The sequence below is a fragment of the Pecten maximus genome, chromosome 18 (assembly GCF_902652985.1).
Source record: "Pecten maximus chromosome 18, xPecMax1.1, whole genome shotgun sequence".
Classification (NCBI taxonomy): Eukaryota; Metazoa; Mollusca; class Bivalvia; order Pectinida; family Pectinidae; genus Pecten; species Pecten maximus.
In genome coordinates this window covers 5,896,136-6,040,314 of record NC_047032.1, presented here as the reverse complement: position 1 = coordinate 6,040,314, position 144,179 = coordinate 5,896,136, and the positions used below count along the sequence as shown (strand labels likewise).

The window sequence follows — 144,179 nt, the reverse complement described above, 5'->3', positions numbered from 1 at the left end:
AGAAAGTCTACTCTAGTCAGAATCACTGCTGTCTGAGAGTGTTGTTTGTACAGAAAGTCTGCTCTAGTCAAAATGCTGTCTGAGAGTGTTGTTTGTACAGAAAGTCTGCTCTAGTCAGAACCACAGCTGTCTGAGAGTGTTGTTAATACAGAAAGTCTGCTCTAATCATAATGATACATCCTTGCAGTTGAGGAGCTGTTCTTTGTCTTAAGAGACCACTTTCAGTTTTAAAGACTTATTCTATAGTAAGAGGAGGTGATGAATTACCTATACAGTCTTCAATGTGCGTCGTGAGAGTACTTTGTTTTTGAGGGACCATCACTTTTTCGTCAACACCAATGTCTGGTTCAAGTAAAATTAATTTTCCGCATTAATGTCCATTTTGACAAGAAAAATCTAACTGTGTTTGAGGTAGCTCTCTGAGAAGCTTACCTAAGTGTACCATAAAGATTTTTCAGGGTTTTTTGTGGGTTTAAATGAACAAAATTTTATTAAAGCTTCACTTAGAAATTGAAAGCTCTCATGAGGCCTTACAAATGAGAAGAAGAATTTTTTTCTGTTTGGTAGAAGAGTACATATATGGTTCAGGATGACAGTTACTAGAGCAGTAAAGAGTGAACTGCACGTCGTAAGTTTATACTGCTTCAGAAGGCAATCCTTAACTGTAGTACCTTGTTGTGTACAGTTTACTCAATAACTTTGAGACATCTTTTCCAACTTTCCAGTTTATGAAGTTGCAAAAACTTGTTAATGATCAAATATAGTTGAGCACAAATCACTGTCAGTTTCCAGTATCCTTTTGATGGCTTTTGGGTATTTTTATTTATTTCAGTAACTATAAAAAAAACTATGAAAAAAAATACACCTACTAAAATAAGGTGCCATTTTTGTCTTTCCTTTCTCCTTTCTCTTTTCCACTCTTCTCCTTTCTCTTTTTCTGCTCTTCCCCTTTCTCTTTTTCTCTTCTTTTCCTTTCTCTTTTTCTCCTTTTCTCCTTTCTCTTTTTCTGCTCTTCTCCTTTCTCTTTTTCTCTTCTTTTCCTTTCTCTTTTTCTCTTCTTTTCCTTTCTCTTTTTCTCCTCTTCTCCTTTCTCTTTTTTCCCTTTTTTCCTTTCTCTTTTTCTCTCCTCTCTTCCTCTTTCCTCTTTTCCTGTTCCATTCCCTTTTTCTCCTCTTTTCCTCTTTCCTTATAATTTTCTCCTCTTCTCCTATCTCTTTTCTAGTAGTTGATACCATCATGAAAAATGGCCCTCACAATGATAGTTTGTCGGGTGCATACCAGAAACAGGTTAATCGAGCTAAAATTTAGACATTTTTGGACACTTTTCAAGATGATTTGTGACATCATTAATCGAATGATCTAATTAATATTGATAAACCTGTTAATAGCTTACGTTCCCTTTCCAGCAATAGTGGGACTTCTGATGGGGACATGTTCAATCATACTGACATAACGCATTAGTACACTACAGTCCATGGAAGGATATAACATATATTAACATATATGTAAGGTTCCTGGCCCATAAAGGTTGCTTTTCTGTACTATCTGGGCTTGACTTTATAGTTAAAGTTTAAAATGTAAACTTTATTCATTTTACAATTACAAACAAGTTATACCTGCTTATATTAATCAGGCTTGTTGGGCGGATGACCCCGTACCTAATTTCACGTCCAATCGGGGAATCGAACCCTGGCTACCTAGGTGAAAGGCAAGTGTGTTACCAGCTGTGCCACCCTACCACCAAATGTTTGACTGTATTTAAGATAAACATTGAAACTTTCTGATAATATTAATTAATATTAGGAGCCATGTTTTTGTAGAAGTATAATCATTTGAGTGAGATCAGAGGCATACATGTCTAATAGGTATGTCCCTGATGTTCCTCGGTGGAGTTTCAAAGCATTCACTCAAATGGCAGTAAAAAGGTAGAAATTGTAATATGTTTCCAAAATTTTAATGATTTTTATTCTGGTATTTTTTTATTTCATGTTTAGGATTTTAAAGAACTTGCAGACCATATGTGAAAGTCATCCAAAAATCTTGTATAAATAGGAATGTTAATATGACCCATACCAGCGTAATCCTTGCCTGTCACAGGGAATGGGACATTGAGTATAGGCTTGGGTGAGGAGAATGGGACTTTCCAGAGTTAGCCGCAGTATTATATAGCCATTAAAATAACACCAGTGACACAGATCCTGGAATGATGTCAATTATGACAACACAGAAGGAAACCCTGCATTAACACTGTACATTTTTACTGCATTCAAAGTTGCTGGATCTCAGAATATGTCAAAATCTCTGTGACATCCTACAGTTGCACCTCATGAAATGTGGAATATATTTGGTAAATGATGTAACCTTTGCTAATGTTGTAATTTTTTCCTACAATCACATCTGCTAGATCTCAGATTGTTATTTCTTATATTTGGCCCACAGAAACTAATAATATTCTAGATATTTGGAGTGTGACAGTTAATAATTTAGAATTGATTATACCTCTGCAATATCCATTCCTACATCTGAGCTCATAAAACACAAACTATACAATTGTACAACTTTGTACAACGATTAACATCTTAATTATCTATATATATACTGCTTAATTTTGTACAAACAATTAACACATTAATGATCTATATATGTACAATGTTGTACAACAATTAACATATTATATATATTGATATACATATGTAAAACAATTAACATCTTAATGATCTACATGTGTACAGCTTTCTACAACAACTTTAATGTTCTACATATGTACAACTAGTACAACTAGAGGTCGACTATACATACATCCTTTTGTTGACCTTGCGGTAGAATGGTAGACCATCCTACCTGTCATATTTCACAGTTTATCATCAACAACTGTATAGGCCTAGGTTTGAAAACATTTATATTTGATTGACAGTTTGTGATACCCCTTACTAAGAAAAGGAAGGGGTTGGGTGTGTGCGTACATGTCCCTGCTAAGCTTTGATACTTTTAGATGTATGATGACCCCTTAAAGTGCAGATTTATTTCATATTCAATTTTAAAGTTAATTTGTAACTTTAGAACGTTATTCTGGAGTCTCATGTTATATCTTCTGGGTAACAATCCTGAGCGACAAATAACTATTGTAAAAACAATCTTGATATAATATTCTCTGGTATATTGCTCCGCATTTCCCCATTGACACAATGCTTTGAGGCAGTTGCCACCATACGCCTATAACACCCAGTGCCTCAGGCTGTAACACCCAGTGGGTCATGTGACATTAAAAAAGGTCAACCCGTTAGGGTTCCCATGCTACATTAGCCCACCATACATCTTGCTGCCATATCGACTATAACAACATTAAACCACTGTTCATTGCTTAAATGACAATCACCTCTTGGACAGTCATTTAGAGATGGAATCAATTTAAATTTTAGTTTTCTTTAATTACTCATTCCTTAATTGGGCTTATAACCAAGGGTTAATTGTGGTGGAAAAGTAGGGGCATCATATATGTCATTATATGTCATGTTAAAAAACTAAATATATGGAAACTAATTCTTAAAATTTGAAAACATTAATTGTGTTGATTTCTTGTAAAACCTGACATGGAATTCCAACATAAACTCGATCATTTCATGCTGCAACCAAACTAAAAATTCACCCATTTTACATTTTACTTGATTTGGAGATGTTGTATCAATTACTCTGTGATATTAAACTACCATATGTAAATCTGTTTAAAGGCCTCTCGAGGCAGCAGATAAAAATTACCTCAATAGGCAGGTTACTCTTATATGGCCTTGCAATTGATAGACAGGTTTTTAGGTCACCTGAGTGAAGCTCAGTGATGTTTCCAATCCACCATCATCGTCATTAGTTAATAATTTCACATTTTCGACATTTCAGAAACTCCTGAACCATTTTCGTTGAAATTTTGCAGCCACCTTCCTCGCTCAGATTTTAACCAAAATTGTATATTATATGGCATCTACTATCCAGGGGCCTGAGGGGCGACGCCAAAAATCTTTTCTCAAAACCCAGATACAGAAGAAGCAAATACTCTTTTGTGGACACTGGTTTTATTATATACAAGAGGCCTTTATAGACAGGTTTTGTTATATACAAGTGGCCTTTATAGACAGATTTTATTATATGCAAGAGGCCTTTATAGACAGGTTTTGTTATATACAAGTGGCCTTTATAGACAGGTTTTGTTATATACAAGTGGCCTTTATAGACAGGTTTTGTTATATACAAGTGGCCTTTATAGACAGATTTTATTATATGCAAGAGGCCTTTATAGACAGGTTTTTGTTATGTACAAGTGGCTTTTATAGACAGGTTTTGTTATATACAAGTGGCCTTTATAGACAGATTTTATTATATACAAGTGGCCTTTATAGACAGGTTTTTGTTATATACAAGTGGCCTTTATAGACAGATTTTATTATATACAAGTGGCCTTTATAGACAGGTTTTTGTTATATACAAGTGGCCTTTATAGACAGGTTTTGTTATATACAAGTGGCCTTTATAGACAGATTTTATTATATACAAAAGGCCTTTATAGACAGGTTTTGTTATATACAAAAGGCCTTTATAGACAGGTTTTGTTATATACAAAAGGCCTTTATAGACTGGTTTGTGTTATATGTGAGTGGCCATAATAGACAGCTTAGAAAATACAAATATGTTCTGTAGGGCATGGTTTGGCTGTATATTCTGTACCAAAATAAATCAGTGCACTAATGATTTTTATTTATATTGGTTAATTTGTATTGACTCCAGTTTTGTTGGTGATTTGTCATGTATTTTTTGTGACTTCTCCATCAGCTGCATCAGCATTGCAGCAATGCACAGCTGCAGCGTACATCGCAGACTCATGCAGAATCTGACTGACATGCTGGGTTTGTCTGCATGCAGCACGGCACTTGCGAGAAATTCTTGTCATGGTATATCTAGATGGAAAGTAACTTGCTGGCTTTACATGCATAGACCATATTTTGGATGGTGTTTAAAATCTGGTCTGGATTCACGGCTTCATGTCCTCGTATTGAAGAATGTGTTAGCTACAGATTCACACTTGGAAAATTGTGTAAGTAAAGTCAAAACCTACAATCATTTACCAATATGTTAAAGTTGAATGTTCCTTGAATATCAAAATTTCTATAAAAAAAAAAAAATTTTGCCCACCTGATGTTTATCACTCTACAAAACTAGGCATCAGAAAACATCAATTATCAGATTTCACAGGAGTTCTCATTAAGATTTTAGTGAGAATTTGGTGAACTGCATTGCTGGGTTGTGACAAGTGTCATAAACCAGATATAAAATGGAAATATCCTAGACCATAGGGTAAACGCATAGGTTTGATTTAAGGTTGGGCTTACTACTGTAATGTAGTAATATTTAAAGACTTTTACCTATTTGCAGTATACATCAGTGGGCTTATTACTAGACATAGGCCCAATGTTGGATAAATAAGGCCATATTTTGATTATTACAATATCCTATGCTAAGAAATTTTCTCATATGTTGATTTGAAAGATGGTGATTAATATCGATATTTCGACTGCAAGCCTGTTTCCATAGTGACATTATAATGCAGTAGAAGACATGTGACACCATTAAATTTACAGCCAATCACAGCACTGCTATTTTTGTTTGTAGGCATAATTATTGGTAAGAAAATGATTACACTTTTACCAATGAATTTCAAAATTTATAAATTTGATAAAATCTCATATATCATATGAGTCCTTGATAGCATCAGTTGATGTAGCGTTTTGCATTGACCAATCAGAATGGTGCTTTCTAATCACTGAATTCTGTTGACATATCTATACATGTTATGGTTTTGCTGCACCTTTGCCACACACATTGCAGTTTCATAATCAAAGATACATTTGAACAGAATTCTTTTAATCAAAATTTCACCTTGGGAAAACAGAAAATGCTGAAATCTTGTTGAGCAGTTCATTCAAATTGCTACTGTCTTGTCAACGAAACACAAGGCAATTAGAATATAACATCATAGATGATGTTAATTAATTTTACGCCTTTTTAACACACAGATTCTTAAAAAAAATTTGCTGGTTACTCATCGAATATCCTTATATTTCACTTGTGTGACAAAGTATTCCAATACGGGTACTCCGGCTTTCCTCCACCTCCAAAACCTGGCACGTCCTTAAATGACACTGGCTGTTAATAGGACGTTAAACAAAAACAAACAAACAAACAAGTATTCCAATAAGAAACCTTGAAATGTCCTCTTTGTGTAAAAGCACTCTTAGTTTCGGAAAAGAATAGGTGTTTTTCGTGAAGCAGGACAGGTAATAAATGTCATTTTATGAATGGTAATTAAGAACTTGTAAAAATGCAGAGGTTAGGATAAAATCTTTTTAAAGTTACATCAAATAATACTTTAATAGTTGAGCATATTTGAAAGTTGAAGATCCAATACTTTTGAAAGTCATAATTTAACATTAATAACCCAAAAATATTTCCTCACAATTTGTATTATTCAACTGTTTCCCTGAACCCTGGACATACATTTTACATGTGAATATTACAGATTAACAGAGTATAATAATCTCTCACATGATTCATACCATAAGGGAGATAACATTCCACTTCACATGTGAATATTACAGATTAACAGAGTATAATAATCTCTCACACGATTCATACCATAAGGGAGATAACATTCCATTTTACATGTGAATATTACAGATTAACAGAGTATAATAATCTCTCACACGATTCATACCATAAGGGAGATAACATTCCACTTTACATGTGAATATTACAGATTAACAGAATATAATAATCTCTCACACGATTCATACCATAAGGGAGATAACATTCCACTTTACATGTGAATATTACAGATTAACAGAGTATAATAATCTCTCACACGATTCATACCATAAGGGAGATAACATTCCACTTTACAGACATTATGTTTCATTTCAAATATATAATAAGATAACTCTCACACAAACTAGAGAATATTGTTAAAGGGAAGGGGGATAAATCTAACACAAATTAGAAAATAATGTATTAGGGAAATAACCCCGATAAAAAACTGGAGAATGATATATAAGGGAGATTACTCAAATTAAAAATAAGAGAATTACATAAAAGGGAGGTAACTTTAATGAATCACAGACATATTACATAAAGGGATAAATCACACAAGTACGGGAATGGTATACAGGGGGGGGGATAACTCTCAAACAAATGTTATAACAATAAAAAAAATGAGGGAATTAATATCACAAAACATTTGCAGATTACTTGTTTGTTGTCCCTTAATTCAGAGGTTTGAAGGTGCATGCTGCTTTTCCATATTTTTCTGTTACTCTGAAAACTAAGGTACATGTAGTAGCAAAAATAAGTTATTTAGATGTTTCCGAAAAATATCTTTAAAAAAAGGTGTTTGATCTGTGGTCATAGCATTATACCTAAAAATGACAGCAGTGTGGTGAAATGTGTCTAGTATCGTGAAGTGTGTCTAGTGTGGCTAAGTGTGTCTAGTATGGTGAAGTGTGTCTAGTGTGGTGAATTGTGTCTAGTGTGGTGAAGTGTGTCTAGTGTGGTGAAGTGTGTCTAGTATGGTGAAGTGTGTCTAGTGTGGTGAAGTGTGTCTAGTGTGGTGAAGTGTGTCTAGTGTGGTGAAGTGTAGTGTGGTGAAGTGTGTCTAGTGTGGTGAAGTGTGTCTAGTGTGGTGAAGTGTGTCTAGTGTGGTGAAGTGTGTCTAGTGTGGTGAAGTGTGTCTAGTGTGGTGAAGTGTGTCTAGTGTGGTGAAGTGTGTCTAGTGTGGTGAAGTGTGTCTAGTGTGGTGAAGTGTGTCTAGTGTGGTGAAGTGTGTCTAGTGTGGTGAAGTGTGTCTAGTGTGGTGAAGTGTGTCTAGTGTGGTGAAGTGTGTCTAGTGTGGTGAAGTGGTGTCTAGTGTGGTGTAGTGTGTCTAGTAGTGGTGAAGTGTGTCTAGTGTGGTGAAGTGTGTCTAGTATGGTGAAGTGTGTCTAGTGTGGTGAAGTGTGTCTAGTGTGGTGAAGTGTGTCTAGTGTGGTGAAGTGTGTCTAGTGTGGCTGAAGTGTGTCTAGTGTGGTGAGTGTTGAAGTGTGTCTAGTGTGGTTGAAGTGTGTCTAGTGTGGTGAAGTGTGTCTAGTTGGTGAAGTGTGTCTAGTGTGGTGAAGTGTGTCTAGTGTGGTGAAGTGTGTCTAGTGTGGTGAAGTGTGTCTAGTGTGGTGAAGTGTGTCTAGTGTGGTGAAGTGTGTCTAGTGTGGTGAAGTGTGTCTAGTGTGGTGAAGTGTGTCTAGTGTGGTGAAGTGTGTCTAGTGTGGTGAAGTGTGTCTAGTGTGGTGAAGTGTGTCTAGTATGGTGAAGTGTGTCTAGTGTGGTGAAGTGTGTCTAGTGTGGTGAAGTGTGTCTAGTGTGGTGAAGTGTGTCTAGTATGGTGAAGTGTGTCTAGTGTGGTGAAGTGTGTCTAGTATGGTGAAGTGTGTCTAGTGTGGTGAAGTGTCTAGTGTGGTGAAGTGTGTCTAGTGTGGTGAAGTGTGTCTAGTGTGGTGAAGTGTGTCTAGTGTGGTGAAGTGTGTCTAGTGTGGTGAAGTGTCTAGTGTGGTGAAGTGTGTCTAGTATGGTGAAGTGTGTCTAGTATGGTGAAGTGTGTCTAGTGTGGTGAAGTGTGTCTAGTATGGTGAAGTGTGTCTAGTGTGGTGAAGTGTGTCTAGTGTGGTGAAGTGTGTCTAGTGTGGTGAAGTGTGTCTAGTATGGTGAAGTGTGTCTAGTATAAACTCAATATTCCTCATTTCTAGCCGTTTAATATGTGTTAATTCTTGTGTACTCTTTTTTTTTCTGTTTCACCCAAATGTACTTTGATCCATTTGACCCATAATGTAAGTATTGATTTTTTCACTTCACACGAGGAGCTACATGGAAGGAAAGTAAGATTAATATCATATGAGTGTGGACAAAGCTTTTGTCTTTAGGGACCAGATATACAGAATCCTAACCACACTTAGCATTTTATCAGGGTTCTCATGCTACATAATTTTATTCACTGAAATATATGGCCCCAATGGATACATGTTGACATACATACAGTACATACTGTTAAAGCTGAAAAAAGGATCAGAATTTTTTTATTACTTTTTTTTATGTTTTTTTTTCAAGCAAGGTCTAAAAAAGGATAGGATGGTGTGATATTTTTTTCCAAACCAATAATAGCTTTTTCCTTAAGCTTGAAGTCCTGATTAAGAAATAATAGATCTTGATAACCTAAAGAAATTACAGGGATTGATATCCTGATAAAGAAATCACAGGGCTTGATATCCTGATAAAGAAATCACAGAGCTTGATATCCTGATAAAGAAATCACAGGGCTTGATAACCTAATAAAGAAATCACAGAGCTTGATAACCTGATAAAGAAATCACAGAGCTTGATAACCTGATAAAGAAATCACAGGGCTTGATAACCTGATAAAGAAATCACAGAGCTTGATATCCTGATAAAGAAATCACAGGGCTTGATATCCTGATAAAGAAATCACAGGGCTTGATAACCTGATAAAGAAAGCACAGAGCTTGATAACCTGATAAAGAAAGCACAGAGCTTGATATCCTGATAACGAAATCACAGGGCTTGATAACCTGATAAAGAAATCACAGAGCTTGATATCCTGATAAAGAAATCACAGAGCTTGATATCATGATAAAGAAATCACAGAGCTTGATATCCTGATAAAGAAATCACAGAGCTTGATAACCTGATAAAGAAATCACAGAGCTTGATATCCTGATAAAGAAATCACAGGGCTTGATATCCTGATAAAGAAATCACAGAGCTTGATAACCTGATAAAGAAATCACAGAGCTTGATATCCTGATAAAGAAATCACAGGGCTTGATAACCTGATAAAGAAATCACAGAGCTTGATATCCTGATAAAGAAATCACCGAGCTTGATAACCTGATAAAGAAATCACAGGGCTTGATAACCTAATAAAGAAATTACAGGGCTTGATATCATGATAAAGAAATGACAGGGCTTGATATCCTGATAAAGAAATCACAGAGCTTGATATCATGATAAAGAAACCACAGAGCTTGATATCCTGATAAAGAAATCACAGAGCTTGATATCCTGATAAAGAAATCACAGAGCTTGATAACCTGATAAAGAAATCACAGAGCTTGATAACCAATTAAAGAAATTACAGAGCTTGATAACCTGATAAAGAAATTACAGAGCTTGATATCCTGATAAAGAAACCACAGGGCTTGATATCATGATAAAGAAACCACAGAGCTTGATAACCTGATAAAGAAATCACAGAGCTTGATAACCAATTAAAGAAATTACAGAGCTTGATAACCTGATAGAGAAATCACAGAGCTTGATAACCTGAAAAAGAAATCACAGAGCTTGATATCCTGATAAAGACACCACAGGGCTTGATATCATGATAAAGAAATTACAGGGCTTTATAACCTGATAAAGAAATCACAGAGCTTGATATCCTGATAAAGAAATTACAGGGCTTGATATCTAATTAAAGAAATTACAGAGCTTGATAACCTGATAAAGAAATCACAGAGCTTGATAACCTGATAAAGAAATCACAGGGCTTGATATCCAATTAAAGAAATTACAGAGCTTGATAACCTGATAAAGAAATCACAGAGCTTGATAACCTGATAAAGAAATCACAGGGCTTGATAACCTGATAAAGAAATCACAGAGCTTGATAACCTGATAAAGAAATCACAGAGCTTGATATCCTGATAAAGAAATCACAGAGCTTGATATCCTGATAAAGAAATCACAGGGCTTGATAACCTGATAAAGAAATCACAGAGTTTGAAAGCAGCCATCTTGAAAAAAACATTTTAAACTTCTTCTCCAGGTCCATAGGTGCCATTGAGCTGGAAATTGGTGAGGATGTTTAAGGAAGGGGAGCCAACAAAGTGATGTTATTTTTAGGTTTAATAAAAACTTTCACATAGCAGCCACGGTGGCCTTTTGTAACATGATTGTGTTATCTTGATGTTCCTGAACAACACGTTTTTCAAACTTCTCAAGCTCAAATATTGGGAGTCAACTCTAACTTATCTAAAATGATTCTGAGATGGTCCTAACCAAGTCTTGTTATTTTTTGGGTCTGTCCAATATCCAAGATGGCAGCCATCTTAAAAAACAGATTTTAAACTTCTTCTGTTTAGCTAATACCATTGAGTTTGAAATTGGGGAGGGAATGTTTAGGAAATGCAGACCAACAAAGTGTTGTTATTTTTCTGCCTTGTTAAAACATTGACATAGTAGCCAAAGCAACAGTATTTTTGTTTAGTTTTACCCCTGCGAAACGATTATGAATAATTCATGAACATTCATGAATAGTTCATGAATTATTCATGAACTTAGTTCATGAATATTCTTGATTTGTTCATGAACATTTTCATGAAATTCATGAACTTAAAACTTCATGAATATTTTTTTGAAATTATGTTCATGAACATTCATGAATTATATCAAAAAGTTTTGGATTCATGAAATATCATAGTTCATGAATGTTCATGAACATTTCCATACATGATAATTCATGAATCCTTCATGAATATTCATGAACTTAAAAATATGATGAATACTCATGAATGAAATATTCATGAACATTCATGAACCCTTCATGAATATTCATGAACTTAAAACTATGATGAATACTCATGAATGAAATATTCATGAACATTCATGAACCCTTCATGAATATTCATGAACTTAAAACTATGATGAATACTCATGAACGAAATATTCATGAACATTCATGAACCCTTCATGAATATTCATGAACTTAAAACTATGATGAATACTCATGAATGAAATATTTCATGAACATTCATTAATCCTGAAATCAAGATTGTCATTCATAAAATCATCATGTTTCATGAATATTCATGAACTATTCTATTCATGATAATTCATGATTAATTCATGAGTTATGAACTTATTTAGAAAATGAATTTGCATGCATTTTACCACTTAATTTCATCAAAGTTTGTCATGAACTGTATCACTATGCATGTTTGACAATATCCTTGTAGTCCTTCCATTAAAAATTGCATTCAAATGGATCCATCACTTGTTTCAAAATTCATAACTGCTTGAAATGAGTATATTTACACAATCATTTGGATGGAAAATCCTTTTAATATTCTTCAGATAAGAGTGATTTATTTTCATTATTGCATTAATTCTCATTGCACATATGATGTGTGTTTGAACAATTTAGTTAAATGGGCAATGCAATTTAAGAAATGCCAAAGCTATTTGAATATTATGTGCACTATGTAAATTTAGGTCACATGCATGGTGATTGATTTTAAGTTAATTCTTACCTATAAACAGGTTGACATATTTCCAGAGTTGAATATTTCATTTCCTGGTAGTGTTGTATTGATCATGAAACAGGTATGAAAGATAAATACTTGCCTTCATTTGTAAAATAACATGTTATTCATCTCTGTGAGAAAAGCCTCATGGCTGCCATGTATTGGAACTCTCCTGCTAGAAGTTTTTGGGCGGGAAAAATTTGGCGGGAAATTTGAAGTTTTCTTATTGTTTCCTTATTCTTCTTTAAGCCAACATCAAAATTGTAATATAGACATGGAATTAAATTTAAAACTTTTTAGATATTAAGTTTGTTATTCAATTTAAAATGTAAGGTATTTTTTTATTCAAGAAAATGTTCAATTTTAAGGTCAAATTCTCATTCATTAAAGTTCTTCAAAATTCATTACTATTTTATTCATTTTGATGAATTTTAATGAATATCATCAATGCATGAAAATTCATGAATAGTTCATAATCACATAATATTCTCATTCATTAAAGTTCTTCAAAATTCATTATCAACTGTTCTTACTATTTCATTCATTTTGATGAATTTTAATGAATATCATCTATGCATGAAAGTTCATGAATAGTTCATAATCACATATGATGAACTATCATGAATCTTAATGAATTTGTAAAATTATTCATAAAAGTTCATGAAGAGTTCATGAGAGGTATTTGATGAATATTCATGAACATTTTTTCATGAATCAAAAACTTACAGTATTCTTGAAAGTTCATGAATGATTCATGAACATTCATGAACTCATGAATATCATCTCGCAGGGGTAGTTATCTTTGTTTTCCTTAACAAACCTGTGTCAAACTTCTCAAATTCCAACAGTGGGATTCAACTTACCTGAAATTATCCTGAGACATTTTAAATTTCTTCTCCAGTTCCAACTATTTGTAACAGTCTTTCTGTGATAAGAAACCATTTATCTGTTAGATTCTTTCTGTGATAAGAAACCATTTATCTGTAAGAGTTTTTCTGTGATAAGAAACCATTTATCTGTAAGAGTTTTTTTCTGTGATAAGAAACCATTTATCTGTAAGAGTTTTTCTGTGACAAGAAACCATTTATCTGTAAGATTCTTTCTGTGATAAGAAACCATTTATCTGTAAGAGTTTTTTCTGTGATAAGAAACCATTTATCTGTAAGAGTTTTTCTGTGATAAGAAACCATTTATCTGTAAGATTCTTTCTGTGATAAGAAACCATTTATCTGTAAGAGTTTTTTCTGTGATAAGAAACCATTTATCTGTAAGAGTTTTTTCTGTGATAAGAAACCATTTATCTGTAAGAGTTTTTTCTGTGGTAAGAAACCATTTATCTGTAAGAGTTTTTTCTGTGATAAGAAACCATTTATCTGTAAGATTCTTTCTGTGATAAGAAACCATTTATCTGTAAGATTCTTTCTGTGATAAGAAACCATTTATCTGTAAGAGTTTTTTCTGTGATAAGAAACCATTTATCTGTAAGAGTTTTTTTTGTGATAAGAAACCATTTATCTGTAAGAGTTTTTTCTGTGATAAGAAACCATTTATCTGTAAGAGTTTTTTCTGTGATAAGAAACCATTTATCTGTAAGAGTTTTTTCTGTGATAAGAAACCATTTATCTGTAAGATTCTTTCTGTGATAAGAGACTTACTATCTTTAAGAGTCTTTCTGTAATAAAAACCTCCTTTATTAGCTGCATGACCAAAGGTAATGGTCAGCTTATCACAGGTAATGGTCAGCATATCACAGGTAATGGTCAGCATATCACAGGTAATGGTCAGCATATCACAGGTAATGGTCAGCATATCACAGGTAATGGTCAGCATATCACCGGTAATGGTCAGCATATCACAGGTAATGGTCAGCATATCACAGGCATATGTTTCTCTTTGCTATATATTGCCCCTTTCAACAGAGCTTTGGCCCTTTGAACTTACTGGAGGAGGTAGCATTAAGAATTGTGCTTGTTTCAACAAAATCAATTTTTTAAATCATTGTTATGAAATGTTCAAGGATGTCAATTGAGCACATGGAAATTTTGACAAATTGTTTTTTAAAATACTTAATGAGCTGGCTTTTGTGCTGCAGTTGATATCAAGGACAAAGCTTTCATCAACATTCAAGGTCAGGACAATTATTATTTTTCTGTTTGTAATCACTTTTAAAATCATTTGTTTGTTGAAGGTTTCAAATAACAATTGTATTTGCATATTTGTGTGTTAATTATCATAGAGGATACAGCATATTCTAGTGGCTAATATCCGTTAATGGATTGCAATGACATTTTAAAAAGAGCATTTCTAATGTAAAGCACAAGTAATTTTCTTACATTCTGCCCTACACACCCTGACTGACAAAAACATGTGTGATATATTTTGTGGTGTCTTATATAGAGTGACCTATGATTGTATAACATCCTATCAACATCTATGGTCATTTAAGGACGGCCTCACCTGTATGGGTATGATTTAGTATTGTATAACATCCTGTCAACATCTATGGTCATTTAAGGATGGCCTCACCTGTATGGGTATAATTTAGTATTGTATAACATCCTATCAACATCTATGGTCATTTAAGGACGGCCTCCCCTGTATGGGTATGATTTAGTATTGTATAACATCCTGTCAACATCTATGGTCATTTAAGGACGGCCTCACCTGTATGGGTATGATTTAGTATTGTATAACATCCTGTCAACATCTATGGTCATTTAAGGACGGCCTCACCTGTATGGGTATGATTTAGTATTGTATAACATCCTGTCAACATCTATGGTCATTTAAGGACGGCCTCACCTGTATGGGTATGATTTAGTATTGTATAACATCCTGTCAACATCTATGGTCATTTAAGGACGGCCTCACTTGTATGAGTATGATTTAGTATTGTATAACATCCTGTCAACATCTATGGTCATTTAAGGACGGCCTCCCTTGTATGGGTATGATTTAGTATTGTATAACATCCTATCAACATCTATGGTCATTTAAGGACGGCCTCACCTGTATGGGTATGATTTAGTATTGTATAACATCCTGTCAACATCTATGGTCATTTAAGGACGGCCTCCCTTGTATGAGTATGATTTAGTATTGTATAACATCCTGTCAACATCTATGGTCATTTAAGGACGGCCTCACCTGTATGAGTATGATTTAGTATTGTATAACATCCTATCAACATCTATGGTCATTTAAGGACGGCCTCACCTGTATGAGTATGATTTAGTATTGTATAACATCCTGTCAACATCTATGGTCATTTAAGGACGGCCTCACCTGTATGAGTATGATTTAGTATTGTATAACATCCTATCAACATCTATGGTCATTTAAGGACGGCCTCACCTGTATGGGTATGATTTAGTATTGTATAACATCCTATCAACATCTATGGTCATTTAAGGACGGCCTCACTTGTGTGTGATGTGCATGTGTGTGTGTGTGTGTGTGTGTACGTTAGGAGGCTGCAGTATGTTTGTCTCCTTGTGATAGGACAAAACTGATGCTGATTTTATAGTGCTACCTCACCGAAGTGTACTGCTGAAGGCATACAGCAGGACACCTCATAAAAAATGCTGAGCATTAAGCAGAAGTAAATTGGACTTTTTATCTTTGTGTTGTGAAGCATCAATGTTTAAGATCAAGAGAATGTTACTGATCTTTATACAGTAATAGACTCTAGGAATTCAGTTAAATTTTTACTGAATTCAAATAATGCTGATAGATAGAATCTTATTCTGGTATTGACATTATTCGAAATTTTATTGTTTTCATAAAACGGTTTGATAAGCTTTGTCTAAAAGCAAAATATTTAACTTTTTTTGTTTGAATTACCATTTATTATATTTTACTATATAAATCATTGGTACTTGATCATTTAATCCTTTCATTCACTTTATGATGGACAATTCTATTATAGGATATAATGACATATAGAGATGATGGACAGTTCTAAAAAAAAAAGTCATTTACCTGGTAATTACTTTGGACGTTCAGACATGATGCACAATTTTTGAAAAGATGTTTAAATATACTTTGAGGTTTAGGCATGATGGACTATTTTAAAAAAGGTATTTAAATACTTTAAGGTTCAAGCATGATGCACAATTTTAAAAAAGATATTTAAATACTTTGAGGTTTAGGCATGATTGGCAATTTCAAAAAGATATTTAAATACTTTGACGTTAAGTCAAATCATTGTTCGTAAATGCCTGCAATAATTTTGTCATTGTTTGCACTACACCGCTTCCCTATAGCCATTTAACATTGCCTTGTTAACCTTGATCTTGTTGAATAGTTCTGGTGCAAAAAAGCTCCGAGGAATATAATAGGTCCCTGACATATCGGAGTTAGGTAATGTTACACCTGGATCTATTTATCATACAGATATTTTTATGCTCAGCAAACAATACCATGTGTATCCTTTGCATGAACAGATAATGTTGTCCTGATAGTCCTCATTTGTTAGTGCCACAATGCATTATGTATAAGGTTGCACGGGTAAATTATTTTTATCGGTAGATTTGTATGTGTTATTGTGAGGGGACTGGTTGGCGTCGATAGTATATATAGCTGCAAATTGTTTCATCATTCATGCAGTATGTGCAAGTTTCTGCGGGGCTAAGCATGTTGTTCTAGAATATATTATAGGCAGGCATGTTAAGGCTTGCTTGAGATTCTCATTAACCCACACTGGTATGTGTGCAGCGAGTTGTAATACATAATAGTACAAAAATATAGATATTCACAATTTGACACCCTTCGATGTAAATTTAGAGTAAAACTTAAGATGAATTATGTCATACACTTTTGACACATGAAGATGTAACACTGTTCACCCGTAGACCTGTTCAATCAGGTTCCAGACTAACTTATTTTATAAATTGAGAGTCTGTTACATGATAGAGCCAGAAACGAATTAAACCCCATCATACGCCATCTATTTTGTCCATAGCATAACATTGTATATTTGTATGGTATGCCAAGCGTTCAATATATATGTCTGAAGAAAAAGAAAAACTTGACAACATGTCTTCAGTACATTTGTCGCATCTTGGCGATGCTTCAGACTGTTTATCAAAGAATGTATTATGACGTTGGTTATGGCTTCACTTAAATAAACATTTGCACAATGTCACAATGAATAAATAATAGTAATGTTAAGGCTATAACGCAATGGACATTATATTAAAACAAAAATTAATTAATACTCGATCTAGTCAAACTCGCAATCCTAGAGTTAAAAGGTGAATCACGCTACCAATGTACTGGTATATCGGCCGTATTGACAAAAAGATGAAATTTGATAATCTTATTTTAAAAGTTATGTTATTCGCATTATAAAAAAAAACAGGGTAACAAATAAAATTTAGTGCAAAGTAAAAATTCATGACACACATACTGACGTTGAGATGCTCTTCCCCTCAGCTATATCAATATATACACATATTAAACCAAACCAACACAGTTCTCTATACAAACAAGGTTTAACAAGTCTAATAAATTCTGCTTCATTAGCCTCACATCTTGATTACATCTGTATCATAATTTCATTTATTGTATGTATTACTTCTATCTTCCGTAGGGATCATTATACTTAACAATTTTGTATATACATATATATGTGTAAATAATGTGTAAAAATTGACTCGGTCCAACATTTGAATAATTAACAATTAAAATTTTTGTTTTTTTTGTTTTTTGTTTTTTTTATTTGTGAAACGAACTTCTTTTATGTATTTAATTTGCATATAACTGCATATCAAATTTAGTATTTCAAATCTGATGTTTTCTGTGTTCATTGCATGTGTATGCGAGTATGTGAGTATGTGTATGCATATGTTAATGTATATGCTAATGTGCATGTGTATTAAAAAAGAAATTGTGCATTCTGATATGATGTTATTGATGAAATTGATTTGCATAAAGTTTAAAAATCTGGAGTACCACCAGCTTGGTAACAGAAAGCAGGGCCATCATGAACTCTGGGTAGTATCTGTAACATCCAGTAGCAGAGAGGTACTGTTTAATGTGTCAATTTCTTCCTATTTTTAAACAGCAGGGCCCTGAAAATAGGTCAAAAACAGGCAACAATTTCTGGTGTACAGCTAGTAGATAAACTGTTGAGAAGGCCCTACACAACACATTCCTGTCGAGAGAGTTTGGAGAGCCACTGTGAGTGGTAGGCCCATACAGTGTGCCCTGATAACTAGTGGTAGCTGTATGCAGTCCCATGCAGTGGTAGAGCAAGGGGCTCCCCTAGTTGACAGTGTATCTAGGTAAGCTGTACACATGTGTATTATATGTCCGTACATAACACATGCAGTTATTGCACTATACTGGACTGCTCCGGCTGTAGCAGAATGTTAGCCATCCATGCACCAGGTGTGCTTAATGGACAACCATGGTACTGTGTGAGTTTCATTTCATCTTATATTGGAATTTTATTACGGGGCAAGTTTGTAAACGTTTGCAGGAGGGTACTGTTTTTATCAGCGGCATGTAAGTAAACAAGTTGGCCATCTCGTAACAGGTGTTGTAGACTTCCAAGTTATTTGGTGAATGTTCAACCTTCCAAGTGCTGATCCGCATTTGGAATTTCATTGATTACACACACGTTAATATATGTTCTTTGTTTCATCATGGGCCTCATTGTTTTCTGTATAAAACTCTAGCGAGACAATCACAATTTTAATATTTTAAATCATATGTAAATTATGCATGTATATGTACAACAGCATGCCATGGTATCTTTACTTTGTGTACAGTTTATTTATAACTTGATGGTCATCTACATGTATATAAACCTAGAGTGAAAATCTTATCTAAGACTGGAGAGGGGACAGGTTTGGGTTGCTAAGACATGTGCATGTTGTGTGCAGGCTTTAATGGCCAGTGATAATGTAGATATATATACATACAAACTTCGAGCCTGGCAGGACTAGCGAGGGCTCTCACACCCCTGTATGAATGGAAGTCACTAACCCCCACTACATACAATGCATGGCCTCTGCGTGTGTTAGACCAATGTAGCAAGGCAGGGTCACGCATGGGTGACCCCAAATCAAGTGTGCACATTTTCCCAACTTACATAGCATTACATTGTCAGGCAGCGAGAGGCCCACCAAGGGGAGATTATAAAAATAAAATTAGTTTGTCGTTGTTCTTACAATGATTTGCTTGAGTGATTGTATATACATCTGGTAAGGGGAGAGAAAGAATTTTAAATCAGATGCAGGAGGCTTTTTTTATATGTGTCTTGTCAGATTTGACATTTATGCCGAGAGATGAGTTTGCGCTGTGGAATATTTTTTTAATAACAGTGAGTATGTGTTAGCCCTTGTAACCTGAAACTATAGGGGATGAGGGGTCATGGAAATGAAGGGGTCGAGGGGATGAAGGGTCATAGTGATGTAAATGTTTTGCCAGGTAATATTAGCGTACAAGCGTGACCTCTGTAGGACCTATCCATGCAACAGTATAGGAACCCATCGTCATGGAGGAACGAGCGCCCAGCGTTTCGGGGTAAAGTTTGTCAACCTATTTTTATGATCCATTGTCGGCTGTTAATATTTGACTGTTTGATTAATGTGAAGTTATTTTTTTTCTGTACACTTAACTGTGGTCTTTAGTAATTTAGTGCTGTTAGGTGAGCTTTAATTCTACCTGAATTCTCTACAATGATAATCACGTTTTTTCATATTTAAGCCGGGTTTTTCTCAAATAAACTCTTCTTTTTTTTTAAATTCATGCCAGATGGTCTCCTGATGTTTTGTTCCAGTGTTTAGTCACAAGTTCTGAGATTTATTTGATTTTTTAAATGGATATTATGGAAGTGAAATTAGATAAATTTATAAAAAAAAAAAAAAAAAAGAGACCAAGATTATGGAAATTAAACAACAAAGAAATAACGATATGATTTTTTTTTATTCAAGGAACTTTTCAATTCTTTTGTTGCAAATATGTGAAACTCTTTTTGAAAATGACTTTGAAGAAATAATATGTTGCTCATGTTTGAAACATCATTTTGGAATAAACAGATTTAAAAATTTAATTGAAATTTTTAGATGATATGACTTTTTCATGGACTCATTGTGTCAGAATTTATCAATATAGATGAGATGGTTGATGCTATTAGAAGGAAAGTAAAAACAGTGATGTATAGAATATATTGATTAAGATTGTGTCCCTGTTATTTGTAATGTTTTAATCTTGTACCATAGATTGATATTGAACTTATTTAATACTATATATCTGTTAAATTTCACCGGGCTTGTATTTCGTGGCCGTTCCAGTTGGACTTAGTTCGCTAATATATTAAATTTCCCGCGTGCCTCTTTTACAATATCCTCAGAATGTGATGTCCATAAGTGTAAGATTCTATTTATCTGAATATATATTTAAGTCCTAGTCTAGATATTAACTTTATAAGGTACAAACATTCAAATTTTTCTTGGACAGTGTTTTTTTTCAGTTCTGTGGCATTGAAGCATGTTTTTCCAGTTCTATTGCAAACATGTGGCGTCATATATTTATGACATGTGACGTCATATATTTATGACTTGTGACATCATATATTTATGACACGTGACGTCATATATTTATGACTTGTAACGTCATATATTTATGACATGTGACGTCATATATTTTTGACATGTGACATCATATATTTTTGACATGTGGCGTCATATATTTATGACATGTGCCGTCATATATTTATGACTTGTGACATCATATATTTTTGACATGTGACATATATTTTTGACATGTGACGTCATATATTAATGACTTGTGACGTCATATATTTTTGACTTGTTACATCATATATTTTTGACATGTGACGTCATATATTTTTGATATGTGACATCATATATTTTTGACATGTGACATCATATATTAATGACATCACAATAGTTTTATTAAAGGTATGTCACCCAGGAATGACACAACATAACTGGCCAGTTCAACGATAAAAGGGCTTCAAACTCAAAAGGGAAGAAACACCCAAGACAGAATGGGTTTTTTCTGAAGTATGAAGCGTCTTATTGAAACTGACTCCCAAGGGAGATTTCTCATCTTCTTTTACCAACTAAAAATCAAATCTATAGTCATTTTTCTACGATCTTGTCGTGAAGTCATAATAAATACCCATGTGGATTCTGATTAACTTAGTGGTCAAATTTCACATTACCAAGCAGTGAACCTGATGTTGACTGGTTCAGTAGGCGAGAAAATATGTCATTCATCAATTTCTTGCATATAATGACGGATGAAATCATTTTTGCTGATTTGCTAATCTTGATCAGACATATAGAAAGTCTAGAATCACCTGCCCAACCATGTTGGATTTTCTACAGATTTTCTCCCATGTTCCATGTGCTCTTCAGTTCAGCCATCAAGCGTGATGAATATATAGGAGAATTTGAATGAGATATCTTCATCTGTTTCGTTTCGTAAAATGAAAAAAAAAATTGCAATGAACTCTATAAATTTTGAGAATGTGCTGCCAATTTTCCTTTTCATAGCAATATTTTTGTAACACAGATATGAAATTTGAAATGAGTTTATTTGCAGCTTTTCATGAAAACATTTTATAACACCAATTTGAAATCTAAAATGATTTGTTGAAAACTATCTAACCAAAGCTGGTTCGTTCTCCTGTTGCTCCCTCCCTCCACGTCCCCTCCCCTTCATTACTTTACACATGTAATGCAGGGTTTACAAGTAATTAGACAATTGATCGGCAGTACTGCATATACAATGCCATTCAGACTTTGGTAAGCAATACAGCCCTGCTGTACATGTTGAAGCGTGCACCTAATATATTGACGTTTTTCTACCACTACGACACCGTATTTATAACATTATGTGTAGAAGCTTGTACGCACAGTCGTCAGCGTGTGTAGCAGTGTTTGACACCTAAACTCGTAAGTAAACACATGCTTTCTGCAGCTGTTTGCTGAAGCAATACTTTTCAAAATCAATAATTTCCCCGACTGCCTCCACTTTAATTGTCAGTAAGATATATAGCTGTACATTCATATGCTTATTGATGATTTGTACTCAATGTAGGTTGTTAAATCTGTTTGATTTTATGAGAGGTTGATTTTACGAGAGAGATAGAAAAATGTTCAGGGTTTTTTCAGGTCAATAATGGCCCCCATGCTCAATTGCAATTATTTCATATTCAAGTAAAATTCCCAGTACATGTATTGCAGTTAACTCTTGAAAATTTCCATCCCAATTCATCAATTTTTTTCCCTAAATGAGACAAAAAGGCCGTTTCTGAAACCAGATAAAAAATGTCACGAATTGTTGTGTTTGACAGACAAGGAATTCTGAGTCAACACCAGTGTAACATATTCTTTCTTATGTCAACTATCTATCTGTGCCAAAGTCATCCACTAATAGGCCCAGTCACAGTTATAAGACTGCTAATGTCTACTGTCATAAGACCGCCAGTGTCTACTGTCATAAGACCGCCAATGTTTACTGTCATAAGACCGCCAATGTCTACTGTCATAAGACCGCCAATGTCTACTGTCATCAGACCACCAATGTCTACTGTCATAAGACCGTCAATGTCTACTGTCATAAGACCGCCAATGTCTACTGTCATAAGACTGCCAATGTCTACTGTCATAAGACCGCCAATGTCTACTGTCATAAGACCGCCAATGTCTACTGCCATAAGACCACCAATATCGACTGTCATAAGACCGCCAATATCTACTGTCATAAGACTGCCAATGTCTACTGTCATAAGACCGCCAATGTCTACTGTCATAAGACTGCCAATGTCTACTGTCATAAGACCGCCAGTGTCGACTGTCATAAGACCGCCAATGTCTACTGTCATAAGACCACCAATGTCAACTGTCATAAGACCACCAATGTCAACTGTCATAAGACCACCAATGTCTACTGCCATAAGACCACCAATATCGACTGTCATAAGACCACCAATGTCAACTGTCATAAGACCACCAATGTCTACTGCCATAAGACCACCAATATCGACTGTCATAAGACCACCAATGTCAACTGTCATAAGACCGCCAGTGTCTACTGTCATTAGACCGCCAATATCTACTGTCATAAGACCGCCAATGTCGACTGTCATAAGACCGCCAATGTCTACTGTCATAAGACCGCCAATATCTACTGTCATAAGACCACCAATATCGACTGTCATAAGACCGCCAATGTCTACTGTCATAAGACCGCCAATGTCTACTGTCATAAGACCGCCAGTGTCTACTGTCATAAGACCGCCAATGTCTACTGTCATAAGACCGCCAATATCTACTGCCATAAGACCACCAATGTCTACTGTCATAAGACCGCCAGTGTCTACTGTCATAAGACCGCCAGTGTCTACTGTCATAAGACCGCCAATGTCTACTGTCATAAGACCGCCAATGTCTACTGTCATAAGACCGCCAATATCTACTGTCATAAGACCACCAATGTCGACTGTCATAAGACCACCAATGTCTACTGTCATAAGACCGCCAGTGTCTACTGTCATAAGACCGCCAATGTCTACTGTCATAAGACCGCCAATGTCTACTGTCATAAGACCGCCAATATCTACTGTCATAAGACTGCCAATGTCGACTGTCATAAGACCGCCAATGTCTACTGTCATAAGACCACCAATATCTACTGTCATAAGACCACCAATATCTACTGTCATAAGACCGCCAATGTCTACTGTCATAAGACCACCAATATCTACTGTCATAAGACCGCCAATGTCTACTGTCATAAGACCACCAATGTCTACTGTCATAAGACCGCCAGTGTCTACTGTCATAAGACCGCCAATGTCTACTGTCATAAGACCACCAATGTCTACTGTCATAAGACCGTCAATGTCTACTGTCATAAGACCACCAATATCTACTGTCATAAGACCGCCAATGTCTACTGTCATAAGACCACCAATGTCGACTGTCATAAGACCACCAATATCTACTGTCATAAGACCACCAATGTCTACTGTCATAAGACCACCAATGTCTACTGTCATAAGACCACCAATATCGACTGTCATAAGGCCACCAATGTCTACTGTCATAAGACCACCAATGTCGACTGTCATAAGACCACCAATGTCGACTGTCATAAGACCACCAATATCTACTGTCATAAGACCACCAATGTCGACTGTCATAAGACCACAAATGTCGACTGTCATAAGACCACCAATGTCGACTGTCATAAGACCACCAATGTCTACTGTCATAAGACCACCAATGTCTACTGTCATAAGACCACCAATGTCGACTGTCATAAGACCGCCAATGTCTACTGTCATAAGACCACCAATGTCGACTGTCATAAGACCACCAATATCTACTGCCATAAGACTGCCAATGTCTACTGTCATAAGACCACCAATGTCTACTGTCATAAGACCACCAATATCGACTGTCATAAGACCACCAGTGTCTACTGTCATAAGACCGCCAGTGTCTACTGTCATAAGACCACCAATGTCGACTGCCATAAGACCACCAATATCTACTGTCATAAGACCACCAATATCGACTGCCATAGGACCACCAATGTCTACTGTCATAAGACCGCCAATGTCTACTGTCATAAGACCACCAGTGTCTACCGTCATAAGACCACCAATGTCTACTGTCATAAGACCACCAATGTCTACTGTCATAAGACCACCAATGTCTACCGTCATAAGACCACCAGTGTCTACCGTCATAAGACCACCAATGTCTACTGTCATAAGACCACCAATATCTACTGTCATAAGACCACCAATATCTACTGTCATAAGACCACCAATATCGACTGCCATAAGACCACCAATGTCTACTGTCATAAGACCGCCAATGTCTACTGTCATAAGACCACCAGTGTCTACCGTCATAAGACCACCAATATCTACTGTCATAAGACTGCCAATGTCTACTGCCATAAGACCACCAATGTCGACTGTCATAAGACCACCAATATCTACTGTCATAAGACTGCCAATGTCTACTGTCATAAGACCACCAATATCTACTGTCATAAGACCACCAATGTCTACTGTCATAAGACCACCAATGTCTACTGTCATAAGACCACCAATGTCGACTGTCATAAGACCGCCAATGTCGACTGTCATAAGACCACCAATATCTACTGCCATAAGACTGCCAATGTCGACTGTCATAAGACCACCAATATCTACTGTCATAAGACCACCAATGTCTACTGTCATAAGACCACCAATATCTACTGTCATAAGACCACCAATATCTACTGCCATAAGACTGCCAATGTCTACTGTCATAAGCCCATCCCTTACTTTAAGACTCGGTCATCAGATCCTGGACTTATTGCCGAATATTTACGGTAGTTGATGAAAATCAATGAGAAATGCTTATGACTTAATGCATTCTTAGGAGTTAATTCAGTGATATTGGAGAACTCACCAACTGGATATCAATGTAGTCAATCATCAATAGGCGTAGGTGGTTTTGTTTCTCCTACAGATAGAAGGCGAATGAGGACACTTTGAGATTTCACCACTAAATATTATCGAGGTTCATAATCCCTGAAAAATACACAAATTATATAAACCACTAAGATTAACAAAACATGCATCAGACAATGATCAGTTACTGAAGAATGTGAAAAAGAATCGTTAGCATGGGAAACTGGTCACAGAAAGAAACCATGTATAGTCCCTGTCTTAACCGACCAGACACATAGAGAAAAATATTATATAGACCCTGTCTAAACCGACCAATACTGTTCTATAGTCCCTGTCTTAACCGACCAGACACATAGAGAAAAATATTATATAGACCCTGTCTAAACTGACCAATAATGTTCTATAGTCCCTGTCTTAACCGACCAATACTGTTCTATAGTCCCTGTCTTAACCGACCAGACACATAGAGAAAAATATTATATAGACCCTGTCTAAACTGACCAATAGTTTTATATAGACCCTGTCTAAACCGACCAATAATGTTCTATAGTCCCTGTCTTAACTCTTTCCGTACTCACGACGACTACAGACGTCACAAAAACGTGCTCTTGTATCCTTCATGACGACTACACACGTCACAATTAACATGCCTTCCATTCTTTGTGACGACTCAAATCGTCGTAAAACATCGCGAAAGATGTTGATATTACTTGCTGGTTTAGCATAGTCATACGAAGGAATTGACACGGAAATGATGTTTTTAAGACATAAAAAGCAATGTAAATATTGTATTGATGGTATATTTTACGTACCAGAAGCATATTCATTCGTTAAGATTGTCTATTTCAAAGAATTCCGCCGGTTCATGCCGAGTTGTTTACTTAGCTACAAAATGGCGGCTTCAAATTTACTTTCGTTTTCTGCGAGATTGTTGAGGTGTTAAACACAATAAAACAATTAAAAACGATAATATATATATATATAATTGAGTAACGTTTATCATCAAAATAAGTAAGAAATTACGTAAAATATTTTTACACACCGAAAAAACGATGTTTTGGCTGCGTGATTTCTTGCACACGTGTGACACATGTGCCGATCAACATGTCATTTCCCGCGATTCTGCCTGGTGATTTCGCCGTATTTTAAAGGAAAAATTGGGTAAAAGACTTTCCGTACTCAGTACTTGTTCCATATGATAAACTTCATTTAATATTAAGCATTATACAACAGTAAAAGATCAGTAAAAGATCCTTTTATCGACGTCTGATGTGATAGCCATATGCTCCAATACACAAAGGACCTACCCAGCATTCACTTCCGGTAGCGACCGCGAAATTTGAATGAGTACGTAAAGAGTTAACCGACCAGACACATAGAGAAAAATATTATATAGACCCTGTCTAAACTGACCAATAATGTTCTATAGTCCTTGTCTTAACCGACCAGACACATAGAGAAAAATATTATATAGACCCTGTCTAAACTGAACAATAATGTTCTATAGTCCTTTTCTTAACCGACCAGACACATAGAGAAAAATATTATATAGACCCTGTCTAAACCGACCAATAATGTTCTATAGTCCCTGTCTTAACCGACCAGACACATAGAGAAAAATATTATATAGACCCTGTCTAAACTGACCAATAATGTTCTATAGTCCCTGTCTAAACTGACCAATAATGTTATATAGACTCTGTCTAAAGTGACAAATAATGTTATATAGACCCTGTCTAAACTGACCAATATATAAATCAATGCAGACAGCCATTTTGAATTTTATCAGTTTATGTTTGTAATTCCTATATCATTTCCCAGAAAGTTCTTGATGGATTTCTCGCTGATTACATGTCAAAGAGAAAAAGAGGTGGTTTGCCATCTTGAATTTTATTAGTTGAAGTGCATATATTTTGCCATTTCCCAGAAAATCCCTTAGTGATATTTTCTCTGATTTCATATGTAGATAACTTGTTTTCAGATGTTCCATAGGAAAAAGGGGAAAACGAAAAAAGAAGAGAAAAGTCTTACATACATATAGACTCAATAAAGGTCATTGAATAGTGTGACTGGGTGGCCATCTTGAATTTTAACTGTAATGATTTTAGTTGAATTTAGTATATTGCTGTTTCCAAGTTTTTGATTGATCTTTCTCAGATTTCATATGTAGGTTCAGCTTGTTTTCAAATGTTTCAGACGGAAAGGGGAAAGATGCACAATGTAGAGAAAAGATAAGTTTTACATAGGACTATAATAAAGATTCTTCAATGATGAGAAATCACTTTGTGTTTTTAGATGAAATTAGTCATGAACATCAACTATACTACATGCATTTCGAAGACAAGAGTTGGTCAGTTTTGCAGGTTGTTTAATGGTCAGTTAAAGCTTTTGTTTTGGGGGTCACTATTGTGAATATAACATTGTAGTGTCGCCATGCACAGCTTTATAGATTGTGGTGTTATCTCTGAGGAAATATTTCCCCTCACATGCCTTGGTGACCAGTAGCTGGAAGTGGTGGACCTCCTGGTCAGTTTTTGTCCCAATGGACAGTAGGTGTCGTTAGTTTAAAAGACCTAACAGCAAGGGAATCCTTTTCTCATGGTAGAAAACATCACACAGTCTGGTGTGGTGGGGATAATTCTCGTTACAGTGTGGTGTGGTCGTGATAATTCTCTTTACAGTCTGGTGTGGTGGGGATAATTCTCGTTACAGTGTGGTGTGGTCGTGATAATTCTCTTTACAGCCTGGTGTGGTGGGGATAATTCTCTTTACAGTGTGGTGTGGTGGGGATAATTCTCTGTATAGTCTGGTGTGGTGGGGATAATTGTCTTTACAGTCAGGTGTGGTGGGGATAATTCTCTGTATAGTCTGGTGTGGTGGGGATAATTCTCTTTACAGTGTGGTGTGGTGGGGATAATTCTCTGTATAGTCTGGTGTGGTGGGGATAATTCTCTTTACAGTGTGGTGTGGTGGGGATAATTCTCTTTACAGTGTGGTGTGGTGGGGATAATTCTCTTTACAGTCAGGTGTGGTGGGGATAATTCTCTTTACAGTCAGGTGTTGTGGGGATAATTCTCTTTACAGTCAGGTGTGGTGGGGATAATTCTCTTTACAGTCTGGTGTGGTGGGGATAATTCTCTTTACAGTGTGGTGTGGTGGGGATAATTCTCTTTACAGTCTGGTGTGGTGGGGATAATTCTCTTTACAGTCAGGTGTGGTGGGGATAATTCTCTTTACAGTCTGGTGTGGTGGGGATAATTCTCTTTACAGTGTGGTGTGGTGGGGATAATTCTCTTTACAGTCTGGTGTGGTGGGGATAATTCTCTTTACAGTCAGGTGTGGTGGGGATAATTCTCTTTACAGTCTGGTGTGGTGGGGATAATTCTCTTTACAGTGTGGTGTGGTGGGGATAATTCTCTGTATAGTCTGGTGTGGTGGGGATAATTCTCTTTACAGTCTGGTGTGGTGGGGATAATTCTCTGTATAGTCTGGTGTGGTGGGGATAATTCTCTTTACAGTGTGGTGTGGTGGGGATAATTCTCTGTATAGTCTGGTGTGGTGGGGATAATTCTCTTTACAGTGTGGTGTGGTGGGGATAATTCTCTTTACAGTGTGGTGTGGTGGGGATAATTCTCTTTACAGTCAGGTGTGGTGTGGATAATTCTCTTTACAGTCTGGTGTGGTGGGGATAATTCTCTTTACAGTCTGGTGTGGTGGGGATAATTCTCTTTACAGTCAGGTGTGGTGGGGATAATTCTCTTTACAGTCAGGTGTTGTGGGGATAATTCTCTTTACAGTCAGGTGTGGTGGGGATAATTCTCTTTATAGTCTGGTGTGGTGGGGATAATTCTCTTTACAGTGTGGTGTGGTGGGGATAATTCTCTGTATAGTCTGGTGTGGTGGGGATAATTCTCTTTACAGTCTGGTGTGGTGGGAATATTTCTCTTTACAGTGTGGTGTGGTGGGGATAATTCTCTTTACAGTCAGGTGTGGTCGTGATAATTCTCTTTACAGTCTGTTTACAGTGTGGTGTGGTGGGGATAATTCTCTTTACAGTCAGGTGTGGTCGTGATAATTCTCTTTACAGTCTGGTGTGGTGGGAATATTTCTCTTTACAGTCTGGTGTGGTGGGGATAATTCTCTTTACAGTCTGGTGTGGTGGGGATAATTCTCTTTACAGTCAGGTGTGGTGGGGATAATTCTCTTTACAGCCTGGTGTGATGGGGATAATTCTCTTTACAGTCTGGTGTGGTGGGGATAATTCTCTTTACAGTCTGGTGTGGTGGGGATAATTCTCTTTACAGTCTGGTGTGGTCGTGATAATTCTCTTTACAGTCTGGTGTGGTGGGGATAATTCTCTTTACAGTCAGGTGTGGTGGGGATAATTCTCTTTACAGCCTGGTGTGATGGGGATAATTCTCTTTACAGTCTGGTGTGGTGGGGATAATTCTCTTTACAGTCTGGTGTGGTGGGGATAATTCTCTTTATAGTCTGGTGTGGTGGGGATAATTCTCTTTACAGTGTGGTGTGGTGGGGATAATTCTCTTTACAGTCTGGTGTGGTGGGGATAATTCTCTTTACAGTCAGGTGTGGTGGGGATAATTCTCTTTACAGTCTGGTGTGGTGGGGATAATTCTCTGTATAGTCTGGTGTGGTGGGGATAATTCGCTTTACAGTCTGGTGTGGTGGGGATAATTCTCTTTACAGTCAGGTGTGGTGGGGATAATTCTCTTTACAGTCTGGTGTGGTGGGGATAATTCTCTGTATAGTCTGGTGTGGTGGGGATAATTCTCTTTACAGTCTGGTGTGGTCGTGATAATTCTCTTTACAATCAGGTGTGGTGGGGATAATTCTCTTTACAGTGTGGTGTGGTGGGGATAATTCTCTTTACAGTCAGGTGTGGTGGGGATAATTCTCTGTATAGTCTGGTGTGGTGGGGATAATTCTCTTTACAGTCAGGTGTGGTGGGGATAATTGTCTTTACAGTCAGGTGTGGTGGTGATAATTCTCTTTACAGTCTGGTGTGGTGGGGATAATTCTCTTTACAGTCTGGTGTGGTGGGGATAATATACTCTATGGACAGTCCCATGTTGTGATATACTTTTTTTATAGTCTTATATTATGACAAAATATATATTTAGTATACAGTCTCATGCAGTGATATAAATATGTGCTGTACAAATGATAATTTTGTGTAAATAAAAAGCAGAGCATGTGTGAGGAATTATAGTGGGAATGGCACATCTGAGAGGCATAATCTTAGATAACAGATGTACATTTACCAGTACATTGTATACCTACATAGTATACCAATAACTCCATAGAGGAGGATAAACGCTCGCTCATCTTCACTAATAAACCCTGCCCCTCCGAAATCAAACTCAGCTTGTTTTTTCTCCGTTTTTGTGAGCTATGCACCCAGTTCCTGTTAGAAGAATATTGATTTTCCTTGATGTTATCTACATAGGCTTTCTTCAGGGACCATCAAACAAAACTGCTGTTTTTATGACCTCACACTTGTACACTTTCTGGTAGTTTCACTTGATGCCATGTGGCCTATATTTTACTTTATGCTGGAGGGTTTTTTGTGGAATTGGTATGTAATATGTCCTTGTAGTGATTATACATGGAATTCTCACCTACTATGGATGTAATTATCAACACTGCAGCTGAAATTTGATCCAGATCCTCTTCAGTAAATTTATCATGTATAGAATAATTATAATCTTTGTTTTTAAATTAATTTTTGAATGTAGTTTTTTAGGCTCATTTAAATTTTTGTGCATAGCCAAATTAAAACAGATTAGTGGAATGCTGAATTAGCACATAACTGTATTAAGATTAAAATTGTAATTTCTCTGTCACCCTGAGGGTAAGATTTCTCTGTCGCCTGAGGGAAGGATTTCTCTGTCGCCTGAGGGAAGGATTTCTCTGTCGCCTAAGGGTAGGATTTCTCTGTCACCCTGAGGGTAGGATTTCTCTGTCACCCTGAGGGTAGGATTTCTCTGTCACCCTGAGGGTAAGATTTCTCTGTCGCCTAAGGGTAGGATTTCTCCTTCAAATTGAGGGTAGGATTTCTCTGTCACCCTGAGGGTAGGATTTCTCTTTCAAATTGAGGGTAGGATTTCTCTGTCACCCTGAGGGTAGGATTTCTCTTTCAAATTGAGGTTAGGATTTCTCTGTCACCCTGAGGGTAGGATTTCTCTGTCACCCTGAGGGTAGGATTTCTCTTTCAAATTGAGGGTAGGATTTCTCTGTCACCCTGAGGGTAGGATTTCTCTTTCAAATTGAGGTTAGGATTTCTCTGTCACCCTGAGGGTAGGATTTCTCTTTCAAATTGAGGTTAGGATTTCTCTGTCACCCTGAGGGTAGGATTTCTCTTTCAAATTGAGGGTAGGATTTCTCTGTCACCCTGAGGGTAGGATTTCTCTTTCAAATTGAGGTTAGGATTTCTCTGTCACCCTGAGGGTAGGATTTCTCTGTCACCCTGAGGGTAGGATTTCTCTTTCAAATTGAGGGTAGGATTTCTCTGTCACCCTGAGGGTAGGATTTCTCTGTCACCCTGAGGGTAGGATTTCTCTGTCACCCTGAGGGTAGGATTTCTCTGTCACCCTGAGGGTAGGATTTCTCTGTCACCCTGAGGTATAGTGTTTTTATTCTCTGTTAAGCTGTATACAGGAGATGTTGAGTGTAAAGCAACTTAAAGCTGTCTCTGTCCTCTAGTGTGGTGAAGAGTCTATTATTCTTACATGTTTTGCATCATTATCATAACTTGCTTTTGTTATCGAACTCATCTTCAAAAATAATGGGCCATTTGTCTTGGTTACCTTCTATCTTAGCATGACAAAAATGAAATATAATTCAGAAATTTGTTGTGTAAAGATGTTAAAACTGAGCAAATTATTTTCTCTTCTTCAGATCCAGCTAACAATTATCTTTGTTATTGTTTGTTACACAGATCATCCCCTCTGCAAATTATTGTCATAAAATGAGTATTTTTATATACAAATTAGAGAATTAAGAGAATTGTTGTCTGCTTTGCCTTGGCCTTGTTGAGGTCTTGTGCCCAATACATGTTGATAGCCATGGTTCACCTAGAACATGTGTTACTTCATCAATTGATACACACAACACACACAGTTCACCTAGAACACATGATGTGTTTTGGATTGATTGGTTTTGGTAATGTTTTGACAAATACAATGTTTAATAGGAGCTTGCAATCTAAAAATAAGCCTGGCATATCCTGAGGCAGATTGCATGCTGGCTTGAAATCCAACAACAGCTACAAATGAGCTGTTTTTCGATGCACTGGCAGCTATGGTATTGATTTTTGAGATAATGCAGATAATAGTTTCTAGTGTATATATCTCTTTGAGCACTGTTAAAAATGACCCAGTACACAGACTTGAGGTTTTTCCGTCTGCCTTTCCTTGTATATACCAAGACAATGCTACAGTCTCTTTAATGATTTGTTTAGTTTTTACCTTTAAACAAGATGTCTGATAATTTTCAGCTTATTTCATGTATTGATATCCGTTGCCAGTTTGTAGATTATTATAACTTCCCTTAGTTGTTGTGTTTTCGTGTGTCGCTGTCATATGTTGGTCCGATAGTTATAGCTGTTAGGTTTTCGTGTGTCCATGTAGAATGTTAGTCCGATAGTTACCTGAAGGCCAAACATTCCTGTATTTTTTCTAGAATTTAATGATGTTTTTCTTTGTCAAATTTTTTATTTAGATGATTGAGACAAAATTAAGTCTCTAGTTACTTATTGCGATTGCCTTTTGTGCATGGTCATCTGTTGGTAAACAATTTATATTGTCCTCTTCTCAGAAACCCTTAGACCAATTTCAATGAAGTTTTATAGCCACTTTACATGGCCAATAGCTAACCAAATTTTTTTTAATCATATGGTCCCCTGAAATTTCAAAAATCTTCTTCTCCAGGCCCAGATATGGTAGAATCAAATACTCTTCATAGACGGAATTCGTGACCCTGGGGTCTCCAGTTTTCCTCTGGGATGGAGTTTATATTTTATATAGGGAAGTCACATTGTTTAGTTTCATTTATTTAATTGCCCTTGGACAACTCCCAGGGACTGAAAGATAGGGCCAAACTAGGTCTCTGTATATCAAAACTCAAATAATTGTTAAGGCTCAAAGGCCTCTAGTTATTCCATGCAATGCAATAATTCAGTTTTACTCTAAATGAATGTGGCAGGGTTACTTAGGTTTTATTTTACACACTACAGCTGGACTGTCCTTTATCTTTGTAGGTGATATTGAAAGAGGCATTAGGTTTCTCAACATTGACCCTTTACAATATTGCACTTTTAGGCCTTGCCCTGTCAAATGAGTCAATGTTAACAAGAGAAATGATAAAAATGGGTATTGTTAACAAGAGAAATGATAAAAATGGGCATTGTCGGCAAGAGATGATAAAAATGGGCATTGCTGAAAAGAGAAATGTTAGAAAGTGCATTGGTATAAATTGCACCAGTAATTTTTAGTCAGGGGAGGTAACTCTTAGTCAAGGGAGATAACTCTAAGGCAGGGAAATAACTCCAAAGAAGAAAAAATTCTGAATCTTATAGTTGAGGAAATATTGAAAACAACTCTATAGCTAATATAAGATATATAATGCCATAATATCCTTTATTTAAATTCTTTTGCTTCCTTCAGAATTGGCCCTGTCAACATGAACCTTGATATGTTGATGCTGCATCATTGTCAATGTATCGTTACCCCTTCAACATGGCCCCAGAAATATTGGCCCCTTCAACATGGCCCAATAAATATTGGCCCCTTCAACATGGCCCAATAAATATTGGCCCCTTCAACATGGCTCCATAAATATTGGCCCCTTCAACATTGCCCCATAAATTTTAGCCCCTTCAACATGACCCCAGAAATATTGGCCCCTTCAACATGGCTCCATAAATATCAGCCCCTTCAATATGGTCCCATAAATATTGGCCTCTTCAATATGGCCCCATAAATATTGGCCCCTTCAAAATGGCCCCATAAATATTGGCCCCTTCAACATGAACCCCGTGCATCACTTTAACTCCTGTGGCCCTGGTTGTCTGTAGAGTATATTTGTATTGAACTCAGTTTCTAGCCATTTAACAATGAATGATGACTATGGATCAAGGTCGTATTTAGCCCTAAATAACAATAAGATTCACAGTTCCAAACCTAAAGAATCAATGTTTGACTAAGAGTTTCAGTAGAAAATATCTAAAAAAAAACACACCTTGGAATGATAAGTTCCAGTTGGTTAATTGATTGAAATCTTCAAGAATCATACAAGATTTTGTAGTTTGATATGGGTCTGCTAATTACAATGTTGTCTAGGTCTCATATGATGGTGGACTTTTCAAATTGCTCTATATGTCTGTGGTCCGTCATCCATTGTCCGTCATTCGTCTTCAGTCCGTAAACAATCCTTGTTATTATTTCTTGAGAAGTACTGAAGGGATATATTGAGATATTGATATAGATATATTACACCTATTCATAAACACCTTTAATACAGTCCATAGCATATGCCCTCATCAAGGACATTTTTCAAAAATAAGATTGTCTCAGCCAAATTACAGCTGTTAGATATGATTTGCATGAAGATAGCTGAATCCTTATCTATTAAGATAATTTTATTAAACCTCAACAAGGCAACAGCTAAGATCTACTGTACACAATATGTTACCATATATAACATGTAAGTTTTACATGTGTTGAATTTTTTGAGAATTTTGCAACTCGAAATCGCAAAACATTAGAATCGTAAAAAGTGTTTGTTGTGGGTACAATTCCCTGCCTTGTGTTTGTTGTGGGTACAATTCCCTGCCTTGTGTTTGTTGTGGGTACAATTCCCTGGGTTGTGTTTGTTGTGGGTACAATTCCCTGCCTTGAGTTTGTTGTGGGTACAATTCCCTGCCTTGTGTTTGTTGTGGGTACAATTCCCTGCCTTGTGGTTGTTGTGGGTACAATTCCCTGGGTTGTGTTTGTTGTGGGTACAATTCCCTGCCTTGTGTTTGTTGTGGGTACAATTCCCTGCCTTGTGTTTGTTGTGGGTACAATTCCCTGCCTAGTGTTTGTTGTGGGTACAATTCCCTGCCTAGTGTTTGTTGTGGGTACAATTCCCTGGGTTGTGTTTGTTGTGGGTACAATTCCCTGCCTTGTGTTTGTTGTGGGTACAATTCCCTGCCTTGTGTTTGTTGTGGGTACAATTCCCTGCCTTGTGTTTGTTGTGGGTACAATTCCCTGCCTTGTGTTTGTTGTGGGTACAATTCCCTGGGTTGTGTTTGTTGTGGGTACAATTCCCTCCCTAGTGTTTGTTGTGGGTACAATTCCCTGCCTTGTGTTTGTTGTGGGTACAATTCCCTGCCTTGTGTTTGTTGTGGGTACAATTCCCTGGGTTGTGTTTGTTGTGGGTACAATTCCCTGCCTTGTGTTTGTTGTGGGTACAATTCCCTGGGTTGTGTTTGTTGTGGGTACAATTCCCTGCCTTGTGTTTGTTGTGGGTACAATTCCCTGCCTAGTGTTTGTTGTGGGTACAATTCCTTGCCTTGTGTTTGTTGTGGGTACAATTCCCTGCCTTGTGTTTGTTGTGGGTACAATTCCCTGCCTTGTGTTTGTTGCGGGTACAATTCCCTGCCTTGTGTTTGTTGTGGGTACAATTCCCTGCCTTGTGTTTGTTGCGGGAACAATTCCCTGCCTTGTGTTTGTTGTGGGTACAATTCCCTGCCTTGTGTTTGTTGTGGGTACAATTCCCTGTCTAGTGTTTGTTGTGGGTACAATTCCCTGCCTTGTGTTTGTTGTGGGTACAATTCCCTGCCTTGTGTTTGTTGTGGGTACAATTCCCTGCCTTGTGTTTGTTGTGGGTACAATTCCCTGCCTTGTGTTTGTTGTGGGTACAATTCCCTGCCTTGTGTTTGTTGTGGGTACAATTCCCTGTCTAGTGTTTGTTGTGGGTACAATTCCCTGCCTTGTGTTTGTTGTGGGTACAATTCCCTGGGTTGTGTTTGTTGTGGGTACAATTCTCTGCCTTGTGTTTGTTGTGGGTACAATTCCCTGCCTAGTGTTTGTTGTGGGTACAATTCCTTGCCTTGTGTTTGTTGTGGGTACAATTCCTTGCCTTGTGTTTGTTGTGGGTACAAGTCCTTGCCTTGTGTTTGTTGTGGGTACAATTCCCTGCCTAGTGTTTGTTGTGGGTACAATTCCTTGCCTTGTGTTTGTTGTGGGTACAATTCCTTGCCTTGTGTTTGTTGTGGGTACAATTCCTTGCCTTGTGTTTGTTGTGGGTACAATTCCCTGCCTAGTGTTTGTTGTGGGTACAATTCCCTGCCTTGTTTTTGTTGTGGGTACAATTCCCTGCCTTGTGTTTGTTGTGGGTACAATTCCCTGCCTTGTGTTTGTTGTGGGTACAATTCCCTGGGTTGTGTTTGTTGTGGGTACAATTCCCTGCCTTGTGTTTGTTGCGGGTACAATTCCCTGCCTTGTGTTTGTTGTGGGTACAATTCCCTGGGTTGTGTTTGTTGTGGGTACAATTCCCTGCCTTGTGTTTGTTGTGGGTACAATTCCCTGGGTTGTGTTTGTTGTGGGTACAATTCCCTGGGTTGTGTTTGTTGTGGGTACAATTCCCTGCCTTGTGTTTGTTGTGGGTACAATTCCCTGCCTTGTGTTTGTTGTGGGTACAATTCCCTGCCTAGTGTTTGTTGTGGGTACAATTCCCTGGGTTGTGTTTGTTGTGGGTACAATTCCCTGCCTTGTGTTTGTTGTGGGTACAATTCCCTGCCTTGTGTTTGTTGTGGGTACAATTCCCTGCCGTGTGTTTGTTGTGGGTACAATTCCCTGGGTTGTGTTTGTTGTGGGTACATTCCCTGCCTTGTGTTTGTTGTGGGTACAATTCCCTGGGTTGTGTTTGTTGTGGGTACAATTCCCTGCCTTGTGTTTCAAGGTTAACCTCAGGTCCACATGTACATCAGTACTGATAGCACTTCACAGAATAAATATTTTAATGTTTGATTTAAGAAGATCATCGATATGTGGATTTCACTTGTTTTCTCAATGGTTAAAAAACTATATAAGTTTTACTGCAGAAAAGTTCAATATGAATGTATACAGATTTTCGTTCTGAAGTTGTTGACAGTATTTGACGTCGTGATGCATATCTATATTTTTGACTGGCGCAGATGTTTTACCATATAAGGTCGTGTTGTGCTGAGCAGACTCAAAATGGTTTTCCATTGGTCTATCGATTTTTTTTCTTTTAGAAAGAATTGGTCAGAATAGTTGAAATGTCAAGATATTAAATTATATGATGTGTTCGTGGTCTTAGGTATAATCTCAACTTTATGATGCGATCTTATTTCACCGTTACAAATGTGAGTTATTGCTGAAGGGACCTGTATAGTTTCTATTGATTTTTGTAGGCTGTGTTTTGTAATGTTTGAAAAATTTGTAACAGGTACAAGGAGCCAGGTTTTAGAGTGAAAAAATATATACTACAAGTAGATATGATATTTGACTTCATTTGGTTTAATAAGAACGGTTTATCCATCAACTAAACATCTTAATAGATGAGTTTGGTGAAAATTTCAAGCATCTATATGTGATACATCTTTGTTTAAACCCTTAAAAAGCTGTGAATACAATTTAGAACTAATACCACAGGGTAACATTGTAATACAACCCAGAACCAATAAAACAGGGTAACATTGGTATACAACCCAGAACTAATAAAACAGGGTAACATTGGAATACAACCCAGAACCAATAAAACAGGGTAACATTGGAATACAACCCAGAACTAATAAAACAGGGTAACATTGTAATACAACCCAGAACTAATACCACAGGGTAACATTGGTATACAACCCAGAACTAATACCACAGGGTAACATTGGTATACAACCCAGAACTAATACCACAGGGTAACATTGGTATACAACCCAGAACTAATACCACAGGGTAACATTGGTATACAACCCAGAACTAATACCACAGGGTAACATTGGTATACAACCCAGAACTAATACCACAGGGTAACATTGTTATACAACCCAGAACTAATACCACAGGGTAACATTGGAATAAAACCCAGAACTAATACCACAGGGTAACATTGGTATACAACCCAGAACTAATACCACAGAGTAACATTGTTATACAACCCAGAACTAATACCACAGGGTAACATTGGTATACAACCCAGAAATGATATCACAAAGTAAGTTTAAATTTAGTTTTGGTCCAACAGAAAGGCAGTATGCAAAGGACTTCTGAAAGGAGGTTGTTCTTTGAAGCCATTGATTTTCTTCTGAATCTAAGGAATATTGTATGTTTTAAATGTCAAAGATAGACGCTTCAAGCTGGAATGGAACACACATCAATAAAAACAAAAATTGGATTTTTATTTTTATAGAATTTGCTGGATCTGGCATTTAAGAATGGCTGTTTGGACAGTCACTTTAGTCACTAAAAAGTAAAAAGACTTTTTTTTTTTTTTTTTTTTCAAACCCAAAGTCAATTTGGTTCTAATACAGGCTAATGTATAGTCGTAAACCATGGATTTTTTTTGTCATAAAGATGTATCGTGGTCTCCCAAAAAATTAAAATCCTATGTTATTCTCCAAAGCCAGACTGTATGTTCTTCATGTGTGTCAAGCGAGCAAGAATCCCAATTGTTGAATCGTGAACAATTTTGCTTCATAGGCAAAAAATCCTTTATGACATAATAAAAACCTTTGTCACCTCCTCAAGGACAAATCATTATGACGCGTTCAGCGTCATTAAAGTTTTAAGACTTGCACCTGATTTCCCTGGTTATAGATTATGTTACGTTTTGGGGAAGACGACCCTGTGTTTCTCCCTCATTGATTTTTACGTTCTGTTTCTTGCCGTCACCGTAACCAATTTCCTTCTATTTTGATCAGTCGTCATCATCAGACTGATATTTTTGGAGTAACATGCAGACTGCCACAGTCAGATAAACACATGAATGTTCTGTCAGCTCCAGGGATTTGTATGGCTCTAGATCAAGGCAGATGGCAATCTCATTACTCAGTTATATCTTACTCTTTCTCCATCTGGTCACATTTTGTCGTTTTGCTCATTAGAAATGTCACAGAAGTTAAATGCTACTAACTGTGGTAAATTATTCTTTTTTTTTTTTTTTTTTTTTTCTATCCGATTATTTGCCAAAGATTAAATCATGGAAAGCAGAATTGCTAAAATTTGGTTTTATTGATTTTTAGTTAGAATTATGATTTCATTCACATGTTGATGCTGTTTTGGTGTTGAGGCAAATTATATTCAGATTGTTCGTTATAACGTATGGCCAGCGAAAAATTAATCTGATAATGTCAAATTTCTAAGATTTTACCCACCTCTCAACTCAAAACTAATAACCACAAGAAATCTTGTCAATACACAATAAAATCCAGATTAGGGTGTTATAAACGTTTAAAAGATGTAGACACTTTAAACTCACTTAATTAGTAAACAATTAAATATCATTGTAACTTCTATAACGACCTGTTCTTCCATGTTATCCTACGGGACATGTGAGATAACGTCACAAATATTATCTGACGTGGCAATGAATATGTCACACGATTATCTCTACAGAGAAAAACATACCGGCTGAGTCGAAATTCACCTGTCGTTTATAAAAATTTTACTAACATTCTCATAAAAATGAGTTATGTTATGATACACTCATGGCTGTGTAGTATGGATTTTGATCAAATGAGTTCAATAACATATATGCCACGAGCCTGAAGGTTTGCGTCATATCCATTATTGAACTTGTCTAATATATTCAATATTACATAGCCACGAGTGTAATATCCTCAGTTTCTTTGAACAATTTTAATATTCTGTTAACCGCTGGCAACTTGTTAGAATGTAAAGTTGATAGTGTTATACAACTTTGTGTTATAAAACTTTGAACAAAAAGGCAGCATTATATTTGGAACTTTTATTATTTAGCAATTAAATTATGTTTATTATAATTTCATTTTGAGAAAATATATCAACCAACTATTTCAAAAATGATTTTTATGAGCATATATCAGAATTACTTCCCAACAAAGCTAAAGTACAACAAGGTACTGAGTACTGAATGTGCTCATACTAAGTTACTGACAGAAACTTCTTTATGATTTAGCTGTCCAGCAAACAGTGATTTAAAATGACAGGCTGTATCAATTACTTCATTTTAATATGTTATCTTAAAATTTGTGATTATTTTCAAATTTCTTACAGAGTCTCAAAATCTACCATGTAATATTTGCTGAATTAGGTTCAATTATAGATTTTGCAGTTTGTTCCATTTCCTTGAAATCGGGAATATGACATGCATGACTATCATAAAAAAAACTATCTCTGACAGTTGTCAAGATAAAGCTTGAGAAAAGATAGAGGAGGCTATATCTATGTTAGCTCTGACTCAGAATTTATAATTATTCATTGAAATGATGTCACAACTGTCACCAGATGATATGACCGATTGACACAATCGTATTATCACTTAAAATCTTATTCATCGAGTTCAAGCAGACCTAAACAGTTTGCAGTGTGGGCAGGGCCAAGCATACTCTCACACAGCAAGCCATCGCTTACTGACATGTGATTGTGCATACAATTCAATGCATACATTAACACTATTATATAACTTACAAGGTACCGTTTGTGGATAAATCTAGCTCCGCCTATTTACAAGTCCGTAAACAAGTAACTCCTTATGAAACAATGTTCCAGGGAAGCGATATAGATATTTTAAAGATAATTTCATTTGGTATTTTGTCTTTTTTTAAGCCATTATTTCACATTTATCCCTAAAATGTTATATTTTTATCTTAGCGCATCATTTTGTGTTTTTCATCACATAGAATTCGGTACATGTTTCTACAGGTTGTTATCCTAGCCCTGGTTCATCAGGTTTTTAGATTTTTTCAGGTTTATATAAAATTAAATTTTGATTTATTAGCTTGATTTGTAATATTCGTCAATTTCTACACACACAAATAAGGTACCAAACATAAATTTAAAAAACTGTTTACTTTAAATCTAAAATTTTAAACTCTTATATTAACATGATAAATTTTGGACGCACTTTAAACCTTTATATTGATTTAAATGCAGAAGTTACTTGAAAGAGATCACTATATTGGTCGTTAGCAATCATTGTCACTGTCGCCAGAGCACGTTAAAATCCAAACGAGAATAAACTTGCGGTACTCTGCAGGACAACATGATTATGTCCTTCATTTTTAGGCTGGCAGCACTCATCAGAGATTTAAAGTTCGAGCTCTGACATAGCATAGATAGCGGACGGAGTTCTTATTAAACTGTACAGGTGAAATTATTAGTGGCGGAACACGATCTCTCACAGTGAGGTCACGCAAACAGTAGTGTGCATGCATCGATAAAACTGAAAAACAAATTCAGAGGTCATTTCAAAGAGAAATCCAAACGACAGGAAATTTAAAGATGTGTATATCTCTCAGTATATACACATACCCTTGGTGTTAAGGTTTTCCAATTACTGCATAAATGTTTTCTTTTTTTATAGGCTCGGGTTTTCTAGCAGATTTATGTATACACGTAGGTAAACATAGAAAATATATATAAAAGACAGCGTTGTTGTTGTACAGGTGAAAAAAAGACAGGTACGTGGCTGAACATGTCCTCCTCCTACACATTATGGAGTGGCAGTGTTTTGCAGGCTACGAGGTGTGGCTTATATACAAGAAGTGCAGGAGTGATCATGATTTATATCAATTTAAAAACATCATGGCACACAAGTATAGGTGTTCTGTTATCAAAATGGTGGTTAAACTATGAATATGAGTAAACAATGAAATGTCAAATTATAGATATCAACTCAAATAGGAGTCTGATTTGTTTAAATAAACAAAGTGAATGTGTGCAAGTTACTTAAAAGGCTCATATACAGTATTCAGTTTCATGGGAGACTACAAGTATACACTAAGATTTCTAGATTCTAAAAACTACAGAGCTTGTATGTCACCTTTTGATAAAACAGCTTGTGTTAAGATTATATTCCTGACAAACTAATGAAAAAAATTACTGTCAATTTGTAATTAATTCAGATTTCAGAAAAGGAGAAAAATAATAAGATTTCAGATTAAGAGCCTTCATCTGAAATGGGAAGGATGAACAAGTATTGTACGATAGGAAGTTCTCAGTGCAAATTAGGATTGAAATGCCGCAAGAAGGTGTCAATTTGTACAATTGTCATCACTTAAGTTGAAGAAATTTTGCTTATTAGGGGAGAATTAAAAAGGGAAAATTTTGCAATAAAGTGAAAGGCTATAGGAAAGTACATCTTCTTTTAAAGGGTAGGGTCGGGGGCTGAGGGGGTTGAGAGAATTCTGTATTTTAACTGTTGAATAGACATCTGTTTGATGTAGGTAGGTGTAGATATACTTGTTAATTGTGTTATCAGGTTGAGTGAGGTCCAGGGGATCATTTATCCATGCGTCCAGTATTCAGTCCATAGATGTTTGGTGTCTCTTCAGCTTATTGTAGTTCTGACCAGTCATTTAATAAACATATCAGATGATTCTGGTGTTGACAAAATTATTTGTCCAGATTTAAGAAACATGTATGTAAAATACTTTTGAAAAAGAGAATATCTTTATTTCTTGTAGCACTTAAACATCAAAATGACATTATATTTTAAGAAAATGGTTTGATAATATTTCAAACTTTTCAACGAAAAACATTTGATAATATTTCAGTTATATTCTCCCAAAAATTGTATAGATGTATACTTATATTGATAGTGGATTTTTTTTATTAAAAATTCTAACAAAAGTTAACCTGATATATATTCATGCCATCATTGTATTGAAACCTAACATGCCCGCATGTTAATGAGCACAAAACACACAAAACATGTTTGTAATTTTGCTATTTTTGTCGGCTGCCGCCATCGTGATACAACATGCAGACAGTGAGGTGTTTGACGGTAATGCCATGCTAATTCTTGCGACATTTTATTTTCAGACACACGTTTAGCAGGATAAGCTACTGTGACAGTGTTTGAGCCAGATACCAAAGGTAGCCAGAAAAGCTGTTTCATTGCTGAGGGTACATATCGTGAGAAGCAGACGGCAGCAAGACCTTTACTCAATATCTGGAGCCTGGCAAGATCACGGTGGTCAACTATTTATACTACAAACTGGCGACCTTCTGTTTTAACAGGGGCTAACTGTAGCTAACAAAGTCGGAACAAAAGACAGACAAGTTGTTGTTTTCATTCTTCAATGATTTTCACTCCGCGGGATATGATGGCATGATAAATGGACATTTGTGAGCGTGCCACGCAACAGGGCTGGATTGGTGTCAGTTTCTTGTGCGACCAGCGCCCCCTGGTGTGGTTCAGGGGTGTGTGCCTATGGTGTGACGTTATGTGTGTGTCAAGCTGTAGAACTGACGAACCGTAGCATCTCCCGAGCCCCAGGATTCAGTGAACTGTGGCACTCTCATTTTCTGTAACGGGAAAGACGCTTTCCAGTAAACACACATCTCTGGAGTGATATTTACTCCAGCAAAAAACCTCATCATCTACCTCAAACTGTTTAAATAGTATAACAAACATATTTCTTTTATGCACATATTTAATATCTATATATTTATACATTGTTATCAGAGAAAAACAATTCCTTTTTTTCAAAAGTTTTACAGGACAAAAATATATGTTAAAGTATTATCTATGAAAATAATTCCAAGATTTTTTGAGAAAATATTTTAGCTGTGTTTCTATAACTTTTTCTGCTCCACTAGTACCAGGTATTTGAGTCTAAAACACTGGCCTTTTGGACTGAAACTAGAGAGAACGGAGACACCTCGCTCACAGGTAGTGTAGTATTTACCTGTGTTGTAGCTCGCACCTATATCAATCTTCATTCATGGGTGTAAAATCGGTGTGCTGGTGTGTATATATGCAAGTACTTAGGTAGTCAGTGAACCGATTCAGCCCTGGGGCAGCCCTCTTACATGAAGAACTGATTTAAAAAAAAATTGAAATCTTGTGTTAAGGAAGGGAGAAGGACGACAAAAGACAGGAGGAAACAGGATTATCGTAGTCGTGGAACTTAAGGGCACATCCTCTGTGCAGGTCGGGTGACCAACATATCAAGCTTGACTTGGAACTCTTGGAGATGGTAATTTCTTTCAGCGTAAAATCATCGTGTGACAAGAGTACAGTGAAGTATGTGTACATTACGATACAACAATTACACGTGAGAGTCCGGACTTCTTGTGTTACATTCGCTATCCAAGGTAATACTACATTACGTGGACAGGTGGACTAAATACTACCCATTCTACTACCCCTGGTCTGCTATTACCTGTGTCCCTCACCTGGTCACAACTTACCTGGACATTAAGGATTTACCTGTGCTTCTTATGGTCACTGTCGTGGGGGACCAAGACAATTAATTACTGCTTTGGTCATGAGGGTGTTGGTCAAGGGCTGGACGTCTCTCCTTGGGCGTGGTACACCGGCCAGGAGTGACCAGTCAGCTTGGACATGCTGTCACCTGACCTGTTTCCCTTACATCGCTGGTATGGACTACAGGTAGACAGGTAATTATGTGTTTAGTTACTTATCATCACTAATTATAAACAATGGGGTTTGTTCATAGTATAACTGTAGAAGAATGGGGGTGGGGGTAATAGTATTAAGATGGGTTGGAGATCAAAGACTGTGGGGGCAGAGGTGGGGGCAAGATTATTGGGATGGGAGGGATTTCAGGTACAGTGAGGGTAGGGGAGGATGAGTGTATTAGGGTGGGGGCAAGAGTATGGGGTGTGGGCCGGGTTTTACTATATGAGGATTGAAATGGTGGTGGGGAGGGGCAGAGGTCTGAGAGGGTTTGTCAGCTGTGATGTGTTAGGGGAGGGAATGAGTTGGCAGGGGGTGGGGTTACTGTTTAGTGTAACTGGTTGGGTGAAAGGGGGTGTCAGCTGGTTAGTGTATGGGGAGGGGCTGGGGGGGATTAGAGGGATGTCAGCTGGTTAGTGTATGGGGAGGGGCTGGGGGGATTAGAGGGATGTCAGCTGGTTAGTGTAAGGGAAGGGGCTGGGGGGTTAGAGGGATATCAGCTGGTTAGTGTAAGGGGAGGGGCTGGGGGGTTAGAGGGATGTCAGCTGGTTAGTGTAAGGGGGGGGGGGGGGGGGGGGGTGGGGGGGGGCTGGGGGGGATTAGAGGGATGTCAGCTGGTGGCTGGGGGATTAGAGGGATGTCAGCTGGTTAGTGTTGGGGAGGGGGCTGGGGGGATTAGAGGGATGTCAGCTGGTTAGTGTAAGGGGAGGGGCTGGGGGATTAGAGGGATGTTAGCTGGTTAGTGTAAGGGGGGGGGCTGGGGGATTAGAGGGATGTCAGCTGATTAGTGTAAGGGAAGGGGTTGGGGGGTTAGAGGGATATCAGCTGGTTAGTGTAAGGGGAGGGGCTGGGGGGTTAGAGGGATGTCAGCTGGTTAGTGTAAGGGGGGGGGGGGGGGGGCTGGGGGGGGATTAGAGGGATGTCAGCTGGTGGCTGGGGGATTAGAGGGATGTCAGCTGGTTAGTGTAAGGGGAGAGGCTGGGGGGATTAGAGGGATGTCAGCTGGTTAGTGTAAGGGGGGAGCTGTTAAGTGTCGGGGATGGGAAAGGAAAGAGAGGGGAAGAGGTTGACTTAGGGAAGGGATGGTGTTAGGGAATGTTATGTGGTGTAAGGGGACAGAATGGTGTAAGGGGACGGAACGGTGTTAGGGGACGGGATGGTGTTAGGGAACGGGATGGTGTTAGGGGAAGGGATGGTGTTAGGGGACGGGATGGTGTAAGGGCGGGATGGTGTTAGGGAACGGGATGGTGTAAGGGGCGGGATGGTGTTAGGGGACGGCATGGTGTTAGGGGAAGGGATGGTGTAAGGGGACGGGATTGTGTAAGGGAAGGGAACGGGATGGTGTAAGGGAACGGGATGGTGTAAGGGGACGGGATGGTGTAAGGGGACGGGATTGTGTAAGGGACGGGATGGTGTAAGGGGACGGGATGGTGCAAGGGGACGGGATTGTGTAAGGGGACGGGATGGTGTAAGGGGACGGGATGGTGTAAGGGGACGGAATGGTGTTAGGGGACGGAATGGTGTTAGGGGACGGGATGGTGTAAGGGGACGGGATGGTGTTAGGGAACGGGATGGTGTTAGGGGACGGAATGGTGTTAGGGAACGGGATGGTGTAAGGGAACGGGATGGTGTAAGGGGACGGGATGGTGTAAGGGGACGGAATGGTGTTAGGGGACGGGATGGTGTTAGGGAACGGGATGGTGTAAGGGGACGGGATGGTGTTAGGGAACGGGATGGTGTAAGGGAACGGGATGGTGTAAGGGAAGGGAACGGAATGATGTAAGAATTTGCCCCTGTACTAAATCAATAACAGGTAAAACAACAGCTTTATTATTGTATACACAAACTTGTTCAAAGCTGTTTCCCTTTTTTTAATCTTTCATTTATTACAGTTGTGTAATGGGGATGAAGTGTCGTTTATGGCATGTGCTTTACATCATCATGTAACAAGGGATTAGGAATTTGATATATTCACTTGAAAGTTTAAATGCCATGAGTAGTAATTCGGTCACATCAGTGAGCTGAAAGCAGAAATGTTTTCCAGGGAGTGGAGAGTTAAGATTGAAGTTTGTGTTGCACTCCTGTCTATTGAAATACCTTGACCTATTTAGGATGTTTTTGTGTGAATGAATCAGAGTTTTCACATTTCCAAGTTTGATATGGTGGGTGGAGGGAGAGGAACTTAAGTGCACCTTACCTAATGAATTTTTAATCATTTCTTGACAATTTCATAAAAGAAAAGGCAACAAAAACTCTGAAGTCTAACCTTGAAAAATTACATTAGTAAATGCTGGTTTCGTTTTAGTGATATTTTTTTTTTTTTTTTTTTACTGTTAGTAGGAGAAAACGGAAGGTTATGAATTCTTTTCTGATATTAATTGAAAAACAAATCAGGAATAATAAAGTTGGCCATATCAGGTTTGTGTTTCATTCCGTATGATATTGTACTGTTGTGGACCTGATGAAGTGCCAGGAAAATTTGTTTGCTAAATGTTTTAAATTTTGAATAAATTTTGTACGGTGATAATATGGTGACAGTGGTGATACATCAGAGAAAACCAGGGGGATGCAAAGCGTTGTTCGTTATGGTTCTCTTCTCCCCTCTTAATCATAATGAGCCGTTCCATCACCATAAACCGTGGCTCATTACAAGCCAGTGTGGAACTGAAGCATGCTGTATATATGTTAATTATATGACATGCTCTCCCGTCATATATATGCAAATGCGACAAAGGAAACTGTGTTAAAAATTCATATATCTTCACATGTTGGCAAGTGAAATTTTCTCTAGATAATATATATATAACAACGATTTTTAGGAAGTGTCAGAAAAGCGATCTTTTTTCTTATCAAAGCTGCATATAATTCATTTCTAATTATGAATATGATATAAGTATCCATAAAATGATTTTTAAAAAATGTTAGCACTAATTTTACCTTGAATTTTTCAACTCAAGAAATACTAATTTATAATGGAAACTTTTACACTAAATATGGATCAATAAATCTAACACATGCAAATGATATGCAAATGATATGTAGATAAGGTAAACTACTACTTATGCACTAAGTCTTATTGAACTCTTTAAGTCTTTAAATCTTGAAGTTTACATCAATCACCTACATTTGTGTCATTGGCAATGACAAAAAGTTGTACGCAGATACAAGAACAAACTTACGGAATAATGTACACAAAATTATGGGATGTCATTTGTCATAAACTCATGTCATTCATATAAGTCAAAAGTAGCTTGACAATTTTTAATATCAACTTGTGAAGTGTTAAATGAATGATTTTTACTGTACAAACAGTATGGTATATTTCATGATTTTAAACCTCCCAGCTGTTCACTGTGATAACTTTTAATGGGTTCTATTCTAACAATGTAGATTGTTATTTGAAGACAAGTGGAGTTACAGTTACAGGAATAATTTATTTTTTACTTTTTACCTTTAATCATAAATATTTTTTTTAATTGATGACATCACTCCTTAAATTTTCTTTTTAATTGATGACATCACTCCTTACATTTTCTTTTTAATTGATGACATCACTCCTTACATTTTCTTTTTAATTGATGACATCACTCCTTACATTTTCTTTTTAATTGATGACATCACTCCTTACATTTTCTTTTTAATTGATGACATCACTCCTTAGTTTTTTTTAGGTCACCTGAGACAAAGTCTCAAGTGACCTATTCTAATCCCCTTTTGTCCGTCGTCGTGCGTCGTCCGTCGTGCGTCCGTAAACAATTTACATTTTCGACTTCTTCTCCAAAACCCACAAACCGAATTCTATGAAATTTGGCAGGAAGCTTCTATGGCTTAAGGTCAACCAAAATTGTAAATTATAAGGTCCCCACCCCCCAGGGGCCTGAGGGGCGGGGCCAAAAAGGGTCAAATTGACTAAAACTTCAAAAATCTTCTTTTCTACTCTCAGATATGCTGGAATCAAACACTCTTCATAGATGGAAGGGTCTTAAGGTGCTTTACCAAAATTGTAAATTTCATGACCCAGGGGTTTCACGTTTGCCCCTGGGGAGGGGCTAAACTTTACTATAGTTTATGTAGGGAAATCACATTTTTGACTTTAATTTATTTTATTTCTATTGGAATTCATTCTAATTTTGTAAACATTGTCAGCATGGGATGACAGTTTGATGGCATGCACATGTTGGCCCTGACTGACCCCCAGGGGCTGATGGGCGGGGCTAAAAAGGGCCAAATTGACTGAAATTTCACAAATCTTCTTCTCTACTCTCAGATATGATAGAATCAAATACACTTCATAGATGGCTGGGTTTGAAGGTGCTTTACCAAAATTGTGAATTTCATGACCCTGGGGTCTCAAGTTTGCCCCTGGGGCGGGGCTAAACTTTACTATAGTTTATATGGGGAAATAACATTTTTGACTTTTATTTGTTTTATTTCTATTGGAATTCATTCTAATTTTGTAACCATTGTCAGCATGGGATGACAGTTTGATGGCATGCACATGTTGGCCCTGACTGACCCCCAGGGGCTGATGGGCGGGGCTAAAAAGGGCCAAATTGACTGAAATTTCAAAAATCTTCTTCTCTACTATCAGATATGATAGAATCGAATACACTTCATAGATGGAAGGGTCTGAAGGTGCTTTACCAAAATTGTGAATTTCATGACCCTGGGGTCTCAAGTTAGCCCCTGGGGCGGGGGTAAACTTAACTATAGTTTATATAGCGAAATAACATTTTTGACTTTTATTTGTTTTATTTGTTTTGGAATTCGTTCTAATTTTGTAAACATTGTCAGCATGGGATGACAGTTTGATGGCATGCACATGTTGGCCCTGACTGACCCCCCGGGGCTGATGGGCGGGGCTAAAAAGGGCCAAATTGACTGAAATTTCAAAAATCTTCTTCTCAAGACTGAAATAAGGGAAATCACATTTTTGACTGATTTGTTTTGATTTCTATTGGAATTCATTCTGGTTAACATTTTCAGCATGGAATGAAAGTTTGATAATATGCATATGTTGGCCCTGACTGACCCCTAGGGGCTGATAGGGGGGCAAAAAGGGTCAATTAAATAAACTGAAATATTTCAAATCTCAGGTGACCGTTAAGGCCCATGGGCCTCTTGTTTTTAATTGATTCCAACACTCCTTTAGGTTTTTTTTTAGCCCACCATCATCAGATGGTGGGCTATTCAAATCGCCCTGCGTCCGTGGTCCGTCGTCCGTCGTCCGTCCGTCCGTCCCTCCATCCGTAAACAATTCTTGTTATCGCTATTTCTGAGAAAGTACTGAAGGGATCTTTCTCAAATTTCATATGTAGGTTCCCCTTGGTGCCTAGTTGTGCATATTGCATTTTGGGACCGATCGGAAAACAACATGGCCGACAGGCAGCCATCTTGGATTTTGACAATTGAAGTTTGTTATCTCTATTTCTGAGAAAGTATTGAAGAGATCTTTCTCAAATTTCATATGTAGGTTCCCCTTGGTGCCTAGTTATGCATATTGCATTTTGGGACCGATCAGAAAACAACATGGCCGACAGGCAGCCATCTTGGATTTTGACAATTGGAGTTTGTTATCGCTATTTCTGAGGAAGTACTGAAGGGATCTTTCTCAAATTTCATATGCAGGTTCCCTTTGGAGCCTAGTTATGCATATTGCATTTTGGGACCAATCGGAAAACAACATGGCCGACAGGCAGCCATCTTGGATTTTGACAATTTTAGTTTGTTATCGCTATTTCTGAGGAAGTACTGAAGGGATCTTTCTCAAATTTCATATATAGGTTCCCTTTGGTGCCTAGTTATGCATATTGCATTTTGGGACCAATCGGAAAACAAAATGGCCGACAGGCAGCCATCTTGGATTTTGACAATTGAAGTTTGTTATCGCTATTTCTGTGAAAGTACTGAAGGGATCTTTCTCAAATTTCATATGCAGGTTCCTCTTTGTTACTGGTTATGCATATTGCATTTTGAGACTAATTAGAAAACAACATGGCCGACAGGCAGCCATCTTGGATTTTGACAATTAAAGTTTGTTATCACAATTTCTGTGAAAGTAATGAAGGGATCTTTCTGAAATTTCATATGCAGATTCCCCTCAGTGCCTAGTTATGCATATTGCATTTTGAGACCAATCGGAAAACAACATGGCCGACAGGCAGCCATCTTGGATTTTGACAATTGAAATTTGTTATCGCTTTTTCTGTGAAAGAAGTGAAGGGATCTTTCTCAAATTTCATATGGAGGTTCCCCTTGGTGCCTACTTATGCATATTGCATTTTGAGACCAATCGGAAAACAAAATTGCTGACAGGCAGCCATCTTGGATTTTGACAATTAAAATTTGTTATCGCTATTTCTCAGAAAGTACTGAAGGGATCTTTCTCAAATTTCATATGTAGGTTCCCTTTGGTGCATAGTTATGCATATTGCATTTTGGGACCAATCGGAAAACAAAATGGCCGACAGGCAGCCATCTTGGATTTTGACAATTGAAGTTTGTTATCGCTATTTCTGTGAAAGTACTGAAGGGATCTTTCTCAAATTTCATATGCAGGTTCCTCTTTGTTCCTGGTTATGCATATTGCATTTTGAGACTAATTAGAAAACAACATGGCCGACAGGCAGCCATCTTGGATTTTGACAATTAAAGTTTGTTATCACAATTTCTGTGAAAGTAATGAAGGGATCTTTCTGAAATTTCATATGCAGATTCCCCTCAGTGCCTAGTTATGCATATTGCATTTTGAGACCAATCGGAAAACAACATGGCCGACAGGCAGCCATCTTGGATTTTGACAATTGAAATTTGTTATCGCTTTTTCTGTGAAAGAAGTGAAGGGATCTTTCTCAAATTTCATATGGAGGTTCCCCTTGGTGCCTACTTATGCATATTGCATTTTGAGTCCAATCGGAAAACAAAATTGCTGACAGGCAGCCATCTTGGATTTTGACAATTAAAATTTGTTATCGCTATTTCTCAGAAAGTAATGAAGGGATCTTTCTGAAATTACATATGCAGGTTCCCCTCAGTGCCTATAGTTATGCATATTGCATTTTGAGACTAATCAGAAAACAACATGGCTGACAGGCAGCCATCTTGGATTTTGACAATTGAAGTTTGTTATCCCTATTTCTGTGAAAGTACTGAAGGGATCTTTTTCAAATTTCATATGTAGGTTCCCCTCAGTGCCTAGTTTTGCATACTGGGACCAATACGAAAACAACATGGCCGACAGACAGCCATTATAGCTAAATCTTAAATTCTATATATAGGTTCCCCTTGTTTGAATAGTACTAGAGGGCTGTTTCTGAATTTACACAGATAAGTAAGACTTAGAGGAAGGGAAAAGTAGGGAAAAGATCAATCTGACATGGAACCTATAAAGATCATTCAATGGTGGGCGCCAAGATCCCTCTGGGATCTCTTGTTAATTGATGACATCACTCCTTAAGGTTTTTTTTTTAATTGATGACATCACTCCTTAAGGGTTTTTTTACATTCAATGATGAGAAGTATCACAAGGGATGCATCGTGACTTGGTGACTTGCAAAATTCATCTAACTGACATGTTAATAGCTTTGCTATATGGATGTCATACATTATGTAGGTAAAGGAGGACTATTGAAAGCTGATTACCTGTAGCTTTATCTGTAGTTTTTACCTGTAAGATTTTACCTGTAGGTTTTTACCTTGAAGATTTTTACCTGCAGTTTTTTACCTCATAGGTTTTTACCATTTGTTTGTTGAGGTGCATGAACTTTAAGGTATTATCGTATGTTTGTATTTCTTATTGAAAAACAACAAAAACACTCTGAAGATATTGTTTAAGTCACTGTGTGGTTCACAAGTAAACATACAAAATGAAATGTGACATGGACTGTCCATGTTTTTCCAAGGAATGTATGTCTTTATGAAGATGTGGGAGGAAAGTCCTTGCCCTTCATTGCCACTTTTACTGTATGCCAGTCTGCTGATAGGATGCCTTAACCCCTTCCTGATCTACTGAGAAATAAAGGGTACTTCACTTGTAATGTATCACCTTAAACTCGAATTCAGGTTACAGGTATACCACCTAAGGTAGCATATACCCTTAACTCTAATTCAGCTAGATTACAGGTTTACCACCTAAGGTAACATACACCCTTAACTCTAATTCAGATTACAGGTATACCACCTAAGGTAACATACATCCTTAACTCTAATTCAGATTACAGGTATACCACCTAAGGTAACATATACCCTTAACTCTAAATCATATTACAGGTATACCACCTAAGGTAACATATACCCTTAACTCTAAATCATATTACAGGTATACCACCTAAGGTAACATATACCCTTAACTCTAAATGATATTACAGGTATACCACCTAAGGTAACATATACCCTTAACTCTAATTCAGATTACAGGTATACCACCTAAGGTAACATATACCCTTAACTCTAATTCAGATTACAGGTATACCACCTAAGGTAACATATACCCTTAAAACTAAATGATATTACAGGTGTACCACCTAAGGTAGCATATACTCTTAACTCTAATTCAGCTAGATTACAGGTGTACCACCTAAGGTAACATTTACCCTTAACTTCAATTCAGATTAGAGGTAAGGTAACATATACCCTTAACTCTAATTCAGATTACAGGTGTACCACCTAAGGTAACATATACCCTTAACTCTAATTCAGATTACAGGTGTACCACCTAAGGTAACATATACCCTTAACTCTAAATGATATTACAGGTATACCACCTAAGGTAACATATACCCTGAACTATAATTCATATTACAGATATAATATATAAGGAAGTATTTGCCCTTATCTCCAGCACATCCATTCGGGCCAATAAGCTTAATTAATATAAGTTGATAATATTTTTTTTAGCCCACCATCATCAGATGGTGGGCTATTCAAATCGCCCTGCGTCCGTGGTCCGTCGTCCGTCCGTCCCTCCGTCCATCCGTAAACAATTCTTGTTATCGCTAATCCTCAGAAAGTACTGAAGGGATCTTTCTCAAATTTCATATGTGGGTTCCCCTTGGTGCCTAGTTATGCATATTGCATTTTGAGACCAATCGTAAAACAACATGGCCGACAGGCAGCCATCTTGGATTTTGACAATTGAAGTTTGTTATCGCTATTTCTGAGAAAGCACTGAAGGGATCTTTCTCAAATTTCATATGTAGGCTCCCCTTGGTGCCTAGTTATGCATATTACATTTTGAGACCAATCGGAAAACAACATGGCCGACAGGCAGCCATCTTGGATTTTGATAATTGAAGTTTGTTATCGCTATTTCTGAGAAAGCACTGAAGGGATCTTTCTCAAATTTCATATGAAGGTTCCCCTTGGTGCCTAGTTATGCATGTTGCATTTTGAGACCAATCGAAAAACAGCATGGCCGACAGGCAGCCATCTTGGATTTTGACAATTGAAGTTTGTTATCGCTATTTCTGAGAAAGTACTGAAGGGATCTTTCTCAAATTTCATATGTAGATTCCCCTTGGTGCCTAGTTATGCATATTGCATTTTGAGACCAATCGGATAACAACATGGCCGACAGGTAGCCATCTTGGATTTTGACAATTGAAGTTTGTTATCGCTATTTCTGAGAAAGTACTGAAGGGATCTTTCTCAAATTTCATATGTAGGTTTCCCTTGGTGCCTATAGTTATGCATATTGCATTTTGAGATCTATCAGAAAACAACATGGCCGACAGGCAGCCATCTTGGATTTTGACAATTGAAGTTTGTTATCGCTATTTTACAGAAGGTACTGAAGGGATCTTTCTCAAATTTCATATGTAGGTTCCCCTTGGTCCCTGGTGTTGCATTTTGGGACCAATCCGAAAACAACAGACAGCCATTATCGCTAAATCTTATAGGTTCCCCTTGTTTGAAAAGTACTAGAAGGCTGTTTCTGAATTTACACAGATTAGTAAGACTTAGAGGAAGGGAAAAGTAGAGAAAAGATCAATCTGACATGGAACCTATAAAGATCATTCAATGGTGGGCGCCAAGATCCCTCTGGGATCTCTTGTTTTTGATTGTTATGAAATGAATAAAGTTTGCAACTCGGGTACAAATCTCAGGTTTGATAGGTTAGGTAGCATCAATCATATAACTCAAATAGCCAGGTGTAATGTGTAAAGTAGCATACACCCTTAACTCTGGCACATATCACATGTATAGTTATAGGTAACAAATTTGAATCATTAGTACACCTGTACTAAAATCAGTACACCCTGGTGCTAGAGTTCTAAGGTAAGACTGTGTGCAGGAACCACTTTTCACAGGTATTACAAACTTGTTAATTATGTTTGTGGCATGTCTATTTGCTGAGATTTTGCTCAGTTAAAGCATACTTGTTAATCAACCGATATTGTTACATCAGGGAAAATGTCCATATATGTATATATAAATATATAAGTATATAAGTATATATATGTAATACTTTGAATACCTGTAAAACACCTGTCTTACTGTTTATCGATATGTGATAATTCTACGTGTATCCAATGCCTGTAATATAACTGACCCAGTAAAAATAATCAGACATATACCGTAATTAACAGGTCAATCATATATAGTAATATATACCTGAAATAAGCCCAGGTGGGCCAACGGGGAAAAAAATAGCTCAAAGTAGGGGGTTGTGTAACTATTGAAGGCAATGAACTAGCATTGTAACCATTAATTCATGGAAGTGGATGTGGGCTTATAACTATAGGCATGGGCTTATTACCAGACATGGGCTTATCACCAGGCATGGGCTATCACCAGGTATGGGCTTATTACCAGACATGGGCTAATTACCAGTCATGGGCTTATTACCAGACATGGGCTTATCACCAAGCATGGGCTATCACCAGGCATGGGCTTATTGATGGATAGATACCTCTGTGTATGAATAATATATTGAATGAATGCTGAATTTCATCTGTTCCACAGGTGAGGATCATTAATTAATCAGATTCATAAGGCCCTAATTACCAGACCAATAATACATATCAAAATGTTATTGTCATTCAAAAAAGATGTACTTGCGTTTATATATAGAACAGCATCTGAATTGCAAATGTTTGTTTTATCCGTGTCCGGGTAGTCAGTTAAAGGATCATTTAAGGGTCTAACAGTTTTCTTTAGATCGTCCAAGGTTTAAGGTTACATTTTAAGTTCTCTATCACCATACAAGTCTTACAATTAATCATTTTGTCTTACTGTTCAGCAAAAACTTCATTGATACCAAGAATTTTGAGGAACGTTCATCAGTGTTAAAAATGTAAATGAAAAGTTGTGTCTGTAATATACATACCTAGTTAACATAATGGGATGTCCTACTTACCTAGTTAACAAAATGGGATGTCCTACTTTAAATGATATACGTGCTTGCTTCTGTGAATTTTCCATTCTGACGATATCTTTCACTTAAAAGAAAATATGTGTGACGCACAAATTGAAAAATTTCTGCAAGAGTATACATGTATGGTATATCAGTTGAAAGTAATTATATTGGAATACTTTAAAAAGCAAACATAGATTTCAGTGAATTTTCTAGATTGTTTGGTTGAAATGGTCCACTGTTTTTAATTAAAAAACTATATTGATATCAATCATTTAAAAAATAATGTGTAATTGAAGATGTCGTTTGATTATTTTATATATTGAATGAAAATATGTGTGACGTACCAACTAAAACATTTCTGCCAGAGTATACATGTACATGCACCGTATATCAGTCAAAAGTAATCATATTGGCATACTTTTAAAAACAAATATAGATTTCAGGGATTTTTCTAGATTGTTCTGTTAAAATGGTCCACTGATTTTAATTAAAAAAACATATTGATATATATATTATATCTATCATTTTGAAAAAATAATGTGCTATATTACTGCATACTTGTTTTGTTTGCGTATATTTGTTATCAGTTTCAGATTTAAAGGTCCAAATTCAATGAAGAAATGTACATTAAGATAAAGATATACAGCAACCCAATTTAAATTTCAATAACTTGAATTTCTTCAATAATCTTCTTTTTTTTTTTTAAGACATAAGGGCCTTAGGGCCATGAAAATATTTATCATAATAATGTTCAAAACAAATCATATATTGCAATCTTAGTAATCTTAGAGATGCTTCACTGCCAATACAAACTGCTTGTCACAAAAATGTATAAAATGGCACCCTCAGTATAGATATATATATCTGAATAACAACAACAAATGAAAATGATCCAACAGCATCCTTAAAATGATTGGTTATCAGACCAAAAGTTACATACGAAATGAAAATGTGAAAGTTACATACGAAATGAAAATGTGAAAGTTACATACGAAATGAAAATGTGAAAGTTACATACAAAATGAAAATGTGAAAGTTACATACAAAATGAAAATGTGAAGCATAATAAAATGTCTTGTTGCAATTAATTATCTATATATATATATAGTATAATATGATATAATAAAATGTAAAGTAGAAATGTAAAATTTAACTTAAGAGATACTTTAGAAGCTTAAACTGTTGGAGGGTTCAGGTAACTGGGTCTTTTTGTGTTGTAGAAAAATGTTACAACAATAAATCTCTTCTTTTTAATCAATCATAATTACACTTTGTCACAGATGAAGATCTTAAATTGATGCAAAGCAAGGAATGCTAAATGAAAAAATATATGGAACATATATATCACAGAATATATCTTAGAGTAAAGCTATATATATATATAATGTATGTAAATTATTCACAACTCCTGATAAAATTGTACAAAAGTTAACGTATCTTCAAAAAAAATGTAGTCATTGATTTTTAAACAAATAAAAAGGAGCCCTGGGGAAATTTTACATAGAATGTGAATAGTTTGTGTATTTATTTCTGCATCTGTGAATGGGTACAGAGTCAGAATGAGGCTTAATTTTAGTGTTAGTAGTGCTACAGTATTCATTTTAATAGTGTCATGCACATACATGTTTTAAACAATTCCTTTGCGGTCGTATAAATAATGAATTCTCCTTTACTTTTCAAACAATTCCTGTGAGGCCGTATAAATAATGAAATCTCCATTATTTTTCACACCACTCCTTCATCTCCTGTGATGTCATCTTGGGGTATTTTTTAAAGGAAATTATTACAATTTTTCTTTATTCAAATATTTATTATTGATACTGTTGGTATGGTAACATGCACTTTTTACATCATTTAACAGTATATCAGATTAGACACGAGACCATTGATGTAGTGGCATATGATGTTGTAATGTAGCAGATAAATGTAGGAATTATCTATTATCAGCAAATGCATATTCATGAGAGTTTTGTAGTAAGGTCAGGGTTGCTTTTTCAATGGTTCCAATTTTGGCAGTTAAACAAAAGTTTGAAGTGGAAAAAGTGTTTTTAAAATAGTTGTCAGTGCCCTACTTTTAAAATTTAGATTTCTTATTCATAAATAATACTACAGATCGATCTGCATGAAGGAGAACTTTTTGGAAGGTTTCTGCCGTATTTATGAGTGACATAATTATCAATATTATTCCAATATATTCATATCCTGTATTTGTCTTGCCAACAATATTTAAAATTTATGCGATGCTGCAACATCAAATTCCTCTGTGAGGGCTGGGATGTTACAAAGAGAACAGAGGGAATATGATGATGGATGTTTTAGCTGCAGATAATGTATGGGATTCCACAATAAAATGATTATCAGGATGTTGATGATGTTGATGGTGGAAGCAGCCAAGCATTCTTCTCGTGGAGTACTGTTACTAAATGGTGCATCCCCATGCTACCAGCGAGTGATCCCGTAGTGATCTATTAAAAATACAAACTCTGTTACCAGCATAACTCAGAAGGCTGGTTGCATGTCTACATGTTGTTTGTGAGGGGCACCCCAAGGGAGATATATCGGTTATTACACCAAGAATTTTTTAGTTAATTTCCAGCATTGAGAATGTAGTGCGGTTTGCATGCAGATTTGGTACATTTGTATATATATGTTCAACATATCTCTCAAGGCATATCCAAGGGACCCATGAACCTTTGAGAAAGATATTTCATTAATAATATAAAAAATGACGGCTTTCATCAATCTTGTTCTCCATATCACATTTGTAGTTATTGTAGCTGCACAATATTTTCTCACCATAAAATATCCTATCATTAAGAAAAAAATAAAGAAGGACAGATCAAGAACATGCATGTACAGAATATTTTCAAACATCAACATTCATTTTACCAAAATAATCTGGCAAAAATCCTGGCCTTATTACAATTACAAGCCCTTCCAGTTGACTATGATAGTCCAGTAAAAATGGTAGTGAACACTAATTCTTTGTCCTGAAATAAGCCCACCCGCTACTTAAAATATATACTGAAAATATAAACTGAAAATAAATACTTAAAATATATACTTAATTTCTGTTCAAATGACTTGTAACGATGATTTGTAACCTTGGAATAGCTAGATTATTTTATAAAACAGCCACAAACTGATGTCAAGAGTAGCTAGATTATTTAATAAAACACACAAACTACTAATGTCAGGAGTAATAAGGTTATTTTATAAAACAGATACAAACATAACTAATGGTTACACTGCTGGAAGGGGCCCCATTAGGGGAATTTGCTGTGAGGTACTTCAGCAATAGGTACCCTGATGAATTCTATGGATCCTTACACAGAAAACAGGAATAGTTGCATGTGAACCAAATTAAAACTATGATGTGTCGGGGAGTGGAGTGATTAGTAGGGGGTAAGGAAAGGAATTGATGGAGGGAGTATATACACACATTATTACAATAATATAACCTCAGCACACTGTGTATCCTTTAAATACAACAACATCCTCTGTACATGATGCATTCGAGTCATTGTAGTCGTCTTTGATAAACCAAGAATTGTTCATACATATATATCATTTTCACTAAGGACCATTTTTTTCTCTCACCGATGTGTCTCTATTGCCACATTTCTTCTCATCAGGAATGAAACTAACAAAAAAATTCCGAGCATTCAGTGATGAAGGAATATTAATGGAAGGGTTGCTCTATTGAACAGCTGAACGTTACAATGTTGAACATGCTTACAAATAACTGCAACAAAATTCTCTTCTTTGCAGCCATTAACTGTCTGCGATTATACACCTCTGATTTTAGGGTTAGTCGATGGCACTTCAGAAATGCATTCAGCTGGTAATGACTGGATTAGGAGATATCTTTTACGATGTTTAATACCTTTCTAGATTTTACAAGCTAAAAGCCTCCAAATAGTTTGAACCTCCAGGCTATTAAATGCTTAATAACGAATTATGGATTTTTTGAAAGAAAAATAATCTATAAAATTTGGGAACTGGGACCATTTGATCATTAGAAAGTGTCCTTGAGAGTTTGACCAAATGAATTTAATTACTATCATAGTGTAATCAACATGATGAATTTTTCAGTTAGATTTATGTCGAAATTGTCCCCAACACATTCTCTCTGACCTTACTAAATCACAACCTGTGTACAATGGTTTTGGGGTTTCAGTTATCCAATTACTAACCATTTGGCGGGAAGTCGCATCCACCGATCCGCTGTTAATTGCACACTGAAGCCCTAGTGATTACGGAAGAGCTGCAGGTGCGTGCAGTTCACACTTTAAATAGTTAAATAGTCTTCATTTACTGTTGCGTTGAAATATGACCTTGAAATTTTCTTGACAAACAAATTTATTGATGAAAATTTGAATTTTTATTGATCATTCTATAATTAAACCTTCAGAAAATCAAATATCGTATGATTTCTTCCAATCTCCTTTTTTCTTCTCTTTTTTTTTTTTTTTGAATTTAAAATTTAAAATGAATGTAAAATTTCCTTCAGTGCACAAGGACAAGTGGACAAGTTTGTTCACTTCTTTTTTGTTTTTGTTTTTTTACAATTTCAATAGTAAACGGCAAACACAGAGTCCACTTTTAATGACCAACATTGTGATATTGGTCAGTGACATTGGTCAATTCTTTGCACCAAAGGTATGGTAGATTAAATATCAGGTGTTTGGTGTAGGGTGAGCCCTGCTTGGCTATTAAGCTTTATTTGCTAGAGGCAGTCTTAGGCATAAGTGGAAGACAAACATATGTCTTGGAAGTGCAAATATTTCCTGATGTAGCCTAAATCTGTAGGCGTAGTGAGGTCGCACAGCACAAATAGCACAGGTTCTATGCACAATCTACATGTAGTGCCTCTCATTTAACCAATCAAAACCAGCGACACATAACTATGGTATGATTTTACAATTCATGCAGCCAATCAAAACCAGGGATACAGAATGTCACAGTTTTATAATTCTGGCAGCCAATCAAAACCAGGGATACAGAATGTCACAGTCTTAAAATTCAGGCAGCCAATTAAGACCAGGGACACAGAATGTCACAATTCAGTCTTCTATGATTCAAGCAGCCATTCACAGCACAGCACCATTCATTTCATAAAAAAGCAATAAAATTAAATTAAAAAATGTACTAAGTTCTGAAATATCTTTTAATTAAGGATCATATTTGAAAATGCATTTTGAAGATTGAATTCAAAGATATCAATCATGGCCAATACATCTATAATGAATATAGCTACTGTTGATAATATATGTCATATGCTTAATAGAATTAGATTACATATCTATATTACCAGGTAGTGTTCTAGATGACATACCTATATCGGTGTTAAAAGCAACATTTTGGTGGTTAATGCCTGAACTACCTGCTGTGACTTCTTTGTCCTTCCTTACCTGTGTGTATCAGTTAAATATACAGAGATACAAAGTTCAAAAAGGAGAGATTTAATTAAAGAAACAGAGCACTTAAGGAAGTCAGTGATGTTTTACATTATCATGGTTGGTTGTGACTTTTGATTGATGTCTTCAATCAGGTGAAATGTTCAGATGATATCACCTTCCTACGTCATTATCTTGTTAAGATATCTCGTATTCATGTAGATGGGCAGTATTATTTTAGGGAATTGCAACCACCCACATCCCTACTCTATCTGAACCTTAACCCTTACTCTAGTCAACCCCAGCCCCTACTCTACCTCAAACTAAACCCCTATACTCTAGTCATCCCCAACCCCTACTCTTCCTCAACCTAAGCCCCTACTCTAATCAGCCCTAGCCCCTATACCCCTACCCCAACCCCAACTCTAGTCAACCCTAGCCCCAATACCCCTACCTCAACCCTTACTTTACCTCAACCCCAACCCCTACTCTACCTCACCCCCAACCCCTACTCTACCTCAACCTCAGCCCCTACTCTAGTCAACCCTAGCCCCTATACCCCTACCCCAACCCCAACTCTAGTCAACCCTAGCCCCTATACCCCTACCCCAACCCCAACTCTAGTCAACCCTAACCCCAATACCCCTACCTCAACCCTTACTTTACCTCACCCCCAACCCCTACTCTACCTCAACCTCAGTCCTTACTCTAGTCAACCCTAGCCCCTATACCCCTACCCCAACCCCAACTCTAGTCAACCCTAGCCCCAATACCCCTACCTCAACCCTTACTTTACCTCACCCCCAACCCCTACATTACCTCACCCCCAACCCCTACTCTACCTCAACCTCAGCCCCTACTCTAGTCAACCCTAGCCCCTATACCCCTACCCCAACCCCAACTCTAGTCAACCCTAGCCCCTATACCCCTACCCCAACCCCTACTTTACCTCAACCCCAACCCCTACTCTACCTCACCCCCAACCCCTACTCTACCTCAACCTCAGCCCCTATACCCCTACCCCAACCCCTACACTACCTCACCCCCAACCCCTACACTACCTCACCCCCAACCCCTACACTACCTCACCCCCACCCCTACTACTCTACCTCAACCTCAGCCCCTATTCTAGTCAACCCTAGCCCCTATACCCCTACTCCACCTCAACCTCAGCCCCTATACCCCTACCCCAACCCCTACTCCACCTCAACCTCAGCCCCTATACCCCTACCCCAACCCCTATTCTACCTCACCCCCAACCCCTACTCTACCTCAACCTCAGCCCCTACTCTAGTCAGCCCTAGCCCCTATACCCCTACCCCAACCCCAACTCTAGTCAACCCTAGCCCCTATACCCCTACCCCAACCCCTACTTTACCTCACCCCCAACCCCTACTCCACCTCAACCTCAGCCCCGATACCCCTACCCCCAACCCCCTACTCCACCTCAACCTCAGCCCCTATACCCCTACCCCCAACCCCTACTCTACCTCACCCCCAACCCCTACTCTACCTCACCCCCCAACCCCTTCTCTACCTCACCCCAACCCCTACTCTACCTCAACCCTAACCCCTACTACTCTACCCAAACCCCTATATCCCTACCCCACCCCTACACTACCTCACCCCCAACCCCTAATCTACCTCATCCCCAACCCCTACTCTACCTCACCCCAACCCCTACTCTACCTCACCCCTAACCCCTACTACTCTACCCAAACCCCTATATCCCTACCCCAACCCCTACACTACCTCACCCCCAACCCCTAATCTACCTCATCCCCAACCCCTACTCTACCTCTACCTCAGCCCCTACTCTAGTCAACCCTAGCCCCTATACCCCTACCCCCCAACCCCTACTTTACCTCACCCCCAACCCCTACTCTACCTCACCCCCCAACCCCTACACTACCTCACCCCCAACCCCTACTCCTCAACCCCAACCCCTACTCTACCTCACCCCAACCCCTACTTTACCTCACCCCCAACCCCTACACTACCTTGCCCCCAACCCCTAATCTACCTCACCCCCAACCCCAACTCTACCCAACCCCCTATACCCCTACTCCAACCCCCTACACTACCTCACCTCCAACCCTACTCTACCTCACCCCCAACCCCTAATCTACCTCACCCCCAACCCCTAATCTACCTCACCCCCAACCCCTACAACAAACCCTACACCCCCAACCCCTAACACTAACCACCCCCAACCCCCAACACCCACACTACCTCCCCACCCACTCCCACCTCAACCCCCCAACCCCGACACTACCTCACCCCCAACCCCTAACACCCAAACCATCACACCACCCCAACCCCTACACTACCCACCCCAACCCCTACACTACCTCACCCCAATATCTACCTACCCACCCCAACCCCTAATCTACCTCACCCCCAACCCCTACACTACCTCACCCCCAACCCCTACACTACCTCACCCCCAACTCCTAATAACTCACCCCCAACCCCTACTCTACCTCACCTCCAACCTATACTCTACCTCACCCCCAACCCCTAATCTACCTTACCCCCAACCCCTATATCCCTACCTCAACTTCAGCCCCTATAAAGTAAATAAATAAGATTTATTTAAAAATTTAAAAGATAAAAAACAAACATGCAAATGAGACTAGAATTTCGACTGTGTTATCATTTTGAAATTGAAAGCATGTATGTTCGAGTTGAATTTCTCTGATAGAAATTCCCCAGAATCTCACTTGGTGTGCGCAATAAAAATGTCACGCATCAAGATGCAGCCTTGACATGTGTTGGTGTAAGCTTTAAAGGACTGCCGTTCATTTACAACAGTGTGTAGTAAGTTAATATTAACAACTCACACATACATTGTGTACGCCCGAGAATTGATTTTACTCCATCAGAGTGAAAATGCATACATTTTAGTTGTCCATGCAATAATCAATGTCAGTGTTCGGGGTTGAAGCAAGGCTTTATGTTCAAGGAGACCTTGAATCTTGATCAATTACGTTTATTGTGAAATTGATTACAATCTTTGCACATGATTATTTTGTGAACCGAACGGCTCAATCTTACAACCTCTTGTTGCGGACATCGAGAATGCTTTAAATAGTAGCTTTAATTTTGAGCTTGCCGAGTAGATTGATTGGTATTGTCATTGTTTAAATAAAGTTTAACAAAATTTGGTGGCCTGATTGCTTTTGTAAATTGTAATTAATTGTTTGGTATGAACAAGGTTTTGTCATGAGCTGCACACAGACTAGAGGTTCATTGTTCCTGCTGTAGTTTACACTGTACTTACCCCTTACAGGCCCATGGGGAGAGGGCTTACCCATGGGGAGAGGGCTACCCACGGGGAGAGGGCTACTCATGGGGAGAGGGCTACTCATAGGGAGAGGGCTACCCACGGGGAGAGGGCTACTCATGGGGAAAGGGCTACCCATGGGGAGAGGGAGAGGGCTACCCATGGGGAGAGGGCTACTCATGGGGAGAGGGAGAGGGCTATCGATGGGGAGAGGGAAAGGGCTACCCATGGGAGAGGGAGAGGGCTACCCATGGGGAGAGGGAGAGGGCTACCCATGAGGAGAGGGCTACCCACGGGGAGAGGGCTACTCATGGGGAAAGGGCTACCCATGGGGAGAGGGAGAGGGCTACCCATGGGGAGAGGGAGAGGGCTACCCATGGGGAGAGGGAGAGGGCTATCGATGGGGAGAGGGCTACCCATGGGGAGAGGGAGAGGGCTACCCATGGGGAGAGGGAGAGGGCTATCGATGGGGAGAGGGCTACCCATGGGGAGAGGGAGAGGGCTACCCATGGGGAGAGGGAGAGGGCTACCCATGGGAGAGGGCTACCCATGGGGAGAGGGAGAGGGCTATCGATGGGGAGAGGGAGAGGGCTATCGATGGGGAGAGGGAGAGGGCTACCCATGGGGAGAGGGAGAGGGCTATCCATGGGAGAGGGCTACCCATGGGGAGAGGGCTAGCTAGAGGTTCATTGTTCCTGCTGTAGTTTACACCGTACTTACCCTGTAACAGGCCCATGGGGAGAGGGCTAGCTGGTATAAGCTATGCCTGTTGCCTAATTCCTTTTATGCTAGAATCTGCTATAAAATTTTCTAAAATTACAAAAGAAAAAATATATGTATGGAGGGTGAGCTTATTGCAGAGCAAAGAAAAAGTATTTTTTATTATGTAAACTTTATTTAGCAACAATTTCAAAACCAGTTTTATATATCAACTAATATTTATCATTCTTGTTGGCCCTGAAGTGTGCAAGCTGCAGTTCTACTATGGCTGGATATATATACAGCAGACAATGAAAATCTCAGCATTGTGTTCTCAAGATCAATTGTATTCTTAAAATATTAGAAATTTTCACAAAGACTGAAATTGATAACACTTGGGCTTTATGGAGACAGCTATGGATTTAAACTACATTGCCTTCTGATGGGTTTTTTTTCCCTCTCGTTTTTCAGAACGCAATTATTATGATTGAAAATAACTTTATCATAGGAGCATGTTTATGAAATTTTCAAAAATTAATTTGAGAAAGGATGACTTCATTTCCCCCATTGCGAAGGACACTTTTGTTTTCTTGGATTATATAAATAGCCTGGGTGCAATTGACTGTGTATAACAAAATGTATTATTCAGTTACAAAAGAGTGTACTCCCTGCATCGACTGGACTGGTCTTAAGTTGTAAGTGGTACAAATCCTCCAGCAGAACTTTGAAATCAATATGAGTATGTCCCTAGAGACAGGCAGATTTTAAACATTGAAATAACAGCTACACAACATTTCCATGTTTGTGCCAGATAACAGAATTCTTGTACCATTTGATCAGAGAAACCCCTAAGGATGGCAGAGTTTTCTACAGGTGGTTCTATACTATATGTTAAATATTGAAAATATTGTATGTACCATATCTGATGAATCAACCAACCCCTCTATGTTAACAGAACCCCTCTATGTTAGCTGAACCCCTCTATGTTAGCTAAACCCCTCTATGTTAGCTGAACCCCTCTATGTTAACAGAACCCCTCTATGTTAGCTGAACCCCTCTATGTTAGCTAAACCCCTCTATGTTAGCTGAACCCCTTTATGTTAGCTGAACCTATCTATGTTAGCTGAACCCCTCTATGTTAGCTGAACCTATCTATGTTAGCTGAACCCCTCTATGTTAGCTGAACCTATCTATGTTAGCTAAACCCCTCTATGTTAGCTGAACCTCTCTATGTTAGCTGAACCTCTCTATGTTAGCTTAACCCCTCTATGTTAGCTGAACCTCTCTATGTTAGCTGAACCCCTCTATGTTAGCTCAACCTCTCTATGGAAGCTCAACCCTTCGATGGAAGTTGAACCCCCTCTATAATAGCTGAACCTCTCTATGTTTAGTTGAACCCCTCTAATATGTTAGCTGAACCCCTTTATGTTAGCTGAGCCCCTCTATGTTAGCTGAACCTATCTATGTTAGCTGAACCCCTCTATGTTAGCTGAACCTATCTATGTTAGCTGAACCTCTCTATGTTAGCTGAACCTATCTGTTAGATGAACCCCTCTATGTTAGCTGAACCCCTCTATGTTAGCTGAACCCCTCTATGTTAGCTGAACCCCTCTATGTTAGCTGAACCCCTTTATGTTAGCTGAACCCCTCTATGTTAGCTGAACCCCTCTATTTTGATTAGCCCTCATCTTTTCTCATGCCCTTCAGCTTCCATCCCTTATTTAGTGTAGCTTTTGATCATAACATCACCCATCTCCAGTATCCATCAATGTTGTATCATAGTTGTATAGTAAAGGACAAAGGCTGTCAAATTTTATTCTGACTTTCTGAAAAACATAAACATATTTATTACCCCTATGGGAAGGTCAAGGTCAATTATACAGCTGCAGTTATAAATGAAATCACTGCATTTGTAAATGAAATCACTAGCCCCCTCTTTCTACCATCCGTTCCCCCTCCCAACCTCGTATATATAATAATCCTTGTTTCTATACTAAAGAGGGAGGCAACATTTAGTTTTTGGCATTCTCATTTCAAATGATATGTATGATGTCTTGATTTCATTAACTATGTTTGAAGCTACTCGGCCTCCTGTCGATTAAAATAATTGTAGCCTATGGGGTACTTCAAGGGGATGAAAAACCACATCATATGGGAGTTGTCACGATTTAACTTCTGAAATTTAGAAAGGAAACGAGGAAGTATTTTGAAGATCAAAAAAGTTCTTTGAAGATTAAGTAAAGACTTAGAAGTCTTCCATTTTCTATGGGATTTTGAAGATTAAGTAAAGACTTAGAAGTCTTCCATTTTGTATGGGAGTAAATCTGGAGTAAATCTGGAGTAAATCCAGTGATTATCTGGGTTACGATAATCTTGTTAGTTACGCGGTCACATGATGACATAAGTTTTATGTTACAGTGTTGATAAATGTTTTATTCAATTCAACATTATCTCATATTATGGCCAAACGATTAAAATCTAAAAGAATAGAAAACATTAAGGGTGTATGCTACCTGAATGCTGCACAAAAGAGCTAGCTGTGACTCGATTAGAAAACTCAGATTACGAAGACATTTTGATATTCAAAGTATTGTGTTCCAATTAATTGGCTATTAACATTGTTCAGTAAGATAGCATATTCATTGATTGAAATTTTGTTTATAATTCAATCAAATTTTGTAATTTAGAATAAAATTTCAATTTCAAACATTAGATTATTTAATGCTTCAATAGAAAATTGTGTACTGGAAATAATTAAGGGGAAAAATATGAAATATTTGATAAGTTATTCTGCTTCTATGGCAATATTTTTTTATTAATTTTTTATGCATTTTGTAATTATTTGTTTAACAAAGTTTAACAAGAAATTGAGTCTGTTTCCACCAATTGGTGTGACGGAATTCCAGTAGAGGATTGTAGCTCTAGGGCAATGTATCAAGATATCTGCAGCCATTTTTTATGGTCATAATATGTGTTTTGGCCAAGATTGAGCTTGCGTGTGTGTGATGGGGATAAGTGGGTCAGGCTTGGAAGCCTCATCCAGCTGATATTATAGGTATAGAGTTTATAATGCTGACTTACTGCATACAACCATTTCAGCATCTGCACTCTGGTAAATAGGGGCCCAGAAGAGGGGAAAATCCAAATATATCTCCAATCTCCACTTTTACCATTAAGATGATTCCCGGTGAACATTCCATTGAAGTTAATCATGATTCAACACTGGTTTCTATCATTTGGCAAAATACAAAACAGTTGTAAAATAGTATTCTTGTATTATTTTCTGCTAGCAAATTTATCACCACCTACACCCCCACCCCCACCCCCACTCCCCAGCACACACACACTTTTTTTTGTAGAATTCAAACTATTTCATTATTCATCCTTAGTATACTTACATGTCTTTGGTGGCCCACCACTTGGAGCTAAAATTGATTTCGAGATTGTTTACCTATAAGCCATGGAGTTATACATACTGGTGAAGAGGGTCTCTTTATTGATTTTAGTCTGTGTGTAACAGGGTTAGTGTTAGACTCTGCCAAGGCACTGCATACCAGTTAGGGACTCTCACATGGCGCCTCTTCACAACTCTGCAAAACATGGCCGCTTTTCTTATCCTCTCCAAAACTGGGAAAATATTGCCACTTTTAATTCTTTTCCTGATAAAGAAAACTTGACCATGTTTTTAATCCTTTCATACAACCAGTGACAACATAGACATTTTTTCTTAATCCTATATTTACCATTGAGGAAAACATGGTTGCTTTGCTTGCTTATTCCTTTCTACATTGAGGAAGATATCACCATTTTTCTTATTCCTATTTACCATTGAGGAAGATATGGCCATTTTTCTTATTCCTCTCTTCCATTGAGGAAGATATAGCAGTTTTTCTTATTCGATCCTCTCGACCATTAATTGCGGAAATATGGCCGTTTTTCTTATTCCTCTCGACTATTGCGGAAGATATGGCCATTTTTCTTATTCCTATTTACCATTGAGGAAAACATGACCATTTTTAGCTCACCTGGCCCGAAGGGCCGGTGAGCTTATGCCATGGTGCAGCGTCCGTCGTCCGGCGTCCGTCGTCCGGTGTCCGTCGTCCGTCGTCCGTCAACTTTTCTTTAAATTGCTACTAGTCCTAAAGTATTGAAGGGATTTTCACAAAATTTGGTCAGGAACATCCTTGGGGGAAGGGGAACAGAGTTTGTATACATTTTTACTCTGAACCCCCAGGGACCTGAGGGGCGGGGCCAAATAGGGGAAATAGGGTTAATCCTTTAAATCGCTACTAGTCATAAAGTTATGAATGAATTTGAACCAAATTTGGTCAGGAACATCCTTGGCAGAAGGTGAACAGAGTTTGTATACATTTTTACTCTGAACCCCCAGGGACCTGAGGGGCGGGGCCAAATAGGGGAAATAGGGTTAATCCTTTAAATCGCTACTAGTCATAAAGTTATGAATGAATTTGAACCAAATTTGGTCAGTAACATCCTTGGCAGAAGGTGAACAGAGTTTGTATAAATTTTTACTCTGAACCCCCAGGGACCTGAGGGGCGGGGCCAAATAGGGGAAATAGGGTTACTCCTTTAAATCGCTACTAGTCATAAAGTTATGAAAGAATTTGAACCAAATTTGGTCAGTAACATCCTTGGGGGAAGGGGAACAGAGTTTGTATACATTTTTACTCTGAACCCCCAGGGGCCTGAGGGGCGGGGCCAAATAGGGGAAATAGGGTTAATCCTTTAAATCGCTACTAGTCATAAAGTTATGAATGAATTTGAACCAAATTTGGTCAGGAACATCCTTGGCAGAAGGTGAACAGAGTTTGTATAAATTTTTACTCTGAACCCCCAGGGACCTGAGGGGCGGGGCCAAATAGGGGAAATAGGGTTAATCCTTTAAATCGCTACTAGTCATAAAGTTATGAATGAATTTGAACCAAATTTGGTCAGTAACATCCTTGGCAGAAGGTGAACAGAGTTTGTATAAATTTTTACTCTGAACCCCCAGGGACCTGAGGGGCGGGGCCAAATAGGGGAAATAGGGTTACTCCTTTAAATCGCTACTAGTCATAAAGTTATGAAAGAATTTGAACCAAATTTGGTCAGTAACATCCTTGGCAGAAAGGGAACAGAGTTTGTATACATTTTTACTCTGAACCCCCAGGGGCCTGAGGGGTGGGGCCAAATAGGGGAAATAGGGTTACTCCTTTAAATCGCTACTAGTCATAAAGTTATGAAAGAATTTGAACCAAATTTGGTCAGGAACATCCTTGGCAGAAGGGGAACAGAGTTTGTTTAAATGTTTACTCTGAACCCCCAGGGACCTGAGGGGCGGGGCCAAATAGGGGAAATAGGGTTACTCCTTTAAATCGCTACTAGTCATAAAGTTATGAATGAATTTGAACCAAATTTGGTCAGGAACATCCTTGGGGGAAGGGGAACAGAGTTTGTATAAATTTTTACTCTGAACCCCCAGGGGCCTGAGGGGCGGGGGCCAAATAGGGGAAATAGGGTTACTCCTTTAAATCGCTACTAGTCATAAAGTTATGAATGAATTGAACCAAATTTGGTCAGGCACATCCTGGCAGAAGGTGAACAGGGTTTGTATAAATTTTTACTCTGAACCCCCAGGGGCCTGAGGGGCGGGGCCAAATAGGGTCAATAGAGGTTACTCCCTTTAAATCGCTACTAGTCATAAGTTATGAATGAATTTGAACCCAATTGGTCAGTAACATTCTTGGCAGAAGGAAACAGAGTTTGTTACATTTTACTCTGAACCCCCAGGGGCCTGCGGGGCGGGGCCAAATAGGGGAAATAGGGTTACTCCTTTAAATCGCTACTAGTCATAAAGTTGTTAATGAATTTGAACCAAATTTGGTCAGGAACATCCTTGGGGGAAGAGGAACAGAGTTTGTTTAAATCTTATTCTCAACCCCAGGGGCCTGAGGGGCGGGGCCAAATAGGGGAAATAGGGTTACTCCTTTAAATCGCCTACTAGTCCTAAAGTATTGAATAGCTTTTCACCAAATTGGTCAGGAACATCCCTTGAGGGGAGGGGGAACAGAGTTTATATGAATTTTTTACTCTGTACCCCCTAGGGGCCTAAGGGGCGAGGCCAAGTAGGGGAATAGAGATTAGTCTTTTTAATTGCTACTAGTCATAAAGTTTTAAATGGATTTTAACCAAATATGGTCAGGAATATTCATGGAGAAGGGGAACCGAGTTGGTATAAATTTTTACTCTGAATCCCCAGGGGACTTGAGGAAGTGGGGTTCCGATAGGGAAAATAGGGGTTAATCCTTTAAATCGCTATTAATTATTAAGTTACGAATGGATTTTAACTAAATTTGGTCAGGAACATCCAGAGAGGAAGGGGGGAAAGAGTTTGTATAAATATTGAGGGGCCTGAGGGGCGGGGCCAAATAGGGGAAATAGAGATTAGTCTTTAAATTGCAATTTGCCATAAAGTTTTAAATGGATTTTAACCAAATTTTGTCAAGAACATCCTTGGGAGAAGGGGAACCGAGTTTGGATAAATTTTTACTCTGTACCCTCAGGGGCCTGAGGGGCGGGGCCAAATAGGGAAATAGGGGTTTATATATATATCCTTTAAATCGCTATTTTTCATAAAGTTATGAATGGATTTGAACCAAATTTGGTCTGGAATATCCTTAGGGGAAGGGGAAAAGAGAGTTTATATAAATATTGACTCTGACCCCCAAGGGGCCTGAAGGGAGGGGCCAAATAGGGGAAATAGAGATTTGAGTTTTAAATGGATTTGAACCCAATTTGGTCAGAAACATCCATGGTGATGGGGGAACAGATTTTGCATAAATGGTTACTGTGACCCTCAATCCAATAACTATGTATAGTATGGCTGGGCATTAAGGGATAAACACAATTCTTATGTAAAAATAGGCCAAAGGGTTTTCCCCACCCTAAGGGACTTAGTTTCTTTAAACACCATTATGGTGTAAAAATAATCCATATGGTCTTTCAGAGAGTACATTTTTGTATATGTATTAACAAATTGAACATGAACATTATTTTGACATTTGGTCAAATCCAACCAGGTGAGCGATACAGGCCCCATGGGCCTCTTGTTCTTATCTACATCATTAAGGCAAACATGGCTGCTTTTCTTATTCCTATCTACCATTGGCATGTAGTTAGTAGCCTCTCTATATAATATTACGGAATGAAATGACAGCGGGAAACAGTAATATACACTTGTATGCAATATTTTAAACATGCATGCAAATACATGCAAATTTATGCAAATAAGATGCCCAACAATTTGATGGCTATCATTTTCGCTCATGTTTATTGTACCTGTGACAAGTCGATGAACTCCATTGCAGTCTTTGGACACACTCAAATGACTATTCTATGAAATTATATTTTCTCTCTCTCACTTAAACTCTTTTCAACTGAGAATACAGAGGTTTGAAGTAGGTGGAAGTCTTGAGGAAATATGCTCATTGATGAAAGTTAAATGAAATAGAACATTGTGTAATGATGCGATGTAATGTCGGTATGTTTTATTCATGCTCAATCAGTAACTCTGTTAAAAAAATATATGCCCTTGAGGTCATCTTTAACCTTAATACCAAGAATAACCATTTTAATCATATATATCATGATCGCTCTGACATGTCTAGTTTAAGAAAATGAAGATAGAATAGGATTTCAATCAAACATACTGAATGTCTATATTAGTCTGGTATAAGTAATAGGTATATTTAAATCATTATTATATGAGTTACTGGGTCAAATGTGACATCATTATGCAAGATTAAAATGTCACACATTTTCAAAAATAATTTTGTTGGATTTATAACATGTTTAGGGGTTCACTTTCAGGTGAAATTCTGTGAAATATTGAACAGATTTTTAGTTACCTAAAGATCTACCTGTCATTTCTTTTGCATCAATTGCTTAATCTTGATTTATTCAAAGTGATCGATAGAAAGAACATCTCTCGCATGATGACAGTAAAAATTCTGTTAAAATGCATAGGGTAGCTATGTTTCCACATAAAAACTTGGGTTTTCAATTTTTTCAGTGATATGACTTTTACAATGTGTAAAAGAAAAACTTATGAATCTGAATACTGCACAAGAAATGACTTTTTTGAATGTTAAAAATTAGAGGGTAATTATTATAGGAAGGGTAATAATGAGTTGGGGGGGAAAAACAGTCGTCAATACTCCTTAATAAGATTTATATGGCAGTGAAAACAAAACAATGTAAGGTATTTTTTTAATTCATGCGTTTACCTTGAGAAGTTGTTTCTAACAATAATTTTAAAAAGTTATTTATGACATGTATCTTGTGTTGATTGTATGATAAACAGAGTCAGCTTTAATAGGAAATCTTGCTGAAGTATACAGTGTATATGTAAGTTGTTATAAGCGTGCACATTTTACTGCGCTATAAAACGTCTATATACAGCTGTCTGTGTGTATGTGTATTACAGGTTAGTGGGTGTAGATCAGTGTATCAAGGTGAACATTTGACCGATAAACTTGGTGCACTTCATACACACTTTGTGTGGAGTATGTGTTAGATATTCATTACATAACAGCCATTTACGGGTCACATTACAGATGGCCCTGGCTGTGAAGCTTGCTGTTAGCTGAAATTTACACAGCATGTTTACCTTGAGGAAACTGATGGAAAAAAAAATACGCACGTTTTAATAGGTGGTTCCCAAATGACGATTTTAGCCTGATGGCAACAGAATGGGGTAGCTTTAATGTCTCGGTGATAGGGATTGATTTGATAAGGGTGGATGGCCCCGGGATGGGGAGTTTTTTGGTGGCCAGGGGCCAGTTGGAGGGGATGGGGGGTTGTCAAGGGCTGAGGGTGGATGCTACTTGGGGGGGGGGGGGGGGGGGGGTCAAGGTATGGAGGGTGGATGCTACTTATTTGAATAAGGTCTGATACGTATACACATTCCAAACGACCTCATTCTGATTAAAGAGGTTGAGTAGACAAACGTTTTTTTAATGTCATTTTGAACTATTTTGTATTTATTGTTATTATTGTAAATACAGATGTATTCAGTAATCATACTAGAATATTGAATTAATGCATTGTTGTACATATTTCAATATTTTCTTATCATAATTTTTTTTTTTTTTTTCACAGCTGCGTCAGTCATTGGAGGAATTTCAGTTCTACTCCGTAAGTTTTTACATTTAATGACATGCCCTGCAGATACCAGTACATCATCTACATAATTTGGTGTTAGGATCAATGAAAAAAAAACAATCTTTAGTTATAATAATAATAATAATAATATCTTTTATTTAACCAGGGTAACATATTTAGACAATGTCTAGTTTACAACATGGCCCTGCATCAAATATATTTACACAAGCATGGCATAATTTAAAATAACGATATAATATAACAATGTAATAAATATATAATTATCATCACAGCTTAAATATGATTTATAAATGAACGCTTGTATATCACACAAGTGTTGCTGAAGGACATTATTAAAGCACAAGGAGTCGAATATACATACAATGCTAATATAGCAAAAGGTAAAAATTGACAGAATATACACTAATATAGTGTGAATTAAAATGGTACAATGAAGTAGGTGATCTAAAATTAAATTTAGAAGATTGAATATTACTATACTAAAATATCAGTGTAAGGGATGAATCACAGATATAACTATATATTCTATTAATAATCACAAAAGAAATATTTAGAAATTAAAACTAGACTAGTTGAAGTAATTTATAAAATATTGCAGTATATATATATATAGCTAAGATTTTGAGAAGTAAAGCTGCAGGTATCTAGTTTTAAAAATCCCAATACTAACTGAGTCTCTAATAGTATCATTAGCTTCGTTCCATAAAATTGAACATGTATATACAAATGAACGTTTGAAATAGTTTGTTCTGGCTGTTGGAACATACAATTTGTTTGATATAGAAGATCTAGTGTTTCTGCCATTCACATTTTTTACATAAGAAAACATGTTTGTTAAAATACCTGGTGATTCACAATGTAAAATTTTGTAACACAAAACCATTTTTCTAAAATCGTAAAAGTCTGCAATTGGCATCCATTTTAATTTTTCAAAGAGGGATTTGGAGGGAGTAAGAATATCTCTAACATTTAATAATATCCTGGCTGCTCTTTTCTGTAATTTTAAGACCATATCTATGTACATTTTGTTGCTAGGTTTACTCCAGACAGTTGAACAGTACATAAAATGGGGGAAAACAATACTGTTATATACGTTGGTATATCCCAGAGGAAAAGTTGTTTTCTTTCTCTAGGTCTGATCCTGAATTCATTCTTCGTTTTCCTTCCTAGTAATTTAACCTAATTGATTTAATTAATTTATTTAATTACTCCTAACTTTCATGATTGGACTTTAATTTAGATGAAGGGAGCTCAGGTAAATGTGTCAATTTCAATTCAATTATTTTTATTCCGTATGCAAATAGCATATAGGATCACAATATACATACATATGATAACATTTTACATTTGTGCAAGACGGCGGAGAACACAGCCAATGTAACACAAAGTATTATACATTTCAATAAAGCATGTGTTAATATTTTTTGCCATCACAAAAAGTGTATATCATACAATTACAATATTACAATTGCAATTTTAAACTACACGAATTTTTAAGACATAAAAAGACAATCACATGCTTGAAATTATATTCCTAGACATATTTTCTCTAGAAGGTTCTGATAAAGAAAATACTGTTGTGCAATTACTAATTAATTAACTATTAATCAAGTATATAAATACTTATTAACTAAGTAACAGTGACTTCCTTTTGGCCGTTGCCTGAATTAAATATTTTCCAAAATTTCTTGAAGTTTTTACATTGGTACTACAGAACAATTCAGTCATTTTGAAAACAGATGGACGGCGATAAAAATATGGTTTTAAATACTTCACCCTTAAATCCAAATACTTTGGACATAACAAAATAAAATAGACTTCATCCTCAACTTCATGATTATCACACAAAGTACAAAGCCTTTGGGGTCTAGGGATACCACTGTATCTACAAGTTTCAATATTCAACGAATGAGCATTTAATCTGTATTTGGATATAATTCGAACAGGTGGGGTAAAGGGAAAAGATAATACAATATACTTCAACACTTGCTAGTGGCAATCTGAATAAGTAAGATGAAACCTGATAAAAATGTATTTTTTAAAAATAGACATCACTCATAGTGAAAATTGAAGGAAGACTAGTAGAAAGTCATAGTAGACATTCACATCCAAATTAGTTGTTTTCTTTGTGAATCTGATATGAATTCCTATCATCATGTCATTGTCATGAATTGTGACCAATAGAATAAATTGTGTCATTGACCCCTGCATTAAGATCTGTGACAGCAGATCTGATTGGTTGACTGCAGGGAAAGGTTACTGTCCTCATTCTGGAGGGCAAAGAATTCATCAACAGCTAGATTCTAAAACACGGATTACAAATTATAGATACTGAAGTTATGTCCATATGTTCTACAGGTGTCAAATCAATCTGAAAAAAACCAGGCTTGTTATTAAATCTGTCTGATCAATAAGAAACTCCTACATTTGAAAATATGGAGAAAAAAACTAAAATTAGAATAAAGTGCCAGATTTTAATATTCTAGAATTGAGAATATTTCAAAAGTTCAATTTTAATAATTTGGTTTAAAGATTGTTTGATATCATGAATCATATTGCAAATGCATACAAAACTTTTTGATCTGACAAAAGTAATTATAGATTTTAAAATTATTCTGAAACTTTCAAAGGCATATCACAGCTAACATTTCCGTCCTCTGTTGGACGTAAATCAGTGACAAGCTGACTTGCCAGGGAGCAGTGGTGCAATTTACGAGATATGATATACAGTCCGTATATATTTTTGTGGTCGGCAGGTTTCACAGGTACCGAGAGGGTAATGAGTCGTAACCGACTTGCCCCTCATTTCGTATGCATGCTGATCATTCACTGGGATATCAAAACTATAGGACAGCTAGGGCACACTTTACATGTGTATGTGTACATCAATGGTAGATGGTGTTGAGTCACAACATACACTGTATTTATCCAGTAATATACCCATGTCTGGTAATAAGCCCACCTTAATCTATTGCAGTTCAGTACAAATGGCACCTATTTCTATATTCTTCAATTTTAGCCCATCCTCTTATGTCAAAGTGTATGTATGGCTTCCCTTGGGGTAAGTTCAGGAGTGATATGGCAGAGAACTTGTTAATATCTTATTTGCATATATATATCGTTTTAAATATTTTGGTTTATAGTTTTATGACTTAACCTTTTAAATAATATTTGCTAATATTTTTTTGAAAAACAACTTTGATGAAAAAAATTACATGGACATAATTATATATTTAAAGACAATGAATCTGTTTTTTCTGTCACTTTTTTTTTGTCATTTTTTACAATGTCTTTTAGAGAGTCCTGAATATACATAGGCAACAAGTGGGATTAAATTGTAAATCGGCTATTTATAGGATGATCATGCAATCGACTTTTGTGGTGTTAATGCATGCAGAAGGTTAGGGAGTCCTATTTATACACCAGCACTTAATTGATTAATCAGGGGCGGGCAAAGTGAGAATTTTAAACATATTTCATTGTACATATATAATATGTCCTGTCTGTAACAGGAAACGTTGAGATTTGATTTAACGGTGAAAGCTTATGTACTAATAGTTAATATGCAGCACAGGATTAGCAATGTAGAGGTGTTGTCACCTATAACTGATGCAGTTTATGATGTCATTAACTGAAAATAGGTCATGTGTCAATGACAGATGGGTGATAGGGAACTAAAATGGAGGGTAATACAAAGATATATATACATCATTTACGTAGGTAGCTTGAAATTATAAATAATGCATGTGACATGATGTCCGTGTGCATAAGTCCGATCTGAACTTTGGGTATAGAATAAGGACTATGGGTTGTGTAAACTCCTTACCTACTTTTGTGAAGCAGGTATTTCCTTTTACATTACGTGTGAAGGGAATTCTTTGTTCAGATTTTACTTTTACGGTAAATGTACATGTGTACACAGGTGTCACGTTTTTTCTGTGTAGGTTTTAAATTTATCCGAAGGGTCGTTGGACGTGGGCACCACTGAGTATAAGAAGTTCAATTCCCTTTATAAAATGCTACACACAACCTGACACGCACAAATACGCATAGAGTGTACCTGTACAGGAAAACTCGTTATCTACCTGTATACACCTATAGGTGTACTATTTGCTGTACATGTACAGGTTCTAAAGTAGCATGGGAATTTTAAGCTTCTGATCTGAAAAATGCCAATCCAGTCCGTCCTTTGTATACACAATAGCTATGTACAAAATGTACCTGGGGTGGTCCCTGCTTTCTGCAGATATGTTATTGTATAGGCTAAATTGGCTCTTTTGTATATATTTGGGTTGACACAATTGTATTGGCCTATTGAGTAACAGCTCCCAGAGCTTAGGGCTGGTCAAGCTATTGTCCACCTATGTCCACTCTGCAGGGTCGTTCTCTAATTAGTGCAGGTATTGGAAATGCAGCCTGAATTTACCTAGTGGTCATTTTACACCTGAGTGCCCCAGTTGTACTTCAGTAGTATTATATACATGTATATCCATTGGTAGAACATGTCGAGAGGAATGATCGTTTGAAGACCTACTCGGTCCTAAAGGTACATTTTTAAGATGTTTAACCAGATTTATAAAATTGACCATGTGACCGAGATACCAGTGGAGTTTATATATTGTGTGTACATGCAGGTACAATTTTATTGATCTAGTTTAATTGTACTCGTTACCTTTGGTGCAAAAATGACATCAATGCCATGCAGGTCCATTCAGTGTTTGCTTGGCACTGGTTTTTACACCTGAATGTACATGGATCTATCAACATGACTATAATTTTACGTACCGAGGATATATGTACCAATGTTTTAGCTGAAAGCTTATAGGAGAATTGGTAAGTTAATATTCATTGTTGCATGAACAAGGGTATACAGAGTTATGTATATATACATATACACAATATATTCATGGGTTATATATATATATATATAAATTAGTTTGGAAGTATACATTCTGTGATTGTGTATAGAGTATATGACACATGAATACTTTATCATTATGACTCTACATACTTGACAGGCCCAATGTGCTTTTGGTAAAAAGGCTTGGAATTTCAACAAGTGCAATCTCGTGTGGAAATACCTTTAAATTTCTATCAATCGGCCAGATCTGAATTGCTTATTGATGTTTCATGGGACTGGTGTGGTATTAGATTTATTTTCATTAACGTTGTATGTTTTACATTTACTGTGTGTTAAACAACATTGCCTGAAGGATGTCGAATTCTGTTCATCATTGTTGGGTATGATCGAAGCTGATAATACTTGGTGTGGGGGAAACACAGATAGATAGAATGGGATAAATCTGAATATTTATTAATCAAGTACATCTGATCTAAATATATGCACAGTCTTAAATAGGTTTAAAGACAAAATTCAAATGTATGTAAAGGTATTTGAAATATAGTTTAGTGTTAGATTCCTCTTCTCTTCAGTACCAGGCCACAGCTCATATATACTAATTAAGTGTTATATTTTAAGCTTCATACCTGAGGAATATTTACGTATGTAGGTTAGTGATACGTACCAATAGAAATTAATACATTGTAAAACAGTCGTACATTAATCTCACGAGTTTGAGAATTTTATGATATATTTTTATGCAGAGTTGCATACATAATCACCCGGTGGGCTGTACTGGATTATGAATAAATTATGTTGGAGCTATAACTATCTAGGTCATTCCTGCATTTAAATAGACTGCACATGAATTATACATACAGAAACTGTCCTGCTAGATAATTGATGGCTTCGTGCACTGAAAACAAGGTGTTATGGTAGGTTAAACCATGCATAACTTACATTGTACACACCTATATACCTGTCTATCGAACCAAATAATGTACAGACGTCATCAGAAAGGTGTTTTAGGGTAGTCATATCTCCTATCTCTTGAAATCTCATTCCTGTATAAAACTTTAGAAATATTTGACTACATTACGTTGAGAGTTTCAAAACTGATTTCAGTGTCCTAAGACATGTGGTCCCTTCACCAAGTCTCTCAAGACAGATGTAGTCCCTAGTTAAATGGTCTCTCATGACAGATGTAGCCCCTAGTAACATGGTCTCTCAAGACAGAGATGTAGTCCCTAGTAACATGGTCTCTCAAGACAGAGATGTAGTCCCTAGTAACATGGTCTCTCATGACAGAGATGTAGTCCCTAGTAACATGGTCTTTCATGACAGAGATGTAGTCCCTAGTTACATGGTCTCTCAAGACAGATGTAGTCCCTAGTAACATGGTCTCTCATGACAGAGATGTAGTCCCTAGTAACATGGTCTCTCAAGACAGATGTAGTCAATTCATAAATATGGAGAAATCTCCTACATTGAACACCAGTATTATGCTAAGTTTTTGCCATATTAAGAGTAAGAAGTGTCATCAGTATTTTGATGAGGTTTAGATTTTTATCTCCAGTTAGTGGATAGAGATTTCAACATTTAACACATAGATACTCAATAAAAACCTTTCAACACCATTAAAATGTTCATTAACGAAGAGAAAAGTTTTACAGTTGCTCCATTAAATATATATTTCTTGTGAAAACATATTTTCTGTGTTATTTTGTCATCTGTGAATAACCTGTAAAATGATACACCTAAAAAATTGACAGTTGCCGCAGGCCATTTGTGCCTGTTTAATATGCAGCCCAGTAGCATCACATGTAGATATTACCCCTAGTACATATACATCACAACATTTTGACAACTTTGATGTATTGGTGGCAGGTAGTGTATAAAGTTTATGTAAAGTACAGGTGTGAAAGGTCTCTAAAAGCTGAATAACGAGTCTAATTAAACCAATTTATGATCAACTGTTAATAAGCTTTCTGGTTTGGGCTTTTGAAATGCTTAAAACTTCTTTAGTATGACAACACTCCAAATTACATTATGGATTCATTGAAATTGATAGTTTGACTTGATATGCTTAGTAACACGTTACTAAATGGAAGGCATGAATGTCTAATAAGTATGTATTTATTGTAATGTATATATCATAGTACATTATTGACACTAAAAGATCTGAATTAAAATAACTATATCTGGTCTGATGGGGACTTAGAGGGATGGGGTGAGGACATGGAGTGGTGAGGACATGGAGGGGTGGGGACATTGAGGGGTGGGGGGCATTGAGGGTTGGGGACATTGAGGGATAGGGTGGGGTGGGGTGGGGACTTAGAGGGATGGGGTGAGGACATGGAGTGGTGAGGACATTGAGGGGTGGGGACATTGAGGGGTAGGGTGGGGTGGGGTGGGGACTTAGAGGGATGGGGTGAGGACATGGAGGGGTGGGGACATTGAGGGGTAGGGTGGGGTGGGGTGGGGACTTAGAGGGATGGGGTAAGGACATGGAGTGGTGGGGACATGGAGTGGTGGGGACATTGAGGGGTGGGGACATTGAGGGGTAGGGTGGGGTGGGGACATGGAGTGGTGAGGACATGGAGGGGTGGGGACATTGAGGGGTTGGGACATGGAGAGGTGGGGACATTGAGGGGTTGGGACATGGGGGGGGGGATTGGGACATGGAGTGGTGGGGTGTGGGGACATGGAGTGATGAGGTGGGGACATGGAGGGGTGGGATTGAGACATGGAGGGGTGGGATTGGGACATGGAGTTTTGGGGTGGGGACATTGAGTGGTGAGATGGGGACATGGAGTGGTGGGGACATTGAGGGGTTGGGACATGGGGGGTTGGAGACATGGAATGGTGGGGTGGAGACATGGAATGGTGGGGTGGAGACATGGAGGGGTGGGGACATGGTGGGATTGGGACATTGAGGGGTGGGGACATGGAGGGGTGGGGTGGAGACATGGAATGGTGGGGTGGGGACATGGAATGGTGGGGTGGGGACATGGAATGGTGGGGTGGGGACATGGAATGGTGGGGTGGGGACATGGAATGGTGGGGTGGGGACATGGAATGGTGGGGTGGGGACATGGAGTGGTGGGGTGGAGACATGGAGGGGTGGGGACATGGAGGGGTGGGGACATGGAGGGGTGGAGACATGGAGGGGTGGGGACATGGGGGGGTGGGGACATGGGGGGGTGGGATTGGGACATGGAGTGGTGGGGTGTGGGGACATGGAGTGATGAGGTGGGGACATGGAGGGGTGGGATTGGGACATGGAGTGGTGGGGTGGGGACATTGAGTGGTGAGATGGGGACATGGAGTTGTGGGGACATTGAGTGGTGAGGTGGGGACATTGAGTTGTGGGAATATGGAAACACACAATCTGTAGTGTCTATTTAATTGTTTGATAATGACTACATCATACCAATGTTATATGCAATTTGATAAATTAGAATAACAGAAATTAGACATATTGTGTATGGTTAGGCACTTCATATAATGAAATAATAATTTCATCAATAAGTATCAACATTTTTGTTTTAATCATCAGCATGTGGATCTTGTATACTATTAGTTATATAATTACCCAGTCCTGTACATTGGATTAAGAAGATGTACCCTGAATGCACCACACTTTGAATTGTAATAATAAACATACAGGGTTAATTACAGGCCACACTTCCATTATCATCAACATCTATATCTGTACAAGTTATTTTTTCTTCTTTCATGCATAACATAAATTTTACACTATGCAACTGTTTTTGTTCTAGAATTTGTGCATTTATAGGGTTCAAAGAACTAATTATTTATATGTAGAAATAGCTAGGCTATACCAGTGGACTACATCAGAGGGTGTTCTGACAGCTTCACATGTAGTATAGGCAGACCCAGCATGTTGTACAACATCACTGCTTCATCTACCCAAACAGCTGCTTTGAGGTATACCTGTGTATGGTACTTTGAGGTATACCTGTGTCAGTGTATGGTAGGTATACCTGTGTCAGTGTATGGTAGGTATACCTGTGTATGGTACTTTGAGGTATACCTGTGTCAGTGTATGGTAGGTATACCTATGTCAGTGTATGGTACTTTGAGGTATACCTGTGTCAGTGTATGGTAGGTATACCTGTGTCAGTGTATGGTAGGTATACCTGTGTCAGTGTATGGTAGGTATACCTGTGTCAGTGTATGGTAGGTATACCTGTGTCAGTGTATGGTAGGTATACCTGTGTCAGTGTATGGTAGCTATACCTGTGTCAGTGTATGGTAGGTATACCTGTGTCAGTGTATGGTAGCTATACCTGTGTCAGTGTATGGTAGCTATACCTGTGTCAGTGTATGGTAGGTATACCTGTGTCAGTGTATGGTAGGTATACCTATGTCAGTGTATGGGACTTTGAGGTATACCTGTGTCAGTGTATGGTAGCTATACCTGTGTCAGTGTATGGTAGGTATACCTGTGTCAGTGTATGGGACTTTGAGGTATACCTGTGTCAGTGTATGATAGGTATACCTGTGTCAGTGTATGGTAGGTATACCTGTATCAGTGTATGGTAGGTATACCTGTGTCAGTGTATGGTAGGTATACCTGTGTCAGTGTATGGTAGGTATACCTGTGTCAGTGTATGGTAGGTATACCTGTGTCAGTGTATGGTAGGTATACCTGTGTCAGTGTATGGGACTTTGAGGTATACCTGTGTCAGTGTATGATAGGTATACCTGTGTCAGTGTATGGTAGGTATACCTGTGTCAGTGTATGGTAGGTATACCTGTGTCAGTGTATGGTAGGTATACCTGTGTCAGTGTATGGGACTTTGAGGTATACCTGTGTCAGTGTATGATAGCTATACCTGTGTCAGTGTATGGTAGCTATACCTGTGTCAGTGTATGGTAGCTATACCTGTGTCAGTGTATGGTAGGTATACCTGTGTCAGTGTATGGTAGGTATACCTATGTCAGTGTATGGTACCTATGTCAGTGTATGGTACTTTGAGGTATACCTGTGTCAGTTTATGATAAATAAAATGTTAATGTTTTGCTTTCTAGGTCAAAGCTATTGAATTGCTGAAGATACTGTTATTTAAAATAAAGCATTTTCGGGTTCCCATATATTTGTATTATCCCAACCATTTGATACATTTATCATGGAATTTATATAAACAAATATATATATTTATGTTTAGTCATTTTTAGTGCTATTTAGATGAGCCATTCACCGAGAGAAAAAGTGTAGTTATGAAATTAATAAAAAAAACATTGAATAGTTGCCAACTCACACTCCCTCTCACTCATAACCCCTAATGTGCCTCATACCAGCGTGGAATTTAGGTCAGTCGAAAGGGTAATTGGTTGAATCGAAGAAAAATTGTCCTGCTGCATGTGTTTAAATGTGAAATGGAAGTAAAAAAAGTGTATCACAGGTCATCCATGACTGATGTCTTTAGTCCTAAGTATGTATGCATGTGTTAGGGACACGCGAGCCCCAGATATCAGTGTCCACACAAACAAACCTTTATACTACCTTAACAGTCATTTCATGGTAGAAAACCGTACCACTATTATAATATCTGGTAAAATATCCAGAACCCCCTCCACAAAGGTGGGATTGTGTTGTGGTGATAGGTAGGGTGGATTACAGGAAAAAACAACCTGTTGTTTTATAATGTATATAGGTCATTATTTACTTATATATAATTAATCGGTGCTACATTAGAATGTTATATATATACCGTGTTACTGTAATAAGCCCACAAGGCTTACTCATTGACTATATATAAGTAGGATGTGGTCTAATATTACATGAGGATGATTGTTATTTAATCTAATCTCAGTTTAGTGTTACAAATCATTTCCTAATCTTTTCCTTTAAGGACAAAATGGCCAATTGCGGATTAAAGAATTATTTATGGAAACTTAAAAAAATTGGTAAATTTCTTAAAGGCAACATTTTTGCGTCAATTTCAAGAGGTATTCTTTTTAGATAGGTTGCATCGTTCAAAGGTTTTCATTGAAACCATATTTGGTGTATTGTAAGTTCAAAGGTCAAACTGAAATCAGGAAAAAAAATATTTGAATTACTTGCATGTTTTTAAGTGAAAAACATGAAATTTTGGTGATTTTGAGAATAATCAAAAAGTTCACATCTTTAAGTGCAGATTGACATGACATTTTGTCTACAATATCAATTAACAATTTACTACAAATAATTCAGTAAAATCAGGGTTTTCAATCATTCAGAAGATTTTTACTGAATTTTCACATATGTTTGTAGCTGGTCATGCAGTTTAGATTCATAGCATAAATTGAGACTCATACAATCCATCAGAAAGTTTGTTTGCATTATGATAAAGTGCTGGAAATTAATTGGATTTTTTTTAATACTTTTGAGCCTTGATATAACAATTATAATGACTCTATAATGATCACAATATATCTCAACCTGGTGGGAGATCTCTGTAACCATGGTTGTCTCTACTGTATTAACACTATAAATATGTAGTGTTATAATCAAATATCAGAACTCGCTCTGAAATTTTACATTTGTTTAAAATGAAATTATTATGTCAATATATCTAGGAATCAGTCCATGCCTGGACATAAACTTAGTCTATATTCAAACTTAGTCCATATTTGTTGAATTTCAATAGCGATGCCCACAAACGCATGTGATTCCGTTTAACTGTAATATCAAACCCCAACCATTACACTGAAATAGAAATGCCCACAAATGCTTGTGAACCTGCTCTCCTGTGATTTTTAAGTCTGATCAATAACACACTCTAATACAAATGCATGCCATTTCGTTTTCGTGCAATAAAGCCATATTTTTAGTCATTAATAATATCCCCTGGGCTTGTTACATGATAAGATGATAGCACGTGTAACTATATGTCCTGTTAATCTGCAGTATACACACATCATAATGTTCCAAGAGTTCTAATAGTTCAATTTCGTTATACACATAATTTTTCATCAGTTCTGTTTGGTCCTTGCTACAGAAACTATTAGTGAGTTACAGCATATCACTAGAGCTAATCATTTACATCGTGGTTCTAATTTCCTTTGTGAAATGAAAAAGATTTCAGCTCAGTTTGGAGGGTGATCAAACATTTACCAGATAAATCCAGAAGGATTTGTTTGGTTTTTGACTATGCAAACCTGTATTTGTCTGAAAATGAGAAATTCACACAATATACTTAAACTAATCGCCAGTAGTTACTTCTATGATGGGAGGGATTTAGTATGATGAGTATACAAATTAAATATTTTCCAATTAACACATGTGGTTTATTCCTGAAAATTTAAAGGGTATTTAAAGTCTGTTGAAGAAGAATTCATGGATAAAGACCTTGAATCAATTTGATCCACCTTTCCCCCATCCCTACTATACACCCATCCAACCTGATACATATACCAATATTAAAAAACTCATTGCTTATTCCCCAACAAATAATTTGATATCTTTATTCCATTATACAATACATTTTTGACAATTAATGTAAATAATTTTGGATGGGGTTGCATTTTTGGACAATTCTTTTCAGGAAATAAGGATAAAGTGGAGAGTGCAAATTTCATTTCATTATCATTGGAAATGTCCCAGTTCGATTATTCCAATGGTCTGTCCCTGTTGTTGTCAGCCCATTTCTCTAGAATATTCAAATTATAGATAAAATTGAGCTTTACAATCTCCTGGAAAAGGTACATTTTTTTATGTCCAATTCTAGGTTTCAAAGCTAGGGGGAGATAATCCAGTGTAGGAATTCTTCACAAACATTAGGGAATAATTGTCACGGTTAGATTGGGGAACAAATTCAATTTGGATTACCATCGGAAAATGAGTTCAATGCTTCCAAAAGATCTGCTGTGGTCAAAATTCCAATGGTCAGTCATTTAACAGTTTGTGTGTTGGCACCTGCTGACCAGTGTGTGTGGAAAGTGACCCCTACAGAACAGTAACAAACAAAATCAATTTGTAGGGACTTGCACTACTAACTGGCACACACAGGATAATATGTACCTATATGCCCCAAAGGCCTCTGGTCAGTGGCCACAATGTCCCATGTCCAGTTTGTCTGTGGATGACCACTGGTGCATGCACTCTAGTGTACATAAGGGTGATGTTATCTTGTAGAAACTCTATAGGCATATGTATGTGTGGGTGACCAGAGTAATTCGGCCCAGATTGGGCCTATTGGGGCCTATTGTCCTCATCTATTGTAGAAATGTGGTTTTACCTGTGGAATTACACTTGTGTTCCTTAAGCCAAACTTATATCTCTGAGAACCATCACTGAACCTACAGATTAGAGGTGGCCAGTCCCTCTGTCTCCTGGGTACATGTTCTTGTGAAAATAAATTTATAATATCTATTAAGGCAGCTGAGATGCTAGACTGACCCCTGTATCTAGAACATTTATGTGTCTGTCATGTTCAAAAGAGTTTCAAACTAAGGGAGATAATCTAGTATTTGAAGTCAGCTGGGGGGGGTTCTTTTCAAAAACTTGTACATAATTTAGCCAGTATACACACTAACTCGTATGACTATGTGAGAACAACCTGATATCTACCTGTTCAAACTGTAGAAATATTCTGGAGTCATCTCATATTTCATTTTACATTTAACCTGGAATAAACATTTTAAAATCATTTTTTGGAGCTAAAATAAACAAACAATGTGATATGTCTACAATTTAATTTATATTAAGGTCTATTTAACTGATGATCTTTTCAAACATCCTTTTATCCTTGAACATGAACAGATATTTGTTCTGTGAAGGTAGATGACATAATGATGAAGTGAATTATTTCCTTTTACATGCATGTATATGCTTCCTATTAGATTGACGTAAATTATGATTTTTGCTGCATATTCAACATCATTAAGATGCAAATTTTAATTCCCTTGTTTATGTATCTTAATATGGAGTTGAATTATAACTCTTTTAGTATGGAAATATGTATGCATGCATATACTACTTCTACACTGCCCCGTGATTTGTCCAAATTTCTTGATTATCTGGAAACTAGATAAATAAAAAATGAAATGTATATTTAAATGAAATAATAAATAAAATATACATTGATGAAGAATAATCATATCAGTTTTATTTGCTAAAGTGAATATTCAGTGGATAGTTTTAATTGTTAAAGAGAATATCTAGTCGATCCATTTGAAGGTCAAAGATTGTTGCTTCGAAACATCCAATGATCATGTACATTGCTGAAAACGAAGGAAATATTTGAAATTTCGCTCATTTCACATCTTTGTTTTCACAAGAGACAAATTTTGTTTGTCAAAGGTTGATAACTATATTTAATGTTCGGATGCTTTTATAAGTTTGTATAATGTACTGTTAAAAAGCGCATTTCATATTCATCGGAGACATTGTCCTTGAGTCTTTGATCCATAACCTTCTCTGTAACAGCTATTCTAGAAATATTTACTCTCGTAATTTGATTCTGAATTGTGTTGGAAGAAAACTTGTAGATGTTGCAAAAGGTCTTGTTTTTTCTCCAGTGTAGATTGGAACTGTAGGAAATTGTTTTTAATACTTTTTGTGCCCTACCTGATCAAGTACATGAGGTATTTATCGCCGATCAATTGTATACATATTGCATTTATTAGTCAATAAAGAAAAGAAATTTACGTTTTTACTGAGGACTTTTGAGGGTCTTACAGCATTCCTTTATTTTACCCAGTAGAGTATTGGATGGTTTGGAAATATTGTAAGAGGTATAAACTTAGTCCTCATAGTTCAGAATGTATAGTACTGAAAAAAACAATGACAGTTATAATATATGTCTTTGTTACTTAATACAAAACAGAAACATGACAGAAAAACGATGAATGTCTGACAATGATTGTAACTGGAATTCTTATTGCTTTAATTCTCTAAATAAAATAATTGTAAAAGTTCAAATTTATTTCATACTGGAAAAAATAATGAGCTTTTCATATTGAAGAAAAATCCTTGATATTGGGAAATGCTTTGAAATTGATATTGAAATTTTAATTGATACAGGAAAATAGCCCAGTCTGATATTTTTGAAATGAGAAATATATCAGCAGAAAACTATTTTCAATTAATTTATATGGCAAATGGACAGCTAGGGCCAAGGCAGATAACTTTGTATTGACACATAATCAAATTGTTCCCTCCAAAGTGTTTAATTCACTCACAATTACTCCTAATAAAAATCCTCCAATTGGGTCATAAACTTTAACAAAAGGCCTAATAGGCCTTTCATGGAGAAAGGCATAATTTATAGCGTGTTACATTCATTCCAGTTTCAAAGTCAGCCGAATTGGATTTGACCACATTCTACCATGTCATATGAGGGCTGTACTGAATCTTATCAGGAAAAAATACTCAGAAGCTTGTGGGACTTACCAAACTAATCAGGTTTTCAAACAGTTGTTTTTGACGTTTGGTGCTATCTCTTTGAGCTAATTGATCCATCTGGCCAACATTAGGCCAATCTGTGTGGGTAGTATTTGCTACAGTACATAATTGGCAGGTTTTTTTAGTGGGGTAGGGGCCTTTAAATGCAAATGTTTTCGATTACTGATAATTGTTAATTAATGACTTGGGACATTTGCCTTTGTCATGTAATTTAACATTTTTAGAAGTTAAATAATGTAGGTTGTATTGGCTCCTGTTCTGATCTGCCCATCAAATTTTGAATACTTGTTATCTGCTCAAAGTTCTGTCAAAAATCTTATTTGTCAAGAGAGCTCTATATTTATGCATGTTTTTGAAAGAGTTATTGCCCTTTGTTTCCGTTTTCTCAGATTTCGATCAATCTCATTATATGTATAGTTGTTGTATTGTACTGATTTCTGTTTAACTTGATGAGATTTCTGAAATAGTATCTTAAGATATTCTTCTTGGTGTGATGTTGAAAGTACCTAATTGTGATGCAAGTGTTATTGTTGTACCAGCAGTAATGATGTTAGGTATCTCACTGTGGGGACGGAGCAGTATAAATGGTTACTGTATCTAACTGACTACATGTTCACTAAGTTGACTACATGACCTGTCCAGCATTGGAGGGGCTGTGTTCCCTCTCGTTAGGGGACATTGTAGGGGCTGTGTTCTCTCTCGTTAGGGGACATTGTAGGGGCTGTGTTCTCTCTCTTTAGGGGACATTGTAGGGGCTGTGTTCTCTCTCTTTAGGGGACATTGTAGGGGCTGGGTTCCCTCTCGTTAGGGGACATTGTAGGGGCTGTGTTCTCTCTCTTTAGGGGACATTGTAGGGGCTGGGTTCTCTCTCTTTAGGGGACATTGTAGGGGCTGTGTTCTCTCTCTTTAGGGGACATTGTAGGGGCTGGGTTCTCTCTCTTTAGGGGACATTGTAGGGGCTGGGTTCTCTCTCTTTAGGGGACATTGTAGGGGCTGTGTTCTCTCTCTTTAGGGGACATTGTAGGGGCTGGGTTCTGCCCCTTTAGGGGACATTGTAGGGGCTGTGTTCTCTCTCTTTAGGGGACATTGTAGGGGCTGGGTTCTCCCCCTTTAGGGGACATTGTAGGGGCTGTGTTCTCTCTCTTTAGGGGACATTGTAGGGGCTGGGTTCTGCCCCTTTAGGGGACATTGTAGGGGCTGTGTTCTCTCTCTTTAGGGGACATTGTAGGGGCTGGGTTCTCCCCCTTTAGGGGACATTGTAGGGGCTGGGTTCTCTCTCTTTAGGGGACATTGTAGGGGCTGTGTTCTCTCTCTTTAGGGGACATTGTAGGGGCTGGGTTCTGCCCCTTTAGGGGACATTGTAGGGGCTGTGTTCTCTCTCTTTAGGGGACATTGTAGGGGCTGGGTTCTCTCTCTTTAGGGGACATTGTAGGGGCTGGGTTCTCTAGCTCTCTTTAGGGGACATTGTAGGGGCTGGGTTCTCTCTCTTTAGGGGACATTGTAGGGGCTGGGTTCTCTCTCTTTAGGGGACATTGTAGGGGCTGGGTTCTCCCCCTTAGGGGACATTGTAGGGGCTGGGTTCTCTCTCTTTAGGGGACATTGTAGGGGCTGTGTTCTCTCTCTTTAGGGGACATTGTAGGGGCTGGGTTCTGCCCCTTTAGGGGACATTGTAGGGGCTGTGTTCTCTCTCTTTAGGGGACATTGTAGGGGCTGGGTTCTGCCCCTTTAGGGGACATTGGAGAAGCTGAGGTCATACAGACTGCTGTCCCACGTTGGTTGATCCAATGATGTGACCCAAAATTTAGGCCAGTTATGTAGATGGGAATTGCCTTGTAAAATTTTCAGCTCAGCTGACATTAAAGAGACAAAAACAGATTTGCTGCCTGTTATTGTAACAATTGGATGTTTATATTTCCCCGTTCATTCCTGTGTTTTTCTTTCTCCAGTTTGCTCTGTCTTTTTTTGCTTTATTTCATCTGTTGGTGTCTCCTTATAAAACCCATCATTATATGACCCTGGCTGTTGGAGGCCATTAAACTCTGAAAAAAAGCCCATATATTGTAACTCAGGACTAAGCATTATTAATAGCTTGTTTTTTCCATGGTAAATGAGTATATACAATAAAACCTTCAAGAGGAACACTTCCTAATGTACAGTTATGCATATTAAGACTTGTCATGGTCCGAAACACATAATCTGTACAGGTTAAACATAGGTAGAGTTTATACATAGTGAAGGCATTTACTGTATCCTACACTTTAAAGCTAGTTTTTATCATCAATGTAAAGACTACTGCAGCTTAATATAAATTGAAACAAAACTCTATTTCTGTTTATTTTCTGTAAATTTCATTATTATATATCAATAATTTTGTACATGCTGTTAAGAACATCTTAAGTATAAAAGATTCCTTGTACTCATTCAAATTGTGTTTTCTTTCAATTATCACAAAAACTTGTTACAAGTTTATTTTATCAAGCTGACGATGCTACATAAAGCGGTGACATCCTTGGCAGTAAACGGCTCCATTTCGCTTTTGCACGAAATCTTGAACCTATTCACAAACATGATAAAATTTATGGCTAAAAAATGGTACAATATGGTTAAAGTGTTTCGAGGTCACTGACTGGTATTCAGCTGTGTGTGAGGGGTGCCAGAAGTTAAAAAATATCTAGGAGATGGGCCAGAAACGCACGCCATGCACTGGACGCTTACTAAACACTGAATGTGTGTTTTTTACCCAGGGGTCCTAGTATTTGCTGTTACGACCCTCGGCCACAGCCTGTACTGAAGTAGGCCAGAATAAAATCTCCATGGACAACTGAACATATTTATTTATATAAGCTTTAGTCTAATTAGTCAAATATAATTAACACACACAAGAAAAAATATTACGGTAAAAATTGTTTTTTCAATAATTGTTTACCAAATTCTATTTATATAGTATATGCATACCTAATGATATATAATTGATGTTTTTACCATTAATTATGATTTGTTATGTTTTTAATAAAGTTTATTAAATTTTCTTTTTCAATAAATCTTAACTTAAATACATTGAACAGATATATAAGATAGTTTGGTATTTTCATCATCATCATCATCATATCATCATCATCACTTTCTCTACAACAGTGACAGGCTTAACAGTTAAAATTTGAGTGACAACCAGAATGTTGTAAGTGTAAGTACTACAGAATCAGGGGAGGCCAAATGGTCTTACAGACATACAATGTTTTTTGTGTGAACTTTCTGGCTGCCTTGATTATAACATAGTGTTCTAAAAACCATTACACAGAGAAAATATGCTGTTACAACTTTACTTTCATTTTTAAAATCCCCTTTTTTAGATTCCTGTAAGATAACAAAAGTTTCATATGAAATTTTCTTATAAGAAAATGTATTTTTATGTTATGTTGGTTGCGAGCTTTGAGATTTTAGTATTTAATAGTTCATTAGATAGTTTTAACTTTTTTTTGTTTTTACTGTAAGATAACTAGGCTTTTTGCAGTCTGAAGATCAGTAACCTTTCTGGACAGGTGGCCCTCTGAAATCTAAACGTTTTAAAATTCTTTTCATGTTGTCATTATTATGCATTTTCCTTTTTACTGGGGAGTACTGGTTACATGAGGGGACAAATCCATCTAATGAAGCAGCTGCTGGCTTGTATTCTGGACTGAACTTTGACCCCATTCTGGACTTACATTTTCTCCTGTCCTTTCCTTTCCTTCTCTATTTTGATGTCCCAACACATCATGTGGTCGAGGCCTAAAAATGTTAGCCTTTGTTGATAACAATGTTGACAACATTTACACTTTCATATCTCAGAAATATAGATATGCATAAAATAACACCTCCAGTATAGAAATGCATTAGGCCTGTTTTCCTACACACACAGACAACGCAGACAAAAACAAAAGCATGGTTGCCAACTTATAGGAATTTCTGTGGAGTAAATAGCATCTTTTCAAAATTACAAACAATTAAAAAAAAAAGTCTATTAAGACCATATTTAGGAGGGGTACGTATGACTTTTTTTCTGCAGGGTTAATTGGATCTTAGATCAGAAATTAAACATTAATTTGTGAAAAAATTACCTTAATCTATATTCGAGGTCAAGGGGTCAGATTTGCTCTCAAAAGACTACTTTCTGATTGACCAAAAGTCCTCAAATCATACATTTCAGTGAAAGGTTTTGAAATATAGCCAGAGAGTGTTTAATTGCGAAAAGCAGTGACCTTGACCTATAAAATGTCATTATTAAAACACTCAATCATTGCTTCATTAGGTTGACTGTAAAGGCCAAGAATCATTGAAGCAGTGGATACCAAATAAGCAATGCAGGCCCATTGGGCCTTATTAATGTTTGATAGATCAGTACATATCACATTATCATAATATTTAATACTAAATGATTTGCTGCAAGTCTGCCGAAGGGTATGAATGTCTCTCCATTGGATAAAAATAAAAAATATTAAAAAATAATAAATAAATAAAAAAAAAATTAAAAAAAAAAGGCTTGAAAAAAATGTTTGTATTGAGTTTATTATATTTTTTTAAATCAACCACTAATTTTGCTTTCATACACTTTTCAAAATATTCTTTTTAGTTATTGATAAAATAATTCAAACTATTCAAATGATTATTTATTTATTTATTTTATTTGAACTTTTTTTATCATTGTTTTTTTTTAATTTGTAGTTGGATCTGGTCAGGTGGTCAGATTTGAAACTTTCAGGATTGATTAATGTTGTATCCAATGGGGACAAGAGTTATAAAAGATATCTTTTCCTCAGAACTATATGTTAATGCTTGTGAATGAATGTGAATAAATGGCAACAATGTTACAGTACATTTTAATGTTGAATAAAATGAAAATAAATAAACCTGAATTTTTTTCAGATATGTAAATCATTGATACAATATTTAATAAATTGAATAAATTACTGTTTTGAAGTCATCCCCAGGGAGCCCCTAAGAGTAACCTATGACCCCCTAACCTACGACCCCCACCTGTAGTTGAATGGTTTTACATACTGCAGTAGATCAGAGCAGCATTTTAAATTCCCCAAGCACTGTCAGCTTTATCTTATTCATGAAAAAAAATCATTACAAGACCTGAAATTTTGATTTTGGTTGTGATTTAAAAAGTAAATTAGTAATAAAAAGATTAAAGTATTCAAAATTTAATATTATTCTAAATGAAGAATGTTTATTAAAATTAGAAATTTTAGTCATAATTTCAAATTGACCAGCCATGATGTTTGGACTGTTATGGAACAGCCAGGCCACTCCTGTTCAATATTCTGTGCACACACACTGCCAGTGACCACATGCTCTGCAATAAATTGATCATCATCTGCAGACCTGGCTAAGGCCAGCCACACTGGCCTCACTAACATTGTGCAAGGGCCACTGACCCCAGGGGAGATGGCCATCTACAAACATCATTTAGAGGAGCAAGTGTCGCCAATGACCATATGGGATAGGGACATCTACACACAGCATTTAGAGGAGTAAATATGGCCACTGACACCAGGGGATAGGGACATCTACAAACATCATTTAGAGGAGTAAATATGGCCACTGACCCCAGGGGATAGGGACATCTACAAACATCATTTAGAGGAGTAAATATGGCCACTGACCCCAGGGGATTGGGACAGCAACAAACATCATTTAGAGGAGTAAATATGGCCACTGACCCCAGGGGATAGGGACATCTACAAACATCATTTAGAGGAGTAAATATGGCCACTGACCCCAGGGGATAGGGACATCTACAAACATCATTTAGAGGAGTTAATATGGCCACTGACCCCAAGGGATTGGGACATGTGTATTAGAATTACTATTATTATCATAAATTATGCCGTATAGAAATTGGGATTTTTGTGATTTATTGAAAACCATTACAAATGCCAAAGAGTGTAAAAGAATAAAAAAGATTGATGAATTCAAAGCTTAGGGGCTGTTCACACGACGTCAATTTGTGCATGCATGTGCACAATTCCCTTGAAGTGCGTTGTGTAAAGAAGACTCGAGGTTGTGATATTTGATCGACCTGGTTTGTTGACAAGCTTCCCCTAAAGAGGAACTCATGCAATAACAGTTATGACAGGCGAAAACCTTTGGGGACTCAGACATGTGTAAAAACATTCTAGGAAATTCTAGGAAGATGGAACTAAACAGAAAAGCCATTGGCAATTATGATAGGGGTCAACATTGAATTGTATAAATCATGTGTGTGATGATGGGTGATGCCCTCTGGTGGGTAGTTCTGCAAAATTTTCCTCAGTGCTTGGTGTTCTTAAGGATTCTAGATTTATCTGGTCAGCAAAAGAAAATAATGATAAATACTTGAATAAAAAAAAATAGATTGATACACTAAGAAATATTGATTTGGTAAGTTTGATTTTTGGAACTGAACTGAATTGAATTTGGCATTAAAGAATGGAGGTGAAAACACTATAATTTGTTAATTCAAGTGTAACTTAATTCTGTTAAAATCTTTTTTCTTTTAACCAAAGACTTTCTGAGAAATGACTTACTATTTCCTAAAAATGATTAATTCCCAACCTTATTGTAATATATTGGATTTGCTTTCTCCCATAATCCATCCATCATCCATCCATCCATCCATCCAATGGCATTGTGTTGATTTCTTGAGGAATAACATTACATTTTACCGACGGAGTTGTAGTATTGCAATTATCATTCTTATACATATTTTACAAGTTTCGACTGCTGGTATATGTGATTACCCACCAAAAAATATGTATTGAAAATAATGTGTAAAAATGGCGAGGAAGTATATCGTTATCACATTGATGGACATTCTTAGTATGCATGTGTTTTTGTTAGCTATGAATTGAAATAGGTGTTAAAAACTGTTTGAAATTGTTACCATGGAAACACAATGCAGGCTTTTAATTGGTGAAAATTGAGATATTGTTTGCTTAAGTTGCAATTTGATTGGTGAAAATTGAGATATTGTTTGCTTAAGTTGCAAATTGATATATCAGGGTTTTGAAGAAAGGTAAAAACAAAACAAATAGCAGTTGTTATTGGGCTGCCATGGTTATGAAAAAGGATTGGAAGAAATTTTTGAATCAGGATTTTTGAGTTCACATGTACTTGCCCAAAGGACAAGTTTGTGATGGTGTGTATATGGCATGGTATGGCATCAGTCTGGTGTCAACTTTACCCTTTAAACAACTTCTTAATAACAAATGGAGAGACTTCATATTGTGCCTGTAGCATGCTGGGATGAAGGGGTACCAATTTTGTTCAAATGAATGACCTTGAGTTACTTTCAAGGTTACTGGGTTCAAATGTGCTAAAATGGTTTCTTCTCAATATCCAAGATGCGAAGAGCCCAGATATTTGGCCAGTAGCAACCTTGTTCTTCTTTTTTTATCTAAGTAAGCAAGAATACATGCTCAATTGGCCTCTTGTATGAAACTTCACAGGAATATTGAATGCCGTACATCAAAAAAGGAAAATGCCATGTTTGTGTTGTTATGTCATATTGGGTTGGGTATTAGATATTGTCTAACGGAATTCAAGGCGACACATCAACTGTCTCCGAAACTGCAATTGAAATTAAAAAAATATATAAACTGCCTTGACTTCTATAATGAAGGGATCCGTGCGCTATGATAGTTCTAATTAAGGGATCTGTGCGCTATGATAGTTCTAATTAAGGGATCTGTGCGCTATGATAGTTCTAATTAAGGGATCCGTGTGCTATGATAGTTCTAATTAAGGGATCTGTGCGCTACGATAGTTCTAATTAAGGGATCCGTGTGCTATGATAGTTCTAATTAAGGGATCTGTGCGCTATGATAGTTCTAATTAAGGGATCTGTGTGCTATGATAGTTCTAATTAAGGGATCTGTGTGCTATGATAGTTCTAATTAAGGGATCGGTGTGCTATTGATAGTTCTAATTAAGGGATCTGTGCGCTATGATAGTTCTAATTAAGGGATCGGTGTGCTATGATAGTTCTAATTAAGGGATCTGTGCGCTACGATAGTTCTAATTAAGGGATCTGTGCGCTACGATAGTTCTAATTAAGGGATCTGTGCGCTATGATAGTTCTAATTAAGAGATCCGTGCGCTACGATAGTTCTAATTAAGGGATCCGTGCGCTACGATAGTTCTAATTAAGGGATCTGTGCGCTACGATAGTTCTAATTAAGGGATCGGTGCACTACGATAGTTCTAATTAAGGGATCTGTGCGCTATGATAGTTCTAATTAAGGGATCTGTGTGCTATGATAATTCTAATTAACTCTTTCCGTACTCACGACGACTACAGACGTCATAAAAATGTGCTCTTGTATCCTTCATGACGACTACACACGTCACAATTAACATGCCTTCCATCCTTTGTGACGACTCAAATCGTCGTAAAACATCGCGAAAGATGTTATTACTTGCTGGTTTAGCATAGTCATACGAAGGAATTGACACGGAAATGATGTTTTTAAGAAATAAAAAGCAATGTAAATATTGTATTGATGGTATGTTTTACGTACCAGAAGCATAATTCATTCGTTAAGATTGTCTATTTCAAAGAATTCCGCCGGTTCATGCCGAGCTGTTTACATAGCTACAAAATGGCGGCCTCAAATTTACTTTCGTTTTCTGCGAGATTGTTGAGGTGTTAAACACAATAAAACAATTAAAAACGATAATATATATATAATTGAGTAACGTTTATCATCAAAATAAGTAAGAAATACGTAAAATATTTTTACACACCGAAAAAACGATGTTTTGGCTGCGTGATTTCTTGCACATGTGTGACACATGTGCCGATTAACATGTCATTTCCCGCGATTCTGCCTGGTGATTTCGCCGTATTTTAAAGGAAAAATTGGGTAAAAGAGTTTCCGTACTCAGTACTTGTTCCATATGATAAACTTCATTTAATATTAAGCATTATACAACAGTAAAAGATCAGTAAAAGATCGTTTTATCGACGTCTGATGTGATAGCCATATGCTCCAATACACAAAGGACCTACCCAGCATTCACTTCCGGTAGCGACCGCGAAATTTGAATGAGTACGTAAAGAGTTAAGGGATCGGTGCGCTATGATAGTTCTAATTAAGGGATCTGTGCGCTACGATAGTTCTAATTAAGGAATCGGTGCGCTATGATAGTTCTAATTAAGGGATCGGTGCACTATGATAGTTTTAAATAAGGGATCGGTGCGCTATGATAGTTCTAATTAAGGGATCCGTGCGCTATGATAGTTCTAATTAAGGGATCGGTTTGCTACGATAACTCTTATTAAGGGATCGGTTTGCTACGATAACTCTAATTAAGGGAGCGGTGCGCTAAAAGTGTACAGCTTGTGCGCTTGAATACAGGTATATTTACTTACATATATAGATGTGGTGTTATAAACATGCTGGTTGTTCCCATATATTAAGCTCTATCATATCTACACAAACCTCCTGTGCAGACATTCATTCTGCTTGGAGGAAATCTCATGTATCTGTATCCACACAATTTGACAAAAAGTTCAGGTAAGTATAGATATAAGTATTATAGTATAGATATTATAGTATAGGTATTATAGTATAGGTATTATAGTATAGATAGGTATTATAGTATAGATATGTATTATAGTATAGATATGTATTATAGTATAGATATTATAGTATAGGTATTATAGTATAGATAGGTATTATAGTATAGGTATTATAGTATAGATATTATAGTATAGGTATTATAGTATAGGTATTATAGAATAGGTATTATAGTATAGGTATTATAGAATAGGTATTATAGTATAGATATTATAGTATAGGTATTATAGTATAGATAAGTATTATAGTATGAGGTTGTTTCATAATGAATACAGTACTTCTGTAGAGGTAGTTTTTTTTCGGTGTAATGTGACATTATGCAGAGAAAAGTGTAGGAGGGACATGTAGATATGTCATACAGACCTGTTAGTGGTGACCAACCCACCACGTAGAGGTATGTGTATTGTCTACAGTCTTGACCACCACTGTCGGTCACTGGTGTGGTCACAACAGTCGGGACATTTCCTGTCAAATTGTCACTTAACCTTCCATAAACACTTCAAGTTTGTAGGGCTTTTACTGTTGCTCACTAGCTTATAATAAATATATCACAAAATACACATAACTTCAGTCATAATTCTGATACTCAGACAAAATATGTGTGTGAATTCCTTTATTCAATAACAGTGGGTCCTGTTTATAAAATCAGACATAAACTTATGGCCTATTGACAGGATTATTTCCCACTTTTTGGAAAAATTTTGATGTTCACTTCATCCCCTTGTAACCCGCTGAGGGAGGTCCCCAGACCCCCCTTTCAGCTTTCTTTCCTTTCCAGTGCAATGATATCTTGGTTGAATTTTTAAGCTCACTGGTTACAAGTAACCGAGAGCTAATGCTGTCACCCCGGCGTCGGCGTCCCACCCCAAAACTTTAAAGTTTTTGGGGTAAGTTTTTGAAATGCTTGTAAGTCCAAAAGTATACACCTCATGCCCTTCTAAATTGGTTTATACATTCATTAGAGGTCTAGGAGTGATGTTATGGCAAAACCATGCAGAAAAAAATTGTGATTTTTTCGCATTTTACCATTTTGTGGACTTAACTTTTTTGGCACTAAAACTCACTTTGAAGTTTTGGGGGCAAGTCCAAAAGTATAGACCTATCACCCTTCTAATTTGGTTTATACATTCATTAGAGATCCAGGAGTGATGCTGTTGCAAAATCATGCAGAACAAATTTGTGATTTTTTTGGGCATTTTACCATTTAGTGGACTTACTTTTTTTGACCCAAAAACCTACTTTTAAGATTTAGGGGTTTAGTTTTGGAAAGCTTGTCCACACCCTTCTTATTTGGTTTATACGTCCATTAGAGGTCTAGGAGCGATATTATGTGACATACAATTTCAAAATGACATGCTTATACATACATAAAAAATGAATGCATAGTGTGATTGCTACCGCCGGTGAGCTTTCGCAATCATTGATTGCACTTGTTTTTTCAATGTTACAATTTTTTTTTTTTTTTTCTTAAAGAAATACTGTCTATTATAATCGTGGTTATTTTGATATTTTTCTGTACTTAGTTGTATTTACAATTGTAACCACAAAAGTGCCCTGATATCTGGACAATTGATTAGCAGTACTGATTATTCCCAGAGATTCACAAGGTGGTCCATCTCATCGGTGCCTGTAAGTGTTAAAAGACAATAGAGATGAATTAATTTATTACCTGTATGCTACTATTGATTTGTCTACGTCCAGGGCTGACATTCTTGACAAATCTTGTTTGGAAGTCAAATGTCACATAAAGGTAGCAGACAGAAGGAAAAGACAGACCATCTTATAGTGGGTAGTCCATGTCAGACCATCTTGTAGTAGGTTAAGTCCATGTCAGACCATCTTATAGTAGGTAGTCCATGTCAGACCATCTTGTAGAGGGTAGTCCATGTCAGACCATCTTGTAGAGGGTAGTCCATGTCAGACCATCTTGTAGTCCATGTCAGACCATCTTGTAGTCCATGTCAGACCATCTTGTAGTCCATGTCAGACCATCTTGTAGTCCATGTCAGACCATCTTGTAGTCCATGTCAGACCATCTTGTAGTCCATGTCAGACCATCTTGTAGTGGGTAGTCCATGTCAGACCGTCTTGTAGTGGGTAGTCCATGTCAGACCATCTTGTAGTGGGTAGTCCATGTCAGACCATCTTGTAGAGGGTAGTCCATGTCAGACCATCTTGTAGTCCATGTCAGACCATCTTGTAGTGGGTAGTCCATGTCAGACCATCTTGTAGAGGGTAGTCCATGTCAGACCATCTTGTAGTGGGTAGTCCATGTCAGACCATCTTGTAGTCCATGTCAGACCATTTTGTAGAGGGTAGTCCATGTCAGACCATCCTGTAGAGGGTAGTCCATGTCAGACCATCTTGTAGTCCATGTCAGACCATCTTGTAGAGGGTAGTCCATGTCAGACCATCTTGTAGTCCATGTCAGACCATCTTGTAGAGGGTAGTCCATGTCAGACCATCTTGTAGTCCATGTCAGACCATCTTGTAGTCCATGTCAGACCATCTTGTAGTGGGTAGTCCATGTCAGACCATCTTGTAGAGGGTAGTCCATGTCAGACCATCTTGTAGTGGGTAGTCCATGTCAGACCATCTTGTAGAGGGTAGTCCATGTCAGACCATCTTGTAGTGGGTAGTCCATGTCAGACCATCTTGTAGAGGGTAGTCCATGTCAGACCATCTTGTAGTCCATGTCAGACCATCTTGTAGAGGGTAGTCCATGTCAGACCATCTTGTAGAGGGTAGTCCATGTCAGACCATCTTGTAGAGGGTAGTCCATGTCAGACCATCTTGTAGTCCATGTCAGACCATCTTGTAGAGGGTAGTCCATGTCAGACCATCTTGTAGTCCATGTCAGACCATCTTGTAGAGGGTAGTCCATGTCAGACCATCTTGTAGAGGGTAGTCCATGTCAGACCATCTTGTAGAGGGTAGTCCATGTCAGACCATCTTGTAGAGGGTAGTCCATGTCAGACCATCTTGTAGTGGGTAGTCCATGTCAGACCATCTTGTAGAGGGTATACACAGTCCATGTCTCATTTACAAGAACCTGTCATTCACCTCTGCTGGCCATTCTAGGGCCAACAGAGCATAGGCATATAGATTTAAAATTTTATACTTATGGTAATTAGAAAAAAAATATTAAATGCATGAGAATAAGTTTGAAATTACAATCTTTGAAAGTTGTTTGAGAGGGGATTATTTTGCTGTCTTGAATGTTCATGTCCTCACCAGAAAGTGGTTGGTGGGATATGAAGTTTTGCCCTTTGTCCATTTGTCACAATTTATTTTAGTTCAGAAGTTTTAAGGAGTTTGTCATTCACACATTATTTATAATCAATATCATGCTGATAGTTTTCATGTCAGTTGTGTTTTGGTTGAAGAGAAGCAGGTTTATTTGAACAAAACAATTTCTGGAAGGAAACACATGAGAGAGTTAATATTGTTCTTTGTATACAACATTAAATAAGTTTAAAATGTGATAAAAATTATCAAAATAAACCAATCAACTTATGATAGGTCAGTGAGTGCTAGGGTAGGCCCACTTGTGTGTGGTAATTTGTAAGATGCTTGAGTTTGCACTCTTACCATATATCTAGCATGTAACCTCATTAATATGGCTGCACCTGTGAGACCTGGGGAGGTCATGTAGGGAATACATCTGCAGTGAGATCTGTGTTTAGAGAATGTTTGATTTTGACTGTTATAGACTATAAAGCTTTCAAGTGAAAATGATGAAAACCTAAACATCTTTTTGGTGCAGATTTGCACCACAGTACAGAAGAGCTGTACAGTATTGTTGGTATACACTTGTGTTTGAGTACATTTTTTGGTAAGTGGAATAAAAGAAGTCTTCAGGTTGGAAAATGTTTTGATAGTACCTAAATAAGTTATCACAAGAAATAATCATTTGGTATTCATTGTCTTTTGGATCATAAACTATTATGTATAGTGTACAATTTTATTGCTATATTTTTGTGGTTGTATGTCAAACTTCATATACGGCATGTTACAATCCATTTTAAGTAGCACAGGATAACTACTTCCTATATCCATCATCTAACACTAATATCATCCTCACCACCACTCCCAAACCCCCAAAACATCTTCCCCTCTCCCTTGACACCATCCTCCTCACCCTAAACACCCCAACACACTCTCCATCCAACAAGTTCATATTCTCATTGGTCAGCGTTTGTACCCCTGACCACAAGTTCATATTCCTATTGGTCAGCGTTTGTACCCCTGACCACAAGTTTATATTCTCATTGGTCAGCATTTGTATCCCTAACTACAAGTTCATACTCTCATTGGTCAGTGTTTGTACCCCTGATTCTCATTGGTCAGCGTTTGTACCCCTGATTCTCATTGGTCAGCATTTGTACCCCTGATTCTCATTGGTCAGCGTTTGTACCCCTGATTCTCATTGGTCAGTGTTTGTACCCCTGATTCTCATTGGTCAGAATTTGTACCCCTGATTCTCATTGGTCAGAATTTGTACCCTGACCTACAAATACTATTGTTTTATTTCTAATTAATTTATTTATTAATGACAGTTTCCTCAGACTGTTCATAGTTTCCTTATAGAAGGATTACTTGTGTAATATGAAATCCACATTAAGGGTTGGAATGACCTTGATATTGAAATGAGATCCTGTTTTACAGATGAAAGCAGTTCAGTTAAGCTTAAAGCCACTAATAAATAGGTTTCCCCTTTTCATTAACGACAGAAAAATAGTATAATTTACATAAATTTGTGTGTGTTGGTTTATTTCAATCACACATGTTTTTCATTAATGAAAGAGTTGGAACCATTTAATGGATTGCAGTATGATTTCTTGGTTTCACTAAACATTTGTCATTTACTGGCCAAGCATTGTTAGCAACACGATTTTCATAATTATCAGTTCATACAAAAAAATGAGGATCGTTCATATCAATAAGATAAATGAATAGAGAACAGTTTTAATGGAAAAGATAAATTGTCAGTGACGTTTTCACAACATTTTATTTTATTCCGTTGGTAAACACATTTTGACACTGAGATATGTGATATAAAACTGTTTTAATGGGAAAAAAAAAAGTATTTTCTAATTTTTTTTTTTTTTTTGAAGTTTGTTTGTAGTCTTGACAAAATGATGCATGGATGTAGACTTTTTAATGTAAAAAATAACAGAGAAATGAACCATTTTAGAAATACTATTTAAAACATTTTAACCTAGCAAATAAGCACAATATTTACAAAAATATCTACCATGTTTTACCTGTGTTCATAAAAATTCTAAGATTTCCTATTCAGCAAAATATACTGCCTGCCATCTTTTGTTAAAGAAATAATGAGGATTGATTATTGATTTTGAAGCGATGCTGAACACCGTTTTAAAATTTCCAATCATTTGTTGACACCATTCTCATAAGAATTTAACTTTGTGACGATGCTAAATCAAAAGTAACAGTGATGTTTTAATAGTTCTAAGACATGTATATTGGCATTGCTTTTCCTTTTGTTTATTGACTTTTACCTATGTTTTTAGCCAAGATAGAATTCTGCCCTCTTTGCTAAATCATTTGGTGACTTGTGACCTGTCATATTTAATTCCAATGACCTTCAAATGGTTGCTGGGTGTGGGTGAATAACTGAATATGTATCAGAACTCGCCCCGTAATAATTGATCCTTAAGACTTCTCAACACAGTAGTCACCTCTGTGTAAAAGAAAATGAGCGTAGGCTGCATAACCTTCAGAATTCTCCGGAACAGATGCTCTACATTATGAATGGGGGGGGGGGGGGGGGGGGGGGGGGGTTAGTTCTAATTACCCTCTCTAGGTTCCTGTCTTCACTCTGTTATACTAACCATGCTGGCGCACACGGCCATGCACAATGGATCCATTTTTTTTTTAATTAGGCCTGTTTTAATTAACCTAAAATAGATCCTTCAAGACTTCAATCTAGGTCAGATGCACTGTTGATTAAATGCATCTAACAGCAATCAATGTTGAGGCAAATTTCTGTTCAAAGGGAGACAATCCATAGATAATTTTTGGACGATTTAGAACAAATGTTTTGTGGAGAATGGGGCCATATAAAAAGATTGTGTATGGGAAGGGGAGGGGAGGGGTAGAGTTGTCTTAAATACTTGTTGGGGGGAGGGTTATATAAATATGGGGAAACTAGGACTATACATAAGTGGTCTATTGGGAGAAAGAGTCAATATAAAATATTTGTTTGGGGCAAATAAGGTTTTCTTACGACAAGACCATATTATAACATGTGGTATTAAATTTTTTTCTCCTTCCAACAGTTTCTGCCACAAATATTAAATATAACTCATTTATTTGGTCATATGAACTATACAATGATGTGTAAATACCATTTTAACTTTCTTTCATTTAAGAAATACACCAAGAAAGTTTTAATCTCTGAATGTTACTGTTTTAACAAAAGCTAAATCAGTTGTATTATGGATTGTGAAAAATGATGCTTGAATTCATTTGATGTTTAACTAAAAAAAAAAATTTTTTTGATGCATATTACTCATCATATATTTATTTTTATATTTTTCAGAATCCCAAAGAATGTGAGACGGGAACAGATGACGTTAAAACCTAGTGAAGGCATTTGTTTATTTATCAGGGATATAGTCTCGATGACATTGTATTAAATATGGATTTATCTGTTAAACCTGATGGCTCTACACTGCATACTCAGGGATATTCGCAAGGAAGAAGGAAGATGTCATTGAACTACACAACTCAGGGTGAGGGGGGAGCCAGATCGGGTGGTAGCCCCCCCTTTAATAGTTCAAACGACACCTTCCCTTACGGGCTTAGTGGCGTTAGTATGCCAAACTACGGGTATCCAGGTGACCTCTATCAATTTACATCAAATGGCTACCCTCGCAAGTCTAGAACATGTTGTTATTGCGGGAAAGTGTTCACTCGTTCAACAACACGACGCTACCATGAAAAACGTTGTCCGTTGTTACGTGCAGCTGTCTGTGGAATAATGCCGGACAACGGGAAAAGACCAGGTGGTCCGGGGACGGGTGTTGCCTCCGGTCACAGCGGACATGGAGTAGATAAGCCATCGGCTACCTCAATGACGGGTGTCAGTCACCCGTCTGCCCCCCAAATACCTACCTCACATCTGACTTCACATCCTTCCATGGTGTTGAAGCGGGAACAAAATGGACTCGGATATCATACTAGTGTTATAGTCAAACAAGAGAACCAGGATGTCAACGGTGCAACAAGGCACACTCATACGTCAGGGCATCGTTTGGGCGCGGATGGCCCGCATGATCTGGATACAAACATGACACGACTTACGCCGGATTCCAGCGGGTCATCCCCTTGCCCTCCAAAGCTTGGGGATATATCGGGATTCTCATTGTCACCCTATCATGGTCACGGTGGGTTAGCATTTTCCAAATCACCTTCGCAGGGATCAACCAAAGGTGATATGAATTCACTGGTGCATGATGAAGGTGAAAAAGATGAAGATGTGAAAGATGACATGGAAAATGGATCCGATTTGGACATTCCTGATTCAGAGACATTTCAGGAACGCATGAAAGACGACGAAGCACGAGCTAATGATTTAAACTTTACCTCACCAGGGCAAGGTGACGCCTTGCTTTTAGATGGAACTACCTCAAATAACTTGGGCGATCTGACTGGAACGCTCAGTGATGACGACAAGAACTCAAATGACAAATCAAAGTGTTACTTCGAAGGAGAAACCATATGCGGGGTATGCGGCAAAAGCTTTGAGTCATCCTGGCAGCTGCATGTTCATGAACAGATACACAAAAAATTCAAACCATACGCATGTCGTTTCTGTAACCAGCGGTTCTCAAAGGCAGCACTGCGCATAGCGCATGAACGTGAACATATCACCGACGACTATAACTGCGTCATCTGTGGTAGTACGTTCAGGGAGAAAGAGGGCTTACGACTACACATGGTGAATCGTCATAGAGATGGGCCGTGGCTATGTCGCTATTGTGGCAAGCCTGAAGTGGCTCATCAGGAGATGGCAGATCACCTCCAATCACATGACCTGCCTAAAGAAGAGCTGCTATCACTTCAGTTCTTCTTATCTTCACCCCTTGACAACGCAAATAACAACGACAGCGACAACAATCTCAATGATTCGGAGTTAAACGAAGTTGATAACATCAACGATTCGGAGCTGGTATCAATGTCCGATTCAAATGATAACATGACATCACCAGACCAACAGGAGTCACCAGGGGAGAATCTCGCTACAGTAGATCAGGAAATGATGTCATCAGCAGAACTGATGTCGACAGGAGATTTGATGTCATCACAGGATATGATGTCACAAGAGAAGGAAATGTGTACTATCTGCGGGAGGGACTATCCCAAGAGTCACATGGCTTATCACATGAAGGCACACGAGGGACACAAGCCGTATGAATGTCCTATATGTGGTAAGAGATTCGGGTACAAAAACAACATGAAGTCACATATCAAGTTACATGCGGGTATCAAACCATATCAGTGCAATGTATGTGGTGCCAAGTTCACTCGAGGCTCCACACTACGGCGCCATGCACGACGCCATGGAATTTCAGCGGAGAGCGTGTGGGATTTATTTGTGAGGAACAGCAGTTCATCCCAGACCCCAGGCCAGATGCACACCCCACGCAAGACAGTGGCTGAAGGTAGTCACCTGGCCTCCTCCCCCACAACACTCACCACCTCAAAGGACTTGCTCACAGCTAATGGATCCTACAGCAATCTCTTCAACACTACTACCTCAGCTGCCATGTCCAATGCCCTGCTCATGAGCTACCACAATCATCAGGCTGCTGTGGCAGCCTCTCTGCCCTCCTTCTTCTCCCCCCTCCAGTCTACCTCAGAAGTGCCCCCGCCGGCTTTACCAGGCTTTACGACTAGTCAGTCACCACAGTCCGATGCACTCAACCTCTCTACCCATAAATCCACCAGCAATGGACCTCCTATAGATCATCGTAATCTTGTAGAACCTATCTCCCCTACCTCAGTGGAACGGTCTAGGTCCAGATCACTCAGCGGTTCCGACATCTCCAGGCCCACACCTATATCTGCTCCAGGTCTGGCAGTTGCAAATGGGACTGAAATAGGAATTCAGGTGAAGATGTGTTGTAAGATGGGTCTAGAACCAGCCTATAGCAGTGCACAAAGCCCCAGCGAGGCAAGCATTCATTCTGGCGACAGCGGAGCGTTGTATCAGGCCCAGTCTTCATCAGCAAGTCTCGACAGCTCCACCGACTCTATAGCAACACTGATGGGGTCCGGTCGCCTATTTAAGTGCGACCATTGTGAATGCTACTTCTCAGAATATGCCATGTACCGTATCCACACAAAAATTCACTCCGGTGGGCGGACGATGCCGTTCGTCTGTCCTGTGTGCGACGAGGACTGTCATGACCGTGTCTACTTCTCGCTGCACATCTCGGAGCATTTACGGTGACTAAGGTACAATATAGAAACGAACTGGTGATGCGGAGAACCGAGTCATCATGTCAAAAGGGTTTATCCTTTTGCTTTATTCAATGCATGCTAACTACAGCATCGAGGACGGGTAGAAATGTGGAAAATGAGTAATTTTTCATTGTTGATATTACATATAAATGTTTTAATACATTTAGGATATGAATCGAAATGTTTGTTTATAAGAAAAATTATGTGTATGTATATATAGTATAAATATATATATATGCCTATAAATATATCTATATATGTCTATGTTCATGTTTCTGTTCAGTCTCATAGATATTTGCTTTATATATATATATATATTCAGGGTAATCGACATTACCCAGCATTCATTTTTTCCGGTTTTTGAACCAGCGTTACCTCATCCTTCTGTTGTGCTTTGACGTTTTTTGAAAAAGTGTTGTCACTGTTTTTATAATTTTGTTCCAGATTTTGTTTCCATGGTTACGCACGTTATTTCTTTTGGGCTTTTTCCCGAGAAGTTGCACCATGAGTTTGAAATCTGTCATTACCTCATGTGATTATTGTCTTCTCTGTAGGTTGAGTTAAATATTCAGAACTTCTACAAAAAGATTTTATGTTTTTTGCAATTATATTTACTTTGTTATTTACCTCTAACTCTGACAACACTTTTTCTATATAGCGAGCACACATTTGTGTCAAAGAGTCCGTTGGGAAACGTAGCTGGCATCATCGTATGACTAATTTAACACACGTAGCCTCTCTTTGGGAGATAATGTCATAGCAATCCTAACATCAGACTTCATGTATCATATGTATTTTATCAACACGACGCAAGAAAAACTATATTTAGATTCTCATCATTATCCTAAAGAGACAGATAAAATTTTAAATCTATTTTAAATCTATTTGTAGTTTGGTAATCTTCTCGGAAGAATTCTTGACTTTCCTATTTCTCTTCAATTGAAAACACTGCGTAATTTTCAGTCAAAATTTTTGCTAATTTTCATTTGGAAACTTTTCTTCATATTTTAATTATCTAGGTTATAATTAGTGATACATACACTAAAAAAATAGATTAAAAAGGGAATTTAGGACTCCTACGGAAGGACAGATATTATCTAGAGCTTGCAATATATATTTTCGCGAGTCAACTGTAATATTTTAGCTCACTAGTTAGAAAAGTACCAATCATTTTCTTTGGTTCTGATAAGGATGGGAATCTAAAAATTCAGTTTTTTGACACAAAAGCTCCATTTTTGCATTTTGATTGTGCAATTTTGTTTTTTGTTTGATGATTATGTCGGCAGCATAAGCTTTAGAGACTATCTTTTAAGCTCTTGTTTATTATTTACAAATAAAAAGTTGTTTATCTTGCACATTTCATGATTGTCAATAAACTCAGGGATTCAAGTCCATTTGCAAGCATTTTGATATTCAAACCGTTTCCAAACAATTTATTTATAGGAAATTGTCATTACTACTTCATACTTAATACTATTATTATTATCAATTATTATTATTAATTATTATTATAGATATTTAAATACATCTGTTAAACCTACATCTATTGTACATATTTCAAATTGTTCATTAGACTTAACCTACGTACTCCCTCCCTAAACAACACATGAATACTTCACCCCTTCCTGAACAACACATGACTACTTCACCCCTCCCTAAACAACACATGAATACTTCACCCCTTCCTGAACAACATATGACTACTTCACCCCTTCCTGAACAACACATGACTACTTCACCCCTCCCTAAACAACATATGACTACTTCACCCCTCCCTAAACAACACATGAATACTTCACCCCTCCCCTAAACAACACATGAATACTTCACCCCTCCCTAAACAACACATGACTATTTCACCCCTCCCTAAACATCATATGACTACTTCACCCCTCCCTAAACAACACATGACTATTTCACCCCTCCCTAAACAACACATGACTACTTCACCCCTCCCTAAAATGACTACTTTACACCCCTCCCTAAACAACACTATGAATACTTCAACCCCTACCTAACAACACATGAATCACTTCACCCCTCCCTAAACAACACATGAATACTTCACCCCTCCCCTATAAACAAACACATGAAATACTTCACCCCATCCTCTAAACACACCATGAATACTTCACCCCTCCCTAAACAACACATGAATACTTCACCCCTCCCTAAACAACACATGAATACTTCACCCCTCCCTAAACAACACATGAATACTTCACCCATCCCTAAACAACACATGAATACTTCACACCCCTCCCTAAACAACACATGAATACTTCACCCCTCCCTAAACAACACATGAATACTTCACCCCCTCCCTAAACAACACATGAATACTTCACCCCCTCCCTAAACAACACATGAATACTTCACCCCCTCCCTAAACAACACATGAATACTTCACCCCTCCCTAAACAACACATGAATACTTCACCCCCTCCCTAAACAACACATGAATACTTCACCCCTCCCTAAACAACACATGACTACTTCACCCCCTCCCTAAACAACATATGACTACTTCACCCCTCCCTAAACAACATATGACTACTTCACCCCTCCCTAAACAACACATGAATACTTCACCCCTCCCTAAACAACACATGACTACTTCACCCCCTCCCTAAACAACACATGAATACTTCACCCCTCCCTAAACAACACATGAATACTTCACCCCTCCCTAAACAACACATGACTACTTCACCCCTCCCTAAACAACACATGAATACTTCACCCCTCCCTAAACAACATATGACTACTTCACCCCTCCCTAAACAACACATGAATACTTCACCCCTCCCTAAACAACACATGAATACTTCACCCCTCCCTAAACAACACATGAATACTTCACCCCTCCCTAAACAACATATGACTACTTCACCCCTCCCTAAACAACACATGAATACTTCACCCCCTCCCTAAACAACACATGACTACTTCACCCCTCCCTAAACAACACATGATAATATACTTCACCTCCCAAGAATGACATGTACCAGGTTATCATCTTATATTTTACAGCTAAACTTTTCTATGATTAATAGAAAATATCTTAAAACAGATTGTTCGCATCTAGTTTTTAAAAACAATTAGGATTTATTTAGTTACCATAACCCGACTTCAGTAAGGTTAAGAAATCACTATGTGTGCATCCGTCCGTCTGATAAACTTGTACACATGATATCTCATGAACCCCTGGACGGATTTAGTTCATATTTTACATCACAGCAAAAACATCTACGCCCGATTAGATTTCTGAGGTTATAGGTGAAGTTCAAAGGTCAAAGGATGCACTTGACCATTTTTGAAAAAGCTGTTGCACAAGATATCTTGGATTTACTTTATAGGTGAGGGAGGTATATCTATGTGAGCCCACCCTCACATCTCATTTTGTTTTTATTTATTTTATTTAAATTTTTGCAGTTATTTACCTGTTATAAACTGCATAATACAAACCTAGCTCAATGATGCACAAACTTGTATATTTGAACACAAACACGTTATGATCAGAGCCATTACTTTTATTGAAAATATCTTCAATGACCAGCACTAATCTGGGAATACACCTTCAGTACAATACAATACTGCTGTACTATTTTGTTAGAATAAATATATCTATACGCTCACCAGCCTTTACAACACATAACTCCAAGATACAAAATTTACACCACCAGGTGGCGTTATACAAAATTTACACCACCAGGTGCCGTTATACAAAATTTACACCACCAGGTGGCGTTACTACTACTGTACTCGCCATTGACCACCAATTTGAACCACCACATTCACCACCAAGGGTAAACAAGACACAAGTACGCCACCAGGTGGCACAAGGTGCACAGATACACTACTAGGTGGCGCCAGCTACAGTCCCAGGACTTTGTGATGTTCCGATACCTCACTGTAAATATGTATGTTGTGTAGAATTAAGATGTACTTACCATTGTGCTCGCTCACTTTTTACCTCATTCGTAATGTGTTTTTCTCTCCATTTTTCATATGAATTATTATCTCACAATCAATTCAGGTTACAGAATTGTATTAAATGCTTATGTGTCTAAATATGTTGTTGATGATGCTGATTATGATGATGATGAAGATGACTATAATCATTTTTCCTGTAATGATATTTGATGTACATGTTTGTTATTGGTTATTGTAGTTTAGAAGTACATTATAACGGGGTGTACATTGTTGAGCTAATTGTTAACAGACTATTTTTGTACAGAGCTACATCAGAGTAAGGAATTTAATATCAACTTCAGTGAAGGAAAACAAACATCAATCACTTCTATCAATTTTTTATTTCTTTTTTACATAATTTAAAAAAAAACTAAAAAAGAGCTGCTTACAGATTTGCTAGGTTTCGATGAAATATTGCCTTCACTAATGAAATTAATCCTCTCTTTTCTTCTGTGAACATGTCACGATTAATGAAATAATTCTGATATTTTGAAATTTGAAAAAAATTGTCTAAAAATGAAAATTGTTAAATTTGATCAATGCCAATCACTTAATGATAAATATCACATTTTATGGTATTGAAAGTTATCATTTGATATTTCTAACATTAAAAATTGCCATTTTTGATCAATGAAAATTGCCATTTTGTCAGTAATGAATTAATTATATTTTTTCATTGGTTTAACCCAGACAGAGATCTAATCCTTTGTCAATTCTTCAGTTTTGATGGAGTTGAATAAATCTTTGCGATTCAATCACTGTCTTAATTTTTTTCGAAATTCGTGATCAATCAAATGTTGTTGTTTTCCTCCTGAACCCTTAAGCATTAACTCATATAACATCAGTAAGACGTAAAGTAATATTTCCATCGGCAGTCCCCCTGTCCATTTCCTTTCCCACTTATTTTTACTTATGGTTTTTTTTTTTATCATGTTTCGGCATTTCAAATTGTTTTGTTTAACCAGTTATATTCAGCAATTATTTTTGATAATGTATTTTGGCATGTAATTTTTTTAAAGATATAACCATTTTTTTTTTTTTTTTTTTTTTTCCTTAATTGATTTTTAGTTAAATATATGGATAAAAACACACTTTGTTACAGAGGAAATGATTTTACAGTATGCTTTTCAAAGAAATTAACTTAAAATTGGATTAACAGTGCTATTTTTAGTTGACAGTCAGGGACATGCCAGAAGTTCAGGAAAGAAATATTTCCAAGAGTTTACTAACCTCAGGGCACTATAACACGTCATAGGTATTAATTATTGATGTATATCCAGGTTACTACTACCGCAGGTTACAAGGAATGGAGTTTTCCCTGTTCTATAAATAGTGCACTCCCTCAGGTAGAGTTATTCCCCTTACTTCAGATATGTATGAGCTCTAAATGGTTTTTTCAGGAGTTCCCTGGTAGCTATTGCTTATTTATGGAAAACTGTGGACCTAAGTTTGTTTTTACCCTGTTGACATTGAATTAAATAAACACATGAGAATTATTCAATTTAGAGGTGATTTGTGTTGGAGAGTATCGGTATCGCAGAGCTAGTTGATATCCGTTACATTTCTCAGGTTTACTTTGTGGCGACCTCTTCAATTATAAATATTCCTTATGTGTTGTTAGAGGTTTACTATTGAAATCAATTGATATATTGATCTGATATATATAATGTTAACACAATATATCACCACATGAATATAATATATACACATATATATAATTTCAAAGGTCATCTATTTAGTATGCATTTAACCATTTGTCTTTATACATAATTTTTTTTTCTCTCTCTCTTTTTTCTTTTCATTTCATAAGACCTGTATGCCTGTCCATATGAATTTCATTGTGAATACGTTGGTATGATGTTGTCGCAGTGATAGATATTCTAATTATAGAACGAGCTACTATTGATGTTAGTGGCTGTATTTCATTTCAACATATGGCATATTAACTTCCTTATATGGTGAAGATGTCACTTGTGGTCTTTAGAAAGAACGGGTTTTAATGATATTTCAATTTTTACATATATACCTCATGTAAGTGTTGATCACATGTTAGAAGTTAGTGATATAAGATAACATTATGCCTATATATAGATTATATGTCATAACCTGTTTTGTACATTTTGTGCGTCTTTTAACGTGGTTGTGCTCGTTACCATAGTTATTCGTATCAATTGATAAATCATCAATTGTTTAATTTTTTTCTCACATATAGGTGTTTTCTTGCTGCATATAGTTGGATAGATGTAAGACGTTATTGTAGAATTGTTTTGTTTAGATCTGAATATTTTCAGGAAAAGACTCAAATGATTCAACTATATTGGACATATTTATACACAAATTCTTTACAAGTAAACACAAATTGTAAGTAATTTTTGTTTTTTTTCTGGGCAATACGGGCATAAATGAAGTAATTAATTGACTCAGCTACCTCAAATGCATGTATTGATGCGACGTAACCTCCTCCCCACGCTATCTGTTGCTTATTTAAATAAACTAGCCTATTTTGATCGGCTAGATGGAAACATCATTTCAACATAGTGACCCTTTACCCTGGCCTTGAATGGTCTGGTGATAAAAGCCATATTTTCATTGGCTGTAAGAAACAAGTGACCTCATTGGTTGTATGAAGCTTTGACCTTTGATATGACCATGAAAACCAGTGGCTTATCTGAATCTGACCCCAGTCCTTGCACAAATATTTTTTGCTTATATATATATGACTACATCATGTGTGGTACTCATTTCGGATCTTAACGTTTGCCTGTTTAAGATGTTTTACATTATTCAGGCAAGGCTGCAGTTTTCTGTACATTTTTTTTTTTTTTTCTAAATTCGATAAATATTCATAAAACTGATATCAAAAGAATTGGCTCCCTTTTCTCATAGGCTGTCAGAGTTATCTCTCTTTGTTAGGGAAAAAATTATTTCGTTGTCGATGGTAAGGGATTTGAAGTTCTTTTGTATAGGCCTATAATTCAGATTTCCATAAAAGGGAGTCATTTCACACAAAAATATGGGCACAGAATAAAGCGATTGTTCTGGATTTTATCTTGCAGTTTGATCCCTTATTCCCTATAGGGTGGACACGATTTATTTTTTGACACAATAATTTGACAAATGTATCATCATGAATGGAATGCTTGTTTTTTCCAATGTGTATTTTACATAAAAGACTGAATGCAAACAAATAAGAAAAAAATGGTCAAAGAACATGCTTTTTTGCTTTAAATGTAACAATACAAATTTAACTTTCCAGACCTGATATTCAAATTTAACTGTAATTGATTTCGCTTTGTGTTACTACAGATATCACAATTTTAACAAATTTAAACTGATTTCCATAAAGTTATAAGACTGGTACATTATACAGGAGATTGGTACTTACAGTATTTTGGTAAAGTTTTGTGTTAAGACTTTGGCTTGAAGATACAAAACACATGAAATGATTAGATTCAAAGCCAGTCATGTTTCTAAAATGAATTTCAGTGTGCAGATAGAATGTTTAAGACATTTCTGCGACCAGGGATATATTTAGACAATAAATATGTCCCTGCTGGGATATAACTTACAATTTTCGGGATTTGTTGAATATTTTTTTTATCATTATTATTATTAAATATTTTTTTAACATTTACTATAAATGTATAAAGCAAATCCATTCTCATTAGTGCTCTTTATAAAGTCTCTTTTGTGATTATTCACTTTACACGGGGTCAGACTGAGGCTGTTTTTATTGTTGTTGTTTGTTGCTAAGGACTCTTTCAGTAAAGATCCCAGGGCAGCCAAGGCCGAGGGAAGTAAATATTAGGTTTGGTAATGATATACAAGTGACGAAAGGTCCGCATTAACACTGTGTAATATATAGCGTGCTCTCTACCTCATGAAATGATATTGTGACACACATGTTATTGCCGGTTCCGACGACGCCTGGGGTAGGTCTATGTAAATTAGGTTACGTTCACATTTCATGATGCGTTACATGATAATTAATATGGAACTAATGTTAGTTACCTTTAACAGGGAAGGGGACATCTACGTGTTACAAATGTGACGTCAAAAGTTTGTTTGTGTCACATCTATAACAGCCCATGTCTCCATATTACACAAGTTTTGATAGAAATCGTGATATCATTATTGAAGATGTAACATGATTTTTTTTAAAGATTCATTCATATATATTATATATCTATACATTATATTTTGAACAAATACCTCTGCCTTATGAAAATATTATCAAAGGCTACATCATATACCTTAATGATGAAGAAGTTAGAATGTAACATTGCGCAAATTAAGTCATGCTCAGTTATACATTTATATGAAAATACCTCATCAGCGATTCTGGGTTCTCATCAGCTACATTTTGACCCACAAATACAGAATGTCAAAAAAATTAATTTATCCTTAAATATTGTAATGTAATGTCGCTCTTATTCTCATATGAGATGACAGTGATAAATTAGTTGGAAAATTTCTCCACGTATTACCACAGCCAATACAATGTGAATAAAATTCTGAAACATTGTAAAATGATGAGTTGATGATAATGAACAGTGAAATTATTAAAAAAAAAATCACAATTTTAAACCTTACCATCAGGTTGATGAAAACGAAAATATATTCAAAATGCTTGAAATACAAATAGTTCTTTTTTTTTCTTTTTTTTTTGACAATTTTGTTGAATTTTATTTTAAAAGTACCTATCTTGTAACTGTAATATTCAGAGAGAGTGGTATAATTTGTCTCTAACTAAATCAAAATGAGAGTACTGACTTCCATAAATAGTATATCTATATTTCTAATATCAACTCATTCTCTAAAACTTGTCTGATTTCCCTGTCTGTCTATGACGAAGACAAGAAAGCTGTCATTAATCATAACAGTGGGTGTTTTTGGTAACTAACATTAGTTTCATTGTCGAATGTTTGTAAGCATTATGTTATCTATATAAATATATATATATGTACTATATATTTTATTGTAACTATCATATACATCTATATCAATGAATGTTTTGATTTTTTTCTTGCTCATTTTGTACGTATGTTTCCTGGACTCGTGTGGTCAGGTGTGGACCTACTGTTAAAAGTCTGTACTCCATAATTTAAAACAAATGTTCAAACAGATACTTAAATGAAAATGGTGGTGGCTTTTTGTTTCTGGTCAGTAATAATGTAACTTTTCAAGTTATGTTTAACAGATAGTCAAACTGGATCTTGGTTTTTCAGGTCTAGATAATGCGATGCGGGTTTATCTCAATATTTAATGATAACTCTTTACCTCAGGAGTTCATGTTTATATAGAAGTGAAGAAATTTCCGATTGCTCTGTTGAATACAAAAATCTGATAAAGCGAGGGAAACTATACTCTCAAATCTCTTAAAAATATTTTTGAAGAAGTTGCACATTGGATATATAATAATAGTCAGTCCAATTAAAAAACAATATTTCAAAAAATTATAAAAATAAGATTAAGGGATTTAAAAAAAAAGAATGTACTTAAAATAACAAACAAAAAAACAAGTCTTAGTGTATATATCCTTGATGGAGTGCGAGATTTACATTTTCTAGATGGAAAAATGTTTTGTCATCAATCTCGGCTTCCTAGTTCATCAGGACAAACTGTCTATTTCCATTCAATCTTGCTCACAAACCTGCTACTGCCTCTAAACTTACAAAGTAAAGGAAGTTTGATAACATGTCTCTTTGCCGTGTTCTTCTTGATATCAATGTATTCTACAAATATTATTCTTACAAGAAAGAGTTTCTCTGTACATAATATCTCTTTGTTCTCTCTTTACAATTATCAATAAAGCAGATTCCAGATTAAATTTCTTAATTATTACAAAGGGTAAAATTTCGCGAATGAAATTGTTTGAATAAAAAATTAAACTACACAAATTTTCATAGTTTGGTGAAATGTACCTTTAATCTGACTAAAACGTTAAAGATTCGAAGTGTAAAGTGATTCGTGTTTATTTTTTGTTGTTTAAATCTTTGCTTTTCATTTATTAAACAGGTGATGAAATAGAAAGTATGTGTATATTTTTTTTAATTGAGGTCGGGTGATTTTTCAACCTGCGGAAGAAAACAACTACAAACGTACTATTGGCGTAAAACAGGAAAAATGTTTGTTATTTTTAAAAGGGCTGATGTTTATTATGAATGTAAAAATTGGTGGTTTTGCATAATACTGAATTGTATTGAAAAAATGTCATCACTATAGCGCGATACGATTACATCACGTTTATATCTATATACACATATTGGATATAATTTTGAATATTTTGTTGTCATTGTATGTACAAGTTATCGAACTAATTGTTTTTGATGTAGAAATATACACAATTATTGTGGTCACAAATGAAGTAAAAAAAAAACAGAAAAACTGGAGTCAAACTCTGTTCTGATCATGATGTGATCGGGATCGGCAGCCGTGAAGAGATTGTAGCGTATGGTTGTGCTCTGGAAAATAGTATTTCAATACAAAATATGGACACTTGAGTTCCCTTGTGTTAGGGAACAGATATCAGAAAGTCAAAAAGTAAAACTTTATCTTTGAAATGAAGGCAAATCGGAATGACACATGATTGTAATCCAGGCACAGTTGTACGGTACGGATCTCTCCATGGACTGCTAGGCTATATGTTGACGTGGAGGTCAAGTTGTTGACATTTAAGGCTTCAGTTCTCCATGCATCTTCTCTTTTCCTCATCGCTTCGACAGTTTATTATGCATATGAGCCCAGTCCACTGCTACTAAAATTATCACTAATTAACTTATATTTCATATGCATTACTGCTAAATATTCGTTGCAATCTCGATGATATAAAGTTCTCACCTATAATGGAAACTTTCAATTCTGGTAAAATGTTTTCGATATGCATATACAAAAAGGTGCATACTAATTATTTTCGTGATATTTTCTGAAACACTATCTACTAGTATTCTTACGAAGTTACAACACATTAACAGCACAGTTAATATCTGAAAATGTGTCCCTGACCTTTGGCAATATAACAAATTGGAAAAGAGAGTTTTAAACAATAGTAAAGACAAAAAGAAAGCTATTGTGTATTAGGCCAAACAATAATATATAATTTCTATTGTTTAAAGCAAATGGTATTGGAAACAATGTGTGAACAATCATAATTCTAAAAATAAGTTTTCAGGCGGCATTGTCAGTTTTTATGTTTTGGGCATTGGTTTGTTTTGTTTCAAGAAAACTGCTTTTCTTAGTCGTAAGCATGGACTTTAAATTGCGTGAGGAAGAGAAGGTGTAGAGGAATGAGTTGTTGTCGGGGCACGAGGTGCCAATTTCTTTGTGATGCTACAGGGGCCATTAATTGTGATCAGTAACATACGTTTGTATCGTAGAATAACATTTTAAAAAGTCTCGGAAGAGCCGGGTATTCTTTTATGATTAAAGAAGAGAAACATATTTTGTTTTTTCCTTGTTTTCAGTTCCATATTTTCTAAATAAAACTTGTACCTCTTATGTATATGTTGTTGTTGTTTTACAATGTGGTAGACTCGTGGACTTAATACGTTTTACAATGTGGTAGACTCGTGGACTTAATACGTTTTACAATGTGGTAGACTCGTGGACTTAATACGTTTTATACATGAGAGTAATAACATTTGTTTGGTCGACACAGTGTTACTGAATCTAAAACACTGAGAAAATCTATTACACATACATTATAGCAAATGGTAAAAAAAAACAGAATATATGCTGATGTTATGTTGGTTTACAGAAACATGAAGTATAAATATAACGAAGAACAAACCGTTATATAATACAAAGAATATACAACATGTATAATTAACTTTAATCATCTAAACATCATCCATGGCAATGAAGAACAAACCGTTATATAATACAAAGAATATACAACATATATAATTAACTTTAATTATCTAAACATCATCCCAGGCACTGAAGAACAAAATCAAGTACAAACGCATGGAAAATTTACATTCGGGGCCGTCCACATACAATACAGCATCCCTCATGACCTCTCCTCTCCTCGGGACAAGTTGGACAGAAGGACAAGACGAAAGCCGAACCCTCGAATCAACGTCATTCAGTTGACGTTGAATGAGGAATGGAACTGTATACCACTGAGAAGGGTCAATACCCAGATGAATTTAAATTACGAAAGTCTGTACAAACACTGCAGCTCTTTGGGGAAATACACGATATTGCTGTTCCCAGAACGCTATTTATTTTGAGCGGGATACCCTTGGATCAACCTGAACTTTGACAAGGGTACTAAACATACATGGATGAAATTTTCACAGACAACACAATGGTTCCCTATCGCAGTGGTCTACAGGTGTTCTGGTTTTATGTATGTAATCCATGTCCAGTATATGGTAAGCCATCCAAGCTTCTCTGCAAATCTGCTTCCTGTAAATTATACACGTTAATTCAATACTTCATAGGCAGGTTAACTGCCTTGAGAACTCCGACAAGTTTGATAACAGAATATATTCTAGCATTATGATTATTTACAGAGTTATGACCCTTTGTAGATTTGCTGAATCCGTTTCCGCACAAAATCATGTGTAATTTTTAACAGATTAATTCAAAACATCGTAGGAAGGTTTATTTCCATGAAAACTTGGACAAGTAAGATAGACGAATTAATTTGTATGTTATTTACAGAGTTTAGACCCATTGTAGATTTGCAGAAACATCTGCATGTGTATTTTTGTGCTAATAGCAAATGAAGACAATATCATGGAGAACATTGAACTAAATAAGGGTCATCTATATAGAAGAATGGTGTAGAATTTCAATCACGAATTAATATCAACAAGTTTGCGCAAAACAAGTCGTGCAATATACCAAAATGTTTGTTTGGACATATATATACTTTTTTGTAGTTTCTTCAAATCACCAATAATTTACTGTAGATTTTAACAGTTTCTTCTGTAGAGAGTTATTTGTGCAAATAAACCCGAAAATAGCCTTGCTGTTATATTTTGTTTGAACACTTATTTTGTTTTGACCTTGACATGCAAATGGCAGCTGTGAATGATATTACACAAATATGGCATAAAGGGAGGCATTTCAATCTATAAAAATGTTCTTTTATCATACTTTTAAGACACCTGATCATAGTAAGAAGGAATTGTTGAAGACAAATTGTTAAACTGGTGAGTTTGGGTCCTTTTTCAGAACTACACATCTTTTACCCCAAACTCAGTGGTTGAATATGGCAAGCCAAAGTGGAAAAAGTCCCTATTTATGGATATCCATAAATCGATTTATGGACCTGTTTTCCTAAAAACAGTCTTCTTGCTGTGTCTAGAGTTATCGATAGCATTTAAAAAGAGCATTTTTGATGTTTGAAATACCTCCTTACATGCTGTATTTGTGCGATTTCAACAATCAGTGTTTATACATAATATCAGGTCAAATCTGGTCAAACCAATGCCCCTATTGTGTGGCTTTAGACACTTGTGAGCAAACCGACATGGCTTTATATGGCTATTCTGTGTAATACATGTATACAAAATATGTATGCATGCATGAATACAAATGAGCTAATTATGTCCTTTGAAACATGCATTTGCCGCATGTTTTATTGAAATTACATGTCATCAGCAAGTCCCATGGTTTGTACTTGTAATAATAATGACAATATAGAAGTTTTTGACAGTTTTAAATACTTGGGTATGCTGTTCAACTACATTGGGAAGTTTTACAAAACACAAAAACATTTCGCAGAACAAGGCAGAAAAGCTTTATTTTCATGTACATGTATGTAACACTCTCTTGTACACATCTTTAGTTGTTTAATATATCTTGTATACCTATAGGCCTTAGAGCTTTGGGTAAATAAGCTTGACTTTGAAGACCCTAAACCTAATAAGAAATGAAATAGTCAGTCATCTGCACTCACCACTAGACCAGTGATTCGTTGATTTATTTCACCAGCAGTTTTACAGTATAAAAACCAGCATTAAAACTATGCCTTTTATCTTTTTTAGAGATATTTCTTGTGTATTAGACAAATGCTATAGCAAAAGTCTAAAGTAATGGAAAAAAAATACTGTTATGTATGATGATTGATAATATTTTATTATTTAGTATTGAAAACTTTGATAGTGCTTAGGTCATGTACCAATGGTAGATCTTTTCTTCTTTGGCTTTCTGAAAAAAAAAATCAAATTTAATAAGTATTGATACATTATGGTATAGAATAGGCAGGGAAGCTTCTATAAGATTTAATTTTGAAACATTCAAATTTCAACTACCCTGTAGTAAATTCATATACTAAACAGATTCGTAAATTTAAAATTAACCTAAAAACATATATTTCTAAATATGAATGGACCCATTAAGTTTAATTAGGGAATGAGGAAACACCCGAGGGATTTTTGTCTTCCAGAGTACAGGTAAATATTTAGATTGTATACTGCGAGTGCACAGCATGCCTTTAGTGAACTCTAGTGATTTGGGGAGATGGACATGGCCAGCCTCAGGACAAGTGTTGACAATGAGACACACCTGTTGATTGATGTATATCTCAAAGGTAATAAAGGTGTGGTCAATGTCCCTATGGTTTGGATGGAGTGGGGGAGCCCAGGTGATCACCATGACAATATTTTTTTCTGTAGACCCAGAAGTACAGATACATACAGGTATATACTCTACATATATTCTGAATGGACCCCCCTTTGAGTTTATTAGGAGATGCCCAATGGCCAGGTGTTAATGCTTTTATCAAAGGTAAGGTGTGATCAATGCCCCAAAGGTTGGGGGGGATAGTATAGAATCAGTTAAATAAATAAACATTATATGTAATTATAAACTAATATAACATATACCATTAACATCTTATGAAAATATATATTGGTCATAATGGGGAAAAAATATTACTTTTTGATTTTATTAATTTCCCCCACAATACAATAAAATATATACGGCAGTATTTAATGTTTTGCTATGTGCAAAACATATCATAGCTATTATTCCAACACACTCATTCCTCGATCAATCCCTGCAATCCTGTATCAAATATCTGTTTTGAAACACTAAATAATTTACAAAAAGTATATTTAATTTACTTAAATTAGACTGATTTATGCTTTTTTTCAATTAATTCCAATTAATGCATTTCTTTCAATAATGGCTTTATTATTCATGAGATCAATGTTAACAGAAGTCATGATTATACTATATAAAATTCTACAGATTATAGCTATCAAATCACTAATCTAATTATAAATATGATATTCAAGTTGAATTGAATATTATTAATGGATAGTTTAAATTATATACACCTTCCAGATAAAAACAAAATAGGCGATAGTATACCACAGTTTAACTAGTATAATTATGAAGACACTCGAAAAGCTAGTAAGGGATAGTAGTGTTAAACATATGGACAAAAATGATTTATTAAGCTCTAAACAGTTCGGCTTTATATCAGGCAGATCAACCCAACTCCAGCTACTTACAGTACTCGAGGGATGGACAGATATAATAGACAAAGGCGGTCAACTCGATGTTATATATATGGATTTCATGAAGGCCTTTGACAAAGTACCACATCAACGTTTATTAAAGAAATTAACAGGATACGGAATTAGTCAAAAGATTGTTAAAAAGATTGAGGACTTCCTTAGTAATCGTTGCCAACGTGTAATTGTCAAAGGCAAATCATCGAATACTTACCCAGTAATCAGCGGTATTCCCCAAGGAAGTGTACTAGGTCCAATACTGTTTGTAATATATATAAATGATCTTCCTGAAATAACAGCTTCCCAGTCGCCATTATTTGCAGATGACACTAAACTATACAGGCAGATAAACAGCAATGATGATGTTCAAATACTTCAAAATGATCTGGACAAACTCCAAATTTGGTCAAATACATGGCTACTGAAATTTCACCCAAAGAAGTGTAAAGTTCTCTCAATTAAATCTTCTGAGAAAAGACAATACTACATGTCAGGACCGAGTGAAGAACAATTTCAACTAGAAAACATTACGTGTGAGAAGGATATTGGTGTCATGATCGACGAAGATCTGAACTTTAATAAAACACATACAATTAAGTGTCAACAAAGCAAATAGCATAGTTGGATTGATACGGAGATCATTTGTGTATTTAGATGAATCAATGTTTACATTACTCTTTAAAGCACTAGTAAGGCCCCATCTTGAATATGCTGCGAGCGTCTGGAACCCTTTCAGAATTAACGATATTGATCTGATTGAAAATGTGCAGAGGAGGGCAACTAAACTCATCCCAGGACTTAAAACGCTATCGTATTCGGAACGTTTGGAAAGATTAAATCTTCCAACACTTTCACATCGGAGAACTAGAGGAGATGTCATCAATGTTTTTTAAAATAATGAACAATATATATGATAGTCGAGTAACGAAAAACTTTTTCCAAATGGACAATAATAACAGAACTAGAGGTCACTCCCAGAAAATTTTCAAAAAACGATGTCGACGGGATGCAAGGAAACACTTCTTTAGCTATCGAATTGTTGATCTCTGGAACAGTCTTCCCCAACATGTCATAAATGCAGAAACTGTTTAGAGCACACTGGGGTATTATCGACCATTTAAGGGTAAATTCACTGCATCCGAGAGTTGCACTGTCACATACTGCTCAAACATCGATGATCCGATAGCCTCATTGAAGAGCCATATTTATTGACTAACTGGATGCACAGACGTTTTATGACCTTGAGATAACCTTGAGTGTTATTCAACAACATATGCTGGGTATTATCGACCACTTCCGGGTAATATCGACCGTAAGAATACATTTCAAAGAATTGATAGTATCATTTTATTATCGACAACATTTTCATTCAAGTAACGCACTCCCCGGTCATATAAGAATCTTTAAAATCATAATTGTAACTACATAAAAGTATAGGGGATAGGGTGCCGCAAACAAACTATGGAAACGAAATACTAAATGTAAGTGGTTTGAAGCTATAGGCCTTACAAATAGAAGTCGCATCGGAACCTGTATGCCTGAATATCTGCATCACGATTCAGGTTTATGAGAGTTACATCGTTGCTAAACGGAATGTGCCACCATAAACTACAGAACTGATATTTATCATCAATCTGATACGTAACCAGGTGCTAATTATTTTCTGTTGTTTTGTTGTTATGCTATACTATTATTATAATTCGTATATAAATTGTGAAGTTTATGTATATGTTACAGTGGGATTAAAGCTTGTATCTGATTCATTAGGGACTGTTCTGGTAAATATAAACACAAGTACATCTAAAGAAGATATAATCATTACCACTTTGATTTTGAATATATGGGTTATTTTAGTTATATTCCACTGAATTCTAATTGATCAATTACAACAGAAAAAAAATGAAATACGTGCCGATGAGTGTATTCGATCACGTATTCAATTACAAAACAAGTTTGCGGGACTATCAATATACTTTATCTTTTTTTAACCATTACACTACCGTACAAATAGTTTATTAATTATATATAATGAGTCAGATATGAATATAACCTTTATAATGTTAAATTACACATGCGGAACTCCCCTTTATTTTTCAATTTAGCCAGCGGTCGATAATACCCTGCGATTATAATTTCGTCAGGGTATTATCGACCATCCCATTTTTCATAAAAACCTTTAAGATACAGTTCATACAATAAAAGCTGTCAGACTATCTGCTTGTTCATAGTAAAAAAAACACTTTCATTTTCCCTTTCCAGTTAAATTATCCCGTAACGTTACGTTGTTTTGAAAGACCCGCGCTAGCCACTTTCAACAAGGTCATCCATTAGGAGTTTAAAGGCTCTCAGAACCTAAGGAAAACTGCTAGTTATTCCGAAGGGTGTATTCTGATTGATGGAAGTGATTGAATGACAAGACAACGCTTCTAACGACTTTTATCAAGCTTTAATAAGACAAATGATCGATAATACCCGGTGGTCGATAATACCCCAGTGTGCTCTATCAGTTTGAAATCCTGTTGGACAATTATTGGAAAAATAACCGGTTTATATATAAAGAACAATAATCTCCAAATGCTACATGTACATTGCACCGGACTGATATTATTTAATCATCAATTCTTTGTAATTTACTGGATATGGATATAGAGGCTTTCAGCCTGCGTCCATAATGTTTCCTAATAAATCCTAACAGTATACCTGCCATCTTTTTCTCTTGTTTTGTTTACTAATTTTCACCTGGCAATAACTAAATATTCAAAATTATTTACACAACAAATTTGACTAAACGCGATATAGTAACTATCAGGCAACAATTATTGGAAAACCGTATTGAAATTTATCAATAAATAAAAAAAGGAGTTAATTATAAACTGAAACCATGTAGCACTGTCCTTAACACCAGACATCCACAGTATAACCGTCATTTGTTTTGTTTCCATATTTTCACTGGGAAATAACTAAATATTCATAATGAATTACACAACAAATTTGACTAAACGCGATACAGTAACTATCGAGCAACAATTATTTGAAAACTGTATTGAAATTTATCAATAAATAAAAAAGGAGTTTAACAAGTACATGTAAACTGAAACCATGTAGCACTGTCCTTAACACACGACATTCACAGTATAACCGTCATTTGTTTTGTTTACTAATTTTCACTGGGAAATAACTAAATATTCATAATGAATTACACAACAAATTTGACTAAACGCGATACAGTAACTATCGAGAAACAATTATTTGAAAACCGTTTTGAAATTGGTCAATAAATAAAAAAGGAGTTTAACAAGTAAATCGTCTTTAACACCAGACATAAGCTAACCAGCGTGGTAATCACCGTGAAAAGAACGGTCACATGTGCAGTCTTTCGAACATAAAGTACGACGGAATATGTTTTATTCCCAATAAATTTCTTAATGAAACACCTGTTTACATAAAAAATTTGCACTTACGTTTGATTCCCGTGATTTGTTATCGGACAATAGTCTTCTATGAGCTGTCATCAAGCTGACTGTGTTTCAGGCGTACCTTCAATATGGCGTCTAAACAGTAGGAGCAGCAATGCACTCTGGGATAAATTACCCGAACTTCCGCTCGGCGGTGACGTTTGGTAAGCCAATGAGCTTGTTGCGAATCCCTTTAGTATATATAGGTCTCTGTTATTCACTATACCTAGTATTAAGATGTTAGAAAAAATCAACCGCCGTCTGCCCGAAATTGAAAAAATTGAGCCAATGGTTTGTGCTATTCAAAAATGCATGACTAAAATGAAGTTTTTAATTACAGAGTGAATTGTTTTCGTCATTTTCTAAAAGACTTTCCTCCTTTGATAATTTCCTGCGCCGATTCATAATCGGTCGACAAAACATGACATTGCAAAATGATGTCGATGTTTTTATCATATAGGTTAAAATCCTAAAAATTATTGACAAATGAAAATGCCCGTTGCATATGAGATAGGATTTCGGCTTACGAGGGTATCGTATAATATTCATTCTTCAAAGCGCTACAACTCGTGTACCGAACCATATTGAATTTAAATCAATTTTATTGATAACAATACACAAAAGGACTGGACGTAAGTTGTCACAGCCTATCAATGTCCTCTCCGTAATACAAGTATACATATGTAAAACTTTACAATGACCTAATGATAAATAGCATATTATAATTATCTCATAGTATCTTAAACAGAGCAGAAAAGAAAAGGAAAGGGGAAGAGAAAGAGAAAGAAAGACACTTTTAGGAAATGAGAATAAAGATAACAGACAGGCAGATGACATTATGAATATTAAACATGTATATAGATTGTACACTTATATAAATCCTTTCGCTATCAACAATTAATTAAGTTTTGAACACGTTTACAAATAGCTTCGTTTGATTTTATTTCTAAAGAATTATCACCCTATATAAGGCCCTTACGCGTGCACGAAGCCGTCATATTTTCTTTCTTGGCTTAGTGAGACACTTGAATGTCATTTCTTATACTATTTTATAGACTACCTTATATATCGACATTTCGGTGTAGTTGAGTAAGAGATCTAGAGAAAGTCAGTCTTTCTTTCGACTCTGTTACCGTAGGGCGAATGCTTAGCGAAAAGAATCCCCGGCCCATCCTCACCACTCACGTATTCCTTAGAATATGACGGATGAGGGGCATTTTTTTTCGGCATAGCCGTATAATATTTGTTTGGCGCCGGATATGACGCGACAGGTGGCGTTACTGGTCAAGATGAAGTATGTGATTGGTCAATGTAGCGGTAAATGCAAAATGCAGATATGCAGTTAAAAACGAAACAAAGTTAAGAATGCAAGCTAAATAAGTGGATGTATCTTTTCAAATGACACATTAATAAAATTATATTCCTGATTAAAATGCAGTCTTATTATTACCAAAAATGATTCAAACTGATCTAATTTTGTTATCCGTGCTGAAACGCATGAGTTCGTTAATTTATTTCACCAGCAGTTTTACATTATTTCCACCAGCATTAAAACTACGCCGTTATCTTTTTAAAGATATTTCTTGTTAGCTTTAGCCTGAGGCTATGAGGGTATCTACTATCTACCCTCCCTTTAGGTGGATATGTGTTTCAAATACACTGTTTTTCCTTATCAGTCGGTTTATATACAGCGACTACGTGCACGCGCAAGGTTTTATGGGCAGGTGCGGTATGAATATTCATGAGCTAAAGCGCTTTGAACCACTTATTGTCTTGTATAACCTAAGAATTTATCAGATACATTAATGCGTTGATTTCACGTTTGTTTATATTAAATACAAAATACATACCCGGTACTCCACATTATTCAGTAAAAAAACTATTATCAATTCATATGTAATACTATAGCAACACAAACATAACTATGTACCAACACTGTCAACAGTATTCTTATAGTATCAACTGATCCCAAATACTGCTGTCATTTTTTTATTTTTTTTTTATTGAAATTAAGAAGGTGCTACTATTCCACACACGGGATACCATGTGTTGTCCGGTGATATCTATCACTTAATGAGGTATGAAACACTCATAAAATGCTATCTCCCGAGAAAAAGATTTCCAATCGAACATCTCAGTAATGTGTTGTAACATTTCCATTGTGACGTCATGTTTTTATTCTTCCATAATCTAATAGTTATCTGATTTGTTTGAGTTCGTCATCTTAAGAGACATAATTTTGGGAAAAAAAGTATCCCTTTTGTTGATAAAAAAGACGACATTCTATAAAGTAGTGAAAAACATTCTCACAAGTTACCACAAGTATGTGCAGCATTATTTACAATATTTACTCTAAATAGATCATAATTAGGGAAATACACTGGTGTCGGAGCCTTGTGTGCAAAATATTCATCTAAGGATCACCGACCCCGAATAGGTGGGAAAGAGTGTAAATCTGACAAGGATATACAATCTAGCAAAGGTGTAGTGGAGGTACTTCATCACTTTAAGGCAGAAGAGCTGGTAAGAGTCTAAATTGAGGAATTCTGTAGTCATTAATGTTTCGCAGAACATAGAGAATGTTTTACCAATAGGTGGAGGCAGATGATTTAGGAAGTCGGGAGCCGATTTGTTTTACATTTTATATAGCAGTTGTAGTTTTCTACGGCTAGAAAGAGATCGTAAGTCTGTTTCATAATCAAAATCATCAATACAGGCATATGATGGAAGGCCCGTAATAATAAGGAATTTTAAGTTTAAAATAGTGCACACCCATCCCACAATTCGCATCATATTCAAGGACTGGTAAAATGAATGTTTTATGTATTCTCATCGCAACTAAGAATGTGTTTAAGTTTCTGTAGGACATTATTTTTTATGTGCAATCCAGCAAGTAATATTGTAAAAAGAAGAAACAGCATATGACATATTAATACACAAAATGGTCCATATGGGAAAATAAATCACGTGACCAGATGAAATGACGCACATCGAAACTGCTTTAAACTCGGACAAGACTGTGTGGTGACGATCTGAAAATTTAAAGCCGAACGTGCAAACACATTTTACTGACGACGAGAGCACACACTAAACATTTCTAATGATTTTAAACTACAGTTGCATAACACCAGAAGAGATAGTAGAAAAAACAGTTCCTTAACTCATCGGGTATTATCATTGAAATTCGTAATAGTACATTGTATATTCCCCGAGGAGTTCCGGATAGGGCATGTCTCTCACTCCTCGGTTACCATTCTCATGAATCATTCCGTTCTATAAAATCCAATCCCCTTGCCGTTTAGACCAGCGATCATATATCAGGATTGGATTATGTTAACTGAGTAGGTATGGAAATATCACGTCAAATTGACGACAACAATTTGAAATTGTTGTTAATTTAATCACCTCATTCTCATCCAAAGGCCCGATACAAAATTCGGTTCTGAAAAAACAACAACATAAAGAGCCTCCTACACGAGTGCGAATATGAGTAAATATCTAACATGATTTTTAATTAACAAGACTGTATATCGATATTAAATTCTAGTACTTATTTTATCAATGTCCACAATATTGGTACGTGTAAACTATAACCAACATACCTACATGTATATGTAGCTCATATGTACATGTAGATGCTGTGCTTCACACGTGTACATTGCTCTATACGTACACGTGCTTTACATGTACTTCACACAATATTGGCACGTGTAAATTATAACAAACATTGCTCGACACGTACACGTGCTTTGCATGTACTCCATACAATATTGACATGTATTAAATCCTACATTTTACTTAAAGATTTTAAATTATGTAGATAACAGCAATTTATTATTTCACGAAACCAAATTCTTACTGATCTTTCTGAGATAGAGCGCTTGGTTAGAAAATGATGTACCTTTTAGTTTAAGAGGAATTATCGTGCACACAGAAAATGTAACTGCAGTATTCCAATCGAAATATTCTTAATCATTCAACCCGTCAAATAAACCAAAATGAAATGTAGATGTTTCTATATTAAAAAGGAATTCATAAAAAGATATTTACAATATATATAAAAGTATAAACTACCAATATAACTCACTATATACAAGAGATAAAAATATTACATGAATGTATTGTATTACTACATGTATTAAAATAATTTCATAATTAACAGAAAATTATAACAAATTTGTTTTATAGTTTTAACACAATTATCGGTTCTCTTGCTCTCAGTTAAAAAGAGTTGCTTCCCTTTGTTGATAATTTTCACAATCGGGAACCGTCGGCACTTTCTGTAAACGAAAAATTACGGAAAGTGCCGACGGTTCCCGATTGAAAATTTTCATAGTGTGCACCATAATCTTGACAAATATTCATTTTCATTTTTGGGTCATAAACGTGTCCAACCCCTGTAGTGTTAATGGTTGGCTATCTAATCCAATTGATAGGTCTTATAAAATCTATTAATGAAATGAAACAAATTGAGATTCTATTGTTTGCCCAAAACATCCTTCATTCCGATACTGGAAAGGAATAGTTAGCCCCAATGTTTGGTTTGGTTTGTTTTTGTTTAACATTAAAAGCTAGGGTCATATAGCTACCCTGAAACCAAATATCAGAACCCTAGTATACTTATAAGTCGGCATAGCTCATATGGTAGAACGTTCAGAGGTCGAATCACTTATAAAGGAGTCTACCAATGACTTTCAATACTTGCACCAAAAACTTAACATTTGAAACCAAAGTCCAAAACATAAAAAAAAAAAAAAATTAAATCCCAAAATGTATTCGTCCCGGATGCAGCAAGTATTAGTTATTAAACCCCAGAGTTATCCTGGAACCAAATATTATAACTCTGGTACGGTTGTAAAGGAGTTAACTGATGCCTTTCAACACTTGCATCAAAAACTTAACATTTGAAACCAATGCCGACGCCGAATCGGGGTGACAACACGAGCCCCTCCCCCTCCCCTGGCTTCGAGAGACTAACCTGTCGTAGTACATGTGTACTGTGGTACACACTTATTGGTCCTTTCGGGTCTAGACTTTCTGAATGGGAGATAATCCCTCGATCAAACTGATACTTTTTTATACGGTACTATGTTTCGATTACGAACACTACAATAATTGTATGTATTATATTGTAAATGTGAAAAGAGAGATAAAATTAATTTTGATTTAAATTACACAAACAAATACATCGATATAATTTCATTTATCATCAATGTACGTGTTTATGGGTGTTACTTGGCTAGACTGTCCCGCATACAACATGTGAAATGGGGAGAAACTGACAAGAACTTTCTCGCGGGACAAATCTCGCTCAGATTTCGTTCCATGTAGCAGTACCACTTAAAAGCAGAAGCTGCAGACAGCTAAAATGATTTATGTTCGTTTAAACTGGTGAATTAGAACACAAGTAAGAATATTCTCAATCAAAATTTTTGAAATTCAGTTACAAATATAAAAAAAATATTATCAATATTAAACATCAACAACATATTGTTTTTATGTGAGGGAGGAAACCGGAGTACCGGAAACAACGTTTGTGAAAACTCCTCTCATTTCTTACTACACTGTAAAAAATGTGATCGAGTCAGAAGCATATTGCTTCAATCCCTTAACTGGTACAAAGAAATCACCGTGGAACATCTTCTTTTCGGGGACACAATTCTCGATACAAACCATAATATTCTTATTTGCAGGTCTGTACAAATGTTTATATCAGGTTCGAAAAGATTTAACATCTAATATGAGTTTGTCCAATCAAATACCCAGGTAGCTAATTCTCTCCCCTTTCTTTTCTCTTTCTCTTCCTGCCACTCTCCTCCTATCCAATCTAAACCCTTCCTTCCAACACCAACTGTGTATTAGTACCATTAAAATGAATCATTTATATATATCTGTAAATTTCATGTCGTATTGGCGGTGTACCTGGTTTCACTGGTCTTGTCGGCGAAGGTAGCCAGGGATATGTATTCGAAGTGAGACCAAAGAAGGATTACGAGTGAACATGGAGAACGATACTGAGCACAGGATGTGACGGACATTAGAAAGCAGAAGGAGTTGTGTGTTAGAAAAGCTAACCTACCTACGTCGACAAGACCAGATAAACCACATACATGTTTTCATCTGACAAAACTCCACATTCTGTTTTCGTTGGTGTTCCTTATCTGTTCTGCCCCTTTCTGTCTTTATTCCCGTCTTAGATAAAATACAATATAAGTTAAAATAATATGTTGCGTGCACGTGATGAATTTTGTATATATTCCCTTGTTACGGAAAGGACGTAAGTAAGTTGTACAACTTTTGTCCAACCATTTGCTTTCATCTGCAATAACATTGATTTAAACGTGGTGACACTGTACATTGTACCCCCCCCCCCCCCCCCCCCCCCCAACATATTTAGAAAATAACATAGTTGAATGTGGGTAGTACTTGTTCACAATAAATGCACGCGTGCGTATCTTTTTTTTCTTCTTATTTATTTAAAGTAAGAGTAGTTGTTTTATCGAGAGTTAGGAACATTTTCTAACAATCTAATTAAACTCCAGATAGGCATTCTCATTACGTTGCATGAACATCATCCCATAAGGAGTCACGTCAGGATGACCTTTTGGATTAGCCAATCAAATGACTACTTCCAGAATCTTGGAAGTGGATTTTATATGTCCGAATTAGTATGACTAGAGTTCATATCTTGCATAATTTGTCTCAAGTCATTTCGTCCCACCAAAGCATATTACATGCTGTGCCGAAATGGGTTGCTTCACCTGCATCGATGTGCCGAAATGGTTGGCTTCGATGACATCGACAATTCGCCCTGAAAGTGAAATACACATATAAATACACATATAAGGTCATCCGAACGTGACCCTTATTGGGTTTTGTTCATGTAACTTAGTGAGAATGACCATCTAGATTTTAATTCTTCACATATTTATTAATGGGTTTAATGTGGACGAGAAAAGATAAGTAAAAACAAAACAAAAAAATGGAGAGGAAGGGAGGGAAATCACTCAACCCTCTTAGAACATAAAATAAAAAAACAAAACAAAAAAAAACCATCAGAGTATACAAACCTGGCGAAGTTCTACCGTGATGCTCTTTCAACATTATTATTTTCCAATGTAGATGAAAGTGTAGTGTTAGTACACTGTATCAACCTACATTCGAACCAGAAAAAGCATACGGGAGGCCAATTGGTACTTAGTGGACCTTTGATTACACGGCGGTACGTATTTGTACCTGTGCTTGAAAAGAAAAACGCATCCTTACTTGCAAAAATTGACCACTTTATACCAAGGAAAATCGATTTTCCCAGGTGTACACATTTTCTACACATCTTATTTATCACTGCAAACGTTTCATGTTAAAAAAAAATTAAAAAAAAAAACGTTTCAAAGTATTCTAAACATTAACATATTAATTTTGTTTCAAAAGTTAAAATTAAACTACTGGTATTCATTAAATTTTAATTAATTCCAAGGTAAGTATGAAGGAGGTAACTCTTGATTTGTCTCCTCAGGTAGACTAAGTACAGTTCACCCCTCCCCAAATACAGTTACTAATCCTTCCACAAGTCAGTACCTCTGTACACTAATCCCGGCGATTATCGCCGCCGGACACTCCAGCTGCCCCCCAAAAAAGAGAAGACAGAGAAACACATTTAAAATAACCGACACCAAAGTGAAAATAACACATTTTTTTCATTTTAACAAATTTTATTGCTATAAAACAAATGGATTGGACAACAGGCAAGCCTTTATAAGTCCTCTCCAAAGGTACCACATATATACAGAGTAAAGTGAATACAGTCAATAAAGTGAAGTATATATATATATATAAATAAAGAAATAGATTAAGGAATGTAAGCATCAATATAAATAACATATTTACAGTGTATATCTCTCGCATACCCTCCATAAAAAATCCATTAAAATAAATACCAGTGCAGGTCATTCCACTCTCTCTCTCTCTCTCTCTCTCTCTCTCTCTCTCTCTCTCTCTCTCTCTCTCTCTCTCTCTCTCTCAAAAAAAACAACAAAAAACAAAAAAAACTGTCTATATTGTCGCTAGCATGATATATTTATATGATGAATACAAGAGGACAAGGGGCCAACCTCTGAGGCACTCCAGCATATGAATATTTAACTATTACCAAAAAAATAAAATACTTGCTGTTCTCTATCAGACACATAATCCACCAACCAGCCCAACAACTTGCCTGAAATACCATAACTCTTAAGTTTCACTTCCAATCCCCTCTGCTGTCAATAACCTTGAAAATATCACGGAAAACATGACCGGCAAGTTGTTGGAGTTTTCCTCCCGTATTTTCACATATTTTATGGTATTTTTATAAGACTGTGAACAGTAGAATGACGTGGATGGAAATCTGACTGATATTTCTAGATATGATAATCGACAACCAAACAATTGTGCGAATATTGTCCAAACACTTGTAGAAAACATTTCATTCCAGTCAGTTTCCTAAAGCTTATAAGTTCATAATTCGCGTCATGAAATGACATGAAATGTTCCGTTTATAGTTCCTAATAATATTGGACCTTGTATAGTCCGTTCCACAAATGTCACTTGGTGGTCTGAAGTGACGCGCCCTGTGTCGATGTTGTCAGTTAAACTGTTGATACACAATTCGATAGAAAAATAGGGTCAATGCGTGTATTGCACGTGCGCCCGATCCTTATCGGTCTGTTTATTACATTAGTGAAGTCGAAATGGTTCATGATATCCAGAAGTGTTTGTTTAGTTTCTGTCATTAGAAGGTCAACATTTCTAACGAGAACTATTACAACATACAACAACGGAACCGGAAACACATACTGTGGTGGGTCAGAGGCGAAACGTCTGTAGAAGACCTCGACAACAGGAAAATCCAGGATAATGAAGTTTCGTTGCTGACTGTTTCTACAGAAAATCTAAATGAATTCCAGAAAGCTTGTGTACAGTTAGGTGGTCTATAAACACTACACAGTAGATAATTTTTGTTTGGAAACTGGATTTCAGTCCACACAACTTCTATATGGATTTTTAAGTCTGGTCTACGACGTATGCAGAGGATGGTTGGAAGTGTAAACACTTTTGAAAATTTACTTTTACAAACTTATCGTCCACTCGGGGTACCAAGGTCTTTACGGAACATGTTGTAATGACCCAGGAGTATATCATCGTCTGTAATCCATTGTCGATATATCAAGGTAAGTCTCAGTGATACTGTTACACTTTCTAGATAATATACAATTATAGCCTTCTGATAAGGTCGAGATATGGTTTTATCAACCTCAGAAAAATATCAACCGAGGACGAAGTTTATGTGATTAATATAGAAATATGTTGTCTCCGAGTGAGTAAGAACACTGTGTGTGAATAGATAAAAACAGCCGATCGTCACTCTACCAGACATTGTATCATCACCCGTCCTCCAAGACAAACATTATCATAGGGCCGCAGTCGGGTCTGTTAACCACACAGAAAACGGTAGGTACAAAAACTTAGGGTCTGGTGACCAGTTAAAGAGAACAGGAGCAGGATATAGTTCGATGTATATATAAAGAAAGTTAGAAGGAGGGCAGAATATAGGGAGGTAGAGGTTTACCATTTAGGGATTAAAATGAGAGAAATGTTTTGGAGATTTAGTCACTAGGTAGACACATACAAAAGTTATTATCTAAGTTCAAGACAACTTTATGACTTGTGCAACGTTTCAATGGCGTAGTGATGGTCGGCCCAACACCCTGACATGATCAAAGTGACAAATCGGCTGTTAGATGATATACATTTATACCTACATGATGCAAATTGTACACATATTTATAGACCTGTATATATTTCATGTGGTCAATAAAAAAACACATCAGCGTTCGTTTACACGTGCACATTCACTAGCAATCACCGACATGACGATACACATTTTATTATTTGTTCATAGACAATAATGTCCGACACACTGAATAGGCAGTATACAGTTGTACGTTTACGATTTACACTATTTTTCACAATCTGGAGGAGGTATAATCAACAGTTTTGCACGTCCTGTTAAAACTAGAAAACTGTGAACGACCAGACGACAAACGGCCCCATAACATGGTGTAGAGTTCGGAATCTTAAAAAATCCGAAAAACAATAAAGACGCTTTACCTAATAAAACATATTTTATCAAAAATTTCGATTTGAACGTACAGCGATAGTCTGGGCTAAAAATACAGATAAAATATCACGTGACCCCAGTGATTCCCACACTACCAAAATAGATCGTCATGGTCCATTGGCGCGCTGTACGTTGTGAACGGATTTCATGTATGTAGTCAATCAATACCATATGAAATAAAGTTAAATTGACATGTTAAATTTGAATTTTACACTTCACATCCATGTATGCCTGTGGTCGACGCTGCAGTTCATTTACATTTTACTTTGAATGATACGGAGTAAATCGGTTTTGATTTCACTCCTTTTTTTTATCCAAGTAAAAATTTTCTATCTCAACATTTCTATATTGAAACTGAAAATTTTATATCAAATATGCATTTGATGTTTAAAAAAATTCTTTCAAATATGACCAAGACAAATGTTATGGTATTATTCTTAGAAACATAACAAAATATGAATAAGATACATCTTTGCGATTCGAACCCCGAACCTTGGGGTGTTAAGCGATGTTACGGGATTGTGAGCTTTATGTTATCAGTTATAGTCAGTCTAGTTAATGCGAAAATTGAAATATTTTATCAACTACGTTTTTTCAATTTTTCGATACCAGCGCATCGGAGGACCACTTTTTAAGAATAGGATTTTAGTTGTCTTTTGGTACATAGAATAAAATAAGACATTGTAAAAGTTGGTCTTCCGATGCGCTCTATGTCAAAAAATGATATGAATGCGGGAAAACCCCCCTCGAAATTTACAAATAGTCCGATGATGTAACTTTACGATCATTTAATGATATATCCATTGCAATGAACAAACACATTTTTCGCAAATAATAATTTTTATATGTGATAGATTTAAGGTTTGTAAAAACTCAGTTTTTAGCAATATTTTTTTTTTGATTTTGAAAACGGTCACCATTAGGTCGAAACAAGCCAATATGCGCTATACCTCTTTATCACCATTAAGGAAAGACACATGAACCCTGTGTTATATGAGGTAGACATCAATTACTTCAAGAGGAGCTGCAATCATTTAAGATGTAATAATTATGAGCTTTACAGGGAACGAGTACATATGACAATACATACATACAATATATGACATTTCCTATCTCGAAATTTCGAGTTAGGAAGTCGAAATTTCGAGTTATTATCTCGAAATTTCGAGTTATTATCTTGAAATTTCGAGTTAGTAAGTCGAAATTTCGGGTTATTAACATGAAAAAATGAATTTAATTTTTTTGCTTCATGGTCCTAATGCTCTTCCGTATGAATATATACACACTTATATAATAATTTATTTTATGATTGGTATGTAACACTATCACTCATTGGTCCTAATGCGATCACATGACATCCGTTATTTCTTTGGAAATACCTCGTGACATCACCGAGGAGTTAATATGTTTTGTCAGGTCTGTAAATCTCTTGTTAACTCTTGCTCAAAATAGAAATTTTATATATGTTATCTGTGCTGAGATGAATTTGAGCAAAGGTCAATATAACAATCCATGGACCAGGCGAAACGTTATATTGACCTCCCGGTGATGTGATGAGGTATTTCAAAGGAACTTTCTTAGTTTTTGTTTTGTTTTTAAATTGATATAAATCATACGATAAAGTTAATGCAGACTTTAGTTTCGGGCAATCCATGGTTTTACGGACCTGCCCTGAACTATATCCCCCTCGGTCTTCGGCCTCCTGAAATATTGTCCAAGTCAGGTCCGTAAAACTATGGATTGCCCCCAACCCAAGTCTGTATTTATATAATATATAATAGTAAACATTGTTAATTTGCATAGATTAGTTGCACTTATTGATTGAATCAGCTTGGATACGAACTTTTTCATTAATATTTTTAATATATCTTGATCTAAGAACTTGAATATTGGGCAAAACATTAACAGAAATTGATATTCATTTTCTATGTCGCCTGAATAACTAATCTGAACAGACGTTCATTTCTTAAAATGCGCCACAATGGTTACAAACGAACAATCTTTGAAATTTATTCCTGTCACACACAATTATTACAGTTAGCATATTGGTATTTCAGAAAAATCCGTAAGTCTATAAAGAAACGATGCAAGTAATAAAAGCTCGTAGAATCTTATGATAACTAGGCCTACAGTTACTGATATAATCCGACTTCACTGCGGGTCACTGCACGTGTATTGTGCATGTAAGCGCATGTACTTAAAGGGACATCACGGTAAACCAATTTTTATTTTGTATTTTTTCATATTATTGGGTATATCTTTAAAAGAAATATCCTTATGAACAATAACCATTCGAATTTGATGATATATGTATATAAAAAACATCAATTATTGATTATAAAAAGGTTATCACAATTCGTTGATCAATAGTCTGAATATGCAAATTTTGTGACATATACGATAACACGCATGCGCACAACACACTAAAACACCTGAAAACAAAAATGGCTTCCAATGTGAATCGACTGCGGTTGAAAACGATAACAGCTTCCGCAATGAAGAGAATAATTGGAAAATGGGTCAAACACAATCCTAGAATTAAACTGGGGAAGCAGTACAATACAGTTCAAACATGAAAACAGCAGTAATACGGACGCTGCTCGTATTCTGCTTGATTGCTGGATAGTAGGTCATGACAATCTCGGTAATATTTACACAAACTCGGTAATATTTATACAGTCTGTACCAGTACATCGCTACTGTCACTATACTATATGTACGGTGTTTACACTTATTTACACATAAATATATGTGCCGGAATGTATATACAGAACGTGTTATTTAACATTTAAACCACTGTATAATATATCGTTGTCCAACTAATCCAATTCGCCTTGTAAACCATCATGTGTTTGTGTTGCCTCGATTTCAAAACAGTTACGTGATGATTTAAAAATAATTTCCGCGCTAAATTTAGAGGGGGATTCCCAACTAAATCAAGTGGTCAAGCTGGACATGAGGATCGACTGTGAACATTGGGACAGCACAGAGACATAACTGGAAAGGAACAAAACACGTACATTCATTGAAAATTACAACGTTTTTACCGTGATGTCCCTTTAAGCATTGAACGGTTACCAAATGGTAGTATACAGTCGATTTGAATACAATTTGGGTGACAGATAAATAGAATGTCGCCCGTTAGGGCGACATGAAATATTTATCTGTCACCCAAATTGTATTCATATCGACTGTATACTACCATTTGGTAACAGTCAAATGCTTATATTTACATTCATAAAGATTTTTTTATTTACTGTAGATTATGACGCGTTTAAATTTGCCGCTTACCCTATCACTGACGTCATCTAGTTCAAATACCGGAACAGCCGAAATTTCCAGAAGGAATAATATAGTCCCTCGTGTCGTTATTAATAGCAAACACATACAATGGTTTTACACAAAGACTTTATTTTCTATTCCATATACGTTTGTAGATATCGTCAAATTATTCACAATTGCATAATTTCTGATTGTTTAAAATCCAAGCCGTTTTTTGGCGCAATGCTATACGGTTAGCAGTTAGAAGTGGCGCGGCTTTGAACGGGTATTGCACAGGATAGACTCGATTCCTCGGAAACACCTAAGTTTCTATCGACTGGATTTATGTTATTTTCATAAAAATATCAGTTCTTAAATTCTAAATGAAAGGTCTTGACAGTAGGTGAAAACGATTCCAAGGATACATTTGTATTTCGTTCGAAACAGATTCAAGTCTAACCAGTCACATCTTAGCAGACGATTTTCAACTTCACAGGGGCTCGATTTTGTAAGGTAGGCCTTTGACATCAGTGAATAACCACAAAACTAAAATCCAATATACATACACAACCAGAAACCATGTCGATACTCCCGATTTTTCACGAGATTTTCTTCATATAAATACTGGACTTTTAATGTAAATGTTTAATGTCGTGTCTTGCATTTCTGGAAATTCGGAAACGAGCCCCTATGAGTGTGACGACATTGACTTGACAATTCCTAGATCAAGAACGGCGCTTTAGTTATTTTGTGATGATTACATTTTGTTTTAATTATAAAATATTACTCTCATAACTTGTGAAGTTGCTTTATTTTTTTGTTGTGGATTATAAATGCTAGCATTCGAAAGCTCTCTAGGCCGAAAGTAACTGGCGGCTATTGTTTTGACCCGCAACACCTGGGGCTGTATTCCTACTCTGACCGAATCACTGTAAATTGTAGTATACAGTCTCATGAATACAATTTGGTTTACTAACGACATATAGGCAAATGCAACACAGAATGTAAATATATGTATATACCGTTACATGTTTAAACCATGTGTAACATGTATATATATATATAAGTATTCAAACACGTAGATGTTGGATCCTAAAACATTTCTGATAACACTCCGGTAAAGACATTAGCGATTCTCTTCAGTGATTTCTTAAATTTGTACTGTCAAGTTGAATTTGCAAGTGTCATATGTTGAGTCTAATGGGGAAATGTCATATTTGCCCAAAAATGAAACTTTGACAATATCTATAAATCTTATTGGTTATAAGTTTTTATTAAAGTTAAAATTATTTTTGCAACAACGCTGGTTTGGTCAGAAAGCCTTTGTTTATAATTTCAATATCCCAGAAAAACCCCATCTGCAGATGTTCACTTTTCACCGCGAGCCGCCATCTTGGATCTGTCTGGACCCCTCTCTCCGAAGCGAGCCAGACGAACCACCGGAAGTAGTACGGAACCAATTTGGACCCCGTAGTCCGTCTATTGGTCCGGCCGGTTTAACCGTTACAACCGCATAAACGAAAGGGCTCCAAGAGGAAAGAATGTGGTCAATACAAATATTACCGAGCAATGTTTAGCAACTCGGATTTAGATTATAGAATGTGTGGTGACATTTATGTCTGTATGGTCAGACATGTCGATGATCGATATTTACGTTTCACTAAGTGTGTTGTCTATCTACACCACGGTATTGTTGAAAACACACAATGACTCAGGGCTTCAATACAACAGGAGTTCTGATGTTAGTCGGCTCATGTCAGATTTTCAAAGCGGGCCGATAAAACATAAGAAATCGTCGGATTAACGTCAGGCCCGTCGGATCCTCGGATTAACGTCAGGCCCGTCGGATAAACACAAGGCCCTTCAGATCATCGGATTAACGTCAGGCCCGTCGGATTAACACCAGGCCCGTCGGATTAACGTCAGGCCCGTCGGATAAACACAAGGCCCTTCAGATCATCGGATTAACGTCAGGCCCGTCGGATTAACACCAGGCCCGTCGGATCCTTCGGATAAACGTCAGGCCCGTCGGATAAACGTCAGGCCCGTCGGATTAACACAAGGTCCGTCGGATCCTTCGGATAAA

The 144,179-nt window shown here is 36.7% G+C and overlaps 3 protein-coding genes and 1 long non-coding RNA gene across 4 annotated transcripts; 1 reads left to right on the top strand and 3 right to left on the bottom strand.

Moving 5' to 3' along the window:
• Positions 1-396: 396 nt before the first annotated feature.
• Positions 397-1,235, bottom strand: LOC117316991 (protein PXR1-like). The gene is made up of 2 exons (XM_033871770.1): positions 870-1,235; positions 397-432 (listed from the first exon to the last, which is right to left on the bottom strand). Exons 1-2 carry the CDS (start codon positions 1,233-1,235, stop codon positions 397-399), a joined length of 402 nt encoding a protein of 133 aa, XP_033727661.1.
• A 32,939-nt stretch (positions 1,236-34,174) lies between these two features.
• On the bottom strand, positions 34,175-39,934 carry LOC117316990 (mucin-5AC-like). Its single transcript, XM_033871769.1, has 3 exons — positions 39,924-39,934; positions 35,574-37,842; positions 34,175-34,186 (listed from the first exon to the last, which is right to left on the bottom strand). The coding sequence occupies exons 1-3, from the start codon at positions 39,932-39,934 to the stop codon at positions 34,175-34,177; spliced, it is 2,292 nt and encodes a 763-aa protein (XP_033727660.1).
• Positions 39,935-43,627: 3,693 nt separating this feature from the next.
• LOC117316093 lies at positions 43,628-45,373 on the bottom strand. The gene is made up of 3 exons (XR_004529819.1): positions 45,258-45,373; positions 44,753-44,884; positions 43,628-44,369 (listed from the first exon to the last, which is right to left on the bottom strand). It is a non-coding gene; the product is annotated as an uncharacterized LOC117316093 (long non-coding RNA).
• A 33-nt stretch (positions 45,374-45,406) lies between these two features.
• LOC117316092 (zinc finger protein 717-like) lies at positions 45,407-111,702 on the top strand. The gene is made up of 3 exons (XM_033870583.1): positions 45,407-45,467; positions 75,386-75,421; positions 106,840-111,702. The coding sequence occupies exon 3, from the start codon at positions 106,939-106,941 to the stop codon at positions 109,753-109,755; it is 2,817 nt and encodes a 938-aa protein (XP_033726474.1). The 5' UTR covers positions 45,407-45,467; positions 75,386-75,421; positions 106,840-106,938; the 3' UTR covers positions 109,756-111,702.
• The last annotated feature ends 32,477 nt before the right edge of the window (positions 111,703-144,179 follow it).

Excerpts from the sequence above, each read along its gene's own strand:
- LOC117316991 (XM_033871770.1), bottom strand. The coding sequence starts at position 1,235 with ATGGTATCAACTACTAGAAAAGAGATAGGAGAAGAGGAGAAAATTATA. Across the intron at positions 433-869 it reads AAAAATGGCACCTTATTTTA|GTAAGCTTCTCAGAGAGCTA; the intron begins GTAGGTGTATTT and ends TGGTACACTTAG.
- LOC117316092 (XM_033870583.1), top strand. The coding sequence starts at position 106,939 with ATGGATTTATCTGTTAAACCTGATGGCTCTACACTGCATACTCAGGGA.